This window comes from Pezoporus flaviventris, unplaced genomic scaffold (assembly GCF_033815535.1).
Source record: "Pezoporus flaviventris isolate CSIRO_AGI_PZ_B2104156 unplaced genomic scaffold, CSIRO_AGI_Pfla_v1 ptg000001l, whole genome shotgun sequence".
Lineage (NCBI taxonomy): Eukaryota > Metazoa > Chordata > Aves > Psittaciformes > Psittacidae > Pezoporus > Pezoporus flaviventris.
Window position 1 is genome coordinate 37,027,112 of NW_026892549.1, and position 121,896 is coordinate 37,149,007.

General features: G+C 38.6%; 1 protein-coding gene across 1 annotated transcript; it reads right to left on the bottom strand.

Annotated features, from left to right (window-relative positions):
• Positions 1-49,544: 49,544 nt before the first annotated feature.
• On the bottom strand, positions 49,545-113,152 carry GRB14 (growth factor receptor bound protein 14). The gene is given in 15 exon segments (XM_061452094.1): positions 49,545-49,840; positions 53,764-53,857; positions 57,573-57,660; positions 57,752-57,809; positions 57,923-58,039; positions 60,184-60,264; positions 60,849-60,944; positions 61,135-61,245; positions 62,291-62,428; positions 68,595-68,669; positions 70,571-70,692; positions 76,975-77,131; positions 110,525-110,657; positions 112,315-112,570; positions 112,573-113,152. Coding segments are annotated over 15 exon segments (1,914 nt in total). The 5' UTR covers positions 112,814-113,152; the 3' UTR covers positions 49,545-49,693.
• Positions 113,153-121,896: the final 8,744 nt, after the last annotated feature.

Consider the following 121,896-nt stretch of genomic DNA (forward strand, 5'->3'; position numbering starts at 1 on the left):
TGTGGAACCATAGGTACACAGTTGACAGACTAGTGTGGTACTGGGCAGATTCATATTCAGAAATATAACAGCACTAGCCTCTAGATGCTTGCTTAATTCCATAGATGTCCAAAGTTCGGCCCAGGAATGGGATTCAGTTACATCCCATTACACTTGCAGGAACCCTAGAATATTTTGTCTGCTCTCCAGCTGCTACTTCAGAAACATGCAGGTTTCCCATATTGTATCTTCTGGCCACGCACAGGTACATTGACTGCTCTAAGACTGTCTGAAGCAGCACACAAAGTATCTACATTTTGACACAGCAATAGCCTATAAATTTCCCAGGGCATCTCAGATACCAGGAGCAGTCTAACCATATTAGCTGTCTTGAGATGTGAGGATTAGCATAACTGGGGTAGCCACAGCTAATACAGTTTGGGTTTTGGTGGGGTTTTTTTTAGCCTGTAGTTCAGGCATCTGTTCACAACACTCATTTTACTATGGAAACTTACTTTTTTGTTCTGACTCTAAATATACCTAGAATAAGAGTCATCTTATTCTTGAACACTGAAAAAACATTTATTCGTATAGCCCACTGGTAGGCTGTATATTGTATGAAATAGTTAACTGGTAAAACACAGTCACTGGAACAAACAGCAGAGCACAGATTTTCCATTCCTAGCAGACTACTTCCCAGCCAAGAATCCTTCTTGTTCCCTTCAGGCCAACACATCTTTCCTGAAACGGAAGGGGAGAGCAATCTAGATATAAGATAGCAAGGCCTCACACAGAAAAGAAGATGGGTTTAAACCTGATGAAGGTTTAAGTCTCCCAGCCTGAACAAAGGTCCTTCTGCTGAACACTTCATAACAGTGGACAGAAATCCTGTTCACGAAAGGAATATCCTGGTTTGCTTTTCTGTAAAGAAACAGCTTCAAGGATCAAACACCAGGAGGCAACTTAAGGTTATAAATATCACATAAAGGTAGATGTCCAAGCTCTGAAAAATTAATGCAGTGCTTCAGTACCACTTGTAATCATAATTTCTTATTGACTAATTTAGATGGTTGCCTTGTAAGTGTCTTTGTATAGAAGAGATCAGTAAATCTGATGGTTTATGCTATCTGTAAATCTCTATCAGTCAGAGAAGTCAAAATAGAGGCTTCATATTGCAAATGAGGCCCCTACATGTCAGGCACTGCTGCATTCAGTGGCGTAACAGCTGTACTGTGACTCTTAAGGGCATTTATACCTGCAGGCTCAAAAACACAACTAAATCTGTAGGCTCTACAGAGGACTTGGAAGCACTTTAAACCTCACCTTGAATCTCATGGCTGACTATCTCAATATTAATTCTGTTACAACATAGGGCTTCCTTTGGAAAAGGGGGCTTATGTCATCATGGGAATCTTCATAATTTGTCAAAGCAGCACAATCACAAACCAGACAGAACAAGGAGAAAAGTTGCGAGTGGTGGGGGGTGGTTGCGGTTTTCTTATAAAGTTACATGGCACTGGTAACTGTGCTTTCTTTATAAGCTTATCTTGTAAGGTTGGGTAAACCTAATAACGGAAGTATTAAGAAGTCACTCTAGAGTTTTGTATTCTTGTATTTTTACTGGTAGGTAAAGAAGAGAAAAAGGACTTTCTTGCTCTGCATAATAAACATGTACAACAAAGCAAACTATCTTCATAAAGAATTTTTCCTTCGGGACAGTTGCATGCACATACCTATCTTTAAATTATATTAACATGGAAAAACTAGGGCATTCATCACCTTTCTGCACAAAAATCTATGTTTTCTTTCCCATCCTGAGGAAGACACCAAGCCTGCATGTAATCACCTTGTCACTGTTCCAGTTTAAGTGTGGTCAGAACTTGTCTGGGTCAGAACTCCCAGAAGTGGGGCTTAGTCATTTGAGGGCAGATATTTCACTCCCCAAGTCAGGTTTGTTGATTTGTTGAAAGAAATTGGCTCTGCTGCAGTGTTCTTTTCAAAGTTGTTTTGTTTTAAACATAGGGATCACCTTATGTGTGATTACATCAAAAGGGCCACATGAAAGAAGCCTGAGCCCATTTGGGTGAGCAAGTTGAAGTCCAGCAGGGATGCAGGGACGCCTTCCATTCAGGCTGTGCTGGAAAGACCTTACAATCAGGAAGTGACAAGGCTTGAGACTGCACACACCGCACAAACTTTGCTCTCTGATGCACATGCACTACATTAGTCTCGAAATATATGGTCACTTCTGGTTTCTGTCATAATATATACTTTCTATAGGTAAACACATGTAGCATCGTATGTTACATATTCCAGGCAGGGAAAGTCTCCTAGAACATCCACAATGTACACATACAATAAGGAATATCACGCTAGAATATAGCAAACCAAGCAGAAAAAACTGGTTTATGTTTACATTCTGCCAAATGCCTGGTTACCTGCTCCTACCTTTTTTGTTGTGCCTAAGAGAGTCCTCAGTGACCACTGAAAAGAAATTTGTACCACAGCTGCTGCTTAAGTCCCTAAGTTTTCCACAGGAGAGAAAGACATATCTTCAGGGCATACCACTGCCACTGCTAATAATATGTTACTAGGATCATCCCAGGTTTTACCAAGCATGTGTCAGTAGGCACTGTTTTAAGAACTATGAGGTCAGATTAAGTTTGCTTTTCAAATGGTGACAGTCAAGAGGGATAACTGTTATTATTTTTCTTTCTTTTGTTGGGACAAGAAGAGTGCGCAATACATAGAAAAATTCTTAGAAGATTACTTAGAAGAGGTCCAGCTTGACTCCCCAGTATGGAATTTATCCCCACCTTCTATTCTCATCAAGGAAACCATCTTCAGTTCTAACTATGACAACTCAGTATTTTATCTATTCTGTAAATACCTGTAATAAGGAAGGCTGAAGGAACAAGTTCTTAAAATGACAGTGTTGTTACTGCTTCTACTAGGGGAATAGCAGAAGTAGGCACAAATCTGGCAGGCAGCTTGCCAGAATCTTGGTGAATCAAAGACTCACCCAGGTTGGAAAAGACCCTTAAGATAATTGAGTTCAACTGTTAACGTAATGCTACCAAGTCCACCATTAAACATGGTGATATTTGAATAGCCTGATTCTCTGCATGGATGACTTAAAGTACTGCATTTGGAGATAAGACCCAAGAATTAAGTAAAAGTAAGACTAAATAACCTCAGAGGCCTATACCAGGAAATCTGAAGAGCAAAACATCTCATAAACAGCTTTCTGAAAGGATTATATTTTGATCCACCCCAACCCCAATAAGAACAATTTCCTTCTTAGGAAACTATTTGAAGAAGAAAAAATGTAGCAGTTAAAGGGAAGAGAGTTCTATGTTTTTGAAACTTTATTGCTTGTAATTAGTAAAGTTTTCTGAGTACAAGATAGTCTCTTAATAATTTGAGACTCTTTTCTACATTAAAGGTTTGTTGGTCTTACACCTTGACGGATTCAAAAGGCCTAAAGTAAAAGCAATACAAACATATATGTGTCATGTGCTACTAAAGGAGAAAAGTGATTTAGAAACTAGACTCCTACACCTGAATATAATTGACTTCTGAAGGTGCTACATTTCTTTTGTATAGAGTATAAATGAGGCAAGTGCTTTTTACTTCCTGAGCTGTGATGTAAAAAGTGTTGATCTAGAACAGCTGGAAAAATTAGTTATTGACACATCACTTTAGAAAAGGCTTAATACAGAAGGACAGGGAAAGGGTTGCGTGTTTAACATTAGCATAACAGAGTGACACTTACTGCAAATTTAATTACCTAATATGCATATTTGAAAGTTGTCTGAAAATAACCACTGACCACTTATTGTAGTTACTGAAAAATTACCAGCTCGAACTGATGATGACGCTAGAGGCTGACAGACACAGCGCTTGCTGCTGTCAGAACAAAGGGAGAAGCTGGTGGGAATGTAAACACATTTGGTAAGGTAGTATTCATTATCACTAAGGTGTCTAGCGCAGATAGCGGACAAATAGTCATAGAATAGTTAGGGCTAGACAGGACCTTAAGATCATCTACTTCCAACCTCTCTGCCATGTTCAGGGGCTCTTTACACTAGACCATGTCACCCAAGGCTCTGTCCAACCTGCCTTGAACACTGTGAGAGATGTATCATTTACTACTGCATTGGGCAACCTGTTTGAGTGCCTCACCACCCTCACAGTAAAGAACTTGTTCCTTATATCTAACCCAAACTTCCCCTGAAGTGGGGGGAAGCCTCGCAGACCAGACTGGGAGGAAAGCTGTATAAATTTTATCCCATGCCTTTTGATGAAAAATGGCTCTAATGATGGTGTATCTACATTGTTGTCACAGAGAAGTATCTGCCACATAGGCACCATCAGCCACCAAATTCACGTGGTCAAGGCCAAAAGGCAACATAAAAACTAGCAAGACTTAAATTAGTCTCCCCACAGAATACTTCTGCACTGGTGTCAGCTAAAGTAACACTGAGAAATTAAACATAAATGTGAAATTATACACATGTTACTAAACAACAGAAGTCAAGTTTTAATTATGTTTGGCTGCTTGGTTCAAATATTGCTTTCAAACATCAGATAACATAATTCAGAAATCAGGAGGTTTGGACTGTGATATTTACCCCATGTAAATAGTTGCAAAGATTTTACTAAGTCTATTTAAACAGAAGTGTGTTTGCTATGACAGTAATTTATTCTTATCTATTTCTTTCATTATCTAAATAATTGCCAAGTACCAAGGCACAAGACAACACCTACACAGTCATACAACAGGGCTGTCTTGCCCTCCTTTCCATTGACTAGAATATGTTTACCCATACCAAGATAACAGAAATGAACAAGGGTTGCATGACAATCTTACTTTGCCTTATTTTTTCAAATGTAGCATAGATAAGGTTATCTCCTCTGTACCAGAGAGACTGGACAGGAAGAAGACCTGTCCGAGAGTTCTCCTTAATTCAGGAAATTAAATTGGGGCCCTTTATCCCACCACTCTCCAGAAAAAGGGAGCCCAGAAGGGAAGATTAGTAAATTTGCAAATCAGATTAAAAGCATGTTTGATTTCTTCGGGATCTGAGCTAGACACTGTCACTTAGTAGGAAAAAAAATTGCTTGTGAGTGATCTACTGCACAGCAGGACTTTGGTTGTGGTTACTTGCAACCTGCTCCCTGACAGCTACACATCCATTCTGTGCCCAGTAAGTCTCAGAGCAGAAGGAAACACTGTCCTGAGCACTTGCTGTTAAAATTAAACTGCTCTTAACAAAACAAGGAGACATCAAGCATCCAGCCTTATTAAAACATACACAAGAGTCACTTGGCACCTTCAAGTGCTATTTGAAGTACACTGAATTTCTGATCAACAGAAGATTGGTTTTCCATATGGGCATGACTGCAAATGGAGCATTTGTTTGAAATTGATCTCCCCAGTGCAAGTTTTAATGTGTTGTTAAACTCGACCATTTAAACCAGAACCAGTGAAATAAAACTCTGATGACTCTTCAAGAATTTAAGATTAATGCAGAAGGAAATTACCTTGCCTGGTCATGCCTACTTTTATTAGTACCCTGCAGTTGTGTTTTATTTTGGATGTGGCAAAAGTATGATTTGAAAGTCAAGAAGGCAACTTCTTGCATTTTGTATTTAATTATTGAACACAGAACAGTGCTAAAGCTGCATTTCCAAAGTTTGTGGTGTTGCATTTTGCAAGTTTTACTTAACAAAACTGCAGTCATGGCAGTAAGAAATTATGTCTTCCAAGGATCATGCTGAGAAATGGCAAATGTATTTTTGAATACATATATCCAGCAATCATTATACCAGCACTGCAGAATTTGACAATTTGCTTTTTCTTTTCTTATTTTTAGACATTTTTTCTTTTTTTTTTTTTTTTACATTGAAACAGAAGCAGTCTTAAAACATTTCAGTGGGTTCCACTGATTACATATGTAGGGTGCAAACCAAGATTATTCCCAGTGTAATTACTTTCAATTTTTGTTGTGGTTTTAAGAAGAGTGTTATTTTTAATTTATGGTGAAATTGGCTTTATTTATAAAGCTGTTGTGTACAGGGAATTCATTAGCAAAATACAAAAACTAACTAGACCAAGAGGGTTAGAGAAGTTCTAAAACATTTTATTAAGTTCTTCAGGTGAACTGTACTCTTCCTGGCACATCCCAGCACACTATGTGGAATTCTCCTCAAGCTTCTGCTCACAAGAACTGCACAGCTATACTCCTGTACAAAAGTTTCAGTGCCTAATCATTAGCTACATAGCTCGAAAGATATTCAATACATTAATTAAATTAATATAATCTGCTGTTTACTTAAGCCTGCCTTTAAATGCAAAGCTGAACTGAATGACTTAATTTTATCATCTCCCTTACATTCTTATCCTTTCCTTACCCACAAAAGTAAACCTCCAGAAAACGCCTTATTGAAATACACGTATACTAAATAGCAACGGGCTGATTGAAGGCAGTATAATGGTGAGAAACACTGAGGAACAACATTTTTTATTTTTGTGTTGGTCAATACAAGAATGGCATTTGGTGCTCTGTGATTATATTTTGATGGTTGTTCACATAACAAAGACAGAACTGGAAAAGACAGACCAAGTAGTAGTATTAGATCGTAAATATTTCCTGAATATTCTTTTTTTCTGGCCATAAGAATGAACTGAAAAGAAATATATAAATTAATAAAAGGAGAAGAAACTTTACAGAAAGAGTAGCAAACATTCTTAAAAGTGCTTTGAACAGTTCATAGAGAAACATGAGACAAATAGTAAAAACCCTCTGAGGTACAAATGCTTTCATCATGAAAGCATCTATTACACGCTGAGATTCAAACTTCAACTATGAATTACACAGAACTCTTTAGCTAGTTGTGTGTGTGCAAGTGTTTAGCACAAGGTCGACAGCTCTATGGAGAGTTAAGCAAATGATCTGAGTCTATGCTTAAACCTGTCTGATCCACACTGAAGGTTCTTTACAGCACTCAGCATGACCAGACAATATTTTGGGGAAGAGAACGAAGAGTAGGTTTTCCCATTTGAAAACACCAAAGATACTTTCATGAAGGCAGAATGCAATTACCAAAGCTGGAGCTTGGCCAAGTTATTGGCATTAAATTTCCTCCTCTTGGGAAAACAAAAAAGTTCCATTAAGTTTTAATTACCACAGGTGGTCAGGACCTCAAATTTGCATCGTCTGAAAGACCCAAAACGTGTTATACAAGTATGTATGGGCAAGTAAAGTCTTGAGCTGGCAGAAGGGTAGTTTTCTGGTTAAATTCAAATGTCAAGAAAGATTTAAAATAAAAACCTAACACAATCTGATCCCTGAGCCCCTAAACTCAGCAAACACTTTCCCTTGTCATATGTAAAAAGAATGAACAAAACCAAATTTTAGAGGTTTTAATTTTTTGCCTCAGAAAGTTGACATGCCTTCACTGCAGACTGGACCTTATCTTGGGAGGTGGGAGGAATGACAGGGAGAGAGGCCAGGGGTGTGGAGGTTGACATACCACTAGCACTTGAGCATATACTAATCAGGCCAAAAATGAAGACAGCTGATCATGCCAAAAAAGTTAACTTTTATATTCAGAACCATTCATCTGAAGGCAAAGGGGAGGAAGAAGCTGTGGGGTTTTTTCAGTTGCTTTATTCAACAAATCACAAGGTATAACTGAGCATAACACACCATTGCAATACCCAGGCAACCTCTAAATGATAAGCCAACCCAGCCTCAGAGCTAGAAAGGACTCAAACTCTTCAAACCAGATTTTGAACAAGAGCAATCCTGATCCTCAGTCTTTTTTTCATGACTCACCTGGAAGACATATTCAGCAAAATTTAACATTTTCTAATACATTACAGTCCTGAGCCCAAAAAGGCCAATAGATCAGTAACTAGCATTCAGAGTTTAACAAGGGATCTGTCACACCAGAACCCCTTGTATAAAGAAGGTATAAAGAAGTTTGTCACCACAAGTCACCCTCAACTTTCTTGTGCTGGAGGAGACAACAGTCAGCAATTCCATATCACTCTGCAACAGTCCTTTTGGTCTCAAAGAGTGGGGACAACATGCCCTGGAGTGCTCACCTCAAGAAGCAGTTGTCACACACCAAAACAATTCCTGCCCCAAACTCTGGCAGCAGCAGGGACAAGAAAGTTTTCTACCCCACAGCTCCTTTTGGCATCAACCCTTCCTCTCCCTGTAAGAAAAGCTAGTGCTGTCTGTCCATCTTGGCAGTACAGGAAGGTGCCAGAACTTGTGTTTAAAAGTGAATGTAGGAGTGGAGGTAAGCAGGTGTCTGGCTAAAAAATAATTAATACACTTTCTGAGGACATGATGAGGGATAGATTCGGATATTCTGGGGGGGTACAAAGAGAAGAAACCTGTTCTCCCATCAACTGCACCCATCTCAGAACCTCAAAAACAGCCCTTCTCCCCCACTCTCCCTCAAAACTTGTCCATAGTATTGCCAAAATCACTTAAGTAGATTATACCACTACTTTCACCTGAGTAATTAGATGAATCCTAGGTTCTTGAGGATAACTACTTCTCTTTCTGATGATTTCTGGTCATATTATTTTTCTTAACAGCCAGCAGGCTTATTATGCAGAACATAATCCCATCTCTGAACATCATAGGAGGAAATCGGGAAAGGAAAGTTTATCTCTTCATAATGGAAGACTTTCTAGTCACATCTAAACAAAAAATTGTCCCAATTTAGCTGATAGAAACAGGCTATGCTGTTGCATTTGTAGATTCAGATTTTCTTCCTGCATTTTGACGCTGCTACATATAGCTGTAATAAAAATGCATTTATACTGCTTACCTATGGCATGAGAAAAACCTCACTACACCACAGTTCATGTGCAGTCCTGGAGAGCAGCTGATTTGTTTGGCCAATAGTTACATCTCCCTTCAGACACCATTAAATAAGCATTTAATCATTCCCTCCTGCAGCCTGTCACAAGATAGCTTTCACAACCAATAACTCTGAGGAGATGTTAAGATTGTACTGCCAAGAGCTGGGCAACACTTACTGATGTGAAACTGCTAAACTTTGTGGTGTTTCTGCTTATCTGTGCGATATCAAAGTATTTCTAGGGTTCTTGCCATTGCTGTGTGTAAGCCTACACTTAAAAGCTCTCTCTGTACTCTGAAAAATCATATTCACTCTACAATGAGGAGGAAACAGCTGAAAGCACTGAAAGCACAGTAGGACAAGGTTGGGGACATCAAAGGAGGAACAGTTGTGTCACCAGCCAGGTTAGCAGAGCCAGCAGGGAAGCTGCACAGAGGATAGAGGACATTAGATGTAATGTATTTCAAATTTTGACAACTGCTATAAAAATTCAAAATCAGACAGAAATAGTACAGTTGGAGAAAAAGAGAAAAAAAAATCACCACCACACAACTATGCCACAGAGAAGAGGAGCAAGTATTTCAGAAGAAAACAAGAAAAGTTAAACCATAAAGGTTGTGGTGAACAAATAAAGAACAGAACGCAGCATTTCTCCAGGCACACTAATAGTATGACAGTATTACTATATTATTATTATAGGATGTCCAGATGCAAAATTTCCCCTAGTTCATGCACAAGACTAAACACTCAGGGGAAGATCTGAGTTTCCAAATATCCTTATGCATTTCTGTTCACTAACAGCTCTGCTGTTGTACTCATGGTATTCTACAGGTCTAAGTACAAGAGATAACATTTCCTTGGAAATTTAGCTTTATTGAAACTATGCAAAATTGGACTTTTAAACATGGTGAGAAGCCAGACAAGTTGCCAAGCACAGAAGCTCTTCAGGTGTTCCAACTTGGTTTGAAATTGAGAGCTGTCACTGCAAGCTTCATTTGATTAATTTAGAAGAGATGATCTAATCCCTCTAACAGTTTCCTTTCAAAAACAGGTTTTTAAACAGTAACATCAAAAGCACAGTCTACCCAAGCTGCAAAACCAGCCACAGACCTACTCCACAAAAGCCTCAAGCCTCCAAACACATTAAAAATTGCCAGAGAGAAAAGACAGGCTCTTCAACACTGCCACACTTGGTCTCAGAACACCTTGCAGATACTCCTTCAACTCAGACTCTTGGGACTTTCCTAACTCCTTTAGTCAACATCAGCCTCCTTCAAAGATGTATTATGTACATACTCAAGATAAAGAAGCACCCAGTGCATCCATATTCTAGATTGCCATCTACCAGCCCTTCTTGAAGCGTCATTAAGCCATTACAATTTATATTAGGAGAAAATCACATCTCAAGAAGTTCACTGACAGTGGAAGATCCTGCTTCTACTCTGCAAACCCCATAAAGTCTCATGCAAAACACATCACTGGAATCAAGCACCTCATGAGCCATCCATTACCTAACACAAGCAGGCAAACACAGAGCAGCCAAGAGAGAAGATGACCGTTAACTGCCATAACTACACAGTGCTAAAATAATTTATGCCTCTTACTAAAGCCACCTATGGTTTCAGCTAACATAATTCCCGACAGCCACTGTGAACCTAAATGTGAATAGAAAAGTGATAAAAGGGACAGATATACTAATAATTACTGCAGAATATTTTCCACCAAAGAACCATTCAATATCTAACTTCTCAGCCCTGAAGTGAGGGAGAGCTGAAGAAACACTTAAGAGACTGGACTAGAACTAAATCCAAAGCTATACGTACATAGCTACAACTGTAGTGACAACACAGTGACAATGTTGTTTTGGAATATTAGAGTTTATTCACCAACCTTCTACACCCAAATATTTGCTTAATATTCCACAAATGATAATTATCTTTCTCTTTCTCTGTGCCACAGAGGTTACTGACCTTGTCACCCCTTTCCTTGTTAATACTTCCCCTTTGCTCCACAGGTCCAGTCACCTTTTCTTTCAAATTGCCTAATTGATGAACATAATCAAGTTAAGCTCAGAGCAATTGTTCTCAACCTATATTTAATTCTGAAGGGGTCTTTTTTTTTTTGCTTCTATTTCAGACCTACGAATGGCTTTGTTTTCAAAAACTCGTTTGTCCCTCCCCTCCAACCCCGCAGCTCTATCAGTTGTTTTCCTATCAGTCTTCTCAAACAGCTTGAGATAAGGCAGAAACTTGTTCAAATTAACCAAAAAGCCGAAAGCCTGCTGTTATTACCTTTCTTAGGCCTTCAGATATGCGGAAACTTTACCTAAACAGTCGATTTATATCTGTAACCTGAACTTCTGGAAGAAGAGAAAGGAGAGCACCACATAATTTTCTTCAGTTATTTTTTCTAGATCAATAAAAACAAAAGCTAAGAACCAGATGTATCTAATGCAATGATAGTAGCCTTAAGATTGATGCAGAGTCCCACGTTGACTCTGTCCCGTGTTTTCCTCCACCTCAGTCTCCAAACCAATCATGACTGCAGCAGCAGGCTATATGCTAAGGAAAAAAAGTATCAGTGGTACACAGCAGAATCTTAAGCCTTTTTTCACCTTATTTCCAACAAGCCTTGGGCTCCTCAGGTATCTCAGATCCTTTGAAAAGACTGATAAGGTTTCTGTTGATGTTATCAGACTCTTCTTGAAGCCAAGCCATCAGAGACACAGACCTTCCCTTCTGAGTACAGGGAATTGATGCCACGTAATGGTAAGTGTCCCTCAACTGCATATTGTTCTAATGTTGGGCCATCAGGAACACTGAGTCAGGATAATTCAGTGATGGGGTTCAAAGAACCAAGCTGAACTTTGCAAGTCCTAATATACAACAGTATCTGCTGGAAAGACGCATGTGCCCTGTAATATCAGTGTATCCTTGTCTGAAGATTAAGTATAATTTGGAAGTTAATCATTGCATCAGTTTTTCATTTTGGAGCTTTATTTTTCTTTTAAAGCAGCACTGATGTTTCAGGTCCTTTCCCCTGAATCCCCACAAAGTGATTCAAGTTACACATTTGTCATATTTCACTGTTATAAACTTAACCACTATATATTTTAATAGTCCAACATTATCAACAAACCACTCCAAATCCTTTCTGCAACTTTCAATTTTAAATACCCTGAAAAGAAAAAAACAGCTATTTTGCAGCTGAGGCAATACTAAGCTATTGTTTCCCTCCTTCTCAATGCTTTGGGATTATTTTCTTTCTGCTAGCAACAAATATCAATTTATGTTTGCCAACTTGCTTGTCACTGAATAGGCATCCTCATGTAAGCACTTCAAGCCATTTGAGAACTGTAGTACCCCTGCTTTCCAGCTGCCAACACGCTTATAATTGAAGCTGCCAATAGGACTGAGTTTTATGGTCTTAGATGGCAGCTATACCAGCAGCAAGAGAGAAACCACTAAACTTTGTTCAGCACCTACAATATCAGTAAGGTCTGAACTCAAGTCTCCTGAGGTGAAAGGAAAGTGTATGAAGCCCACCATGACACCTAGCCCTCAGCATATTAAGATATTAATTAGTCACTTTCCTTATTATTCAGTCAAAATATGCTGGATTGAAACAAATTAGATTTTTAGCACATATTTCACACATTGGATCAAGTCTTGCAAGGGTTTTCTTTTATTATTTATAAGTTCATGTGCTGTCTTCCTGAGGAAAATGAGATGGTCTGTATGAGGAAAAAGGTAAAAGGAAAGCAGAGAAATGAAAATCAGATATTCCCTAATGATATTTAAAAATAGAAATTTTGCTACTGTTACATACAGCATGTTCCATCTTTTGAGATTTAATGGCTCTCTTGTGGTTTAATGGAGAATTACTTTCAGTAATTGATTATTAAAATTTAAAATTGCTAGCCATCTTCATTATTAGATGAGCGAACTTGTTATCCTTGTAATTAAAAAAGCTTGAGATTCACTTTCATCCTGTTGACAGAATGGGAAGACAGGCTCAGCACTCCAGTGTGATGATTTCAGGGTTCTTGTTTGACAAATATATCCAGCAAGTTATTTGACAATGCAAATACAGCACATCCACAAAACTAAGCAAAAAAAAATACTGAAAAAAAAGGTAAAATAATAAACCCCCTACAAACTAATTAAAATTTTCAGTCCAAACTGTCATAGACAGAACACAATATTTTTCCAATGAATTTCAATTGAATTTGGGAAAAAAAGCAAATGTATATGCATATTGTTTGTGTTACAAATCATATCCCACATGATACGTGGAAAATTTTTTTCCTAGATGCAGGGCTATTTTCCCCTTTTGGTATTCAGTGCTGGCTTCCTACCTATATTAATACAGAATTATGTCTGGGATGAATTTCAAGACTGTCATCTTCCTCCTTAAGAAAGCCTTACAGCCTCATGAAATGAAGTAAATGGACCTGTTACATTCAAGTCATCTTAGACAATAAGGAAGGAGAACCAGTTTTAAGATAACATTTTAAATACAATCCAAAAGGCTGAAGGTGTGCAGAAGAAAAGTAATTCTTTGGCCTTCCTGTTGAGACTACCAAAAACACTTCAGGTCCCAGTTGTAATTCTATAGGCAGCACTAGAAAATATGAAATTTTTATTACAAAGCTTTACGATTAAAGTGTACCAACTTCTGGAACTGTCTGTATTGTGTTGTCATTCCCATACTTTGTAAAATGATACAGGACCATCAGAAGTTCATTACTGCTACAGGGGAGCAGAGCTTCAATCAACATGAAAATTATCTTTTCATCCTGTATATTGGAAAGTAGTTTCTTTGGCAAAGACATTGCTTGCATGAATTTTTTGGTATATTTTCTTCAGTGAGATAATTGCCACCTGCATTGCTTATCCTGAACAGCACAGGTAAATTTCCAAAATATACTGCAAAGATGTCGAAGAACAAACTTCCCATTGCAATGAGTCAGAAATATGCTCTTTTTACCACCACATTGTGCAGTTTCTCTAACCAAATGGTAATATCTGTGTTAAATCCCTACAGACTATGTCAGAAGCATAGGCATTGCAGTATTTATAAACACTCTCCTGTCTATTCCAGGTTCTCTTTCTTCCACTCAGTTCTTGCTCAAGACTGTTCTTTTCACCTCCTCCCAAAGCACAGGAATGTTACCTGTGGTGTGTATAAACCAGCAGAGGTGCAACTCAGCACAATGCAATGGCAGATTAAGAATAATTAAAGACTAACATTGGCACATCATTAACTAGTAACACCCCAGGATGTAATGTCAATACTACTTTCAAAATATACCATGAAGGAAAATCCCAGACCCTTAGCAGAGTGTGCTCCAATACGTAATGTATAGAGCAGTACCAGTTTTCCTCCATATAGCTACTAGCAAACAAGGAACATACTTGTGATATTCTGCATCAAATACATTACCGTCCATTTCAGATTACTGTGCCTGCACTTCACACCAGGTATTTAGTACCTTAGCAGTGATACGATGAGGACAAGCTTGCACAATTTTTGATCTTAAATCACAGGCAAATCCATGTCAGAGGTATCCAAATGCTAAAGAAGTAGGTGCAATTGGGAACATTAAAAAAAATAATAATAACAAAAAATAATTTAAAAAAAATTCCTCAATAGCTCTGTTTTCAGCTTTACCTTGGGAAGCACAGAGCAAGCAGAATAGTGGCAGACATCAGCAAGGTCTAATGAGATACAGATGCTTTTGCACACTCAAAACAGCAGCAGATTACCCATTAGGCTTGGATTACAGCTGAGATTAAATTTAAACAGAAGGATGCGAAAAATTAGATTTGTTGCTTCATTTGAGCAAGCTATTATGGATAGCAGGAAGTATTTTGTTGATATCCAATGGATGTACTTACTTTTCAGCCTGTATTGTTCAATCATGAAGGCTTTGAGATACTAGCATTTAATGGAGTACATTTGGTAATCTCCAAATACAACTACAATCTACAACTACAAGTACTTTGGTGGGTAGAGGGAAGCATAAAGGGCCAAGTGGAAGCAAGTCTCAAAAGCTTTATATAAGTAGTAATCCCAGTGTGGTCTACAGAGCCTAAAAGCTGAGTCAAAGAAGATGGGGAAAAAAAATGCAATTTACTTTTGCTGTAACCTACCTTTTCCTTTAAGGGCACTGAATTCATGGTAAGCAAACTCTACTACAAGCAGTGCCAGCATGAAGTGTTCTTTTCAGATGTCTAGATGCAATAATCACAATTCTAAGGTTTGCTTTGGGAGAAGGTTGGGTGAAGGCAGAGGGTGGATGGTCCAAAAAGGTATAGATACAGCTCGACACATGACCCTCAAGACTCAGCTATCCGTGATACAGTCACACAGAGCTAGTGCAAATATCCATACAATCACCCAACTACATACAGCACATGTAAAAAAACAAAACCCAGTGCATGCTTGTGTTTTTCTTAAGTAACTCATCACATTCTCCTATATGAAAACTCTAAATCCCTTGAACTTCCCTAAAAGATCTATTTCCATAAGACACTTATTAAAATTACAGATTGCTCTAATTCAGTATGTCATTAACTAATGTTGTTGTGGCTGGATTACAAACTCATTGTCACCTCTACACGTGATACACTGGGTATCAGTTGGATGTTTGGCTCTGTGCCTGGTTGCAGCATGGGAAATCCAAACCTTCAAAGCTGGCCCTGTGTCCTTCTACCCTCCTGAGAGAGTTTCTCCTTGTCCTTACATGGCACTGCTATGCTCTTATTATAGGAACAGAATACCTAAAGCCTAGTGCAAAGACAAATAAATCTCTACCCCTAAGGACAGAGTATAAATGAGCTTATTGGACAACTTTTCTTCCAGAAGTCCATTAATGTTAAAATTGCATCTTCCTTCACTTACATTATGTAATGCACATATATAACTTATGCATGCAGGAAGCCCTTTTTCCTCTCGTTTTGGTAACTGAATACTTAGTCTTGGGTCCAGCATGCATCACCCTGACCAAGCTGATTTCCATTGCATTGATATTCTAAATAACTAGCTCACAGTAGGCATCTTAGGGTTTATATTTTACATACAACAAGACAGCCAAGAGAAGCAGATTTTTTTTCTTTTTCAAGTGAATCAGCTGAAATTACATCTGATTTAACATGGTACTTTTTCTCTACATTCTGGTTAAAGAAAATTGATTCTAAAACTTGCTTAGGAGCAGTATCAGAAGTCTACTTGTACTGACTACAAAACACCCTGGGGTTTTATATTTTAAAGAAACATTTCAAAGTACTGAACCATTTACAATGGTAAATTCTACATCAAGATTCACAGAAGTAAAAAAAAAAAAAAAACAAAACACCAGATGTATGAAAGCAGAGAATTTATTTTCAACTCTCTAATTAGAATCTCAAAAATCTGAGAAAATGCCCCAAAAAAACCTCACCTCACCAAAAGCCCCATACTTTTTTTTTTTTTTTTGCTTCTTCTTAATGCAGTTGAAATCTGATGCCAGTAACACCTATTAGTGTTATAATGGGAATGTTTAGCAGTGTATAATCTTTCATTCATATTTACATTAGTTCAGGTAATGAAAGAATGTTACACATGGCGATTAACACTTCATTTACAAAAGGATGCACAAGTGCCCAAGCACTGGATTTGGACGGAGCAATTTAAGACATTAGTATGTTTTTCAATAGCTTAACTACCAAGACATATCAAATTCACAACATTACAACTGAAATACTGGTTTGACTATTGTCCCAAGAAAGTAAAGGGGAAAGGTGGAGCACCTTGAAGACCTTTTTCCAGACAGTGTCAGTGACACAGACAAATGCAATGCAATTTTATTCTATTGACACCTTTCAAATAAGCCTGAAAAACAGTATGCCAGTTAAAATGATAATTTTGTTAAAAAACTAGTAACTTCAGCTGACAAGTAGAACAAGCCACCATGGAACATTTTTCTCCCTATCAACCTATAGTCTATATGTGCTGTAGATTTAGAAGCCTATGTCACAACCTCTGCAAGTAGAGTAAAGCAGAGTATCACCAACTGAAAATAAGATTGCACTGAGTCTTGCTTTAGTTTATTAAAAACTATTAAGTGATTGAAATTTTACTCTTATCTACATCCAGAAAGTTTGATAGGCTTCTCTTTGTTGTTGTAACCATGACAATTGCTAGGTATAATATAGCTATCCATTTAAAAATATCTTCATTAACATAAAAAGTATCAACTCCAGTCAGTTTTGATCTTGCTGCAGGGAGTACAGCCTTCAAAAGATTGATAACTATCTCTGCTAACTAAATTTTCATACCATAGCAAACCAAACAATTGGTTTACTGATACATTCAAACACCATTTATGAAATTCCTCCAGTCAGTTTTTTCTATTGCTTTAAATCTATACCTGCTCAATTCGCGGGATCTGCTTTAGCTTGCTAAACTCCTGCAAATCCAGTTCTATTACAGTGCCAGAGGGATTTATATGTGGTTTTGTTTTATAAACCACAGGCTGAAAACAAGAAATGTCTGACACTTGCAGAAAGCAATCCTGTCTGGCACACCAATGACCATGAATCAGAAGTGGGTAGATTTACTGACTGACACTGGGAGCCTTCTCAGGGTATTTGTAGTTACAGTCACCTATCCCCACCACCTCCAGGGTGCTCAAAGCTCACACCACCAGTCCCACAGCACCCACGTGCCTCAGGGCAGGAGACAAGACAAGCCTCGACCAAAAAAACTGCTCTGGAACCTCCTTACTTCCATCAGCTCCCTGATTTCCTGCTACCACTGTACAAGAAGCTCTACACAACCCCACCAAGGACAACTACCAGATATCATACCCCCCTCTAAATCATTACTCTGAGCTGCAAAAAAGGAGTCTCTTGGGTCTTAGAGCAAAGTAACATAAATTTCTCTATGCTATGTACTCCCATTCCACTGCTTTTATTCTCCTACCTCATCAGAAAAATCAGTCCTCAGCTGACAGTCAGTTCCCATTAACTAAGTTGTTTACAAGAAATAAATAAGCTATTAACAGCACTTAGATTTTGTGAAGTTATAGTAAGGTGTCTCCAAAGATCCAATTTCAGTTTCCTTGTTTAGCAGAAGAGGTGGAAATAATAAAAAATAATTAAAAATCCACCACATAGGCAAGTTCAGAAATGAATAATACCAAGTACACTCGTATCAGTGCTTTGCTAATTAAACAGTGAAGCATAGAATAGTTAGGGTTGGAAAGGACCTTAAGATCATCAAATTCAAATCCCCCTGCCATGGGCAGGGACACCTCACACTAAATCATCTCACCCAACGCTTCATCCAACCTGGCCTTGAACACTGCCAGGGATGGAGCATTCACAACCTCCCTGGGCAACCCATTCCAGTGCCTCACCAGCCAAGCAGTAAAGAACTTCTTCCTTATATCTAACCTAAACTTCCACTGTTTAAGTTTTAACCCATTACCCCTTGTCCTATCACTACAGTCCTTAATGAAGAATCCCTCCCCAGCATCCCTATAGGCCCCCTTCAGATACTGGAAGGCTGCTATGAGGTCTCCACATATCCTTCTCTTCTCCAGGCTGAACAGCCCCAACTTTCTCAACCTGTCTACATACAGAAGGTGCTCCAGTCCCCTGATCATCCTTGTTGCCCTCCTCTGGACTTGTTCCAACAGTTCCATGTCCTTTTTCTGTTGAGCACACCAGAACTGCACACAATACTCCAGGTGAGGTCTCACAAGAGCAGAGTAGAGGGGCAGGATCACCTCCTTCAACCTGCTGGTCATGCTCCTTTTGATGCAGTCCAGGATACAGTTGGCTTTCTGGCTGCGAGCACACACTGAAGCCGGCTCATGTTCATTTTCTCATCAACCAGCACCGCCAAGTCCTTCTCTGCAGGGCTGCTCTGAGTCTCTTCTCTGCCCAACCTGTAGCTGTGTCTGGGATTGCTCTGACCCAGGTGTAGGGCCTTGCACTTGGCATGGTTAAACTTCATAAGGTTGGCATCAGCCCACCTCACAAGTGTGTCGAAGTCCCTCTGGATGGCATTCCTTCCCTCCAGTGTATCAACCAAACCACACAGCTTGGTGTCATCGGCAAACTTGCTGAGGGCGCACTCAATCCCACTGTCCATGTCAGCAACAAAGATGTTGAACAAGACCGGTCCCAACACCGATCCCTGAGGGACACCACTTGTTACTGGTCTGCAGCTGGACATTGAGCCATTGACCACAACTCTTTGTGTGTGGCCATCCAGCCAGTTCTTTATCCACCGAGTGGTCCATCCATCAAATTGATTTCGCTCCAATTTAGAGACAAGGATGTCGTGCAAGACAGTGTCGAAGGCTTTGTGCTTCTGACATCAACTGCTCTACCCCTGTCCATCAGTTCTGTAGCCCCATCATAGAAGGCCACCAAATTGGTCAGGCAGGATTTCCCCTTAGTGAAGCCATGCTGGCTGTCACCAAGCACCTTGTTGATTTTCATGTGCCTTAGCATGCCTTCCAGGAGAATCTGCTCCAAGATTTTGCCAGGCACAGAGGTGAGACTGACTGGTCTGTAATTTCCCGGGTCATCCATTTTCCCCTTCTTGAAAATGGGGGTTATATTTCCCTTTTCCCAGTCGTCGGGAACTTCACCTGACTGCCATTATTTTTCAAATATCAGCAGTGGATCAGCAACTTCATTTGCCAGCTCCTTCAGGAGCCCCAGATGGATTCCATCAGGTCCCATGGGCTTGGGCACATTCAGGTTCTTAAGATGATCTCAAACCTGATCCAGTGGGTCCAAGGTCTTCATTCTTGCAGTCCCTGCATCTGCCTTTCAAGACTTGGGTGGTTTGGTCAGAGCATTTGCCAGTGAAGACTGAGGCAAAGAAGTCATTGAGAACCTCAGCCTTCTCCAAATCCTGTGTAGCCAGTTCTCCTGATAGCATCCAGAGAGGGCCCATGTTGTCCCTAGTCTGTCTTTTATTTGCAATGTACCTCTAGAATCCCTTCCTGTTATCTTTCACATCCCTAGCCAAGTTTAATTCTAACTGGGCCTTAGCTTTCCTAACCTGGTCCCTAGCTTTCCAGACAATATCTCTGTATTCTTCCCAGGCCACCTGTCCTTGCTTCCACTTTTTATAAGCCTCTTTTTTCCTTCGAAGCTTCTTCAGCAGTTCCTTATCCATCCAAGGAGGTCTCCTGGCCCTCCTGCTGCACTTCCTTCTAGCTGGGATGCAACACTCCACCAGCTGTACAATAATTGGCTGTAGCATCTCAACCACAAGACTTAAGTTTCCTACCTTAAAAGAAAAAAAAAAACTGATGTACATGCATACACAAACAAAATATTCTTATCTCTTTATAGAAATCATACTACAAACTATCAGAAAATGCAAGTATCAGAAAATAAAAACTGAGAGCCAAGATCTAATCTCATAGCAGGCCCAAAGCATAACATTTGCCTCCACGGAAAGCAAAATGATGGGTGTACAGATGTGCAGAATCTGACCCACATGGTGTAGGTATCAGATGTCATTTCATGGAAGGTACAATGAAAGCAGCAGGTTTTATTTGTTCTCTTTGCTGAAAATTGTTTTCCCCTCTGGAATATTTTATGAACCTTGTCACTATTCCTTCTGCATGGAACCGAGTGAGTTGTTTGTGGGGTTGTTTGCTTCTTTGTGGGGCTGTTTGCTTCTTTGTGGGGTTCTGGGAGGGTTTTTTTGGTTGGTGTTTTGTTTTTTAATTCAGACTGGTCACATGCACACACACCAACTCACCACCTTGGGAGCCACACACCCTTCATTACCAAATGCCCTTGAACCAACAGAACTGCACAGCAGCCCTTACTTAGAGTCACAGGAAACAGTAGTTAAACCATGTTTTTCTTAACTAAAACCAGTGCATGGAAAATAACTAATTTTCCATCGCATATGCAATTTATATTTTTTCCATTTGCACAAGTACTGTGATCGAAACATCCAAATTGTTGCATTAAACTCAAAGCTTATAACTTAAGAGCACAAGTCATAGATATCCATGGAATACAGAGAAAATATTAACTATCACTACAAAAATCAGTGCAATGATTACAAAAGTATGGTGACCTCTGAACTTAGTGCTATTATTTAGTCATGCACTCCACTAGCATTTCTTTGTTGCTTTACAACATACCAAATAGTTTAGGTTACAAATGTTTGGTTTCTCAGTCCTGTCTTCGCAGGAAGAGTGCTCAGTAGCCAGTCTCAGACTGCAGACCAGCAGCAGAGTATGTTACAGTTCCCTGCTGTGCTCAACACTGACGTGAGAACTGCAAGAGAACAAGGACAAAGCTTTGCCTCTCCAGCTCTAACAGTTCTGGAGCACCCCATTTAACAGCCAAGACATCAGGGCTTTTATTTAGCTAGACCAACCTAGAACCTAGAGTACCAACTGTCCAAAAAAGGGATACCATCTCAAATTAACTAAGACAATGAACTGAACTATAATGTTTTATCTAGAGCCAAAGTAGTACAATTCAGTGGCTGCTAGGAAAAAATAAGTGATGCTTCCAAAAACTAAAGGTAAATAATCACAGTTTTAATAGATGTCCTGTCTCCTGTGTGGGGCAGAAACAACAGACCAAGAGACATTTTAGCATTGTAAATATGCATCTTATTACACACACACTCCCCTGTAAAAGCTGCCAGCTCAAATAGGATGTTTTCCCCCTTCTGAAGGTTTTTGAAACGGGCACCATTTTGATTAAAACCCAGGGGAAAGTTGAAGTCGTAAGAGCAGAAGGAACAGCTTCGGCTCAGAAGGCTGAAAAACAAAGATCCTGTTGTTCATAACTGCTCTGATCCCAGGTCATGTTAGCTTTTTGTGACGTTAGGCAATGGCTGCTTAAAAACTGTCTTTCTGCAGTCCAGGGGACAAAAACACAGCAGTGTAGATCATTACATTTCTGATAACAGTAAAAAACCTAGGGTACAGTTGAGCTGTTAATAAAGCCTCCAAAAACCATTTTCTCACACCCCGCATACTCTTCTGGTGTGTCTTCAAGGCACAGTTATTCCTTTTTAATCACATATTACCTGTTAGCAGCTCTTTGTCAGAAGATCCCCAGCCTCTCTTCCTTTGCTGTGTAGGAGGTAGCTATCACCCAGTCTTTTAGTTTTCTCCCTCAATTCCTGCAGAAAAATCTCACCCTCCCATCCTTGAGTCACAAGTGTCCCTCTCTGCTCAGGGACCGTCACCACCTATCTTCTCTTGTCTGGTTGCCCAGCATATTTGATTCTCTCTCAAGGTAGAGCTGAACATGAGCTTTTACACCTGCCTCCTTACGCCTTACAGATGCACTGCTCAGCCGACCAGGAAGTCTTCTCTTCTGCTTGGTGGAAAGGAAGTTGTTCTTTAGCACCTACTTAAGTATTAAGCTTATGATTCTTTTGGTTCTTCACTTCTACAGATTTTTCAACAATAAACCAAATACATATCTGTGACTTTTCTCCAGTCCCTTCTGCACTGGAATTTCAAGTGCAGTAATTGCCACATTTTGTTTCAATAGGATTTTTACTGCTATTAAATTTAAACCAACTATGAGTTGCAAATTGCTTCTAGCCTAGGGCAGACACATCTTACTCCAGGGCTTAATACGTTATTTGACCCTAGTTTGACTTCGTATCAGGATCTACAAGACTAATCAGACGGGTAGCTTCAAAGAAGCTTCAGGCATTAGCTTTTTAGGCCTTTTCCATAGAAATTGCTCCTCTAAGAACAACCACAACATGAATAGTAGTCAGTGTTAGAAAAACAGGGAAACTGTTTCCACAAGCTTTTCCTTTTCTTCCAAAGAGGAATGCAAGATTCAAGGACCTGCAAGTCCTCTATATACAGCAGTGACCTTATCTAAGAAATGTTACATGTAAGACAGTAACACAGGTACTATGAGGTAGAATACCAATGTGCACAAGCAGCTTAATATGTGCAATACTTAATTTATCCTCTTCAGGAATTCTGACCTCCTACAAACAGAATCAAGAACAAACACAGACTGCACCTATAATAAATATTCCTATAAGCAGTAATAGTCATATTTTGCATTTACAGTAAACTCTCTAATGGATGTAGATACATAGCACTTAAAAGGTCTGAAAGCTTAGGATCTTCTTGTTCAGTTCATTCCTTAGCATCTGTAAGGGCTACAGAAAATCTTTTCGCCACACATTTTTGACCCTTTTGCCAAAATTCATACACTTAGTATCTTATGTACTGTGATAGATGAAGCTGCTTTTTCACCTCTGTTTGCCTGCCATCCCTACAACTCATGACATTATTAACCTCTGTTTTTCAGCATCTAATAGATGTCACCAGAAAAACAGTTTTAATAAATGTATCCTGGAAGATTCCGTTTGGAGCTAAGGTACCATATGTGAAAAGAAAAAATAATGATAAGTGATAAATGGGATAAAGATTTTAGGGAAATTTTATTGTATGTAATTAATCTACCATTTTTACTAAGTTGCTTTCAAGTGAGATGGCTTTTTACCAACTCCTTTTGAAAAGGTTAGAAGGGTATTCCCTGAGCTACAGTCATTAGCATATAGATGTCTCTTAAGTGTTAATTTCTGTTTTCACTGAATGAATGTAATTTAAAATGAGGCCCTTTCAAATCAGTTAACTTCGGCCATTTTAGAAAGATAAGAAAAACAGACTGGAGCACAAACCTCAGCAAAACCTGCTTCTTAAGGGTAAATATATGTCACTATATAAGAGTCTCCATTGCCACATCCTGCAAATGGTAGATTTCAGGAAAATTATGGGAAAGGGGGAGTGCTGGGATTAAAGTCCTACCACTAGGTGACAGAATCCATTAATAGGGTTAACAATAACAAAAAAGGGTTACTTTTATATGGTTTGGGGTTTTTTATAGTTAAAACCAGACTGGAAATTAGGGTTGTGGCAAATAGTTGCATACCTACAGCAATTTATTCTTTTTCAGTTTTATGCAACAAAAGGAATCCAGCTCCTAAATTAATGAATAGTATACCGACTATCATCTTCAGCTGGATCAAGCTCAGAAGCGTTTTGAAGGTTTTGTTTTAAAATAAGGTAGTACAGGTTCACTATATTGTCCAATGAACCTCTGACGCAACTGTCCGTCCAGACGTGCCACATTCTCAAAGAAAAGGAGATTTCTTTTCATCAGGTCTCCAGCATATGTACACTTTTTAAAATAGTTAAACATATCTCATTTGCCATCATAGAGCCATATCTTCATCAGACAACTTCTCTAAAGTTATCTTTTCTCGTGGGGTGGTCATTACTTGCTTAAATATCTTTTACCTCCCCGGGGGAGGGGGGCGGGGAGTGTTGCAGAGAGAGGGGGAAAAAAGAAACCATTCAACTTCAATCTTGGAGAACATACTGTCTCATGAGAAACATGAGATTTGGGAAAGTGAGTTGCCCTGATCTGCACAGGAATTCCACCTGTTCTGGCAAAGCTGCAAGCCTTTTGATTATATTTAGTTTGCACATACTGAAATAATAGTAATTGCTGTATTTTGGCAGTCAAAGTCCTCTGAAAATGTGTTTGCTCTGAACATGCCAGGATCTGGAGAAGGCAGACCCGAGCCACAATGTTTTCTGGGCACCAAGAACAAGGTGTGTCAGGCACTGGATATGAAACCAGGAAGACCATTCTTCGTTTTTCCCCATACAAGTCAATATTAAATTAGAGAAGGGAACAGTGCAATGATTAGAAAGTCAAAAACAAGGGTAAGAGAAGAGACTAATTCCTTGTCAGCCCTCTATCCATAAAGAGAAAGCAACAGCAGCCAGAAAGCAGAGTTTGATAGATGAAAATTGAAGGGACAAAAAGTCAGACCATGAATACAACACACATATCAAAAATATGAATCAAAACATCCCCAAAATCCAGATTCTACATTCTCATTCAGAGATTAAGAGTATTCTCCTTCTAAGTTACTACTTTTTGCTACTTCTACAAGTTGCTCCATTCAGTCAAGCAAAGTAAAGTTTCATACTGTAGGACATACTAGATGGATTGGCCAAGAAAGAAGTCAGTATTTTTCCTTATATACAAATTCTCTCTTCTCTACTTTACAGTCAAAACCAACTAATTACACTGAAAAAGCATTTAGGTTGCAAAGTCAACATTCGACAGGGAAGAAATACTACATTAAACAAGCACTGACAATTATACATATCCAAACTACTGCTCTGAGTTCAAATGAAGTTGTCTTCTTGAGACAGGTAACGTCAGAGCAAACTTTCTCTTCTAAATACTTTAGTCAGCATGTCTCAGCCATGTTCAAGATGAGTTTTCTCATCTCAGTCTTTCCTCTACTAGCAGATTAAAGGCAGCTAATGTCAGCTGGAATATGGCTACAAGTCCATTCCGATCTGGAGTAAGACCAGCAACAACATATGAAATAAACTGAAGAGATGGCAAGAACATTCAGCTTTGATATTCTTTTTTTACCCCGGTCACTTTTTTGCATCAGACTTTCTTGAAATATGCTGATTATGAAAACTCTGAAGATGAGCTTTGTGGTCTTCAAATAAATATACATCCATTACTCAATCTAATATTACAATAGCAAATATATAAATGGATCAACCCCTAGCTGGTATTACAATGAATCCTTGCTAATAAATCCAGCTTGTTTAAATAAGTGATGCAGCGGCACTGCAGGTACTCTAGTCTCTGCTCTTGGATATGAATTGCCCCCAGAGGGAGGGATTACTGTTGTGGCTTAAACCCTAGCCAGACAGCTTGTTCACTCACTCCCAGTGAGTGGTGCTGGGCTGAGAGCAATTGAGGCTCCCCCAGCCCCCTGGGACTCTCCCCTTCCCCGCTCCTGGAGGAACGGGGAGGAGGATCGAAAGAGTGCAACTCCCATGGATTGAGACAAGAACAGTCCAGCAACCAATGTACAACACAAATCACCACCGCTACCACCAACAACAATGGTAAGAGAAAATAACAAGGGAAGAGAATACTATTCCACCAGCCAAGAAACGAGTCCAACCCAGAAGCCCGTGTCCTTCCGGGTAACTCCCAGTTACTCCCCACCCCAGGCATGACGTGCTGTGGTATGGAATACCTCTTTGGCTAGCCTGGATCAGGCATCCTGTCTCTGCTTCCTCACAGGTTCCCCTCCTCCCTGGCAGAGCACGAGCCTCACAAAGTCCTTGGCCAGGGTAAACATCACTTAGCAACAACCGAAAACATCGGTATCACCAGCACTGTTCCCAGGCTGGAAGTCAAAACACAGCACTGCACCAGCTACCACAAAGGAGAAAAATGACTGCTACTGCTGAACCCAGGACATTATCCACCCCTTATTCCATACCATTCACGTCATGCTCAGATCCCACATTTTCAATATACCGTCGCTCTCCCACATATATACATCCATATACATACAGACTAAGAGGAAAAGATCATTTTCTTAGTGCATGGACCAATCCCTATAATGCTGCCGAGTCCATTTGGTCCATGATGTCAGGTTACATCTCTTGTAACAGTCTTTCAGGGCAGGAAAGGCTGTGTGCAGTATTGGATCGTTGCCTGCTGATGCTGATTGTTCCTTTACTGCGGAACTCATCCGGTTCTATCAAAGATCATTCTCTGTTGGAATGAGGGTTGGAAGGAAGTCAGGGCTAGTCGCTAGTGACCTGGAGACATCTAGTTGATGGCTATAAAAGTATTACACAGCTGGCAACAGCATACAATTAAGTTCATTGGCTGTTTTCCCCTAAAATCAAATCCCCTTGAGGTATGCATCGGACTTCCCCATCTTCCCGCATTACCCACCAAGTATATCCAGGTCCCTGAGCAAAAGCAGTCCCACAAGTGGGTTTGCCTTTACCTGAGGCAGGAATAACCCAGACTGTCTTCCCCAGCAAATTCTTCATATGCACCACAGGAACTTTGTCCCCCTCTACAGTATGTAAAAGTTCTGACTGGGCTGGGCCTGCCCTGTTGGCAGATCCTCTGGTGTTGACCAACCAGGTGGCCTTTGGCAAGGGTGTATCCCAATGTTTGAAAGTTCCCCCACCCATTGCTCTCAGTGTAGTTTTTAACAGCCCATTTTACTGTTTGATTTTCCCAGAGGCTGGTGTGTGGTAAGGGATCTTATATACCCACTCAATGCCATGCTCTTTGGCCCAAATATCTATAAGGTTATTCTGGAAATGAGTCCCATTGTCTGACTCAGTTCTCTCTGGGGTGCCGTGATGCCACAGAATCTGTTTCTCAAGGCCCAGGACAGTGTTCCGGGCAGTGGCATGGGGCACAGCGTATGTTTCCAGCCACCTGGTGATTGCTTCCACCATGGTAAGCACATGGCACTTGCCTTGGCGGGTTGATGGCAGTGTGATATAGTCAATCTGCCAGGCCTCCCCATATTTATACTTCAACCATCGTCCTCCATACCAAAGAGGCTTTAACCGCTTGGCTTGTTTAATTGCAGCACATGTTTCACACTCATGAATAACCTGGGCAATAGTGTCCATTGTTAAGTCCACCCCTCGGTCACGGGCCCATCTATATGTTGCATCTCTGCCCTGATGGCCTGAAGTGTCATGGGCCCACCGGGCCAAAAATAATTCACCTTTATGTTGCCAATCTAAGTCCATCTGAGGCACTTCAATCTTAGCCGCTTTATCTACTTGTTGGTTGTTCTGGTGCTCCTCAGTGGCCCGACTCTTGGGTACATGGGCATCTACATGGTGTACCTTCACCACCAGGTTCTGCACCCAGGCAGCAATATCCTTCCACAGTGCAGCAGCCCAGATGGGTTTACCTCTGTGTTGCCAGTTGCTCTGCTTCCATTGCTGCAACCACCCCCACAGGGCATTTGCCACCATCCATGAGTCAGTATAGAGATAAAAGACTATTTGTGTGTAAAAGGTTTTCCCTCCATTCCTTTGACACGCTGCATTCTCTCTATAAAGCAAAGCAGTAGACTAGGAACAGGCTCAAAGCCTCAAGTCATATGGTTTTCCTTGCAATTATAATTTTAACCCTAGTATGTATCAGTGTATTATGACATATCATGTATCCTTTAAGTATTGGCCACTTTTCTCGTTCAGCAATGTCCAGGGCCAGCTGGATGGCTTTCACCTCGGCAAACTGACTCGATTCACCCTCTCCTTCAGCAGTTTCTGCAACTTGTCATCGAGGACTCCATACAGCTGCCTTCCATCTCTGATGCTTTCCCACAATACAGCAGAACCCACCAGTAAACAAGGCATACTGCTTTTCACTTTCTGACAGTTTATTATATGGTGGGGCCTCTGCAGCACACATCACCTCCTCCTCTGGTGACATTCCGAAATCTTTGCCCTCTGGCCAGTCCATGATGACTTCTAGAATGCCTGGACGACTGAGATTTCCTATTCGAGTTCGTTGTGTAATTAGTGCAGCCCATTTACTCCATGTAGCATCAGTTGCATGATGTGTAGAGGAGACCCTGCCTTTGAACATCCAGCCCAGCACGGGCAGCCGGGGTGCCAGGAGGAGCTGTGCTTCAGTGCCAATCACTTCTGAAGCAGCTCGAACCCCTTCATAGGCTGCCGGTATCTCTTTCTCAGTTGGGGTATAGCTGGCCTCAGATCCTTTGTATCCCCAACTCCAAAAGCCAAGGGGTTGACCTCGAGTCTCCCCTGGAGCTTTCTGCCAGAGGCTCCAGGTAGGACCGTTCTCCCCAGCTACAGTGTACAGTACATTTTTTACATCTGGCCCGGTCCGGACTGGTCCAAGGGCTACTGTATGAACTATCTCGCATTTAATTTGCTCAAAAGCTTGTTGTTGCTCAGGGTCCCATTTAAAATCATTCTTCTTCTGGGTCACATGATAGAGAGGGCTTACAATCGAACTGTAATTTGGGATGTGCGTTCTCCAGCACCCCACTGCACCCAAGAAAGCTTGCATTTCTTTCTTATTAGTTGGTGGAGACGTTGTTATCTTGTTGATCACATCTGTGGAGATCTGTCTGCAACCATCTTGCCATTTTATTCCCAAAAATTGAATCTCCTGTGCAGGTCCCTTGACCTTACTCCGTTTTATGCCAAAACCAGCTTTCAGCAGGATTTGGATTATTTTCCTCCCTTTCTCAAAGACTTCTTCCGCTGTATCACCCCACACAATAACGTCATCAATGTATTGCAGGTGTTCTGGAGCTTGCCCCTGTTCCAGTGCAGTCTGGCAGATGGTAGAGCTGTGTTTCCACCTCTGGGGCAGTCAGTTCCAAGTGAACTGGACACCCGTCCAAGTAAAAGCAAACTGTGGCCTGCACTCTGCTGCCAAAGGAATTGAGAAAAATGCATTGGCAATATCAATCGTGGCATACCACTTGGCTGCCTTTGACTCTAGTTCATACTGAAGTTCTAGCTTGTCCGGTACGGCAGCACTCAATGGTGGTGTGACTTCATTCAGGCCACGATAGTCTACTGTTAGTCTCCACCCTCCATTAGACTTTCGCACTGGCCATATGGGGCTATTAAAGGGTGAGCAGGTCCTGCTGATCACCCCCCGACTCTCCAGTCTACGGATCAGCTGATGGATGGGAATCAGGGAGTCTCGGTTGGTGCGATATTGCCGCCGGTGCACTGTTGTGGTCGCAATTGGCACTTGTTGTTCTTTGATTTTCAGCAACTCCACAACAGAAAGATCCTCTGAGAGACCAGGTAAGGTGGACAGCTGCTCAATTTCCTGTCTCCAAAGCAGCAATACCAAAAGCCCACCGGTACCCTTTTGGGTCTTTGAAGTACCCTCTCTTGAGGTAGTCTATGCCGAGGATGCATGGAGCCTCTGGACCAGTCACAATAGGGTGCTTTTGCCATTCCCTCCCAGTCAGGCTGATTTCAGCCTCCAGCACAGTCAACTCTTGGGATCCTCCTGTCACTTCAGAAATATAGATGGGCTCCACCCCTTGACAGCTTGATGGCATCAGGGTACCCTGTGCACTGGTATCTACTAGAGCCTTATACTTCTGTGGGACTGATGTGCCAGGCCATCTGATCCACACAGTCCAGTAAATCCGACTGTCCCCTACCTCCACCTGGCTGGAGGCAGGTCCCTTCTAATGGTCGTCACAGCGTTGGACACTTAAGTCGTGGTGAAAGGGATTATTCTTCATTATCACAGGAGCTGGAGTAAAATCAGCTCTTCCACCCCATCTGGGAAACTGCTCACCAGAGACTGAAGACTTGGCTCTCATGGGATGATCAGTTTTGGTCCTTGCTCCCCTCTTCAATTCACTCACCTGTTCCTCCAAAGCTGAAGTAGGTTTTCCATCCCACTTTGTCATGCCTTCTCCGTGATCCCACAGGTAAAACCATAGGGTACCCCGTGGCGTATACCTTCTGTATCTCCTCTCTTGAACAATAGGACGCCTTTTGTTAATAGCTGAGACGTGTGTTGGTACACGTGAGGAGCTGGATAAATCAGATACATCATCCCTCAATTTGTCGAGGTCCTGGGACAGTTTTTTCACAGCTGAGGTGATGGAAGGGGTGAGATTGTCTTCGAACTCTGAGTTTATGAACCATTTCATCCACTGTTAGTGGTACTATGTCATTCCAGGTCAGTGTTGCCAATGAATGGGCATATGATGACGGTGCATTCCATGTAAGTTTTCGCCACATGGGTCGTGTACATTCAACTTCATCTGGATCTATAGGTGTATCCCCGTTATTCGGCTTGATGTGATAGATCATCTCTACGATGGCCGATTCCCTCAGAGACTGGATGCCTTTGTCTATAGTAGTCCACTTGGCCGAACGACTCATAACATTGTCCTTGTACGGAAATCTTTCTTTCACAGCTGCCAAGAGCCACCTCCAAAGGCTGAGGGACTTTTTCTCTCTTGCAATTGCTTTGTCAATTCCCCCTTCTCTAGCAAGTGATCCCAGCTGCTTGGCTTCTGTACCTTCTAGCTCGTGACCATCAGCCCCATTGTCCCAGCATCGGAGCAACCAGGTGATGATGTGCTCCCCTGGTTGACAGGTAAAATCTTTTTGCATATTCCATAGCTCGGTTGAGGTCTGAGGTCGAGAAGTTACCTCTTCTTCTTCTTCTTCGTCATGTGATGATGACTCCTGATCAGATTCTGGACCGGGTGGTGAATTCATTGTTTCTTTATCTTGCTTCACCCTTCTTGCCTCTTTTTTGCTTTTTCTCTTGCGTACAGAGGCAACCGATATTCGTATGAATTGGTCCTCTGGTTTGGCTGCAGTGATTATCACTGTGGTTTGAGTAGCAACTGTACTTGTTGCTGGGGGTGGTGTAGCTGCTGGGCTTGGACCTGGGGTAACCGCGCTGTCTGTTGCAGTCGAAGGTTGAGCAGCTGCTGTACTTGCCGCTGGGGTAGCTGCTCTGTTCATTGAGGCCAAAGTTTGAGTAGCGACTGTACTTGTCACTGGGGGTGGTGAAGCTGCTGTGCCTGGAGCTGGAGTAGCTGTGCTGACTGTTGCTTTGCCCTCAGATCCGCCAACATTTTTTTCCCTTTGAATGTGCTGGATAGTGTTGAACAAGGCCCTGTAAGCATAGGCCAAGCCCCAGCACGTTGCCATGATTTGTCCATCTCTGGTATGGCCAGAATGACCACACACCTCATTTAAGTGTTTTACTAATTCTTCTGGATTTTGCAGTTGTTTGGTGGTGAAATTCCAAAGTACTGGAGGGGCCCAGTGGACTAGATACTTGCCCATACTATCCCACACACCCTGCCACTCATGGCTGTCCAGCATCAGGGAAAATCTCTTGGTCCTCCTACATTGTCGTTTGACCCCAGACAAGACCCAAACCTGACTCTGCTTAACTCTTGAAATCAGTCATGGGCAAAGCACACTCTGTATGCGTGCCAACATGGTGATTCCCATCACCATCAGCAAACAAGTCTCAACAGCATTAAAAGGCCATTCAAAAACTTCAAAACTCCCAAATGTAAATGGTCTGGGGGGAGGACTGGGAGGGTAAAAGGATGTCTCCTTCACAGGTTGAGCACCTGAGAAGGAGAAAAAAGATGTGTAATTGCTAAGCACCTCCATCATATACCACCCAAAGTATAAAGGTGGTGACCACACTGGGAACATAAGCCAGATCAGTTTCATGATCAATGATTTTACTGTATTACAAGTCATTACCATAAAGTACAATGAGACAAGAACCTTAGCCCAAGCCCCACACTTGAAAAACACTAATACAGCAAATACCGGATGGACGTAAGATACGATATACTGAAACTGTGAGATCAAGAGGAACAACCTTGAGAGCCAATAAATCAGCATTGTGACGAGCGACTATCAATCCAGTTAGATCTGTCGTTGTCTCAACCCCTCGTGCCCCATGTTGGGCACCTAAAGAGCTGTCGTGGTTTAAACCCTAGCCAGACAGCTTGTTCACTCACTCCCAGTGAGTGGTGCTGGGCTGAGAGCAATCAAGGCCCCCCCCCCACCCCCCTTGGGTCTCTCCCCTTCTCTGCTCCCGAAGGAATGGGGAGCAGGATCGAAAGAGTGCAACTCCCATGGGTTGAGACAAGAACAGTCCAGCAACCAATGTACAACACAAATCACCACTGCTACCACCACCAACAACAAGAGAAAATAACAAGGAAGAGAATACGATACCACCGGCCAAGAAACGAGTCCAACCCAGAAGCCCGTGTCCTTCCAGGTAACTCCCAGTTACCCCCCACCCCAGGCATGACGTGCTGTGGTATGGAATACCTCTTTGGCTAGCCTGGATCAGGCATCCTGTCTCTGCTTCCTCACGGGTCCCCCTCATCCCTAGCAGAGCACGAGCCTCACAAAGTCCTTAGTCAGGGTAAACATCACTTAGCAACAACCGAAAACATCAGTATCACCAGCACTGTTTCCAGGCTGGAAGTCAAAACACAGCACTGCACCAGCTACCACAAAGGAGAAACATGACTGCTACTGCTGAACCCAGGACAATTACCCACCCACAGAATTATTCAGGTTTCCCATGTTTACTGTCTGTACAATTATCTACACTACATGCTGGTTTCAGCAGCCCTGTTCTACAAATAAGAAGCATTTCCATGTAAAAGGCCAAGTGGAAGTTATGATATCACCTTCCACAGTTGCAAGCACACCTATGCTAACCTTTGTTTAGTGCTTTAAACAAACACCCAATCAGACTTTCATTTTTTGTTTCCATTCTGGAAGATATTTAGGAAAAGCATGATAACTTAACAGTTGTTTAAATCCCTGAGATTCTGTTTTGCTTTTTAACTTCTTTTGCATATAGTTCCCATATCCTTTTTAAAAAGCTAAATTTCTTCACATTATCTCATCCACAACAAAAATGAAAACATGTTTTTAGCAGAGCTATAAAGGCATGATGGCATATAAAAATATGCTATCATATTCTCTATTTTTGATAGGTTCTTCATGTAAACAGAATCCTTGTGCTCTGTTCTTAGTGTGTATGAAATCCACAGTCTTTAGAAATGCAGATAATCAAAAAAAGAGCCACTAGGGAAACAAAGTAATAACATTAGCTAATGCCACACAGTAATGTTTATTTAACAAATCTGTGTTGCATGCCTGACATTTCCCCTGGCATCAATTTATTTTGTTTTGCTTTTTTCTGATAGCAGCACAAATGCATTTAAAATGTAAACTTATTTTACACCTACCAAAGTGTATACACAATGTAATAAAAACATATACATCTTTTTTAATATCTTATGGGAATACATACTGGAGATGTGCAGAAAGCCCAGCCACCAAAGTAAACGATCTAGATTATGGAAAATGTTCATTTTTACCTTTCCCAATAGCTACTAAAACTGCAATTCTCAGTGCACTGTACATCACTGCATTATGTTATTTATAAAGTGCCACAATGTGACAAAATGATGCTATCCATCAGGGTACAATCTTAACTGAAAGTGGCAGGGGAAGTGGAGTGGATGGAAAGATACCTTCACAGCCCATTCAAACTGGCAGTTTGGAATAGTTACAAATGGCAATTTTCAGAAGTTTAATTTACTGGTCATCTGTAAAAGTATACACAAATGATTCCATGAACCAAATTAGAAAAAACTTTCTACTTTCAAACTTCTCTGTAACCAAGCTGTCTCTTGCTCCGCTTTTCTTCCAGCCAAAGATCATACCGTTTCGTTCGTGCCACTTTTGTTTTCTTTGGTAGAATCCTAGATTTGTCAGGCTCCCTTTTCAGGATCAGTACCTTTCCTCACTTAGAAAGCCAGGCCAGCCATCTGTTTCCAAGAAAGCCAGTTTAATTTCTCTTTTCTTTGTTGTCTGTCTGTCTCTTCCCTTTGCTCCTTCACTGAACTTTTTCAGAACACTGAAATCCCAAACTTTATGTCCTCTCTTCTAAATTATTCAAGTTACATCAGACAATACCAAGGACAACATTGGACAACACAGCACACAGGATGACATCTGTTTCATGTATACCCACAGGCTACTTTCAAAGTAATGAAGATTTTTTTTTTAATAGAAAACTAAAAAAAGTGTCATTGAATTCAAAGTAATGGGAAAGAATAACCTGAAGCACACCCATGCAGTGACTGGCCACAAGCTAGATACTACCACTCTGAAAACAGCAGTTGAATGCTCAACAGACATAAAAAATAGAGTGCAGTGTAGTGTGAGGAAGTTCTCTAGTGATAGATCAGTTGCAGTAGGACAAGCAACAGGAAGAGTTTCTCAATATAGTTCCTGTTTCCCACTCCCTCTACCAGCATTTTATGGCTGACCACTGGTAGCAAGTTAATACTGAGTCTATCTGACTTAAATGTATTTGGAGATATTACCAAAAATATGAATGAACATTTCCCCACCCCACTCAGCATTTGGGGGATGAGGGGAAGAAAATTCTTGCTGTCAAAGTAGCTATTCTTAGAGGGAAAGGGTACTACTTGTCTTTTTCAATGGTTTAATTTCATTTCTTCAGTGCTCTGTCGTGCTTTCACCACCTTTCATATAGAACCAGCAAGCCTGCATTTCCACCTCTGAAAATCATTAGCAGTTAGCAGTTGTCCAGGTGCAGGAATTTGGGGCAGAAGGTTTCACAGAAGAGAGGATACATCAAAATCCTTCCTTGACCCAAAGGAAATTACAGCTTTCAACTAATCTTCATGGGCTCATACCTCCATTTACACACTAAAGTACTCAGGAACTAAAGAATGGAAGTAAGCTGACTGGAAAAGGAGGTTTAACAAGGAACTATACACATCTGGGTAGTTTTGACTAGACTATAAAATCAATACTGCAAGGTTTATGTTTTCTTAAACTATCCTTAAGAAAAAGGCCTGGATATAGAAGCTATTTTATGACATGGGAGTCTTACTGCTATTGCTGCTACAGCAGAATCTGGAAGGATACATTAGGATATGCTGCCATATGGTCATATTTGCTCAGTTGCCCAGCTCCATCTATTTTCTTCTCTAGTACAAGAGCAGCTTGTTTTGCACAGAAAAACACTCAAACTATTGAATGAAAAGTTATTCTTCTAGGTATAATGCATTATTTAAAAACCTGTTAGCCCAGTGTCATGGTTTAAGCCCAGCCAGTAACTCAGAACCACACAGCTGTTTGCTAAACCCTCCACCCCCATCCAAAGTGGGATAGGGAAGAGAATCAAAAGAATGTAAACCCCTGTCCTGGGTTCAGCAGTAGCAGTCATTTTTCTCCTTCTTGGTAGCTGGTGTAGTGCAGTGTTTTGACTTTCAGCTCGGGAACAGAGCTGATAGTGATGTTTTGGTTTGGCCAAGGACTTTGTGAGGCTCATGCTCTGCCAGGGAGGAGGGGAAGCCAGGAGGAAGCAGAGACAGGACACCTGACCCAAACTGACCAAAGAGGTATTCCATACCACAGCACGTCATGCCCAGGATGTAACTGGGAGTTAGCCGGAAGGGCTGGGGGACTGCAGGGTCGGAGGAGGTATCGGTCGGTGCTTGGTCGGGCTGAGGGGGCAAGTTATCGGTTGGCTGGTGGTGAGATGTTGTATTCTCTTCTCTTATTATTTCCTTTATCATTGTTATTATTGGTAGTAGCAGTAATGATTTGTGTTATACCTTAGTTACTAAACTGTTCTTATCTCAACCCGTGGGAGTTGCATTCTTTTGATTCTCCTCTCCATCCCTCCGAGAGCAGGGGGAGGGCAAGAAAAGGGGGGGAAATGAGTGAACGAATTACCTGACTGGGTTTAAACCCACGACAACCCCAAGGCCTGAGATAAGAACAATCCAATAACTAAAGTTTATATTAAAGTAATATAAAACCACTACTACCACCAATAATAATGACAAGGGAAATAATAAGAAGAGAGAATATAAAACTTAAAAGGAAAAAAACAAACACACACAAAAAAAAAAAAACACCAAAAAAACTCCAATAAACACAAGTGATGCACGATACGATTGCTAACCACCCACTGACCGAGACCCAGCCCAACCCAAGCAGTGACCTGGGCCTTCCAGGTAACTCTCCCCAGTTTGTATACTGGGCATGACGTGCTGTGGTATGGAATATCCCTTTGGCTAGTTGGGGTCAGGTGTTTCATCTCTTCTGCCTCCTGATTTCTTGTGCCGCTCTTCATTGACAGAGCAGGAGACTGAAAAATCCTTGATCGGAGCAACAAACATTGGTGTGTTATCAGCATCGTTCTCAGACTAAAACTAAAACACAACACTGTACCAGCTACTAGCAAGAAGAAAAATAACTGTTACAGCTGAACCCAGGACACCCAGATATAAATGTCACTGTTTACTTGTTCAACTGGTAAGTCCTTTACCTGGCATAAAACCAGAACGTGAATGCTTACCCAAAGACATCATATGCTGTGCATTGCAAACATTTTTTTTAAAGTCTGTATGCAATAAATGACAGCTGACTGCCATTAAATGTATTAATTGCACATTGATATATTTGGTGCACCGCTATTCACTGTTAGCATGTACACAGTACATAGGTTATACTTGAGAATATTTCCTGCTGTGTACCAAAGTATAACACTTGAACAAGTTCTATGCACTTAGAGTCTGCCATCTTAAAAAGAGTTTAGCTAATGTTCAATAAAGAGCAAACAACCCAAAGCACACCTCCTTATCTGACCTCAGTGTACCACACCAGCACAACTTTTCCGTGTACCACCAAGATCAACACTGTGTAAATTGGCAGATATGTCAGTTACGAAGTGGAAGACACATTCGGTGTCAGGCCCCTAGATCTTCGCACTCTCTTCCAGTTTCATGCACTCTTGCTCTCTAATACATCTGCAGAACACTCTAATCTTGTGTAAGATTTTCAGTTTTCCTATTCTGACTGAACAAGAATTTTAGTCACTATATTTATTCTATATTAAGCAGCTTGATATAAAGAACCTTCATCGTTCTTCTTTCTAAAGATGTTTTTTTTCCCAGCACAAAGACTGGGTAATATACAAGAATTTCAGAGACTAATGTGTTACTGGCTGTAGTCTGTGTTGCTTTCTTTCTCTTCTCAAGTGGAAGTGTCATTTACCCTCATATAGCATCATTCTAGTCCTTTCTCTGCCACAACTGTTTTTCCTAAACTGTTAGCTGCCCATGTCTGGGTCTGTCATTAGCTCTATCCCACACTCAAAAGCCTTAAAAAGTTACAGGCAAGATCTCCTATTGGAAGTCCGTGGTGTAATCATTATACAATATTGGAAGCGTCAGCTGCAGATTATGTGCCAAAGCTAGTATTTCTTAAAGCCTCATTTTCTCTTGGGTTTCTACGATGTAAAGCATCTCCTTTGCATATATGAATTCTTTGCTTTGGATGCATAAGGGGTTTTTAATAGTATTCATCACCTAAAAAAGATTTTTATTTTTATACACTCATGTTGAGGGTTATTTCCCTGCCTCTGCTTATGTCAAGGATACCATAATGTGTTACAAACTGTAAAACTGAGGCAGAAGTCTAATTCAATACAGAGGAGAGCAGTAATGCCCTGGGACTGACAGAACGACGGCTGATGTACTTGATTTAGAGAAATCTACTCCTCACACCCACAAATAACATACACATATATTATAAATGAGACAAAAATCTGTTTGAGACCACTAATTAGAAATAAAGTAGTACTTTGCACAAACAGATTCTCCTTTACCAGATGGTTTCCACTAACAATCACCAATAAAAAGCCTGTTGGAGTAGCTTATGTTCAGCTAGATTAGAAGAGGCCAGAAACAGCACCGCTACATCAGCAATTAATTTCATCAGAAAGATTCTGTGACAGTTCTCTCTGGGAACTCTGTGGCTTTTACAACTTCCTTTACTCTGTGTAGATTTCATTTCTGCAGTGTAACATATCTGACAACCTTTTTGCAGCAAAACTGCATTTTTTGGCTGTTAAGGATTAGCTTCATAGTCCTACCTTGGCCTTTACTATAAATGTAAACGTGCTATCTAATGACCAAAAGTTCTGAATCACTATAAGATGACAGATTTCAAAACTTTTATGTTAAACACTGTTTCTATTGGCATGTCACTAATTTACCTCAAACGTCAAAGGATTTTTGGCAACAGCTCTTTGTCTCTCCTGTTCTTATTACATCACCACTCAGGAAGTCAGAGGAATACATTTTCTATGAAAAATATTTTTACTCAAGTAGCAGTGAAAACAAGACTGGACATTTCTCAGAAGATCTAAGGTAACATGCACCTTTGAGCATGAAATGCAGCCCCTTCCCAAGCAAAGTATCATCACGTAAAACCTAGAATCTGCTAAATACAGCAAAATACAAGTAAACAGATTATACACACACATGTTGGATATGAACAGTAGCCACAAAATCCCTACCTACTTAAAGGGAACACTGCCATCCCCACCCCCGAAAAAGCCAAACCCACACACACACACCAAAGCAAACAAATCAAATCACTGTTCCTTCCATTCCAAATATTCTACCATTCCAACCCAAGCTCTTGTCACTTGCTCAGCTCCTCAGTTATTGTTGACTTCTTGCCATCTTCCCATGCTCTTTGTGGTGGGATTTCTCATTGCAGATCTTCATTTAAAATTATTATTCTAGCTTCTGAATACAATCTTATCCCCACCCACACAGCGCAGACCAAGTGCTTCAATCCTCTTCCTCCCTCCCACACTGATGAGAAAACAAGCCTGAGGTCATGACTGGTTGTTGCTTTCTCCTCAGAGTCTGCATCCACAGGCAGACTACTTAAGTCTCTTTGTACCGATTACACTTCTCCAAACTGGGTTAATACTAAGTCCTTGTTTTACTAAAACCAACCTAACAATGAATGTACCTTGAACATACTCTGACAGAAAGGTACCAAGAGATTGTCTGAGATCTCATGTTCGCTGCAAAGACTTTGTTATATGTCCGGGTACACTGTGAGGAGAAGCTTTGCACCAAGACTGGTGCTGGAGCCAAGAGATCTAAGCTCGCATCCCTACTCCTAGGAAACAGAGGCTCTTTGCAAGAATACTGTACAGAGGACAGGTAACTTTGTTTCTTTTAAAAGGACAAAAATGGCATTAGTGAGCTTATTTGACACATCAAGTCATTATGTAATGTGTGCATTTTCAAAAATAATTTTCATTATGAAGTTTGCAACATCATGAAAGATTCTTTAAAGTACTTTTTAAAGTGTCCCAGTTCTACATGTGAAAAGAAACTATAAAAATCAGAATGAAAGAACAATTCTTAAATTAGTACAAGGGCAGAGCAACAGCTTTTTTTTTTTTTTCAAAAATGGCTTTTATGCTGAACATGTTTGCAGTTTTCAAATTTATGGGTGTAGCTGTCAACATGTATATTCACTTTTAGAATATAGTCCTGGCTTAATGAGGTCTCATGGAATGATTTCTTTTAATAAAAAGTTAACATGTTTACATATGTGGTTTCCACCTACTTCTTTAAAATCTAGTCTTCGGCAGAATCACAGTAAAGTTTACTTTAAAAACTTTACAGTGCATTCAACTGTTTGAAGTCGGGCAGCTTCCAATGAAATGTTCAAGTAACCATTGTTTTATCCAACCTTTATCAAGTACAGATCTGTACCTTCAGCATAAGAAACCTAAGCGAGAAAAAAAAGTCACAAGACAATCACATTTTGTTTACAACTACGTGCCATCAGTGAATGGTGCCACATTACATTACACTAAATAGAAATAAGACTTCTCACTAGTCTCCCCATCTTTGGTCAAGCCTCGTAATTGCAGCATACACCACAATTATGTTTACCTCACTTCTTTGCCTCACCATCTCTCTACCTGTCTCCAGTTTATGCTGTTTCTGTTAGAGCATAAGATTAGATTCAGAAGACACATATCTACCTCAGAGCTCAGAGCGAAGCTTCCCTTGCAACACGAGGCTGCCGTATGATGAATTCAGAATGGTTCAGTAAAGATACCGGTGTTTCGCTAGCTCAGAATTGCTCCACGAGACTCCACAGGTGACCGACAGAGCTGGCAGCATTTTCAAATTCATACACATCCCTGCAAGAATGCCTCAGAATTATGGGTCAACAGATTCAGACTCTGCCCCTGCCCCAAGCACCTGAAGTCACTGTTCTTCTTCAACTTCTTCCATTCCAATTCATCTTCTCATTCACTTTTCTATTTTTCAGTGTTTCTCAGAGTTGAAGCTGCCACAGCCTACTTGGTTAAACTGCCATGGTTCTCTAGTTTTACTTGGAGCTCATTTCCTCCAGCCTCTTAATCGTCACAGTTTTCTTCAGGAGCTCTCCATTTATTACATTTTTCTTCCCTTGAAATACTTGCAACCAGTCTGATATGCTAGAAAGGCAAACCACTCCACTTTAAAGATGTTCAGTTACCTCAAGTTTGATTTTATGGTCTGTGGGCTCAAACCACGACAACAACCTAGTATTAGCAGAATTGCTCTACCACCACATTTCTCTGTAAGGAGCCTGCATAACATCAAATACATTTTTCTTCTACTGTTACAACTCTGAAAGCATCCTTGAACAGTACATGTGCATTAATCCGCTCAGTATCAAGCTTTCAGCACTAGATTTAGCAACTGTAGATACAGAACCAATGTTGCTTCCAGATTACATCAAAAACTTCTTAAAAAATTGCAAACCAACAATGCTTTCCATATAGCACAGGGTTTTTTTCTTCATTTCTATAAAAGGATAAATTCTAGGAAGATAAATAGCTGACAAAAAAAAAAAAAAGAGATGAATTTTTGCAAGGAATAAAAAATATAATCTAGAAAGAATTACATACAGAGGGAAAGAAAAGTTGAAAACCTAGAAGAATATCAGTAGTTCTTGCAGCTCCTTAGATCAAAACAATGGCAAAAGCATATTCATTCTTCTGTTTCTAAATTCATGCTGAATGCCTTATTTCAAGTGGAAGTAGGAGCAGAAGTGGAACACACATTCCTGCAGACAAAGGAGCATTTCACTTTCTCGCAGAACAACCTAGAATTCATCTGTTGCAAAACCCCATTATCTTAAGCAAAGGGGTGACACAATTTAGCTGAACTTCTTTGCCATGGGGAAGCCCTTTAAGGGACACCAGTACAGCTGATACTCTTTGAATTAGTGTATTAGTTTTATTTCTAGCAAAGCAATAGAAACAATCATTCCTATAATGCTTTTCAGTTCCTAAATCTACATTGCTGAGGAATGAGTAACATTTTCTTCAGTATTGTAGATCTCACACTTTCACAAGGCCAAGGTGACTTCAAATACAGATTCCTACTGCAAATCCTTTATTGTAAAAAGGCTTTGGGGGTTTTGTTGTTGCTGTTGGGTTTCTTTTAGACACAAAATACAGGCTAATAAGCACAAATAGCATTATCAATGTATAAGTGCTAAGGAGGAAAAACATTCTTAATTTTTAGTTCAACTTCATATCCTGTTCTTCATTTACCTTAAAAATAGAAATGGATACTTTTCAGTCAGAGTGAACCCAGCGACCACAGTCCATCATTAAGTATAATATCAGTGACAATTTCCACTTCAGCACCAAGTGAAGTATCACCTTATAACATTTTGTGAATTTCCACAAGCCCTCCAAGTTATTTTTGACATCTTTGACTCTGATCCTGCCAACACTTACATTATCTTAAGCATACTGAAATCCATAGCATTATGTACAGCACACAAACAAGCATATGTGTAATTTCAGAAATGAGGACTTAATTGTTCAGTACAGAAGCAAAATAGCTCTTCAGATGCGATATGAACAGGTTAGGAAAAAGAAATCACTCCAATAGGATACCTATTGTTGTTCTAAGTGCTAGTATCTCTTAACATTCCTTCTCTAACATTCCTTCCCTGTCCTTCCACCCTCCTACACATATCACCTCCTTTACATTCTCATTAAATGCCTAAAAATAACTAACTACGCATATGGTCTGAGTACCACAGCCCTATACCATGTAACTGAGGAGAAAGTATTTTAGTTTGAATAGCTGACCTCACATCCATCATCAGAAGATATTTTTCCATCAGTTATTTCCCAGAACTTAAACATCTAGCATAGGCAGTAGAGTAATTGCAAAGCTCCACACAGTTCAACAGAATAAGGTTTGCTTGGTTAAAAAAATACCAAAGCAAACTACAAATAGACACACAAAAACCCCAGCCTATGAAAACCTCAAGTGTATATTTTTTTGCCTCCCACCTGAATCTTATTCCATTGTAAAAAGATTTGAAGTTACCTTTTCCTTTCCTTCAGTTTAAGTATATTTCTTCATGTTAGAAAGTTTTCATTGACATTAAAAACTATCTAAACTTATGATCCCACTTGGGAAAACATCAGCCTACCCCATACTCAGGAATGCAAGACTAAGGACTCATTCTTTTGTTCAGTTTCAGCCACAATGAGGGAAGCGAGAAGCGACACATTCAATATCCTCTCAATTTCTTCTAACAACTTGCTTACCCTAGTTGATGCTCTTTCCTCTGCTCCTTCTCTTTCCCCCAGTAGGTAGCTGGCATAATAGAAGGGGAAGCTGAAATAGATTTGTGAAAAAGCAGTGTTTCGACTCAGTTCAGAGCAAGAAGAAAGCAAGAAAGGAAGGTTGTACATCTGAGTCAATGCACCTCCCAGAGAACTAAAGAAATGTTTCTAGGACTGTGCTCTGATAAGGAAGTTCCTAGGTCACAGCCTAATTTCACATCATCCAAGAGGCACACCTGCTATTTTGGATAAAGAAAAGCCATTTTTACTTAGACTTATCCTCCACAGCAAGATCCTAGCCATGCAAGTTCTCTGGTGATAGCAATAGAAACACCTTCCTTGGGTCTCACTCTAGACAAGGTCGCACTTGTGTTCTGCTGCCTATTATGGTCAGAGCTAAATGTACACACTACACTTCACATTACTAAAGCCTAAGAATACCACACAGAGTTGCAGATTTGAAAAGAAAGGCATTCTAACTTATAAATACAATACAAAAAAAGAGGACAACAGGTACACGACAACCTCCCATCATGCTTTATCGCTCCCCACGCCAAACCCAAGTCTTAAAAAAACCCACAATTTCACTCACTATTCCTGCTGACTCTAAATTGCTGCATAACATGTCTTCTCTAAACACGCACCTACAAGCTAAACACAGACCACACAGGGCAACTCATTAACTCTAACAATCTCAGGCTAATGGGGCTCATCAGTCACACCTGAGGTGAGACTCCTCCCTTTCCAGGAGGCAAAGGGCACAGTAGCAGCTCTGGGCTATTCACACCCTATTTTACATAGGCCCCCATCTTCCTTCAAGCCTCATCTACAGCAACTCACTCCCATGGCGTGCTGGGGTCATCAGCCATGGTCATCAGTGGTGCTGCACCAGGCAGAGCGTCAGCTCTCCCTGCTGCAGAGTGCAGCCGCGGAGGGATGCTGCCTACCATCTACCCTCCCTGCCCCGCTGTGTGCCAGCACAGAGGGGTGGCAGCACACAGCCTCAACCACAGCCCTGGCCTGTTCCAGCTTCCAGTACGTAGCCAGGTCTCAGAGGCATTACAAAACATCTAACACATCGCATTGTGGCCACACACAAGCAGATGCCAAAAGCTGTGTCATGCCACAGCACTGGCTAGTGGTGACTGCCTTTGCTCTCCAGGCTGCTCCTACGCTGCCATGAGGATTTGCTTCTCTCAGGGAGGTAGAAAGCAAAAAGCCAGGCCCCCGGGCTGCCTCTCTGTTCTAGCTACTCCCTTATTGGGTAATAAAGTCACTTACTTTCTTTCCCCCAGGGGAAGGAGGACAGCCCATCTCTTCCAAAGCCAGCCCTCCAGGTTCAACAGCACCAGGAGGCTCCCGCTCACCCTCGGCTCCGGAGGATCCCACTTGCCCCCACCCCCAAACCTGCCTAATTGCTACCTCGGGCCCTTCTCACCACCCACCTCACATGCAGGGACAGCATCGGGAACAGCCCCTCTTAGGGACCTGTGCCTGGCATTTACCGCACTGCCCGGCTGTTCCCTGGTGGCATTACTGGTGGCATTAACGTACCTGAGCATCTCCTACGGAAACCCAGGGGTTACTCTCACACCGAAAATCCAGCATATGCTTAAATGTTTGTTGAAACCGCATCTTCATATAGTTTAGTTTCTTACCGTATGGTTTAGGGGAATTGTCCGTCGTATCAGCGTTAATCGCATAAAGTTCTGTTTTGAAAATATGACTCACTAGTTGATAGTTTTCCCAAATTGCTTCAAAGATTAATAAAATAATCAACTTAGCAGAGGGGGAAAAAACCCACAGACTGTTCCTGTAAAGAAATCACTTTATTGCCCATACATGTGAATGAGCTGTTTTAATACCCAGGTTCACTGCCTCCTCTGCATTTAATCTCTTCCCTTTTATGTCCTACTCTGATTTTTTTTAAAAGACTTTCAGGCTTTTTTAAAATTAATTATACAAATCATTAGTATTAAAAAGGTAATATAATGGTTTCAAGAACAAGCTTCACAGACTATCTGCATATTTAATCATCTCTGCTAATAAATTTTTAATCACTCATTGAGTTCAGGTTCTTGTCTTGAAGCTTAACTTGATAACAAACCTAGCAACTGGTAGAACTAATTGGTACAGAGTAAGTGAATAATTTATAAGAGGAAAAAGCGCTGGGTGTTCTGGAGGTGTGCAGAGACCACAAGTCACAGATATTTTTCTGAGAGGAAGCAGGAAAACAGCAGCTGATTACAGGAATTTTGCGATACACTGCTGACATCCAGAGGCCAACAGTCAATACTGTTCACATATGGGAACCAGGCTGTAAAGCATGCTGCAAAGCCAGATTCATTAAGTTTTAAATATTCATGCATTTCATTAAATTTAACGTTAATTGCACTACCATACACATTGATTATGCATAGACCATAAGTGTTTAACCTCTGAAAGCTTGCAAGTATATTCGAGCAATGGCGTATGTTCCATCTTCGATGATTTCAGTGAAAGCTTCAGCTACAAAGTTGAAATTAGAAATGGAATGCATTACAGTGCTGAGGAATAGTAGTCTGAAATATCAGACCAGTGATAATTATTTTGTTAACCAAACAGAAAGGCTGACATAAGCTGTAAGTTGCTTTGTATTTTTATAAACTAAAGTAATATAGATAACAAAAATTCCGTATAAGAGTCCTTACAGACAAATGCTAGACTGATTTGCAAGATGCATTTATTAAATAGGTTTAAACAGTTAAAACTAATTGGTGGCTGAGTGGCTTCTATTTAGATGAAGATGAGTAGCTTTTACACAATGTAACAACAAAAAAAGAAGAGGCCATTCTCCTGAAATAAGCTGATTTGTGTCTTAAAATGAGACACCCCAAACCCACTTACACTACAGAATAGTTGTACCCCCAAGGAAGCACAAAACGCTGTAATTCTTAAACCAGGATGTAACAGACAACATTTGACAGAAATTCAATTATCCTTGAAAGATCCCACTTGTAGTTAGTTACATACGTAATCCTCTTTTATTTAACGGGTTAAAGCTCTCCTTCAAAATATTTAGTTTGATGAACTGAAGACCTGCTACATTTCAAAAAATTCATTAAGTGACTTAATAAGATTGTTAGGTAAAAACACACAGAAGTTTAAAAATGTCATCTAATGTTGCCCATGAACCTTAATTCCAGCCCTGTATGTATATGCATTATGAAACACCAGTGAATTAACTTTTAATCTCCTTTGAGCCAAGAAGATTTTAAGATTGGAAACTAAGGCACAAAAGGGCATGCCAACAAATACAATGCTGAGCTGAGGTTCAGAGCAATCCCTGAACTAGCTCACATCTTTAGAGCTTACTCCTGCAGGGCTAATTACCCCAGATAGAAAGCTGGGCATGTACTGTTACACTGCTTCTGGCACCTCTGCATGGCAAGCTCAGTTCTCTCTTCCTGGCGCTACACAGATACACTCAAAGACGTATGAAATTTTAAACCTGAAGAAAGTATGCTGTGTTTTTAACGTATCATGTTTCAAACCTAGGTGCTTTGACACTTAAACATCAAGAAGTTTAAGACTGTAAATTCTAACCTGCCCAAAGTAAAGATAAAAACAAATTACCTCCCTATGTACTAAAAAACCCTCTACAAACACAACCAAATGAAATTGTGGTTGTTTTTTTTTTTTGGTTGGTTGGTTGATTTCAGGGTTGGTTTTTTTTTTGGTAGGGTTTTGTTTGTTTTTTTATTGTTGGGTTGGGTTCTTTTCCTGGTTTTGTTTTCTTTTGTGTGTGTGTGTGTGTTTTTTGTTGTTGTTGTTGTTTTAGTTTTTTTGGTTGGGTTTTTTTTTAAATCCTTAAATTCTCTATGAGGTAAATATAAAATTTTCCACAATTTTTAGAGAAGCAAACTATTGCAGGTTCACAGACTGGCTTTCCCAAAATAGCTCTGCTTTCTCCTTGAGCTGCTAACAACTCCTGATTAGCCAATTATTTTTGTAACAGTGGGCACTTCAGAGTAGTATTCCTAATCAGAAGCCTCAGTTAACACACAGAAATTCTGTTTCAAACAGTATTGCCTACACCCTCAAAGAACTTTACACTCAGACATATCCTGGGTGGGGTCATAAAAAATCTTGCCATTTTTCTGACAAGAAAACACTGGTTGCTAGCAAGGATCTTGCAAGTCATACATCAACCACCTGTACCATTTAGCATGTTTTAAAGTAGCCTGGGATATCAGAGGGTTTTGTTTGTGTGTGTGTGTGTGTGTTTGTTGGTGGTTTTGTTTGTTTGTTTGTTTTTACATGTTAAGACTACCTCCCTTCATGGTTCTTCCTTCAGTAATATTTAAACAAGGAGGTAGCCTGTTAAGGCATTTAAACACCAAACTAGATTTAGTTACTTTTACTGGTTTGGTCTTCATGAGGTAGTCACAACCAACCATGCAGTTCAGGAAAAGTATGCACAATTGTAAAAGAAGATTTTCTACTCCCAGCAAAATTTCAGTTTAGATTTTAATAGAGAGCTGTCAAAATGTGGGAGACAACACTTTACAGAGTAAGAATGTTTTGAGTACTTGCCAGTTTAAAACGTCTAAACTCCATGCTTATTAAGGAGTACTCTGTTTTACTTGGGGTTTCCCTTTTGTGTTTTTTTGTGGGGTTTCTTGTGTGTGTGTTGTCTTGGGGGAGGGGGGCTGTTGGTTGGTTCTTTTTTGGTGGGATTTTTTGTTCTGGTGGGATTTTTTCACTTTTTAAAAAAGTTTAAAATAAGCAGGCAAAGATTTTTGATGTCGCTCCACCACGTAATCCCCACATTCTCTTTTTTTTTAATGATAGGTCCAGAGGCCCTCACTCACTAAGCAGTTAAGCTTCTCTACCAAGCATGCTAGCAAACACATAAATAGAAATAAAAATTATGGCAAAGCTTTCACATGTCCAAGTAGAAATGCACTATTGTAGACAATTCATTTTGTCAGATGATCAAAAAAACAGGGATGCAGAGGAGAATGTTTCTTCTTATTCTGTACCTGTCTCTGAAATAATAGTAGGCCTGAGAAGTAATCACATTATTAAACTAAATCTGAAGAGGTTTTAATTAAAAGTATATTTTCGTCATTCAAATTGTAATTACATTCAAGGTTTAAGTGTTGAATTTATTAGACTGTGAAGAGTTTTACAAGGCATTCCTAATGTAATGAGCTTAGGCACTGCATATGCTGCATCTTTGGTACACGTTATGAAGAGCTGCTTTTTTAATGAGCTTTAAAAAACACATTTGCATACCAGAGGAAAAGGTCAGTGATGTGTGGATCAAGTCAGTAAATTAAGTATCACAGTATTATGTTATTATGATTGCCTTCCACAGACACACAATAACAAAACCATAGTTACCATACTATTCTAATGCTTCCATATACATAACCTTGTCAGCTAATGCACACTGTTACTCTGCACCTCTGGTCCATCTTACTCCGTCCCTCGCACAGGCCTCCTTCACCTTCCCTCCTCATGAGCTCCAACAGCAGAACAGCTGGGTTATCTGACAGTCAGAGAATCGAATCAAGCACAGGCAGGAGGGGCTGCATTCAGTGTGATGGTCCATCTCCAAGCACTACTTTGCACTCCAGCCTTTACCCCAAGTAAAGATATCCAGGGCTATATCCTGAACCCTCATAGCAAGATCAAACCTATTGGGCAGCAAAGCATTATGACAGGGATGCCTCTTTCAATCCAAATCCCGCTCCACTCAAGTCTTTGTTCAAGGATGCAGCAGCATCACCTCTCTTTCAAAACACAGATGCCAAAAGTATTTCTAACACTATGATCCAAAATTCAACTTGTTCTACCAAAACATTTCCCTTTAGCTCAAATGTTACATGTTTGGTAATCTCTAAAGACTGGTTGACTGGTAGCTATATTGAAATTATTACTCTGTGATAAATAATAAAACAAGCTAGAAACTGACTGCAAATACACTCTCACCAGGTTTTCAGCAAAGAGTAAAGTTCACTAGATTTACCTTTATTTGTAAGTATTGTAAATATTGTAAATTCATAAATATTTGAATGGTACCTTTAAGGGCAATTAAGTTCATTCCCTCCCCGACTCTGCAACAATCCACAGAACAGATCTCTCTCCCTCTATGTTAGAGACTGTAGGTATATACTAAACCATGTTATACACTACATGATACTTTCTGCATGTTTATATGTATCACAGCCAAGCAAGTGACACTTCAGCTTTGTATAACGATGTAGATTTAGTCATTAGATTAGAGAAAAAAAAGTCCTTTACAATATTACAATAGTAATAGCACAACTCAATACAACTGATCAGCTAGAAGTGGTTTTAATGATTTTTCACTTTTTGGATATGATAATCCTCAAAGTAGCATTCAAAAATATAGTGCAAAATATTTATTCATTTTATTTACAAATAAAATGTGCAGTTCAGCTTCTTATCCTCACCACAGTAAATACATTTTTTTATGTGATGTACAGAAACTGAGAGGCATTCAGAGACAAAAAGTTAATTTTAAACCTAAGAACAAAGATCCTCCCTTCAGTTATATTTTTGTAGAAGTAACACAATATCATTTTAAATTGTTTTCAGTTGAAAAAGAAAACCCAAAAGAAATCCAAGACAACACTAAAGAATTACATACAAAAGAGGGTTGGTTTTTTTTTAAACCATAAAATTAAGTTTGGTGACAATCACAAAGCAAAGTTCTTATCTATATATATATATATTTTTTTTTTTTTTTGCAGCTTAAACATAGACTCTTTACAATGTAATGCTTTTTTCCCTTCTTACAATACAAACTGCCTCTAAGGGGAAAAAAATTCCAGTATCTTCCTTTCCCTTTGATGAAACAACAGGTACTTTGGTTAAAGAGCAATTCGTGCACAATAGTGTTTTAACTTGCAAGGCAGTACTCCTTTATTAAGTTGGTAGAATTCCACTAGCTGGATGAGATCAGTAAATCTGGTATGACCATCATCAAGGGTATAGTATAGCTTCCCATCATCTTCCAACTGTAAAAATGGAAAAAAATAAAAATAAAATAAAATTGTCCTTTGCTATGGTATTTCTTCATGCTTGACATACTTGAGAAGCCTTCTTTGTAGACCAGGATATTTTAATCTCATGACTACTGAGAGAAGGAAAAATACAGTGATCATTCACAGCAAGATCAAAAATGCACAACAGAAAGATAAAGCATTCTTCAACTTTGCCTTTAATATAGGTATGTGCCTAAAAGGAAAGAACGGTTAAATAAATATAAACAATATTCTTTCTGCATTAACAATACTTCTTTATGCCTTTGCTTTGGAATGATAACTGGAGTTTATATGAACACAGTTTTTACAGAATGACAAGAAACAGCCAAGTTTAACTAACTACTACATTTTATATAATTTATTTTATAAGGTGCACATTACTTCATTTGTCTACAAGATGATATGTGTTACCAAAGAAACTGTCCATTGCAAAAATAACATGCTTGATGTAGTAATATATTCTTTGTTATAGGAGAAAGAACAGATGCAGCTCCAAATGCATGTATTAGCATAGATACAGGAAAGAAAGAAGAAACTGAGAAACATAGCTTGAAATGTTACCTTTGACTTTCAGATGCTTAAAAATTTACAATCAGTATTTCCCTGTTCTAGGTTATTGAACATTAGCTCTTGGTCAGTTTGTATTGCACTGCTGACTTATTTCCTCTACTGCTGATACATCTAGTATCAAGAAGCTTCAGTGCAACAGTAACTAACTAGTACTAATGTAAATAGAGGATAAAAATCTCTACTTAAACTATTTTAAAAAAGAAAAGGGAAAAAAGAGAGTTTACAAGATTTGGACAGTAGTGAACAGAAGATCCTGAAGCAGGGCTAGTGTAGAGCAGTAGATGGTATGTGAGGCAAAGATGCAACTATCCTACTGGAGTACAGAGGGAAGAAGATATAATTAGCTCTCTTACCTGTAATTAAGATTTCTCATCTGAAGCAGCTGTTGAATTGCTTACAGCTTACAGCTATTCTACCCCTTTCTACCATGTCTGGAAGTAGTCTGCAAATTCTTTATTCTCAGACTTGGTCAGTTGAGGTCAAACACTGCTAGTTAAGGAATTACCAATGCGTGCATGTGTAAATTCCTGTGCTCCAGCTAATAACCTGAAAATGGATTATCATCCATTGGACTTTCTTCTGCATGCAGTTTTCCTGCCAACACACTGAAGACAAGGAAGAGTTGACAATTCAGAAGCCTGTCAAACAGGATTTAATTTTCAGCTTGTTTATCCCCCCTCCAAAGTAATCCCAAAGCTTGAACTGAATACCAGATTGCTAATTCTAAAGCAATCAGTATTTTGCAAAGGAAAAATTCATATCAAAGTTATGCTGTTCAGGAACCTAACATTTTCTGCAAGCTAAGAAGGGTATTATGGAAAAACATTTAGTGGAAAAAGACAGTCCCAGAAATGCATATCCATTCTTCTTTCACATGGACTACAGAACAAGTAATTTCTACATTGAAATTAACTTGTATCAGCTCAGAGTAGTAAGGCTGAAAAATACATTTAAGATATTGAGTTCTCCAGTTTTCACAGTATGGGATCCTAAATGTATCCCAAAGGATTTCTTTTCAATTTTTTACAACCAGTTCCCTGCCACCCACCTGCAAAACCTGTTGCACATGTTACCAAAGTTAACATGATGCACTTGTGCAGGAAGGAGACATTTTTAAATGCAGTATTTTTAAATGAAGCAACCTAAAATGTAAGAGAAAAATAATTCATTTAGAAACTGAATTATTTTTAACTTGCAAAAAGACCTTCTAAATGCCATTTATTTATTTATATTTAGTAGGAAAATTATTTTCGCTTCCCAATGACTGGAAAAAGGCAAGAGTTTAGAATAACAGTACAATTTGAAGTTCAAAAAGATAACCTTGATCTTCAACTAATAAGCTACCAACTTATTGCAGTAACACAAAATGTCTTGTTTCTTAGAAAAACAATAACTTCATTTAGAAGATCAACAGCACCCCTCCCCTCAAAAAAATGCATTTCTGAACTCCTTGAAGAGTATTGATCTAGCAAAAAGTGAACATGCGATAAGTCTGGGCATTGAGAATGGCATGACGGTACTGAATGCAATGGCAAATTAGATGACAGAAAGGAACTGAAATATGTCTATGTTTGGTGAACTAACAGGACCCATATTTACATTCTCTCTCCAGATTAAGTTGTTCTCATTAGAGATATTTATTTTTACCCCTGGTAACTAGCATAGGAGAAATCACTTTACTTTAAAAATAACAAAAAAAGGTCCTTCAAGTAAGACAGGTTTTTCACCGAAGTGGAACAGGTCATCTAGACTATCAGCATGGAAAATTTGACCGAAGTCTGTATGTCAAAACAAGGAATTCCTGGCTTCTCCAAAGACCCTACAACAGGAAAGCAAGGTTTTAGCATGCATGTGTATGATCAATTCCTCAAATGTACTGCTTACATCTGAAGAACATAAGAATTGACTGGGTAATTTTTCTGAAGAGAAGAGGAGAATTATCCAGCTCAGGGAAAACTGAAGATAACTGCAGCTTCTGGCTACCTCTGCTCTCACAGAAGAGAGGTTCTCTTTCCTGATAGGGAAAGAAAAAGTGGTCTCTTAAAATTGAGAGTTAAATGACATCCCAATGCAGTAGAATCATACAGTATTTGTATGGAGTTCAGAAGGCTTTCTAAGCAACACAACACTTATCCCCCACAGTCAGTAGCACAGAGATCTTACACTTGGGATTTTAATCACAGAGCATACACTGATGTTCACAAGGAATCCAGGACACTTTTGGATGAAGGTATCCTCCATTGTTTATTCCTAAACACAACAAAAATCCTGGGCAATTCTTGTAACTAACATTGTTTCACTCCTTTCCTCCCCTGAAATAGTGCTTCAGCTTTATTCTACAGGAACTTTTTTAGGGGAGAATATCAGCTACAAGCCCTAGGTATGGCATACGGAAATTTGGTGAATGATTATAGTGGATCACCAGATCAGAAACAAAACAAAAGCCACTACACTCATTTTTACTGAGAAACAGCAAAGTATCACAGAAACTTTAGGAGGAAGGAACGTGGAGGCTAGAATATTATGTGGTCTGGAAGAAAGCTTTTTGTGAAGAGAGAAGAAAAAGCTATAGGTCTGCTCAGTTATGTGGCTAAAACATGTAACATTGAAGTGTTTTTCGCCTCAACAGGAGCATCCTGTACAAAAACCAGCATAAACCACCTCAGAAAAGAGTGGAAGAGATGGGGAAAGCTGGCCATTCCAGTAGGATAACTGGATGAAATCTTCAAGGAAAACTGATGGAAATATGATTTCAATTTAGGAAATTTCAGCTTACATCTGAGAAGCTGGGCTAAATAAGGATATCAATTTTTTGCTAAAATTGTCCCTTTGAAGAAGACTTGGCCATGAATATACCACAATAACACAAATGAAGAAGAGAGGTCAGAAAAAAATGTTTGAAAAATATTGACAGAAACTATCCCGAACAGACGAGTCAGATACACAAACACACACACGTCATAGGCAGGACACCTAAACAGATGACTAAAACCAAATTGTGCACCTATCTAAAATTGAACAGGCAATATGACCTTTATTAATACAAGATTTTCTGCCATCAGGGTTGCTTCTGTTACAGGTCGAATGGATTCGTTTATTTCTTTAAGACACATTTTAGGATTTCACAGTACTAGTCTAACTTTGTAACATCAAAGCTCACAAATATTCAGCTCTACTCAAGAATACTAATTATTTTTAGTGACAGAGGTATTACGCTTACATCTTCTGCATAACAGCAAATGAAAAAAAAATCCATCAATATTTTATCACCACTATTCAATTGTTTTGGTTTACAACTGTATATATAAACTGAAATATTTACTTACAGGTACAATCTGAAAATGCTTTATTTTTAATCCATGACTCAGTGACAATACAAATGTTTTGGGGTTACTTTGGCTATCACGTACCAGGAATACCCTAAAAGAGATTGAAAACGTTCACAGTAAGGGCACTCTGGAAATCCTTTTGGAAACATCCAGTTAGAACTGTTGTAATTCATTATAGTAAGTATTAGTGAAAAGCAAAAATAACATTAACTATGTACATCATGCTTTTAATCAGTGTTTCTTTGCAAATGTGTCACTGGAAATACTTAAATTCTTCTTCACCTTGTCTTATCTGAAAAATATGCGTTCTCAGAATGAATGACACTGTAGGCGTTAGTTTTTACACTGCACAGAATTACAATGTATCTCTTCAGACAGAAAAGCACCCTCAAAGTTTGTGCTTTGAACAAAATTTTTATCTGGGCTCTGACCCAAACATTGTGCGACTGTGTTACCTAAATGACAAACGTTATAGGGAAAATTCAAAAGGTGGCTTAACAGGAAGTTTACAGAAAGCGTAATGCGAGACTTGTAGAATGACTTTCACGTCTGGCCAATATTCATAAGTGCGCACCCACGTCTGCACATCAGCACAATTCCCACTGAGACACAGGTACACTTCGCTTACTTTATGGCATCATTATTCAAATCACAACGCTCCCAATGGTTAACAGTTGTCACTGCAAGTAGTTCACTGAAAATGTATTCCAACCAGGTTATAGAAAGACATAATTTTGCCATAATCCTGGTATAGGCTAAGGATGATTAACAATAAGAAACAGCTTTCACTGAATCACTGGGTTTTGAATATCAGCTGAGAACAGTTTGGAGGACAGAGGGAAGTAACTGATTCACAGCTTTGTAGTGGACAAAGTCCAAACTGTATTGTGCAGGCCTGGAACAGCTATGGCTAACAAATGTACCAAATAAGGGAAATAGAGGGACAGCCATTGGAAAGCTTATTGCTCTTTCAGGTCACAAAAGAAACAGGTAAGATGGACTTGCATGTATCAACCATGTAGGGACTAGAGGCCACTTACTTTTGCCCAACCAGGTACCAGGAATGAGAGCATAACTGCTATATGAAAAAAAAATGATTTCAGGAGAAGAAAGCAGAAAAGGCTTACAGTGGATTTTCACTAACAGCATGGATGCAAACTATTAATTTCATCCTCAAAACTTTTAAGAGTCCTAGTTTTACAAGGTAAGAAAATACCTGGAATTAAGAATTTTGGATTCCATAATCATTATAACTTCCATCAAAATCCCCACCCATTCTAATTCGGAGCTCTGACACTAATTTAGTTATATCAAAGAGGGATAACTGCCAACTCAGCATGCGGTAAGAGCACACAGCAAATATGATAGGTAAGACTTCTCAGTAGACTCAGGCTCTCTTAACAAGCTCTCTCTCACCACCTAGTGGCCTTTCACCCTCTTCAGGACATAAAAATGTTCAGAGCACACTTACACAGATCGTTCGAATAAACTTGAATGCTTTCTATGTTTGTCATTAAGGACCGGCATTTTATTTTTGTTCAGAAAAATGACAATAAGAATGTGGCACTTCGCAGATATCCCAAATGGAGTTGCCAAATGTCAGTTCCGGGATCCACATTAAACAGTACACAAAGTAATCACATTGGGTAGGAAAGGAAATTCAGGTTGATTAGGACTTATGTTCTCATTCATCATTTCTTTTAAAGTTAATTTTCTTACTTTTTTCCTTTTTTAACAGCAAAGACAAGCAACATTTGTTCTCCTTCACATAAAAAGATCTTTACTCTTTTCTAAGCTTATCACAATAGACCTACTTTAGTTGTCAAAAAATAACTTTATTACGAAGAACGGATTGTAGTTCACAGAATCTTAGAAATGTTAGTTGGAAGGAAGCTTTTCAGACATGCTGGATGACTCCAAAAAACTACTCCTTCACAAACTTACAAGGAATTCTCTGAATGACCAGTTGCATTTTGTCATGGGGCTTTTGGTAATGCTATTATCCCATTCATCAATCAGATGCCAATCAGTTTGCAATCCTGTCAATCATTTATCACTGAAATGTCTTCAAATGCCCTTTAGGGGGTGAAGTATGAAATCTATAAAATTGCTACATAAACTTTGTTAAGAAATTTGGCTTTACACTGGAACAGTAGATCCAAAAACTTTATTCCTTCATAGCACACCTTAAGGCTGTTGCTGTCCCTGCTATTAGGTTATTCAAATACTGATACTACTGTATATCCTTTTTATAATAGTCCCTTTGTCTTCTACAAGCCATTAGGAACAGACTATTTGTTGGTACACATGGTATTAAAGAGGTCCTATGACATCTGCCATATATGCAGGATATCCCCCTGCATGAGATCACCTTAAAAGGCTCAACATGGATTATTTTCTCTGCCCCACCCTCTGCCCCCAGAAACTAAATATTATTTTCATTAAAAACGTTTGTATTTCTGGTGATAATTAATTCTTTCAGCTTGTCAAGAAGCACAGCATTTGTCACATGCTGTAACGTATTCATGACTTCATTGTAACTCCTGAATATGTATCTGACAGCACGAGTGCTCGTAGTACCATGATCTCATCAATTCTAGACATTCCATACAAGAGTATCATCCTCACCAAAACCATGCACACCTATTAATAGATCCAAGAACATAACATAAAGAACATTGTACTAAACTAATGTTAGCAAGGTATTTGCATGTTCATCTTGAACACCATTGCTTTTTGCTCACCAAATCTACTGGGTTTCATTTAACAGTGTGTTTGTGTGTACCCACTGAAATACACTGGAAGATTCATCAGCCCTGGAATTATACACTGCTCGGAAATACATGTTTGAGTCACCTCCATGTCCTGTCCCTCTCATTTAACAAATACAAAATGAATGCAGAGTACAGAAACAGCTTCAGGATCATTAGACAGACTTTAAAATAGGAACCCTTACATGGAAAAAGAAGGAAAAATAAAAATGGGGAAGTCCAATTAGCCATCCTTACTGAGTAGGACTCTCTTTCCATTGCCTTTTATCCTAGAGCCTTTTCTGCAGATGTAGAAAACAGTATTACCATGTACTTAATCTAAAACTGAAGGAATTTAACCAGTAATCTGATGTTATAGGCACCTAACTGGAAAGAGACTCAGAGAAACTTAGAGTTTTATGCAATTACTCATTGAAAAAAGGAGGCCCAAATTTACATTTAATACAGGAGTAAGGATAAAACATAAAAATGAAAAATAGGAGGATTTGAACACAAAATATTTATTTACTTTATAATTTAAAAAAAATTAATATTTAAATGAGAGAAAAAAAGTCTTATCCTAACATTTATTATTTACCTTTAGGGTATAATATGATTTTTTTAGTCATTTTATGAGGAAAAGCATAAGTTTTTCAATGGCTGTCCCTGCACAGTTCATCTCAGAATAATGATTTCAGGCTTTTTTTTTTCATTCTTTCACCACTAATAAGAGATACAAAAGACATTGGTGCCAAAGTTGACAGCTCCCAGAGAATATTGTGCAAATACAGAGCTCAAGTGCCTGGCTCTGAGTGGACATAAGTAATCGGTCAGTGACAGAATCAAAGTGTTAGATCACTATTTTATTGCTTCCAGAAGATATAAAACAGAAACCAACTTATCCCCAGATAGCCCTATATAAAATAATTTTTACTTCTATCAGGTAAGTGCAAACTCTTTTTTTTTCCATTTCCCTCCCCCAGTAAGAAGTACATTAAAATAGCAGCTTTTGACTAGAAATGTGTCTCAGAAAAGTTATGTAAAGAATTAACTTACCCATCTACAAGTCCATGCTGCAAAATAAGTCTCTGAGCCTCTTCTCTAGATATTTTATGATGAAACCACGACTGAGATCGGTGTATAGCTGTAAAAACAAAGATCTTTAAAAAATTTTTTGCCTTTATTGAAAGAACCAGCTATTGCATTTCTCTGGCAATTGATTAACTCACACATACCCATGTTAGACATGGCAATAGGACTACCATGTGAGTTGAGTCGTAGACAACCTCTCCTCTGTATGAGAGAGAAGTAAAAACATGATTTCAAAGTTTTTTTGTTAGAAAAACAATCAAACAAACAAAAACAACCCAGAAAATACTATTCTGATAAAACAAAGGTGTTGATACCCGCCACACTAATCCTTCTTCGACTGCAACTGAAAGGGCTTCTGTTGGATTTTCTATAATTCTGCTTCTGTGTCCTGAGAAATCCATTGCTACCAAAGAATTTTCTGAAATGCTTCTCTGCAACAAAGAAAACTAGATTTAGTTTGTTCCTTTTTTAAAACATCCATCATTTAGAAGTCAGCTTCTGAAAAAACATTATGTTTTGTAAGTGGTTCAAGTCTGCAGCATTTTCCATCAGAGCCAAACTCATTCAACCCGAGGGAGCATTTGCAATTCCAGTGCTGCTGCAAACTGCTATTTTACAGTCTGGCAGGAGAGATCATCTTTTTGCCTTACTGCAATGGATGATAAGTGCATCAATTTACCCGAAACTCTGTTTATATATTTAACTATTTAACTATAACAAGCCCTTTGTATGTCAAAACAGGTCAGAAAACTGTTATTAAGTTGTCCAAGTAACAAAAAAAAAGGATATATACATATACATATATGTATACATATATACATATATATACATAACCATCAAATTAACAAAGATTTGGAATATTTCATTATAAATTTCATAAACATATATTTTAATATAAATTTTCACTCAAACTTTACTGGATTTTACAGACTTAACTGCAGGATCTGCTATACTTTTTCTCCTAGTGAAGATCAAGTTTGTAGCAATAGAATAAAAACACTGAAGTTTGACAAAACAGTCTTAAAACTCATCAAAATATTTCTCAGAAACCAAGGTTTACAAAATCAAGTTTAATACAGATTGTAATGGCTCGAAAGTTGGCAGGCACTGGAATATCAAAAGATTAAAAGAACATCCTAGCATTGTGTAAATTAAAGTAAAATCTGGAGCACAAGAGGCCCAGATTTATGTAGGGCTAGCAAAACTCCCCAGTCCAAAAAAAAAAAAAGCAGCTCTGTTTTGCTCCTGTTTGGTTACAAGCATGAATGTAACTAGAAATTACAGTTCACTGTAATTCTTGACACCATAATCTAAGGTCTGCCCGAGTAACTGTAACCTGAAGAAAACTTTGCAAAAGTCAAAACCACAGGTGAAATAAGAGAAAACATTTGTCTCTAGGAGAGTGGAGGGAACTCCTTGTAGCTGACATGATTGTGAGTTATTGAGGAATGTGAAACATGGAAGTGGCTCCCCTGTGAAGTATGCTCCTTAGCTTGTGCACTTAATTCCCAAGTTTATCCAATTTGCTGTTTAATCCATGAATTATGCACAAGTAGAAAAACAGTGCCATTCTGTCTGTGTTACAAGCTATGTGAGTTAGAAAGCACGCAGTAGTGTAAGAGAAGAGAGAATCAGTAATGGCTCTCAGATTCATTATAAAAGCAGCAGCTAGCTATTGTAACAGCTTCACATAACAGGAAATGAAGACATGGTCCATGTATTAATCACAGTTTTGAAACCACGCTTATTAGCAATATCACTGAAAACTAACTTTTTAATACTTTTAATGGCAAATGCATGTTTTAGGCATTTTAACAGCAAGAACTACAATAAAAGCTAAAAAAATCCACCATAAAATCACCGTCATGAGTCCTTGCAACAAGTAACTTTTACTCAATTTGGCCAACAAAACCCACAAAAGTGATATAAATCATCCATGAAAAAGTCTGAAATCAAATGACTCATAAAGAACTGAGATAACATAAGATATTAAAGGGACATCCTGATCCAATCCCAACTATCTGTCTGAGGAGATGGACACAGCATCTAGTACAGGCTGCTGTCCTCCAAATTTCAGTTCAGCCAAATTACAGTGATCCTCTGAAGTCATCAGTATTGCACCGAAATTCACCTCAAGTACTTAACATTTCATATTAAAAAAAAAAAATAAATTACTGTATACCAAAAAGGATTTGTTACAGCTTTCTTATACAGCACTTAGAGCATGTGTATCCTTAAACACTTTGCTTCTTTTTTAATGCATTTATAGTTCTGCCGCTGTTTCCAAAATCCTCTTTCCATTCTTTTTGACTGTGATAATAAGCCGATGAACTCTTAAAATACTCGTGATGTGACAAAGGGAAAAAAAAAATCTTAATTGCTCTGAACTACCTGACTTGCATTAAGTAATTAATTAGCTCTGCAGTCAACCCTGACAGCCCTGAATATTTTGGCAAGCATTTGCACATGCAAAGATTTGCAGGATCAGGTCAGTAGTATAACTGACGCAAGTTACTTAAAAATAGCATGATGGCAGAAACAATGTATTTATTCATGGAGCTACTGTGGGACATACCATAGGTGTTATATTCAAAGGGCTGCAGCCACTTCTACCTTGATATGGTTGCATGTAATTCTGATACAGCTGCATCCCATACTAAAAACAGAAAATAACATGGTTAGCATTTTAAATTATAAACCTAAGCCAAGCAAATTGTTTTCCCAGATGTAAATAATAACACATGATTTTCTTTATCATTAAAACTCAGGAACAAATGCTGTTAGGATAAGGAAATGCACATTATCATCATTGTTGCTGCTGCCTTCTTTATAAACGTACATTCTGCATTAAATACTACCCGTTTAATACAATAAATGACCTACTCCTATTTTGTCACATATAGACACATTTTAAAAGCATACTAAAAGCATTCTTGTGTATTCCTGTTGTTTTGTTCAATATTACTCAACAATCTCAATGACTTCAACATGGTTGCATACAAACATATGCTTACAGTTAAGTATTTGCAGGACTGAGGCTTCAAGACATCACCCCATGCCCTACAGTGATTTCAGTAATTTGGTCTCCGCTTATTGGGATGAAATACAATAAGCTTTCACATTTAAGAGTACAAAGCTGATATTGCTATTACATGGGAACCTAGATACCCCTCTACACACAATATCAAAATTTCACATAGTAAACTTAAGCAAGAAGCTAGCTCCACACAGAAAAATTACCTTAAGCAACCTAATTGCTGTCATCCAACAGGTCCTACTTTGTTCATCATCTGCACAGAGCTGTTTCAGGTCTCTGGTTCCTCCTGATTTGTTAGGCTAGAAGGCCACAGCACATTTTTTTAGCATTAATGCATATCTTGAAGATAATACCTGTTGAAATAAAACCCACTAATTCTCCTATTTTATAAGAGACAGCTGAATATTGTTTTCAGAAACCTTAAAGTATCTTCAGCTTACCTAAAAATTGTGGCTTACTTTAATATGTATCAGAATAACAAGCTTGTACCTTAAAGCAGAATCCATAGTTTGTTGGTGCTCCAGAAATCTTTTTGCCTGTCAAAGACATGTACATATCACTATTGCTGAATTCACAGAAAAACTGCAGGTGCCTTGGCTCCTAAAAAGAAGAGCAATGTACTATAGTTAGACTATTTTTAGCCAGCCTCTCCACATAATAAACTCAGGAGATATAGGAGTTATCCTGTTCCAAAACAGTCTTAACATACTGTAGTTTTATCTCTGACATCATGAAATCTAGAAAGAGACAACTCAGCATTAATTTCATAATGCAGAGGAAAAACACATCAAACTAGTCAAAGAATTCATTCTTCCAGAGAGGGAGAAAAACCAAAGTACAAGTGATGATACTTCTCGGAAAACATCCACTAAATTCAAGCCATAATAATATCAGAGCAGGAGTCAAGTTTTGACAGCTGTATGCATTTCAAACACCAAAATAAAAGGTACTGTCATAATCTGAAAACTGTCCACTACTGTTTCTAACCATTATCTCCATCCTCTAAGATGAACTAAGCTAAGGAAGAAAACAAAAGAAATTTGCTGAAGGATACAAAAGCAGCTCCATGATTGCTCTGTCAGTTAACACAGAAAATTCAGAACAAGAAAAAACTTTGGTTTAAGTGGTTTACATAAAAGGTGTCTCAACTCCAATGTATCCTGTTTAACATTATCAGGTTTAAAGAACTGCCACCAAAAAGTTGAAGTAGTAAAATGGAAAACTGGACAGTGACAAAATGTGAGAACTCTCAAAATCCTCCTGTAAAATCCCTTTATACACAGGGTTTTGTTTATTTTACATAATGAAGTAAGACAACCACTTTTCAAAGCATCTACTTACACTTCAGCATTTTAACTACTAGTTGAAAATTCATTTTAAAAGGGTACTCTGTTAACTGACTGGAAAAATACTGATCAGAATGAAGCAAAGTTAGGAAAAAAGAAACTACTGTTTTTAAGACAATACTTTCCCAATTTTATATTGCTTTAGATTTTACCTGTAATAAATACCTGTTTCCTTTTTATCATTGCAAGTTGAAATTAAAATTTTTTGTTATTAAAACAGATTTTAAATACATACATATTTGCTCTAACTTCATTATGGTCTCCCTTTTTTTTTTGGTTTGTTTTTTTTTTCCCCTTACCTTAGATGTACCTTTAATGGAAAAATAAAGGCCAGATCTTCTCAAAAGAAAGTACAATTTTTTCCAGGATTTTTTCCCCTGCTCCTTTGCATGCAAATAACCATGAATCTCAGGATATGTGCTGGAGCTTAGGAACATCTGAAAGAAAACATCAGATATGCATTTTTCTTTCCATCTCAAATCAGCTTTCTGTTTCACTAACATACTCAAGACAGAACTAAGGGGAATAAACCCCTAAATCCAGTATCACACCACAGTAATTCAATTGTGATTGCATCTAGTCTCATTAAGAGTACCTCTGACTTAAGACGTGCAGAGTGTTACACAACTCCAAGGTATGCTAAGCAAGTTACATATTTATATGGAACATATGGTTTGAAATGAGAGCATTAGTTATGCAATATGTTGACTTCAGCAACAAAACCAGTGTTAAGAAGTTCTGATCCCATGCCTCAGACCCTATTTATATAAAACTGCAAATGAATGCTACCAACAGAAGAAGAAGAACAAAAAAAAGCTACCTCTACTTCTCCCTGTGTTACAACCAGATAAGGGAACCAATCTGAGTTAAAATTAATTCACCAAAGAAATCACAAAAACTGAATCACAAACCCGTGCAGGTCAGGTAGATGTTACCATTTTCAAAAGGAAGAGACAAAGGAGGGACCTGCAGTGGTGCCTGAGCAGCTTTAGGAGCCAAAGCCAGAAGCTGGGCCAATCAAGACAACTCCTGCTCAAGATATTCAATGGCTTCGCTTTAGCCATTTCAACCAGACATTGTCAGAGTGCAACACAATTGTTATCTAGCAAGATACTGTTATCTTAGCAAAGACCAAGTACACAGTTTTACTCATTCTGCAGAATAAAACTGCAGAAGTACCCATTAAAAGCTGGCAACCATATTAACTTTATGCTAATTCCATGAAATGTATTCATTTTTATTACTCTTCTTCCAATAAAACTGCTCAGAACAATGACACATCTAAGCATACTAACCTAGAATCCTTCAATTTCCATATGTGCAAAGGAACCAATGTCATTACCAAGCTCTTCAAGGAAACTTGCCCCAGGCTGGTCTGTAGCATCATAAATACTATCTAGACTTATATAGAGGTAGGGAACAAAGGGTTTTCTGGTTGGCATCTGCAGTTTCCACTGCCACATTTTCCTCTTGTCCACTGCCACTTCCAGAAAATCTGATTTGAGGACACAAAGCAGCAGATTACCAGGCAAGAGACAGAATGGCCAGTACAGGACTGCCGTAAAATAATTAAATGAATGTGATTTTGGAAGCACACCAAGTTCTTTAGACACTAAATAATGCAGTTCAACCAAGAAACACAAGGCTGCTTTCACTTTTATTATTTTCCTATCTTGCAGTCTAAATTCAGCTGGTGTGAATGCAGTAACACAGGCTTCATTTGACAGGGGAGTGCCCTAGCTCACAGCAAAGAATGCATTATGAATAGCTTCACTGTTATTCACCTGAATAGTTAAATTACAGTAAGAGTAGGTACATCTATCTACAGTGCTACTGCCACACAGCTGTGTGCAAATGCAGTTTAAGCTATTTCAGCCACACTGAAGCAGATGGGTAGGTTCTGGTAGGTGTTCTAGCCTGTTTTTTCCCCATTTGCCACGAATGAACAAGTTCACTGATGGCAAATATAAAGGCTGAGTTGAAGAAGTATTTTAACTGCATAAACAAAGTCAAATGGAAGCTTTAGGAAAATCTAAATGAGTCAATCTACGTAAAAAAAAGAACAGCATCTTTTTAGGCTTTAGTATCTCTGCTTAACATGAAAGGAGTGGTTGGCTCACAGCCTGCACAAGTGTCTTTCCCAGGATTTCTGCCATAAGAGCTTCAAACCAGAAATGCTGTCATGAAAAACACGTTTCTTACTCAGCAGACCAAAGTGGAATACAAAATACAAAGCTCAGCTTCAACAGTCATCGTTGTGCCCATGCTATCAATTAAATAAAGTAGCAATAATGCTAGGAAAAAGGCAATCCCAGATCCATCTTTTTATTTCTAAGACAGCTGAGGAATGTGAGAAAATACAACATGAGCAAGCTGAAGTTAAAACTAGTAATTGTCAGAAGGAATGAACAGTAAAAAATATTTCAGTCAGAACTGAATGCAATAAACACCTAAAACTAAAGATAGTAGAAAAGACAACTTCATTGGGATTTTTGTTCTGGGTTGGTTTTGGTAGGGTTTTTTGTTGTTGTTTTGGTTGGTTGTTGGTTGTTTGTTTTTTTAATGGAGGTACATGCAAATTTATTATTGGGGAAGTGGATCCCTGTTCATACAGATGATCAATATGCAACTAATATAAGAAAAATAAGAAAAGTCCTTAATATCGTAAGATGAATTGTGGAGAGTTAAATGATGGTATGCTGCAGGCAGGGATTACTGGTCACATGATATGCAGAAATAAGCTTGCGCCCTCTCTCCCATGCAGTGAAATATATAACATGATTTGTAGGGTGGTGTCAAATGTCACCATGTCTTTCAGATAGTAGCATATGACAGCACCAAGGACTCAATTATCATTTGCTTAGCTGTAAAACCAATTTAAAATCAAGCTGAACAAAACCCAAAGCAAAATAAATGCCTTTTGTTGGTAAAAAACAAATCAATCAACAGGTGAAAAAACAGAACAGGAAAAAACATTGCACTGTCTCAGATTAATATAATAATAAAAAAAAAACCAGAAATTCTAGATGTCACTAAATGCAATGAAGTTTGAGAGCCATACTCATAACTATAAACCTTATTTGTATGCACCTTCAACATTTTTAATGAAAGACTGGTTGCAGTAGCATAGAAAATATTTGCTAACGTGGATGCTTCTCAAGCATTACACACTATTTTTGAGAGTCGAAGCCAACATTTTCCTAAGGCTCTGTGAATCAAGTTGAATTTGATGACTGATTTCTTCAAAGATGTGATGACTGATTTCTTCAAAGATGTGATGACAGTTGGCAATGATCCAGCCCAATGCTACTGGGAATGAGCAGGATTTTCCCCTAAACCTGCTGATAAATTCTAGGGCACCAAGTAGTTCCAGTGAAGAAGTATTACTGACTCTCAGTATTGTCTCCTATTGACTTCAGTCAGTCTGAGAGTTTTAGACTGGCAGAAAGGCCAGAAAAACCTAGAATGGAAAATGGGGAAAGGCAGACTGGAACATGCCTAGGAGATTGACCAAAGGCTGAAATTCTGTGCATGGCTATTTCAGCCTGAAATCTGGAACAGAATCAGATGGGAAACTGGTCAGGGAAAGAGAGACTTTCTGTGGCAGAATGATTACAGAAAGAAAGCTTGGCTCTTAAATCTGTGAAGGCAGAGAATGAGAACAACTAAGAACATGGGGGCTGGGGCAAGAGATGGCGATGGAGAAGGCCAAAAGGAAAAGTCACTATCAGGAATTCAACCTTTCACAAAATGTAAGTGCCTGTCTTGATAATCCCGATGTGTTGTTAACTTAATTTTTGCATACATAAAATTTATTTTGTTATTCTTATTTAGGAAAGGCATATGTTCTCGTTTCATATATCCTACATCAGGTGCAAGGTTCTTTTTATTCCTCTGGACGACAGGTTGGACATGTGCTGTCTACAATAGTTTTTTCTAATGTATTTACACTATATGTAAAAAGCAATTAGAAAGAAGCAGCCAAATTGATGAACAGAACCCTGAACTTGAAGTCTACCAACCAAATCTGAATAGAAATTGCATCTATTAGAGAATGTGGGGTGGGAAGGGAAATAGGTCTACTCTTAAAAACAAAACCAGAAAGAACCTGCTATTTTGAAGGTGTCACTGTTAAATTTAAAACAGTGACATACTGCACAGTGGAAAAAAAAACAAAAAACTTGTTACGATTAAATATAAGACCCCTCAAAATTAAAAATTGGAGAAATGTTATTCACAGACAAAAAAAAAACAAAAAACCCCAAAACCCAAAATTTTGACCCTTCAAAGGAATTTAAACAAAAACGACCAACACCTTATTGACCTCAGTGAGGGCAGGATATCACCTATTAAGGACTCAGTTCTGTCAACACTCTATGCTGTGCAGTCTATTCATTGGAAGTGCTGTCATGAATAAGAGAGGCCTCAGATTAAGAGCTTCATATTGCCTTCCTTTTTGAAATGTTTTTAAGTATCCAATTTGCAAAAATAAGCTACAGCAAGGCTTCCAGATGATCCATACTGCCTACCACTAACCATGTATATACAGTGTTGTCTCAGAGCAGCCATATTAATAAATCATAGAATCATAGAATCGTTAGGGTTGGAAAGGACCTTAAGACCATCTAGTTCCAACCCCCCTGCCGTGGGCAGAGACACCTTATGCTAAATCATATCAGCCAAGGCCTCGTCCAACCTGGCCTTGAACACTGCCAGGGATGGAGCATTCACAGCCTCCCTGGGCAGCCTATTCCAGCCAAATACGGCTTCTAATTCTAATAGTGACACTTTTTTCAGGCTGTAAGTCAAACCTCTCTTTGGTATACACAGACATTTGGTATATGTCAGACCTAACAATTTTACTTACCACATGCTAAATGATAGGAGACAGGTAAACTGTTGGGTTTTTTTTTTGTTTTGAGGCTATTCAGATGTTCTGACTTAAAGTCATCAGCCAAAATATCCACTTTCAATGAAAGTCAAGAAAAACATACTTGAAAAATATTTTACTTGCTCACCGCTCAATACACAAAAAACTATAGATGTATCAGAAATGATTTTTTTAATCACTTGTAAGCATTGAGTTGTTAAAACAAATGTCTCTCTTGATACTTGATCAAGCACATCACAAATAATAACCAAGACTATTAATTCATCTTAATGAAAGTTTCCAAGGATATAGCGACTGGCTGTAAACAACTGACCCAACAGCTTCTGCTGAAATGTGCGTGACGACTGCACAATTCACAAAGGTATTCTCTAACTTATGCCTCCTAAATTTTATTGAACAAAATACAATTAAACAGACAATACAACATAAAATAGCAACAGAGGAGCGTTGACAACAGATTTTTCCATCTACCAATATGGGATGTAACCATTACCTATTTAGAATGATTCTTAATCTTACCCACAAGCTCTGCACATTCACTATATATCATATATGGGCAAGAGTATCTAAATCAAATGTTTATGTTAGACTGCAAAATCTATTTGCTTATTTGCATAGCAAAAGTGAACCAAGTTTCTTTAGATAGGCAGCATCTGTAGAAATTAATATTTTTTATTTAGGTTTGTAAAAATTATTTATGGAATCCAGTATGTGTCAATTATATTTAATTTGAAACATTTTTATTCTATTTGGGGTTAACTTAACCTCCTGACTAACATTCACTTTTATATGAATATAACTTTTTAATACAGAGGAATGTTTTGAAAATTAGTTGTTTAATGTTTTTCATTTACTGGCAGATGCTGAAGTAGAATTTATTATATAATTAAAAAAAAAACCCAACAACCTAGTTTTAATATTTCCTTTAGTTTTACCTTAAATATCCTGTGTTATTATGTTGCCTTTCCAATCAGTCTTTATCCCCAAAACTCACTCATAGGCTTGTTGTCTTAAGTCTAGTGAAAGTTCTTCTATTAATTATTTTTTCTAGTGACAAGCAAACAAGAGTGATGACTATGTTTCCACCTTTATTACTCATTTTTCCCCTCTTTGGGAAGTAAGTCGATGATCCCTGATATGGTCATTCTGTGAAATTATTCCCACTGTAAATTAAAATCTTGTGTCCACTTAAAAGATGACTAACACTGAATGACCTACCATTTTTTTTCCCAAAGGCTACAGTAGCCTTCAAGCTAACAAATCATACTAGTCAGTCTAAATTTTCTACTCATTAAGATTAACCATTTAAGCCTTTTTTTATATCCAGTTGTATCACATTACCATTTCCTCATTATTCTACCAATGCCTGCTGTTAAATATATGCCAAGTACTGCAGCGCTCCACCTTTTTAAGGAAACAGGGTCTTTCACCTGAAATACCCAGTAAAGGCATTAACCATTTTATACTTCATTTTGTGTTTTTACATCTGTGATTCTGAAAGAATGTGTATGTTTCAAAGTGTGGTCATACAATAACTGTCTAGAAGGGACACACCACTTCGTATCTCGTAAGGAAAAAAAAAAATTAACCATATTTTGAGTTATTCAAAACCTAGGAACAGATCCAACAGTGACAAAGAATTATGCTCACAACAAAAAGGCAATGGGAAATTCTAAGTTATGTTGGCTCATCTTCATTAAAAGATTACATACCTGTAATATCCCAGAGTGGCTTACAGCTGCATGGGTCTCACTTGGGAAAGATATCATATGATCTGGAAAAAAGCTCTGTAACAATAACAATTTGTATCAAAGTTCAATAAAAATAAACATAAAATTTCCTATCTCTTTTGGATGTAAAATTAAAGTTCTCCATGCCCTGCAAGACACTGCAGATTCTCTGATCTAGTAATTCACATTTACCTTAATATCATTCCTAAATTTGTGGCATCTGATACATTATTTGCTGAAAACCTTAAAAATTTTGAGAAAACATCAGCAGTTTCTGGAAGCAAGAGGGTTTCATACACCAGTACTTGGCCCTTAGTGCTGTTCTTCTAGTAGTAATTTCTATTGCTGTTGATGTATAAGAGTTGCCTGGTTCAATGTGCTGCAAAGTAGGGGCAATATATGCCATTATTTTCTATTGATTTCCTTACACTAGAAACCCAGCAAAATATTTTGGAATAACTTCCATTAATAAAGAATAAGTCCTCTCAGTTTTTATCTAACTGTCCACTTTGTGTATGAAGATCAGTTACATCTGACTATATCAATATGGTATGGTTAAAAAGCCCACATTTAAAGTGTCAATTTCATTATCAAGGGAAGATCATGGGGTAGTTTTTGGACAGACCTGCAGCTGGGGAGTTCAATACAGTCATGCAAATATGAACCAGACAAGAACCTGATCATTACTTACGAAGTTTTCTCAAGGTCTGGACAAGTTTGAAGCTAATATTCCCTTGACCATCCAATGTCCAGTGACCTTTATTTTTAATAAAACTGAACTACTGGCAGGGTTGATTCATATCAGCTCATTTCTGATAAAGCATCCCTGCTACACCTGGGTCCACAGTACCCAGAAGAATGACTCAGCAGAAACAGTAGGGTCTCTGAACAACCACAGGTGCTTATGCTAGTCACAGCTGCATGTCTGCAGCACTCCACAGCTGGTTCCACCCACTGGTTAACCACACACTTCTTTGAAAGCTACTCCGCTAATCATAGACTGTCTCAAGCTTAGAATTTTTCACTTGGTGCAATGATACCTCTATGCTGGAGAGTACATGATTTGCTCAGAGAAACAAAAAAAACTCAGCTCTCTTGGATCTTTTGTTATCTTAATATCTACCTTTTCATCCTTTTCACAGGTAGATAATTTGAGTTCCCTTCCACTTTTCACCTTTCAAGTCCTCATGCATTTCTGCTATTTCTCCCTTTGACATCTGAAACAAGCTGGCTTTATAAGAGACAGTATTAGGAGTGATCCAAATACACCATGCATTTGAGCAACCAGATAGTGAATTTCTCCAGCTGAGCCAGGACTGCTTCCACGGCCTTTGCCATCAGCCACGGTCTGAATTAACAACATTAACCTTTGGCAACATCCTTGAGTTACAAGTTGTCTCTGCTCTCCTTCCATTCTTTACATACACTAACTCTGGCTTCACTTCCACTTACTTGTAATAGATTATGGCTGCTCACAGTCTTTTGTGTCAGATGTCGTTTAGCTGCAGCTGTGAGAAGCTGCCATTGGGCAGCACTGGCCCATAACATTCAATTTCCACTTTAACAATAAAATCCATCTTTGCTACAGATACCCCTCCTCATACTGCTTCATTTTACGTTTTGTTGTCACTTGATGGCAACTTCATTCAATTTCAGTAACTTTATTTTGCTGCAGGTCTATGTGCAAACTTCCATAAAGTTAAGCCCATGTCTGCATGTCTGCCCCCTCACCCTCCAAAAACTAAATGTATGAACAGGGATGTTTTACAATTGCAACAAAGGGACTAGACAACAGTTACATGGCCAACTCGTATGTTCCTATATCTCATATATTCTTTCCCAGTTACTCCTTTTGACTCATTAATAACTTTACACTCTGCCTATCCACATGTAACAGAAAAGACTTTCTTGTAACTACAGCAATTGCACCACTTCACAGCTATAATGTCAGGACTTACCAGTGGATTTTTAAAAAATTCATACTTGGCATAATTTTTTCTAAAATACAGTTTATTTTCTTCTTCCATTACCCAATTTGACTGGACTTCCATTACTAATTCATGGTCCTCTATAGCTCTTCCTGCAAAAAACCACAAACAAATTAAAACAAACCCAAAACCCACATAACCTGCACCTTAAGAGCCTAAGAGTAGAATGTGGAAACACAAAGGTCAGGTAATAAAAATATTATTATATTAATTTGAACAAATACAAACAATGAAACAAGCAACCTGAACACGGTCTGCTACTTAGGTCCATGTTACACCAAACTGCTGTTCCACCTCAGTAGGGCCCTACTTCTGAGGTAGGTCACAAATGGGTTATGTTTGTTGTGCTTTGTTTCTTTTAAAGGGGCAGCTGGAGGCTTTATTCTATTGCGTGGCCAAATCCACATTCTCCCTGCAGCAGCCAGGCAGCTGTGTGATGCATGGGGCAGCAGTCAGGAGACCACTTCAGCCATTCACTCAGCCTGTCTGTGGTTTCTGTTGGAAATGTCTTCCTAGCAGCTGTAGGACTAGCATATGCAAAAGGAATGGTAAAAGTAAGCCATGAAAAAATAAAAACCAAACCAAAAATAACCTACAAAGTGAATCCTAATGTGTAGTTTGTCTTTGCAGTGGGACGAGGGGAAGAAAAGGCAAAGAATTCAGTTGTAGCACAGCACTGGCAAACAGAAACGGTATTCTCACCGTTTTAGACTGCTTCTGCCATTTGGATTCTTGAGTGAGTTTTTCCATTTTACAGCCATATGATATGAACTTAAAGGAAAGACATAGAATTTAAGAACTCCTCTATATGTGTGGTGATTGTTGACATGTTGCATGCTTTGAGTAATGCAACATAACTACTCATAGTGCAGAAAGTTAAGCATAAATCCTCAAGACTATGCATACATGCATAATTTGTCTACAATATTATTAATACTGCATATTTCCCCCCTCCCCCTTTTTTTGATACATTTCATCAGCTTGTGAATTGATATTACAAAAAAAAAAAAAAAACAACAAAAAAAAAACAACACAATGGACATGCTTCCAAATGAGCACACAGTTTTTGTGCCCACTCGTATTTTGTTGTGGACTCAAACTAATGAGAATAAGATGGAATTGAACAAAGTTGTAGATTGTATTTAAATTATCATTGGCACCTCCAAATTTCAATTACACTCCAACGAGTTACAGGTTAAGAACAAATCTGACTTCTAAACTGACGTCTCTCTGCCAGTTATGGGGTTTTAAAATCCAATTCTGATCATGGTTTCAACAGGAAAAGGCAATTAAAAATTCATTATAAAACCCATGCAACTTACAATTTTATGGTCCTAATTCTCTAATCCCATTTTCTTCACTTAGAAAAATTTTATTAGAAATTGTTTTTAAAAGTCCTAACATATAAAATAATAGTATTAAAAAAAAAAAAACACCAAAATTTAATAAAGCATAACATTAAATTAATATAAATGGTAAATTTTTGTAAGTGGTCCTGGGTAAACAAACAGCCTAACTTTTATAAAGTGTAGTGTGGACAACATCCTAAGAAATAAAAATTGAAACTCATTTGAAATCATTAAAACCTCTTTAGAACCACAATATCTTTCTATTGATCTTCTCTTGCCATCTTAGTCACTGCTTCATGCTTCCACACTGTCCAGTCTGTTGGGTAACAGCTTTATTGTAGCCCACAAATCTATAAGCTTCTTCAGGAAGTTTCCAGCTAGCAAATTTAGAGACAATACACTTATACAGCTAAATTTCACCTCAGTGGGAAAATATCAAGCTCATAACTGGCATAAGACAAAGCACTCTGATGATCAAACAGGGCAAAGTTAAAACTTCCACTGAATTTAACTCATTGCTGAGCCCATAAAGACAGAAATTAAGGATGCTACATGAAACTCACATATTGTAAGTGTATTAAATGAAGCACACAAAACCAGAAAACAAAAAATACCCCCAAAATAGAAAAAGTGAGACTTTGAAAAATGTTGTACATGCTGCTCTACTGCAAAACACATTCTTCAGATGCAAGAGACGCTAAATAACTGAAGCTCTTCCTCAAAACCAGCATGTTTTTTTTCCTTTCAATTTTATAGAGAGAAAGTGTTCCCCTGGGATGACATTTAAAACTCCTGAATGCTTGGCATTGTGACATTTAAGAAAATACCATTTCCTCAAGACTTACTTCTTGGTACAAAAATAAGAAATTCTGCCATCACCCCAATGGGTGGGTAAGGCTGCTGGTATTTCTTTAAGGTGACATATCACAGAATATTCTACACTTTATTCAACTTACTTTCTTGAAGGAACCGAAATACTAACTTAGTGTCCTCCAAAACACAGCCCTCTAATCAAACCCTAAACGTTGCCATGAAAAAGCCACACTTTGGTATAGTTAGATCATTTTTTCTCTTCCAGCTAGACTGCAAAGTTTCTGCCCCCTTCTCTACCATCTCTTTATTACTACTACCTCTAACGTGAGGACCACCTTCTCCAAAACAGAGTCTCCTTAACTATGGAAAATAACTAAAGCACATGGAAGTTTTAATATTGAAATCCATGACAGAATGTATTTCAAATGGTCTCTCTAGCCACACAAATCAGGGAGGGAATTAAATCAAATGAAAACCAGAAAAGCCATTGCTCAGTACTATTGCACAGATAATGCTTTGTAAGCCTTCCCACAGACTACCTAAAAGAATGCAGATAGTGAAATCAAAACAAGACAGTGAAACATAACAATGATGTGCCTGGCCAAGCCACTACTCCCTACTCACAGAGGAATCCTAGAATGCAAGTCAATAGAGCTCAATAGAGCTCAATAGAGCTGCAGAAGCAAAATGAAAAATGTTTACAGTCAACACAATCTTTCTCACTAGAGAAGGAAAAATTTCAGCATGAAGGTAGTACTTTCTTTCAAAGGAGAACAGCTATGGAAAACTTCTGTTTTCACAGCTTGCCCTGTCTGTAGAGGGGAATTATGTGACCCAAACACCAAGGTACCTAACGGTAGGGATGACATGGCATCATCCAAATCCAGGCATACCTCAGCAGCCTTTAATAATCTCAGACAAGATGAAAAACATCTATGAATTTCTTCAAATTCAGTAGCCTGGGACAATGGGACAAAGAGGGAACATACCAGAAGCACACAGTTCTGAAATACACTGAGATTTATAGTACTGTAATAGTTCTTGTACTTTGGATAGTTGAAATAGAGCCCAGGCTACTGCAAAACTTTGGAGGCGGGTAGGAAGACTGAGCATCCGAGGTGACAGGGCAAAAGCAGTGGGTTGTGATGGGTGCCAAAAGGCAGGCAGATGGAGTACACCAGTCAGGGCCTCAGGGAGGTGGTGGAGGTGGAGGAACCATCTCACCTGCCCACTTGCCCTGAGTCAACACCACCTGGTCAGTGCTTGCCATGCAGCATAGTGAGGATGCAACGATGCTTAACGTACAACAATACAGCTCCACACTAAAAGGCACATAGGATTGTGAAAACAGGACTATACAGACTGTGGATTTATGTTTTGGTTTAAGTGGAATATATTTTTTTCCTTCTTTTTTACTTTCACATGCAGGTACCTCCACACAGGAATGAGCGAACACTCCAGTGATGTAATTAATGTCTGTCTTGATTAAAAGCAGAACACTGTGCTCAGCTCACTACGATTCATGCAATTATGTCTAATTCAGAAGTATTCAGACAGCTGTTAGGTATTAAAGAAAATGTTCACTAACTGATGAATACTTTACTAATCCCCATAATACTGGAATTTACATAAACATACACACTCACAGTATTTCTCCTTTCTATATCTATTTGTTTAATTTGGGAGCAGAAAAAGACTGTCCAAATTTCCATGGGTAAAATACACAACAAACACAGCAAACAGTCCAAAACTAAATCATCATTTGAAAAATATTTGTTCACACTACTCATCCAGTGCTTAAGAACATACTTAAAGCAAGTCAAGATCAATATGTTAAGTCTTTCAAACAAAACCAATCTAACACTGTCATAAAAATAAACCTATTATTATTCAGTATCATTAAAAACATAGAAGAAATCTCATGTTGCTCTTAGTAATGTTGAATTGCCATTTATAAGAGGAGGTTTAGACTGGATATTAGGAAAAATTTCTTTACCAAAAGGGTGATCAGGCACTGGAACAGCCTTACCAGGGAAGTGGTCGAATCACCATCCCTGGATGTGTTCAAAAACCAGCCTTTAGTGACATGACTTAGTGGTGGACTTGGCAGTCCTGGGATAGAGGTTGGACTTGATGATCCTAAAGGTCTTTTCCAGCCTAGTTGATTCTGTGATTCTAAGAAATCGTATTATTTTAGAAATTATTAGATCATCTCTTTCTAAAATTATGCCCTAAGCACACAAGCAATTTTTATGATTTCATAATCTTAGGAAAAGCAACTTCACTAATGATTTTATATTGAAATCTTCCAAGAAATCCTCCAGACTGAAGAAAGCACTATCTGACAAAGAGTATATGAGCTACTATTGCTCTGGCATGGTTTGCCAGAAATGTCTTCTTCAATAGCTGCTACACTACTTAAATGCTACACCACTTAAACACCAGCCACACTATAAAATACAGAAAACACTACTGCTATTTATATAGTAGTGCTGTCTAAATCCAGTTTTTATATCTCCTCTTCTGTAGCAGTGCTCAACCCAGATTTAACTCCGACCTTACTCTGAGTTGGAAGCATCTTACAACTGATACATTCAGTTCAAAAGGTTTTAAATATCTTTGAAATGTTACAAAGCAACAAAAAAAAAACTGGAAAATGTTTGTGACTGCCTTCATGGGATAAAGGATCAGAAAAGGGCAGAAAACAGATTTAGCTTTTGTAGTTCATCTTTAAAATATGGCTGTTCAACATAATACAGTCAGAGCTGCACAGTTATTTTAAACAAATGCACAAGTCCAGACTCCCTAGGTAAATACACAGAAAGACAATAGCTTTTAGCCATATATAAATCTCCACAGTGGGGGGGGGGGGGGCGAAAGGTTGTTTTTTTGTTGATGGTGAGTGTTTTTTCAAAAATCTACAGTACTGGAGTTGCCAGGTATCAGTGCAGTATCTTCTGAGAATCAAGGACTCCAAGAAGTTTTCTATGTGTTTTAGGATGCAGGAAGGCCCCAAAACATTCTCTTTCTCAAGCCATGCTTTGCACTGGCAGCTGGAACTGCTTTTGAGGTTGCAGAAGTACTATCTTTGGTAACTCTAGTACAGTGCCAAAGTTAAATAATAATATGGAAGCTTTCAGTGACATGAAATTGAAAGCAGATTTTTTTTTTAATGGTATTTGTCTTCTAGTAAAGTTTTCTGATATAGTTCCTTATCAAAACCAAACACAACACAGAACTGAAAAGTAGTGCTGTAAAAGTAAGTAAGATTGACTAGAGTATCAGTGCCATACCACATCCTAGCAGTGGACTACTAAACTCATCTTCTGCTGAGTGAAGTCTTTCATGTGTTCTGTATTTCTTACATCTCTGCAAACATCCCCTTTGTCCTTGCATTAATTTATATTAATGTGTTTTAATACTGCAAAATTACATCTCTACACTTGAAAAAGGTACAGAGACCAGAAGGCAAAACCATGGTTGTAATGTGAAACCATGGATTACACCTTTTAAACTGTGTAGCAGAAAATGAAGGAATACTGATGATGTGGAAGGGGTTCAGTGTTTCATTTCCAGCAACTTAAAATACTAAGCATAACATCACTTCAACATAGCTCACTGGTCCATAAGTGGAAGTTTAGAAGAATGGTTTTGTTCTGCCTTTTAAATAGTCCTGTCCTAGAGTTCACAATAGATCTAGCCAAACTGAGTGCATTAAAAGAAAATACTGACAGCCTACTTCAATGTTGGTTTTGAATACTGAGTCCTATTGTCCAGATATAATAACAGAGTGTAACTGCTTTCTGTCTTTGATGTCAGAGATTTCACTCAGGTGTGTTGGAAACAGCAAAGCTTTTGTTGTCTTGCTAGACAAGCAGGAAATACCAATAAAAGACAAAGAACTGACAAAGAAAAGCAAGGAAGAACGAAGAAGAATTTGCATTGAGAACCTTAAATGGGCAGCATCTTCCAAATCATTCTTACAGATGCAGAAAAAAGTAGTGTGAGGCAAATGCACTATGACAAAATGTACTTTATAGCTATGCTTTCAACAAAAAGAGAAACAGACACAACAAGCCCCCAAAAGAATAAATTCACACAAGTCCTCCATCATTTAGCTTCCAAGCCTTTCTATAACAATTATACTTCTATGTGAAAATGAAAACCAAACACCTTGTTTACTGCCATACAATTGTATGGTATTAATCTTACCTAAACCTGTGTGGGTAAGTTGTTCAAACAGAGTCCAGCTATGGTCATCAATGTAGTGGTTCTTCAGTATCAAGAGCTGACATACATCCCTGGCTGTTATATCACTTGGTACTTCCAAAGCTCTGCTAGTATTGTCTTCACTATATACTTTAATTACCTGCAATAAATAAAAAAGCTAAAATATCTGTAAGTTTAACTTTTGATTCAGTTAGTTCAAATACATTCCTCTCTCATATTCATGACTGAGACAAGAACCTATACATTTAGGATGCAATACTAAAGACAGCCATTTCTCTCTAGAGCATGGTGTAATTTGTTCTCACAAAACAGCTGAGTAAAGCGTATCCCACTTCTAAGTTTGGCTACTGGTCATCTTTTGCCACAGGACACCAAAAAGATTGTTGCATTCACTTAAAATATATATATATATAATAGAGAGGTAAATAAACCTGGTGAAAACGTACATTCTTACATAAGCTAAAGAAGAAATCACAGAGGATAAACAGTGAAACTCAAGAATTCAGTGATTGCAGAACTGTAACAGTTGATACAGAGTTAGTTCAGAGAACAATCAGATTCAAGAAGCTCATAATTCTATAGACAATAGAACAGGAAATGCTACAGACATGCTTCAAATTTTCACAAGCAAGAACTGAAGCTATGAGTTAATAAAAAGACATACAAACATACATAATAAAAAAATATCATACATGTGAAAAAAATTACCATCATACGAGGACCAGAGAAGTAAACAAAATGTTGTAGAAGACGTAGATGTAAAAAATCTTGTAACAAATATACAGTTTTTATTGTGTTCTATCAGTATTTTTTCCAAGTTTCTTTATTCTACTGGAGGGGGTGTGGAGGGGAGGAAGAGGAGGAAATGCAAACTCTTATGAGTTATCCTGTCACCATCACTTTTAAATGTCAGTTAAAAAGTTATTTTTCTCCACTGGTACACCCTTAGGAATGGGTGTCCATAATTTCCTGAAGAACTGAAATTAACCTTGCTGATGCTTAGTTTCAAATGAAGAGGCTGAGGAAGTCTTACTGCATAGTGATTGTTTGAAAGAAGGCATGACCATTTAGGTACTTTTTCTGTATTTTCTTTACCTGAAGGAGAATTAATCAAATGAATTAGATGAATCTCTGAACTCGATGGAACTGATGCAAGTCCCCACAGTGACTGAGCCCATTAGGGTCAAGGCAGAAGGTTTTTTTTCTGGTATAGGAGTAGAAAATAATTTCGTATTCCTCACAGAAGTCAAGAAACCCAATACTCTTTTAGATTTCCTCTATTCTGCATTTTTTAAAAGTAGACAAAATACAAACAGTGAAAAATATTGACAGTCCCCACACAAGGATCAACTCCTATCTGTGGTATTATATGTGGGAATGGTAACACAGTTCCCAGAATAAAAGAGATGTTTGAGATTTTATTATAAACACGGGCAGATAAACATGAACAGTAGGTAGAGAAGATCTGATGCAACATTAAACATGCCATAAAGTCTTCCAGGTACTCAGAAACACACTAAGTTATCAGGTCTGGTATGAAGTACCTTGTATTTTCAAACTAGCATTTTCACTGGAAAGCTGCTCAATGTCATGAGACAGGGAAGTAAATACAATAATTCATCCTCAAGAATCAGATTTATTCACCAATATTTACATTTTCCAGTACTGTGAAGTAACAGTGTTATTCATTCTCTACCAAAACAATGAGAGTCTGAATGTCCATCCCCAGGGCAGTGCTTGCTGTGTACTGTCAATGGAAACGCTAAGCAGCTCACTTGCTAGTGACAGTGGCCACAGCAGTAAGGAATTCAGCACAGCTTAAACTACCCCGCCTACCCTGTCTGTGCCAAAGCACAGGCATCCTCAAGACAAAGAGCATCAAAGATGTTTTGAATTTATCCCCAAAATCCTCTCAGTTTATACGATTCATCCATATTCATCAGAATACATTACACACCTCACCTGAACTTTATACACAAAACCTAAACATGGTTGTAAGCCCTTCATTAGACAAATTCTTAAAGACAAATGAACATGATATTGTCAGTCAGTCCTTAATTTGCTGCCTTACAAAACACATGCTGATTTCAAGCATCTAATGAATAATCAGCAATGTATTGGTGCCCTAACCTGTTACAGCAGCTCCTGTAACCAGTTGTGCTAAAGTTGGTAAGTAAGTGAGCAAAGAGACACAACTTTATCTCCTGCCATGTGCTTTTTTCCCACTAACTGCAAAAATTCTTCCTTGACCTCCACCCCAAATCAGGTCAGCTCACCCACAATTTCTAAACATCAGAGCAAGGAAAAAGGACTCCATTTGAAAACCACATAGTGATTAAAATACCTTGATGGCCTTACTCCTCTTCATAATGTGTTTTTCACTATGGAACTACATATATGCCAGTTCTGTTACAAACTTTGGCCCTGTGTATTAGATCAGCGTGAAGTCCATGATGATTTGCTTTAATATTTCAGCTAATAAGTGATTACAGCTCAAGAGCTCCACACAAGGTTCAGCCACCCTTGCCACAACACCAATCTCCAAGATACAGCAGTCATTAAAAGTGGTGAAATCTGTCTCTACTCATGAATCGACTACCTCAGAGCAAGAGTCTTCCCACAAAAAGAGGCAGACCTGGAGAAAGTAGATCCAAAGTTTCCACAGGCCTAAGCTGCATCCCACTACTAACATTCAATACAAAAGGCAAGAAGACCACATCGAAATTGAATTGAATGACCAATACCACCAAAGCAGCCATGCTTGGTTTCCTAAAATGTCTATGCTTTGGCAGCATTCCCAAGTGGGACTGGTTAGCAATGAAGCATGCTTGCAGTATGGTCATGTCCCATGCACACAGACACACCAAACTCCTGCTCCAGTCACACAGAAATGATGTTTTGCAGTCCAGGATAAAAGCAGTATGAACTATGTAAAATCCTGCAGTATTTACAGAGATTCAAATATGAAGTTAAAGAAGTGTCTAGCATGCTGTGCTGTGAATGAGGTAGAGGGCTATACAGGTGAGTGTACAAAACAGCACCCCATCACCTTAAAACATGTACTACTCTGGGCAGCACTGAAGGTCAGGGACAGCTTCATTAGCCTCTTCAGTTAGTCTGTATGAGGCTGAATCTAAAACATTTTACAGGCTAATGTTCCAGAAAGGAGAGAGACAGTATAATTAAGAGAGAATTAAAGAAGAGAATTAAAGTGACTTTCCTAGTTCTGGACTAGATGATCATTGTAGGTCCCTTTCAACTGAAATACTGTATATCTCAAATCATTTCTCCATAATGCCAGGGTAAGAATCCATGCCATTGCCCTGGCTAGGGACCCTGCCAACATGTACTAGCCACTGTAGTTTTCTCCAGGTACTCATCAAGGTGGTGTGCTTGTTTCACAGCAAGAGCACGTACAGCCCATGCTGAGGCCCCTGACGGATGATTTTTACAGAAATTCTTTTTAAAAGGGTTAAGAGTCGCAGTAGAGATGACTACACTCTTATTGCTGAGGAAATAGAAAAAGACTTTTTAAAATGCTGAAGACAGCAGCACAAGTCATAATAATGAGCTGCCTGCGGCCATTCAACTCAGGGAGTGGGAAGCCTTGGAGGTGGCCTTGGACTACAGGAGCACAGCTAAAACAAAACAACATAACAAAAAAAAAAAATGGGAAAAAAGAAACCACCCGGAGTTTATATTCTCTGTGAGTATTTTCACTTGGCTTTCTCAGTATAGTGAAATAAATCCCGCACAAGTCTAGGACAATGGATCACCCCTGCTCACAGCTATGACACGTTATCTTATAAAACACAAATGCTGTGCCCTTTTTCCTTTCCTTGCAAGGGAGTCAAATACAACTGAAGACAACAGTCACCTAATAGACCCTTCTGAACTTCTGCTACAATTTTATTTTAATGAATTGAATATGAAGTGTAAATCTCATGAGTTAGAGTGACCTCTGACGGGTTTTTAATTAGAAAAAGATGCTCGTTCTGTGCTTTCTGCTGTGGTTGAAGCAAAGTCCCCGGTAGGATTTGCTGGGAATGTATTTGTCCCATGGGGATTGGTTCATACAAATAACGGTAAATTCAAAATCCCATATTTCCTTCTAAATATGTTGCAATAAATACTTCCTTTGCCAGAAATAGGGGATGCTCTAAGAATTAAAGGGTGGCAGGATTATGCTAAAGATGCAGTTACAATCACCTCCCACAGAGATAAGGAAACCTGACTGACCACCTCTTTCTTTTTATTAGCAGTTAGGATCATGCACTGGGCTGTCCAGTCATCCCCACTCTCTTCTATTCTTTTCCTGAAAATTTGACTGGTTTAAGCCCAGCCATAAATCAGAACCACGCAGCCGCTTGCTCACTCCTCCCTTCCTCCTCCCCCCACTACCAGAGGGATGGGGAGGAGAATTGAAAGAATGTAACTCCCATGGGCTGGGATAAGAACAGTCCAGTAATTAAGGTATAACACAAACCACTGCTGCTACCGCCAATAATAATAATGATAAGGGAAACAACAAGGGAAGAGAATACAACTGCTCACCACCCACAGACTGATACCCAGCCTGACTGAGCAGCAATCCAGGTAACTGCCCCCAGTTTTACATCCTGGGCATGATGTGCTGTGGTATGGAATACCTCTTTGGTTAGTTTGGGTCAGGTGTCCTGTCTCTGCTTCCTCCCGGCTTCCCCTCCTCCTTGGCAGAGCATGAGACTCAGAAAGTCCTTGGTCAGAGTAAACATGACTGAGCAGCAACTAAAAACATCAGTGTTATCAGCACTTTTCCCAGGCTGAAAGTCAAAAACACAGCACTGCACCAGCTACTAAGACTGAGAAAAATGACTGCTACTGCTGAACCAAGGACACACACAACAAAAAGATTTTAATTGAGGAGAAGCTGTCATTATCATTTTCATTACCACACACTCTCGAGCTTTGTTCAAGCTATTTAAGTTCCCTTGACTATACCTTTAAGTAGAAAGTTTGAAAAAGTTGCCTAAGTAGTGTTCAAATTTTCCCTTTCCTGCCTACTTTATAAATATAAGGAGATTTTAGTTGTTTCCAGAGCCAGAAAAAGAAACATCTCAATAGATTCCATTTAAACCACTGGAAGTAAGAAATTAGCAACTCCAAGATCCTCTTATAAGAAGCTGAGCATGGTAAGTATTAATCATTTTCATTGCCTATGGGAGCAGGCAAGGAATTACAGCCTTTCTCTTTCCATTTTTCAGTATATTAAAAATCAACCAAGATCCCAGAAGTATGTGCAATGCATCTTTATCCCTCCAAAAAATTATTTTGTTAAGAAATATTGCTTCAAAGTAAAATATATTGTGTTTCACTAATCGTCTGCACTCAGAATGTAAAATCAATGTTGACAAATATAATATAGTATTTAACACAGAAAACTAAAAGGGAGACTCAAGCTTTTATACTAGAAAATAATCAGATGGGGAAAAAAATCCAGAAGCTGTTTAAGAGAATAAGTAAAAGAGCACATAAGGCAATCAGTGTGGGAGGAAGGAGGAGCAATAGAAGGCTGGACTCCCCCAAGTCTTCTTTCACACTCAATCATCATCTCCACTACAATAATTAAATAATCTGTTTCGTACACTTTTAAGAGAGGGTGTCCAAGTCTGATTCTTCAGAATTTTCAAGCCATCTGTTTTGAAAGTTCCAATCTGCAGAAACAGCACAAACATATGGAAAGACCATACCCTGCACTGAGGAATTTCAAATTTCACAATAATTTCTAACATGTGAAAGAAGCCAGGTAGATCCAACAAAAAAAGAACCACTCAGCACATGGAGTCCATATTTAAGTGCCTACATCAAAGTGGCCTGACATTTACATGACTCTTAATGCTCCCTTAAAACCATTAAGACAGTATGCATAATCAGTAATCAGACCCTTTAAAAAAAAACAAAAAATAAAAATCAGGCCACTTTCATTTATGAAGATACAAGCTCCTAGGTTTAGCTTATCATTTCTACAATTATTTTTCCCCCATGAATAAAACATTGCACATTTTGTACTTACAATTTCAGTCACATTTATGTTAAATGTAGAGTTATTGTACGCAAAACCAGGCCTTGAAAAAGTCTTACACTCCAGGGTGCCATACTTCCCCTGAGATCCTGCCTGATAGTGTGCTAACCTCTCTCTTTAGTGCCAACTAACAGGCTATTTGCCTGAAGCATTTGTTCTCCAACTTCCAACCTTGCCCCCTGCTAGATAAAGTTTTTTGCTTATTGATATTGGCAAATGGTAGGGGAATTTGGAGTGTATTTGAACTACAATGGAAGTACTTGGAAATTTCCAGCATTTTGAACTATTTTATGTCTTCTAGCAATAGTCTGTCTTGATTTTAGAGTGAACTGGCAAAATTCTGCATTCATAAAGCCATTTAAGGGCAGTATAACTCCCAACTAGTTTAAAAAAAATATAAGCATGTCAATAAAGTTATAAAGTTTGCTGTCTTCATTACCAGGTGTGAATGAAAAACTTCCCCTTTAAGTATCCCTGTCTATAGTTTAAAGGCCAGCTTCCAATATTTCTGTCCAAGGGGAGGATTTCCAGGTCAAAAAGACCCCAACCCAAAACAAATCAAACCCACAGTGCATATAATGGTAAACTGCAGCTGCTCATTGTAAAGCAACTGTTTTCTCAATCAACACAACAGGAGCTTTCCAAAATTTGTCCTGTACATGTTTCTGTGAGCCTATATTCGCATAAGACCACTGACAAGCTCAAATTCTCTAACAATTCATTGATTTCTTGACTCAAAACATGATTTTTTTTTAGGCATAAATATTCTGTGAGAAGGTATTCAAATAAATGATTAATTTCATGGTAACAGTATGTGCACATTATCAATTAAAACAATTTCTATTTATTTTCTGGGCACTAGAGCAGCTGTCAATATCTGACAGTTACTCCCCTCCCCCATATGCTTAGTACTGTTTCTGTGCCCTACCTAATCCAGCACAAGACTGACCATCGCATGAAAAAGAAAGTAAACAGCAATGTGAAGAAGTAACATAAAAATATTTGAGATTAGCTATAGGGAAAAAGGTCCAATCCACTATTTGCCATCAGACTTTGGGCAAGTCAATATTAGTCCCTCAGTTTCCTTTTTGTAAAATGGGGCAGGGGAACTGAAATGTGTTGCTGTACAGCAGGGTAACAGATTGAACTCATTAGGATTTATAAAGCACTTAGACTTACTCATAGGACTACTGCTTTAGATGTGTAAACATGCTCTATTATAAAATGGGAGGTTAAATTATGCAGATCTCCAAATTATAATAAGCTATGTGCAAAAATATACCACCAAATTCCTTTCAAATGAAGGTTATGACAATCACATTATGATATTAGAAAAAAATGTCTGAATGAGGACAAAGCTGACATGTAATCATCTCAAAGACAATGTCAGTAAAACTGAAAAGAAACAAGGTTTGAAAGACAACAGGAAAGTTAAAATATAAATATTATTTAATCATGAATTTGATACATTCACATTTTCAATATTGGCTAGCAGAAGCAAAATATAGTTATAAATAGTAATCAAACAGTTAGAGATTTCATTTCTCTGTATAAAACTGAACAAAAGGCAAGATATAGAGAAAGCGATTTCCACACTGGACAATTAATTCATAGTACAACTACTTCTACAGCAGAAAGTGCGATTATTAACTACACAATAACTATACTATAATTGGAGAACTAAATAACAGGTATGTTGTGAAGTTCAACATCCTGAAAGAAAGAACTGCAGTAATAAACATGCAGATTGAACATAGAAAGGGAAAGTTTTATCACTATCAACAGCCATTACCACAACAAAGGACCAAATCAAGAATAAGAAATGCAAAACCACAATACATTCCTTAAAAAGAATGCACATTATTTATAAGGAAAGGTGAGCGTGCAACAATTTATTTAAACAGAGTCTCAAATTATTTTGCCTTACAAGAGATTTTTTTCAGACTATGGAGATTCCAAACAAAAGCAGCTAAAAAGGTATTTCAAGTACAACTGGTAAGATGTGTATGATAGCTGTGAGGAAATTTAAGCATCATTTGCAAAAATTTAAAATAATGCAATTCCATGGAATAGCAGAAATGAAAGGAAATTAGCAGGCTTGCCAAATGATTAAGCAGTCAAAGAATCACTAATTCAAGATAAACACACTGCAGAGCAGCTAAATGATTTATCTGCATTAATTATTCACAACAGATATAGAGGAACATGTTCTCCCAGATCTCCTCTTTACAGGTGAAATAAAATTGCCAGTTTAAATAGAAGGAATGCTGGAAATGAAAAAGAAAAAAAACAAATAGTTATCAGAAGGTTATACAGTCTAAAATGTAAAGAAATGTAAGTGGCAAACCTGGGTCTATCCTAACATCAACAGAAATGGAGGCCTAGGCTCCATCTTTTCGTCATCTGATGTGCATAGTGTATAAACTTCTGTTGAGTCCTGAGAAAGAGGAAAACCCCAAGTGCTATTGTGGCAGATTTTGGGGTGTTGCATTTGAATTTGTGAGACACCATTGCCAGGAAGATAGGTAATAACCTACTAACATTACCTGAACCTGTCTCTGTGAAAATCCACTCTTAAATTTATGAGAATTTTTTCCCCATTTTGTTCATAGCAGTTACTAGAATGGTTTAGATTAATCATCATATTTCTTAAAAATCTCAGTGGGGTAATGCAGTTCACATTGATTAGTATCAGTAACTTTTCCCAAGTCCTTCAAAAGAAGAGCTATTATGAAAATTAAACAATTATGGAGTGAAAGAGTGCAAAATAAAGACAAACAGAATGAAGAGTTCATTCTTAGAACAGCTGGCTATAGTCAAGTAATTTCAGGCTCATACTCATACTAACCTTTAAGTCAAAGTAGAGAACCTATGTCTTATGAGCCATGATAAAAATAAGCCTTAGTTATTTTTGATTACATTACTGAGTAATGCTAAGTGTATACACTAACATCTGACACAAACCGCTTGGCCATGGGAAAGGTAAAAGGATCCCTATTCCTGTTTTCTATGTACCACTTACTTACAGACAGCTAATCAAATATAGGTCACTTCTCAACTTCAGTGTACAGTATGCATGTTAATCTAAAACCAGTACACAGACAGGTGGCTCTCATTCGAGGCCTTGGGTGATATGATTTAGCGTAAGGTGTCCCTGCCCACGGCAGGGGGGTTGGAACTAGATGATCTTAAGGTCCTTTCCAACCCTAACTATTCTATGATTCTATGATTCTATGATTTAGGAAGGCAAGACAGTTTTACCTCTTCCTGTCCACTAAAAATAAATAAATACAAAAAGTTATGACAACAAACTAGTGAAACATGGGTAAAATTCTTGAACCAAGGGAAATTAATGTAAAACCAACTGGAGAACCTAACATAACCCAGCTTATGAACAAGTGCAGTTAACAAGCTAATCTCCCCTCTAGCTATGCATCACCATGTCTTGGTGTCAGAACTACCACACTTTTTCATATAGTTCAGTATGTCCAACCAATACAGCTCATAGTACAAAGCTTATATAATCTAGGCTAAATATACATGTTGCGTGACCCATGACCTTTAATTGGAGATACCCTTTCTCATGAAATTCATACAAAATTGCTAAAATAACTAGCAAAGTACAAAACTCATCTTGGTAGTTGCGAAGAGTTTCATATTTTGCCACCAAACAAAGTCCTTTAAGATAAAGTTGAAAAGCCTTATTGTTGAATTAAACAGATCAGTATTCAGATTGGGCTTGATTATTGCATTAAGGTTAATGAGAGTACTTTCACATGAACTTTTCTTTGTGAAATGTTAATTTAGTGAAGATGAACAGCTTATTAGCCTTATTAGTAAATTTATGGTATTATTAACTTCAGTCCTTTGCTTCCAGACTGCCTGCTAAGCCTTAACTTTACACAGCTTTTACATATTTAATAGTAATACACAACTTTACAGTTTATTATACTGATCATTACTATATTTTATTATGCTTTATTTTTTATTACATTTTAAGAAAATATATTACATCACACTCTATGATATGATATGTTATCATATTTATTGAGACCCCACTTGGAGTACCGTGTGCAGTTCTGGTGTCCTCAATGTAAGGACATGGAGCTGTTGGAGCAAGTCCAGAGGAGGGCCACAAGGATGATCAGGGGGCTTGAGCACCTCCTGTATGAAGACAGGCTGAGAAAGTTGGGGCTGTTCAGCCTGGAGAAGAGAAGGCTGTGTGGAGACCTCATAGCAGCCTTCCAGTATCTGAAGGGGGCCTACAAGGATGCCAGAAAGGGACTCTTCCTCAGGGGCTGTCATGATAGGACAAAGGGTAATGGGTTTAAACTTAAACAGGGGAAGTTCAGGTTAGATATAAGGAAGAAGTTCTTTACTGTGAGGGTGGTGAGGCACTGGAATGGGTTGACCAAAGAAGTGGTCCCTGGCAGTGTTCAAGGCCAGGCTGAAGAGAGTCTTGGGTGACATGGTCTAGTGAGGTGTCCCTGCCCATGTCAGGGGGCTTGGAACTAGGTGATCTTAAAGTCCTTTCTAACCCAAACCATTCTATGATTCTATATATACTATATATATGCATTCTATATAACTATATATATCTATACTATATATTCTAGATATTTTATATAATTCTATAAACAATAGCAACATTTAGAATGTACTTACCTTATACTGATGAAAAAATATCCAGTTAGACTAACTGGACTTAAAAAGAAGAAGGGTATGGAAAATCATATATGAGGATTCAAAGAATCTGACTTGAAGGAGGAACTTCAGCATTCATTTAAAAAAATAAATAAATAAATAAATAAATAAAATAAAAATTATGAAATAGAAAAGGTACAGAAAATGAAAAATGCTTGTAGTGCACCAGTGCGAAGTATGATAGAAATATGGTAGAAACTAGAAATATGGTAGAAATTTCCATATACTACTCTACGTTCGAAAGAAGCCATGCATGAAGATCGGGGGAGAAATTTAATGCAAAGCCACTAAAATGCACTTCTGTTTTGGGGGCTTTCGTGTACAACAAAGTTAAGGGCAGGGTGTTATCAGCTGCCTCATGTTTGAATAGCTTGTCCTTATTTATGTCAAAGCACAAAGATTATTTAAATGAGGCTTTCTGTATTTAATAGTGCAGTTTGTCCAACATATCCTTTGCTTGTCAGAGATAAATAGAATACTGTGTTCCAGCACAAGAGAAAGCAAATCTGTTACTGCCATGTCCTGGCTGCATTCTATGTTTCCAAAAAGATACCAGCTACAAAAAGAAGTATCTATTGTTTCTACTGGGTTTTCACACTGTGTTGCTGGTTTCTCCATAGATCTCTTGCTAAACTAAGACCAAGTCTCTGAATAACATCATTAAGAGACCAATTAGCTTCTCATTTCTTTTACAGTGACCTAAAATATTTTTTTAAGTTAGAAAACAAATATTTTTTTGTTTCTTGAAACCTTCTTTCAGTATTATAATCTTATGCAAACTTCTGGCTTGAACTACAACACAGCTTCAAAGCGAAGAGTACCTTTGTCACCACCTTTATCACTGATGTATTCCCACAGACGTTATTAGAGGAGGAAAAGAATGTAGATTTCATAAGACCGAACAAATCTTAGGTTTTGAGCTAAAGAAGATACAGTTTGGAAATTTCCCAGAATTTCTGGAGTTGTATAAGGGACATCCAAAGCAAGTACGACAAAGGCTATGTACATTAACCCACTGTAATAGTTGTTTTAGAATGCTGAAGCACTTTGCCAAAAAAAAAAAACAAAATAACCCACTTTGCAGAGTCAGACTACAATATCCCTTCAGCTCAGTACTGTCTTTGGGTATCTGTTTCTAGTCACTGGTGGTACATAACAGCAAGGTTTAACTGCTTCTGACAGAACATTTTATCCCTCAGCACTTTTCAACTTGGTTTTCATTTTGTTCACACAGCATTGCTCCCTCTGGCCTAAGCACAGACTCCAAAGAAAGAGTAAATCCTGCAATAAAGCTAATAAGTCTACTCAAACCATGTAAAAACTTCAACTATACACTGTCACATTATCACAGGTTTGTCAGCAAATTTTGCTGACAAATCCAAACCACTACAGGAACAGAGAAAGACCAGGAGCACCTGGGCATGGAAATCAGGCCCTGAAATTGTTGGAAAAAAATGTAATAGTCATCTAATGCAGGAGACACTCACTAAATCAAGTGAACAAAGTGAACAGAAAAATAATATGAAGTGGATTATACAGTAATAAGGTGTCCTGGGTTCAGCAGTAGCAGTCATTTTTCTGTCTTAGGAGCTGGTGCAGTGCTGTGTTTTTGACTTTCAGCCTGGGAACAACGCTGATAACACCAATGTTTTTAGTTGCTGCTCAGTCATGTTTACTCTGACCAAGGACTTTCTGAGTCTCATGCTCTGCCAGGGAGGAGGGGAAGCCGGGAGGAAGCAGAGACAGGACACCTGACCCAAACTAACCAAAGAGGTATTCCATACCACAGCACATCATGCCCAGGATGTAAAACTGGGGGCAGTTACCTGGAAGGGTGAGATCACTGCTCGGGTCGGGCTGGGTGTCGGTGGGTGGTGAGCAGTTGTATTCTCTTCCCTTGTTGTTTCCCTTATCATTATTATTATTGGTGGTAGCAGCAGTGGTTTGTGTTATACCTTAGTTACTGGACTGCTCATATCTCAACCCATGGGAATTACATTCTTTCTATTCTCCTCCCAATCCCTCCGGGAGCAGGGGGAGGAAGGTGGGGGGGAGTGAACAAGCGGCTGCATGGTTCTGGGTTGCTGACTGCTCTTAAACCACGACATAAGGGGAGAGTAGTCAATTTAGAAATTCAATGTATTTTGACAGTATTTACCTCTGATGATTTGTTCTGAAATGAAAATGAGGCAAGTAAACTGAACATCCTTCAGTCATCCAGGAAAACTGAGAAGTCAGTAGCACATTTTTCAGCTATACACATGCTGTTATACCCTAAATTGAGAGGCCTTCTGAGCTGTCTGGCTTCTGCTTCTCTTCCCCACATATAAGCCATATCCACATCAGCATAAATGCATGTATTTTGTGTTGTGATCATCCTGAAAGTCTTGTCAGGCCTTGAAAGTCTTGACAAACATCAATCCAACAAGTTACAATTAATAGGATCAAAGGGAAAATAACAACATTGAGGGCTTGCATATGCAGCTGATGAATAATTTGATGAGCTAGTTAAGTCTGGTTGTCAAGCTAACAAAATACAAGCAGAGGGCTCCAATTGCTACTCAGTCTAAATACCATCTAATTGCTAACCTCTTGGAGAATGGAATTAACTGGTTCAGAAAAGCAGTCTAAGTGGTCTAAGAAAAAAGCACAATGTTAAGTTAGGGCAAAGGTCAGAGATGGAAATTATACAATGTACAAGAGAAATGAGAGACTGTGAAGAAATCAGACTGCACTGAGGAATAGTGAAAAAAGAGGATTCCACTTAAGAAGTAAAGGAAAAGCATTAATGGTGTCAAGTGAACACTTCCTCCCAGGTCTCAGTCCCTCATAAGAATTTTAGTGGTGCAAGACAGAAAAAGTATCAGCAAAGACAAATAGCAGGAAGTTGTAACAGCAGGGATGTGGAAGGCATGGGTGAGAAAGGAACCAAAGATGTCTCTGCAAGTTAACGTTTTTGATGTCCAAGCATGTGTATTGGTAGATATAGGTCAGCAGTCCAAGACCACCATTAGGATCTGACAGAAAGAGGAGATGAAATATGGTATGAGAAATATTATAAATATGATGAAAGCCTATCAACTCCAGCTCAAGAAGCTGAATATGTATTCTTGGAAGGTTTGACTTGGGAAGTTTGACTTGCCATGCTTTGTACTGCTCCCTAGGCACTATACAGTGTATTATGCACTGTACTGTGCCAGAATAAATCTGCTCTCATTTAACTACTTTAAACTATGAAAAACAGGTTGCCTTGAAATAATGTAAACACAAATAAAGGCTTGAATAAGGAAGAAAACTTCAAAACAGAAACTTTAGGAAGTCACTACCCAGTGTAAGAGACTAAGATGGACTGGAACTAGGGTAAAATTTCCAGCATTAGAATAGAATTACATTGGTTCAGAAGTTTTGATCTGTGGTGGGCTGACCCTGGCTGGATGTCAGGTGCCCACCAAAGCCTCTCTATCACTTCCCTCCTCATCTGAACAGGGGAGAGAAAATGTAACAAAAGGCTCATGGGTCAAATTAAGGACAGAAAGATCACTCAACAACTGCCATCACATGCAAACAAGACTTGACTTGAGGAAATTAGTTTAATTTTATTACCAATCAAAATCACAGTAGGATAATGAGAAAAAAAAAAAAAAAAACAACAAATTGTCAAATCCCTTTGCACCACTACTCCCTTCTTCTCAGGCTTAACTTTACTCCAGATTTCCTCTACCTTCTCCCTGCTCAGTGGTGCAGGAAATCAAGGAACGGGGGTTGTGGTCAGTTCATCACATGCTGTCTCTGGTCCTCCCCAGAGGAAGGACTCCTCACACTCTTTCCCTGCTCCAGAGTAGGGTCCTTCTAAGTTCTCCATGAACTTTACCAATATCAGTCCTTCTGACTGCCTGGATTTTTTCCACAAAGTGCTCCAGTGTGGATCCCTTCCATGGGGTGCAGTCCTTCAGGAACAGGCTGCTCCACTATGGATCACCCATGAGGTCACAAGTCCTGCCAGCAAACCTGCTCCATCACAGGCTCCTCTCTCCATAGAGCCATAGGTCCTTTCAGAAGCCTGCTCCAGCACAGGCTTCCCACAGGGTCACAGCCTCCTTCAGGCATCCCCCTGCTCCAGCATGGGGTCCTCCCCAGACTGCAGGTGAATATCTGCTCCACTATGGACCTACATGGGCTGCAGGTGAGTATCTGCTCCACCATGGAGCTTCAGGGGCTGCAGGTACACAGCCTGCCTCACCATGGTCTGTACCACAGGCTGATGGGGAATCCCTGCTCTTAACACCTAGGCCACCACTTCCTCCCCTCCTCCTTCATTTTGCTTTTGGTGTTTGCAGACCTGCTTCTCTCACATATTATCAATCTTCCCTCCAGCTGCAGTTGCACAGCACACAGCAAGTTTTTTCCCCTCCTTAAATACATTATCCCAGAGGTGCTACATTGCTGATGGGCTTAGCCTTGGGCAGTGGCGAGTCTGTCTTGGAGTTGCTGGTATTGGCCCTATTAGACACAGGGGAAGCTTCTGTCAGCCTCTCACAGAAGCCACCCCTGTAGCCCCCCCGCTACCAAAACCTTGTCATGCAAACACAGTGTATGATAATACAGTCAGAACTTCATTTTTAGGTCCTTAAGGCAGCTGGCTTTTTGTTGGGTCGGTCCTGCCTCTGTTCCTGACCCACAGGCACAAAAAACAAGGAGCAGGGGAGACACAGGGCATGGCCAGTACCCATAGCAACAGCATGAAAATGAGGAGAAAAGCAAGCTTAAATATGAAGCATTGCTTGATGCAAGGTAATGAATTTAATTGGTATTTATTAATGCATCTTCAATTTATCAAAAACAAAATTAATTTTTCAGGTACTTCCTTACATATTGTAGCATGTTGAAAGTAAAACAAAGAAGACATGTAAGTAAGGAAAATTTGATTTTTCACACAGGACTGACACCAACACCTTGCGTACGGTTTGTTGAGTTTCTCCCTTCATATACAGCAATGTAGCATAATCAGTATGGGGTTTACTATCAGCAGAGAAAACTATTCAGCAATAGCTCCTGGTTTACTTCAAGGCTAGATAACACAGTCTGAAGGTCAAGTTCTGACTTCTTGAAGCCTAATTTATTCAAGAGGAGACTAAAGTACTAGAGCTAGAAAATGGCCAAGCACTTTCTTCAACTGATGAAAAAGCTGTTGGTTGGGGTTTTTTTTCCAAAGGATTTCTGCCAACAGAAAAGGATTATGAGCAGAACAGGGCACTAAACACTGCCAATTTCCTTGGTTACTGTGTGAAGAACGTTAGATGTTCAAAGAAGGCAAGAAGAAACTGAAAAAAAAAAAAACATATCAAAGATTTGTTCAAGAACTGAAGACAGAGAGGAGACAGAGTGCAACCTTAATTGTGCCACTAAACCTTGTCAAACTATACAAGGGACAAGTAATGACCAAGTGTATTAAACCATTAAGATTTTTAAAGTCTTTTTAAAAAGCTCTGTGCGCTTATTACTCATCCTCTCTCACATACACATGCATCCCTAGCTACCTTCATGGCAACTATGCAGCATAGCACTACACATTTTAAACTCCAAGCTCATTGACCATTTTCTGTATAATATATTATGTAAAACTGGACTGCTTGTAGAGACTGGAATATTGCAGGATAGAAAAATCCTCCCTCTCCACTCCAGCAGCTGAACTATAAGGTCTCCCACAGTTAGTGCCATTTTGATTTCATTTATATGAAATGTGGGATCATTTTTATACATGATAAAAATGGTAGTAGGTTTTACCAGTTTCATGTTATTCAAAGCAGGAAATGACTGGGGAATGGCATATGACTGCTACACCCCCTGAGGAGGTCCCGTCAATAGGGACAGTCCCTGGACCTAACCAGACCTCTTCCACAATGACAGAAAATGTCAGTCTACCACTCTCCTTCTTCCCTATAATCCAGAAACTGAACTTCTAGCATCTCTTCAGCCTCTACTGTGAGTAGGTAACAATATCTGCAAGTACAGTATGACACATGACTGAATTCTAGGCAGTTCATGAATCCTTTCACAGCTAACAGGAAAGTTGTATGCTTCCTTGAACAAGTATCTGAGATAGATACTTCTAAAACTAGTTTTGAGAAGCTTTAATGAATTATTAAGAGGAAGCAAGAATTAAATATATCCCCAAACCAAATGCCGCTGTCTCAGTACATGTTAGATACACCAACAGTGACAAGACTTTTCCTTGAGCCTCCTTAGCAGCTTGGCCTTCTAGCAATTTTAAACACAAACTTATCTCAAAAACACACTATAAGTCTCCTGAATTCAGCCTGGGTTTCTGCCCATTCCCATATATATTCCTCCTCCACAACCTTCCTCAACTCTTGTTCTGGCTTTACATACCTTTACTGTATGTATCGAACTGCAGATCCAGCAGCAGCATATCCTGATGCTTTATCCTAGTAATCTATGTCTAAGATTTAACCCTATACCTAATTTCCAGTTAGGCCCATCTTACTGATTTACCTGTGGTTATCCCCATTGTCTTCTCTCAGAGCTCCCAGTAAGTCACAAAACATTCCATTAAGAATGAGCCACTACAGTGATTCAAATACTTCACCTTGACAACCACAGGTTTTTTGAACACTGTTCCTAAAGTCTTTAAAGCACACTCAAGTCTATCTCCCACTTAAACCTCTCATTTGTGTTCAAATCATTGCAGGATGTTAGCCTTTTTTTTATTATTATATTATATTATATTATTTATTATTGCATTTCTCTTATTTTTATTCTGTAAAAAAAAGACAAAAAGGGCACAAATCTTGTTTATGCATCTTTAAATGACTGTTTTTAAAACTGTCCTTACAAAGAGATGCTTCATACATGAATGCTTTGTCTGCCTCCAGTTATTTTTTAAAAGGTACCCACTTAATGACACCATTACCATGTCACTTACAGTGCCTTATTTAAAATTCCTGGATTAGCACATTGGCCTTTCATCTCAGGGAACCCAAATGCAAAACTGAAAAATTACTTTCACACTCTTAGCCTTGCAGACAGACATCACTAATTCTCAGTACAATTTGGCTTAAGTGACCATTTTTTCCTCGGGGGAGGGGCGAGTGTTGATTAAAGCAGCGTGTGATTTCAGGCCAGAAAAATAAATGGAATAAAGACGCAAGAGAATCTTGAAATTTGCATGCTTATAAAATTCCTAGACTTGCACAATCTAAATCACAACCTCATTTTCTAATCAATATTTCTTCCATTTAAAAGACACTGTGCAATCTCTTGAAGAATCACTGGAAATTATTCAGCTGCAATACCTACCACCTATGCACACAAGGCTTTTTAACACCATGTAACCTAGTATGCTATAAAGTTCCCAGCTGCTGTGGAAAAAACTACAACCCTAATTGTTTATACACCTTCTGTCCAACATCAGGTGTGTAAGTACTCTTCTATACTTAACATTTAAACACCCACAAGTCTGCCAGACTTGTTATCTTGAATAAATAATTGGTCTTTAACTGACTGTAAAACACTGTTCCGAATCCATTATGACCTTTAGAATCCAATTTTAAAAAAAAACAAACAAACCAAAACCAAAACCAACCAACCAAACAGAAAAATAAAACCACCAAAAAACCCAACACATTTTAGACAAATACACCAAATTATTCACACAAAGCATAAAGAAGACATTTACTCTAACTGTGCTGGATTAATTATATGTCTAGTCTAAACACACTATAAATCTGGTCGTAATAGTACTCAATACTTATAATTCCCCATGTTTATTAAGCAAGTAATTTTTCTGCCTGTGCTAAAAACATGCCTAGAAACTAAATGAGGCCCTATAACTTTAGTTAAAAATGTATTACTTAAGAATAAAACACATCAACTGTGGCAAGTACCTATTTTATACCAGAAAGAAGTATGAAATAACTTTGGACAAGACACATTACATATGTGGAATGAAAATGAGAAAAACATATATTCAAGAAACTGGCAGAACAGCCAGATGAGCACATTGATAATGCATACTTTTACCTTTTGTGAGGGAGGAGAAATACCACAATAAAACAAGACTTCTTACACAATTACCTATCCCATGAATTTAAGAAATAATGACTGGGGATGTTCGATAGCCTAAAGTAGTACTTTATGAGCTAAAGCTTAAGTTTTTCTTGACTATGAAGTGCTAACACAACCTTTTTACATTTCCAGATTCTTCTTGCATTACAAAAAATTGATGTTGCACTACTTTAAGTTAAAGGGGATGTCTAAGGTTCTAATGTCCATGAGAAACAAACCCAAATTTACACATGCACATGTATGCCCAACTGTTACCCCTTACAAACAAGTCTCTTTCTTGCCTGCCTGCCTACCTTCCCTTCCTGCAGTATTCCAGTTTCAGAAATTAGGTTATTGCTACATAAATAACAAAAGCAATTTCCAAATAGAGAGAAGATTCTTACAGGAGGAATTCTGTATGTGTGGATAAAAACATCGCAAGCATAAACAGAACTATTAAGTTTGGCAGTGAGACCTCAGTGAGGACACATTCCTTTGAGAATTTTTGCAACTGTGTGTAACCCAATACCTACCTAAGGCAACATCCTGTGCTGCTTCCTCCTGCTACTGCCATTTGGCTTGCAAAGTGCACAGAGAATGAGAAGTAAAGCCAGTAACTGTTGACAGCTAATTTGATAGTAGTGTGAAAATATTTGTTTTAAAATAGAAGAGAATGCACAGTAGAGGGTCTTACCATGCATTTGTCAAAAGAGAAAAACCCATAAGTTTCCTCGGAGAATGATGCCCATCTCTCAACACCAAAAAGAGAAAATTAATCCATTAAAATACACAGTTCAGTTAAAACTGGGTTTCCCAGCCTTAGGAATGCTAGATTGAGCAAAGTTATACATCTCTCCCCACCCACATAGCACCAAGTACTGCTGTATGCATACGGGAGGACTCCAGCACAACTACACCCTGCAAAAACAAAGACCTTCATTTCTAACATACAAATAATCAAAGAACAGCCGAAATTAAAATAACTATGACAACTGACGATTTGAGACCAGGTGGGTTGTTAGGGGGAGAAACAGAGGAAGGGGAGGGAACCACAGCATTGAGAGAATGAGAACTGAGAGAAAAGAAACATGAACCACAGTTTTTAAAATTGTGAGGACTGTAACACAGATAGGCCAAATTATTAGGATAAAACTGTGTAAGAGTATATCATGCACACATCTAAATCTGAAAGAGAAGTTACTATACCAGAAAAGTAGTATATGATGTTACTTAGTTAGTAGCATAATCTAAGCTGTACCAATCAACCACACTAAAATTGTATGTTCACAGGCTTCCCCTCCAACTCAAACAATGAAGTAATCTAAAAGAATAACATATATCCCAAATCAGTAAGAGCTACATGTTTATACTACTTTAGACCTGCTAGACTTATGCCAATACCATAAAAAGTATGTGCTGTGTCCTGTGAAAATTGTTCATGAGAACCATTTAAAACAGTGAAATTTCGTTTTTCACATTGGTGGTATATTAAAAGCCTCTGAGTAACACAAGAATTTATTAACACTGATTCAGGCAGATTAGGCAGCACTGAATTTTTGAAAAATATCTGCACATTTACAAAATAAATTGAACTAATGAATTACTTAGTTTGTTACAACTAACTTCTTAGAAGTTAATATATCTGCCTTAATCGAGAATTGTATTTCTGTACTTCACTTCCATGTGTATTTTTAACTTCACAGATACCCCCAATGCATAGAGTTACACTAGGCAAGCCTAGTGCACATAGGTGTAATGATTTTGTATTGCTTCCACTTTTTAGTGAGTTAATAAAAAAAGGGAAGATACAGTGGACATGGAGAAACACCATCCAGTGTTACCCTGATTCCCAAAATACATAACGGGCCATCCACTACTAATGGGCTAGCCAGCAGGGGTAAGAAAAAAGTATTTTGTGTTTAAGGCTGATGTAAACCCCATGGAACCAGGCTCCAATAATCCTCCATTAGAAACAGTACCGTAGCCTTCTACAGAGGCATATATTAATATTCTGAAATGTCATTATGACACTTCACATTTAAAACCTACATTAATCTGTAAGCAAAATCAACTTGCACAAGGTACAGAATTATAGTAACAAAAAAGCACAGTGACAAATATTCATTTATATACACATATATATTTATGTATGTTGTGTAAATATGTACCTCACATAATTTATTATACTAGAGAAATTAAAAAATTAAACATATTTATTTAAAACATGATTTACACTAAGCACATGTATTACCAACCCATACTAAAAATCAGAATTATAAGACTGATATAAATGCTGTACCCCTTTCCGCAGAGCTATTGGCATAACTTCAGGCAGTGTTACTCTTCTTGAAGACAAACTCATGTCTGCTCTTCACAACACTCACCATCCTTCAAAGTGATAACATGAAGCAGAACAAAGTAGTTAGCAATGTTTCTTGAAGCCTAACTTCTTAAAACCCAAATATTGTACAGTCAGTGCAAAGAAAAGACTAAGAATGTAGTAAATGACACCCATTCAAAGCCAGTTACAGTAGACACTGGGGTACGACTAACTGGAAATCAACCAATCAAAGAGCTTGAAAACTCATCTTCTCTCCTTGGAAAGGCCAACACTGATATGTCTGGCTATAAAAATAAGCAGAACAATATGCATTTCTATCACTCAGAACCTTGTCTTCACTGTCAAAACAAAAACAAAAAGCAAATGATTAAAGACTGTATTTTAGCACTTGATACTGAGTGGTTACAGTGTTGGGGTTTTTTTCCTGTCTTGTCCCAGCAAACAAAATACTCTTCAGTGCTTCTGATCTTCAGGTTTAAAGAAAGTAGCTGAGCATAAGAACAGATGTATCCATAAAGTTTCATTCTGATTCTTACCTACCTTTATTCAGAGCAGCAGCAAACCCCATCTTTTACTTAAAGTAATACAATTTCTACCCTTGCAGTGCAACAAAGCCCTGAAAATGTGGCAAGTAAAACGTTACAAGTGAATGAAATTTAAGACTGTTTTGTGAACTCAAATTGTTGATAACCCACTTGCATTATTTAGTTTATGTATCAAATACCTGCATAACAAGCCTGGTTTCATTAATGTGGTTCTAAGTAATGTTTTTTTAATTCTTCGGGAAAAAGGGTAGCATTTTGCATTCCTTATACAATAAAGAAAGCTATAATCTTTTTTAAAGGTCTCATAGTGTGCTTTATAGCAGGGAAAGTTTTTACTTTTATGTAGCATGACTAAGCAATAATCCTGTTGTAAACCAAATTGTTAAATAGGTGCTTGACTGTGATATTTGATATTTCTTTTATAACTCTTGAACAAGCAGTTTGCATCAGTTTGCTCACCACCAGTGAAGACTGCAGACATTCTGCTAAAATTATTTATATTAAGTATTCGTAACATCTCAAGCAATAATGTATCAGATATGGAGACTACTGTAGTTTCATAGGAAGTTACTTCATCATGTAGCACACATCTGATGTATATGTCCTAGAACCATTCATTACTGACTTAGCAAATAGAACCACAATCCATGCTAAAATTCAGTAGCTCACATTGATAGCATTTTCCCTCTCAGTCATTAGAGATGAGCACACTCTACAGTAATCCCAAAATGTCTAGGGAAAAAAGTGTTATCTCCAAGAGATAAGAAATGTCAATATACTGGCGAGTTAAAGATAAACAATGTGATTCCATGTAATTTTTCAAGTGGCAAAAACTACATAACAAGTCACTGGCACCAGTAAGACGCTTCAGAATCCATGGACTCAAAGCATCTATTTTCATGCTAAATCACTTTCCTGAAATCCTGAAATCAGTAGGGCGTAGGTAAATTCCGTTGATGAAAAGAACACCAAACACCATAAATAGAAAAAGAACACAGCTCCCTCCTAAAAAAATAAAATTTTACCTGCAGCTCCCAAATAGTAATAAAATACTCCAAAGAAATAGGAAGTAAATACTTTCCTAAACTTTCAAAACCTTTTGTCTTTGACTGAGACACATGGGATGGAAAAAAACTGGTAAGGAACTGATGTCAAGTCACAAAGAGAACTTGTTTGCAGACAGACATTTGAACTTTGTTCAGTCAGTTTTAAAACAAGAGCTTTTAATAAACCCATAAAACCAGTTAAAATACATCAGATATTATCCATTTCGGTGGCTCAATAAAGGTTCAGTTTTAACTTGACTCATTTTACATTGAGTATATAGCAGCAAGAGGTCCATAGCAACTGATCTTCTAAGTTTAAGGTATATTTATCTTTCTCTCTTAAGCTCCAGTCCAAAACTCTAATGACTAATTTGAGAAATCAGAAGAATCAAAATCTATTCTAGAGATGGAGATTAAAGTGTTCATTCGAAATCTTACAGAGTTAACATCCTTTTCTACTAGAGATAGTTATAATAAATGTCAAGTGTTTGCAATTAGGTTTTTACCTTTCAGGCACACAGTTTTTATTTCCTATGGGAACAAGTTCTCAAAATTCTGCAATATAGCTTCAAAATTTTGCTGTAAGAAAACAACTTGTGGTAACAGAGCCTGATCCTGTAGGAATTGTACTCACAGGAATATTAGACATGCATATATTGCAGCACATATAAAAGCATTTAATAGAAATTCAATAAGACTAACACATCACAAAAAGAACCAGCACAGTTCATAGTTTCACTTCTTCCCCTTTGTCGTGGTTTAAACCCAGTCAGGTAACTTGTTCACTCACTTCCCCCCCTTTCTTGCCCTCCCCCTGCTCCCGGAGGGACAGAGAGGAGAATCGAAAAGAATGCAACTCCCACAGGTTGAGATAAGAACAGTTTTAGTAACTAAGGTATAACACAAATCACTACTGCTACCACCAATGATAATAATGATAAAGGAAATAACAAGGGAAGAGAATACAACACCTCAGCACCAGCTGGCCGATAACTCGCCCCCCCTCAGCCCGACCAAGCACCGACAGATACCTCCTCCAACCCTGCAGTCTCCCAGCCCTTCCGGCTAACTCCCAGTTACCTCCTGGGCATGACGTGCTGTGGTATGGAATAGCTCTTTGGTCAGTTTGGGTCAGGTGTCCTGTCTCTGCTTCCTCCTGGCTTCCCCTCCTCCCTGGCAGAGCATGAGGCTCACAAAGTCCTTGGCCAAACCAAAACATCGCTATCAGTTCTGTTCCCGGGCCGAAAGTCAAAACACTGCACTGCACCAGCTACCAAGAAGGAGAAACATGACTGCTACTGCTGAACCCAGGACACCCTTCTAGCCTTCCCATGGATGAGCCAAGTATTCCTAACAATACAGCATATTGGCGCAGTTTAAGGGCAAAGCAAGATAACCCAAAGCAAGGCCCCAGATCCTGCACTGAAAAGTTATCTCCAGATATGCCATTTCATAGTTCTCAAAAGACTGTTGTCCTTTTGCTGGCCAAGAAACATGTACTACATGAACTCTGAACTCCTTTTGAATGTTATCCTTCAATTACCCATGTGTCAGCTTCCTTCTTCTCCCTGGTTATAGCTATGATATAACTGGGTCAAACTGACCCTTAAACATACTTAAAACAAGATTGTTGGACTCAGGGCTTTGAGCAACTTGGTCTAATGGAAGGTATCTCTGCCCATGGCAGGGGGATTGGAACTGGATGACCTTTAAGGTCTTTCCAATCTAAACCAGTCTTTGATTCTGTGATGAATTCATCATTCAGCTGCTCCAAAGACCCGTTAGTTTCAAATATATTAAGTCTTCTGTATGGCTTGGTTGACACAGCAAGTAGATATTGTAATTTTCCATTAAGTCTACTCCTTATGTAAGCTTTCACCAGCTATATCCAAATTGTTAATAATGTTACAAAACTGACATTATCTTTCATACCTACGTGTTTGCCCAATACCTGCTAAAAAACAACAAAGTTACAAACCTCCTACTGGATACTTAACTTTAAAAAAAAAAAAAAAAAAAAGGATTAATGCCTAACCTTCAGTGTTACTTAATAAGGTCATTGTCTCATGAGCAGAAGTACAAGCTACAAAAACTTATAAAAAATAACTCAAGAGGTATCCTTTTCAAAACTCTTTTCAACTGGCTTCTGATCTTAAATAAAGGGGAAAAAATCACAAACAAACCACCAACAACAACCAACCAAACAAAACCCACAGCATAGCCTTTTCATGGCTGCTCTTTAGATCCACGAATGACAAGGATATTATCCTAAGATCATAGTAAGGAGTAGTTATGAAGACACTGGGGAAAAATGGATCTCATTGTTCAGTGAGTTTCCCAGATGAGACAACACACAAATGTACTTTCAAAGCTCCCTGTTCTGAAGTTACGCAAATACAATAAACTGAAATGAGTTTAATAGTAAAGTCAGTAATCAGGGACTAGAGCCTATCATCTACATGACTACATCAGAAGCAAAACAGCTTTCCAGGACAATCTGAAATTGGACAGCTGTTACCTCCTGAACAAGTCAGATGCACAAATACCCTACATTTTGAGGGGGAAAAAAAAATAAAAAAAAAATTTAAAAAAAGGGAAGAAAATCACTTTAAAATATAACCTCATGAGAATAATCAGATATAAATATGAAGGCAACCAGTCAAAAATTACAGATAGGTGAACTAAGTTAAAGTATGAAAATCATGATATGGATAATTTTGGTTTTGCCCTAATAAATAATTATTGTACTAGAGAGAAACTAGGCAGATGCTGCCTGCTTACCAAAATGGAAGAGATTATTCCTAATGCTACAACACACTAACCAGAAGGTCTGATGTTAGAGAAAAGCCTAATAATGAAAATCACAGGAGCCTGGACAAAATCTTCTGTCTCACCAGATTATTCATCTTCCCTCCAATGATAATGGAAGGGTTCACATTGCAGGAACAATGGCAAAAACCTGAGCACTACTCTTTAACACAGGTCTATATTTTGCAGTACCAAAGAGCATGATGCAGGTTTCCATCCTTTTCCTTTCAATTCTCCTCACAAACCTATGGGATCTTAAAGCCTTGTTATGCACACTCCTTGCAAAGCTTTTCAGATGCCTATTTTCACCATCAGTAGGTTCAAGCCTGATTGAAAAGCACTCTGATAACAAAGTTTTATTGAGCTTTAAGAAAACCCTCATATTGAGGGCTTTCCCCTCACTACATAGCAGCAAATTCTTGCAAATTTTCAACCTGTTTCTCAACAGTTGATACCATTTCTGTGCCATTAATTATCAAGTGCCTGCAGCTGTTCATAAACTCCAAATCTTAATGTAATCAGTAACAGGAGTTATCATAACATAACTAAAATAAAAAGGCTATTTATAGCCTAAGAATGCAGTCATTGAAAAATCCAATTCTGCTCAAAAAGCAATCTACTGCATCTTGTTTTGTTGTGCATATAATATCCAGTTAAGAAGCAAAGAGATAGACACATGGGTAAGCCGTATATACATGCATACCAGAAATAGGCAGGAACAATCCATCTGTACCCTAATTAGAAGCACAGGCACACCTCTAAGATAACCAATATACATTTATCTCTTGAGACTTCAGTACTAAATATCAAGTACACTATTAGGCTAAAATATGAGTTGATTTGCTGCAGATGAATGCTCTGTGACTGAAACAGGAGAAAAGAAAGTTCACACTCTTACTGGAGCAGAGGTCTAATTTCTTTTCCCTCCTACAACTGCCCTTGTTGAAAAAAATTCTTTGGCCTGATTAGCCTTTTTTTCTTTTTTATCTTCCCATTTGAGGTGGCTCCCATAAGGACTCTAACATGTGAGACATGCTTAAGTACACCATCTTGAAGGTTTCTCTTTATCTTCATTCCCAAATTAAAGACAGTCATACAGAAACGTGTGAATTTCCTCAGAAGTAACAGCTTTAAACATGATGAAGACAAACAAGAACATGGCCAATGATCTCCCACTTACCATTGCAAGATTTCACCACTTTCATCCCATCACAGAAATAGTCAGCTGCTAGAAAAGTTTAGAAATCCCCAACTGGAAGCTGTATCAGTGATAACGTCAATCTCAAATAAATGATACAAATTATGAATGCTGCTCAACACTATTCTGATTAACCTAGACATGTCCCTGGAAGCCAGATGGGAAAGTTTATCTATTTGGATCAAAAGACAGTTCAGACAGTGGTCAGTAAAAGAAGATTGCAATAGTGTTCTGTTGTTACAATACTGATGTCTCGCATCCCACACTTATCACAGTATCACTTACTGACAATGCCACCAATGAGAAGCCACCTGAAAATAGATCCGTCAATAAAATATTTATTTAATCGTACATCTGTCTATGGCAGATATGGAGCTGCTACAAATTACCTTAAATTCTCAGTTATCCAGTCTAATCCTAAATAAATGCACCCATTCCTGAGAAAAACTATAAATAAAACCAGTGCTAGTATCTATCACATCTAATTCCCTTCTGAAAATCATAAGGATTCAAGCTTCATTCATCAGAATTTCATCTTTTAAAGCCAAGCTCAATATAAGTGAATTATCAAAAGTGACTCAGCAACATTAGAGCAGAAGTTCCCTGCAGTTTCAGCTGGCTTTAACTGTAAAACCTCTTCATAATCAAAGAAATTGAGACTGATTTTACCATTTTCTGCTCTAGCCACCTGATAATTACAGAATGCTAGAGAGGTGTCACAGGGCCAAAATACTAGGTAGTCAACTCAGAATTCAAGACATTAATGTTAAAGAATTGCTTTTGGGAGAATCAAAGTTTTCAAATTTACAGACATTTTCTACACAAAGAATTAGATCTACTGCAAGGTACCAGAGGGTTCTTGTTCAAAATATAACTTCCAAATGGCACAGAAGAGGCAGTTTCCTGTTTTGAGAAAACAGTCCTAACAAAAAAGATAAACTTCAGTTTTGATTTTCAGGCTGCTGAAACCAAAACCAATCAAAATCAAAAGCATGATTAAAATCATCCCAATTTTTAAAACACTGGCAAAACATCTACCAGAATCTTTGACAGTACTGATGATTTTTTTTTAATCTTTTGTAGCTTTTGTAAAAATTTAAGCCTAACATTTTCCTGATGTGAATAAAACAACAAGCTTGCAGAGGCAATATCGCAGTAACCAGAAAAGTTAAAGTAAAATTGGTTTTGTGCTCATTTGAAAGGAAAAAAAAAATGTGCTATTTTTGTTAAATTAGAATGTTTAGAGTCTTTGCTGGAGTTGTTTTAGGACAGTAACAAAGTACAAGACTTATGCGTAATATTGAGGGTTGATGTGAAGTTTGACAGAAAGCAATTTCTTGCCTCTGTAAGAAAGATACACCAATGAATGAACCAATGTAAAGAAGATAAAGTAAGATATAGAAAGAAAAATAAAAGTCACAAACAGGTGATTAATCTGAAATTTCCCCGGGCTGATGTATCAGATAGCTTGTGCTAGTCCACTTCAGAATAAACAAGGGGATATTCCTTATTGCTAAACTGAAAAACTGTTCAACTGCCTCCGGATTTTTACCTATATAGGTCTGTGACTTTCTGCCACAGTGTTAACGCAACTGGACAAAGCACAAAGTTACATGCATTCAAACAGCAACTTTTAATAGGGGTCTAACTGTTTTTAATCTGCTGTAATAGCAATATATCTTTCCTGGGAGGGTAGGTTGAGACATTTAAATGAAGAACAGGGGACAGAAACTGGAGCAGAAGACCACCAGGTGAGACACCACAAAAAGGAGTCCAACAGAATCAAGTCTTTATATTAGAGATTTCATGTAAAAACCTTGAGTTCGTTAAGTTGGTTCTGTACAGGATATATTTTTCTGTTCATCTGTAAACTGGCTGGAAAGACCTTTTCCTTCCTCCTTTCAAACTCTAAGGTTTTTTTTGTGTGTGTGTAATTTAGAGAAAGACATGGGAGAAACATATATATGCTTAGAAACTGGAAGGAAGAAATACTAAGAACTGATAAAAGAGGATATGTGCAATGCTGTCCAACCTGGAAAGAATCTATCAAGAAACTGACAGACTGGAATTACAGAGTAAATTTAATTAATGGATCTTTGGTTAGAAAATATATTTCAGCCCATGGAAATTGCTTGAAAATGTGTGAATTATTACATTTAAATAAAAAAAATCTTTTTGCATTAAAAGTCAAGAGAAAACTGGTATTTCGGAAAAAAAAAAAAAAAACACCCTGTCATAAAAACATCTAAGTACCAGATACTTAACCATTTATGCCTGCTAATAGTGTAAGAATGAGGTTTCAAGTGGGTACACTAGAAGACCCTGAACTATAGCTGTAGAAGAAAATAAATGGCACTCCAACTGCAACAGTCAATGCTAAATATTATTCATACACTTAGAATAGCACACATTTAAAGAAACATCTGTTCTTTGTCATAAAGTTGCTTTCAGTTCTTCTTTGCCAAAGAGCTTTAGCTGAAAATCTTTGTTAATGCAAAAAAGTGAAGTGACATTCCACTACAGTCAAATATGTATTTGAGATCTCTTTATACAATAGATTTCCTGGAAAGAACACTGTGGGAGTATATTTGGATTCTAAATGATAAAAATATCTACTTGTTTAGAACATCAAGAACGACAAAAAAGGCAAGATAAAATTCCTAAGATTTGAGTGTTCTTCACCTTGAGATTTACTTGAGTTTTATTTTTGCACTTCTAATTTAATTTAAAGACACAAGGCACTAATTACCTTGAACTACTTTTGTGATGAAACACTTTCTGGCTTATCCTTGATCAGGGCAAGAACTATCACTCCAGTGCAAATGATTCAGGTTTTGATTTTAGAAAGACTTCAAAACTAAGCCTTCATAAAACTATAGTAACCTCTTTTTAGTTCATTTGATCAAAGAAAACCAAAAGCATACTAAAGAACAGAACATGTTTACTTACAGTTAATATTTTTTCCCTACCAGTATCCATTTTGATCATAATTAGGGACAAAAGTACAAAGTCTATTATATTTTAAGTGTCTTGTCACTTCTGGGAGAACACAGACTCTGAGACACAATTAGATATTTCACATAAGTTCACAAACTCCTAGTAACAGCATACGACCAATTCCTCCATAGCCAACATTTCCTACATGCACCTAGTTGATCATGCTGGGCAGAACATCAGCAAAAAGCTGGGATTTTGGTCTTTTCAAATAAAAGTCTTGCACCCTGAAGCACAAAATGCAGTTTACCTGAACATATACAAATATAATATAATTCATGCCCAAAGCACCCAAGTACCTCCTACATTTCTTCCAAGGATACTAAACTTGATGATTTCTTACAGAATGGATTACACAATCCACAAAGTAATCTTGCCATCCATATGTTCAGTTTCAGGTTTCATCTCTACATCATTCCCTTGAGGATGAGGACATTAAATACATAATCCCACTCCAACTTGTGAAACATCTCAAAGTTCCACCTTCCCAAACATGGGTGTGATATCATAACATCAGTTCCATAGGGTCAACTCCAGGAAATGCTCCACTGAGAACAGCTCATAGGATGCAGAAGCCTGCAGTTCTCAGCACCTCAGTGTGGGCCTGTTCTTCCTATTCTCCCAGCTTCTAAACCTTCCTCTAGGATAATAAAATTTGTCACTATACTGACTCTATACTTTTACTCCTTATTTTGATCTCCACCATTCCCCCTCTTTTTAATTTAAAAGAGAACAAAACAGTCAAGGTCGCCTCTCAAGGTTTGTTCTAATTACTCTCACCATGTCATGATTATGAGTCTGTGGGGATATAACACAAAACTCTTTCAAAACTGCAGGAAGGAAAAGATGATGGACAGCTGTGCTGATGAGGCAGACCAAATAATATTCAGACACACAGATGTCCTCCTTCCCAAGCGCAGAGGCAACTCACTATTCTCCTACATGGCTTTTACCAATTTGCTTTTATAAACTTATTTCCAGTAAGTTGACCCCACAAACAAACATGCTGTTCAAGAAGCGTGTTCCATGTTTTGAGAGGCTTATGATAAAAGATCATCAGAATATGGAAAGAACTTCAGCTTAGAAAAACAAGAATTCAAAATAATGCTAATTATTTATTCAGAAGAGAAAAGATTTCAGATGTCATAGGTGTTATGAATAAGAGAATAGATATTTGTGACAACTTCTTTTTTCCTGGGAAATAGAAAATCTTTTCTGGAGAGAAAAACAAGACAGAAGAGGCATAACTTCTTTTTTTCTTTTAGAAAAGCCTATTTTGATAATAGTTACCTATTAGATATAAGTAGAAATTCACTCTGTAATTTTTCTTCATTATGCCTGAAAATAAATACACGGCAGAAACTAAATAAGAAAGAAAGCAATCTAAAAGAAGAATCACTGAAAAAACATGTAGATCATCAGAGAGGCAATAGAAAAAAATCTGGCAGCTGCCAACAATATTAAGATTTTTTTAAAAGTGCTTAAATGTAGCTGGTTTCTCTTAGGAGTTCAGAAACTATCAAACTGTAACAGTAATATTCATGACCTTGGGGGCTGCATACAATGAAATTTTTGTGTATGGATTAAGTATTTGCAGACAGAGTTGTTACAAAGTTGGCAAAATACAAACATGGGGTGGAAATATGATATTTCCAAGCACAACCTCCACAACTGTGGGAAGTCAAAGCCACAGCCAGTTCACTTCTCCTCTTTGCACACCCCTCTCCTTTTCAAACCTAAGTAATTTTATAAATATATTAGAAGACTTCAACCTGAATCAAAGATAAAAGTTTAACTCAACAGTTGCCATTTGGCCTCAGCCTTTAATAACTTTAAATGAAGAACTTAAGAACAGTCATGCTGAGTCTGACAAAAGGTCTTCTTAGCCCAGTATTATTTATCCTTCAGTGGCCATAAACAGATACCTTGGTGAAAGGCTTTTTGACAGAAAACATCGTCCTGTTAAAATGCCTCCTTTAAATAAAAGGAAGATTCCTCTTAGTTCTTCTGGTAACTGGAAAATGTATCAGGCCCTTCGTATTATTTTAGCACCGCTATTACTTTAGCTCACTTCTGTCAGTAAACGAGCTGTTCTTGATCCTACTTTTACTAGAGAGAACACTACATTCTTAAATGGAAAACCAACAGAAATGGAAGGACTATGAGCAGAAATTGTCACAAAATGTATGACAAGCATCTTTACGAAGAAACAGACATGAAATCAGCAAAGCTATGAACTCTAGCTTCTGAGAGACTGAAGCTAACACTTGGCTGGCTTAACTGCTCAAGCCAGTCAGTAAAGTTAACCATGACAGGCCACAAAAGCAGATAGTTGACCTTTGTGTGTTAAACCTTGCTTGGGAAATCTACTAACCAGTTGCAAGCACAAAAGTTACTACAGTAAGTGCAACTTAGGCCAGCAACATGCGTAATTTAAAGTAATACTTTAATGTGGCTTCTAGTCCTTATGTTCAGAAAGATGTTACCAGTACAGTGTTTTTCCTGCCTCTACAGTCAATGCTTCTACCTTGCCCAAGCACAAAACTATCACAATTTTAGCCACTGCTTCAGCAATGTTTAGATACACACTGACCAGAAATGCTTCAGATTAGTTTTACTATTGTAAGAAAGAACTAAAAGCAATAAAAGTACTCCAGAAGAACACTACAGCTATTTTTAGAGAACATACAAAATATGGCAAGATAGAATCAGTTTCCCAGACACATACATGTTTTTCACTGGAGAAGCAGGGATAAGGTTCCTCCTTAAGGTGCCAGCCAGGACTTTGCCAATAAAGTGCTCTGGCAGGCGCACAGAAACAGCCATGACTGGTCAGCTTCAGAAAAGTTAATACAACTACAAGAAACTTCAACTTCCAGACAATTTCTTCATGCAAATCTAAAAACTGAATAACCAACAGCAGTGTAAGTTCGTACACCTCCAATATCACCCCTAAAACTGTTAAGACAGGGTCTTGCAGACCACTGAGAATGTGAAGGAGGTGGTACCCTTAATCCTACAGTTGTTCCTTGTCAGAACTCCTTCCAGGCTCAAGAAAAGAAAACAGAATGTAAGCTTTTAGAGTGAAAGAGACCTTCAACACCAGTAATTTCCATTAATTGGAAATTTCCTCTTTAATCTCTACCCCTGCTCAGGATAACTTTTAAATTGTGTGTGAATAGAACTAAGACAAAGCACTGCCAGGTCTGTCTGCCCACTGAGAACTTCCCTTGGTTTACACTTTAAGGAAATTTATGGAAATACAGTAAGATCAGTTGTAGACAAATAAACACATCTGCATATAAAATATATGCCATGTACACAGCATTTGCTCCTTCCCCATCAATTTTGGTTTTATTCAATTATCCTACCAAAATTAGACCTCCAGACAAAAGAAGCTGCTCAATGGCTGTTAAATTTCTCTGTGCTATAGCACTGATGACAGTAATTGGAGGTTGGGAGGAAGGGAAGAAAGACATTAACTTCTCGTTTAAGGACATAAAGTACTGCCTGCCTGCCCCTGCTTCCGCTTTACCCGAAAAATTTTCACAGTCACATGTAGGCTCTGTGAAAGAACAGTCACATCTAGAGTCACAGGTTCCAAAACCTCATTTTCTACAATCATCAGTGACCTACAGAGAAAATTTCACCAAATTACAGAAATATAGAACACCTTTATTAGAAAAATAACTTAATAGGTAACTGAGCTTTTTCCTCAAGCTTTCATGAAACCAACCTATAATTTGTCAAATAATAATTTAGAAATCTTACCTGCTTTTTTCTTGAAGTTTCCTTGGACAACAGTCTGGCTGACAAAACTGATGCAAATGGAGAGCAGCAGAGCTCAGGAAAAGGGTTTGGAATTGATGAGATCTCCAAAATATTGTCATCTTTCTGTTTTCTCCTAGTTCAGCAAAATACATAATATCAAACATAACAAATTGTTACACTTCGATACAAATGTATCAAATTGTAGCAACTGCTGTTGAAATTGCAGTATCCAACCACAACGCATGAAATACTAGGGCATTAATACCACAATGCTTCCTGGTTGCAGCAATTAGCTTCTTTATGCAGTTATTTTATTTAATCAGTAGGCTGAATCTATTAACATACAGTGCTTAACACTACTTGAAAGCAATCCAAGTATACAGCTCTGAATATAAAGTTGTTTGAATATGTTTAAGTCTTTGCAGAGCAGGAGCACAGTTATATTTGTATTGGCTCCTAAGGACATTAGTAAATATTTTGTTGTCCCTGTGTTCATGCCATTCCCTATGTACACATATTACAACAGTGGATGCACGTAACTTCTCAGTAATACTTCTTGAGTACATCACAACTGTATTTTAAACCGATGGAAACTTTTTTTTTCATCAGGAGTCAAAGTGACTGACAAGGCAAAATACTGCAAAGCAATACACTCCTTCCTGTTTTCAATTACTTTTGTATTTGTATCTCCATAGCTCTGTCACAAAATAAATGTCTCAGCAGTTGCTGACTCCTTAAATCTGATTGTGTCTGAAGCATCACCAAGCAGCATTTGCAAGAGTAGTGAAGATAATCACTCCTGTACTTGCTGAAGAGCTCAGTTATGCACTGATTTAAAGTATCACCTTAATAACGTGGCTGTTTAGATGGCTGTGTACGTTACAGTGCATGGTTTTCTCACAGAAAATACTCAACAGCACTTTGTCTACTTGCTTTCATTTGGACAGCAGCACCCAGTCTGCCTACATATTTTCTATATGTGTGAGTTGATGACTCCAAGCTTTGCTACCTTATTGTTATCATTCCAGATTTCACATACTAATTGGTACAATGTGGGAAAACCCATGAGAGTAAGGTAATGATGCAGAATGAAGACACTTTACTTTCTGGAAATCCTCACTGAATATTCACTTAAAGTGCTATCTAGCATTAAGGAGTGAAAAATCCCATATGCAGTATTTTAAGATTCGGCAAACTTCAGTCTACCAAAACTGATCAAACGCTTCATGAAAAGCCTAGCTCACAGTTTCCCTTACTAAGAATAGAGACCAGTGCCTTTAAGAACAGCCTCAGAGGTAGCAAACGGTGCACTTCGCTGACAGCAATTACAGCGGCATCGCTAACGGTGAAGCCGTTTATCTCACGAATATTGTAAGACAAGACACTGCAAAGAGAAAGTAAAGGCTCGGTTCGGTGTGAAAGGCAGGCTCGCCAACATCGTCTCTTTTCACCTCAAACTGGGAAATCTCTAAAAAGAAGATAAGGGGGGGGGGGGGGGGGGGAGTGGGAGTGCGGACGCCACGCAGCTGCAGCGCAGGGAAGTGTCTGCAGGGCCGGGAAACAACTTTGGAGTTCCAGGGAGACGCGTGCCGGTCCCGGGCCAGGCCGCCCCGCTCCTGTGCTTGGCCCCCTCCCCACACCGCCGCTACCAAGCCGCGGGGCACCCGCACCCTCAGGCTCCTCCGGCACCGCTCCCGCCCGCAGGGCGCCGGCCAGCCCCTAGACGGCGACAGGCGGGCCCTCGAGGGAGCAGGCAGGGCCGGCGGTGCCCGCCCGGCGTCCGGCCTTACCTGTCAGGGGGCGAGGGCGGCGGGTCCCCCCCGGGGGATCGGGGGAGCAGGCAGGGGGAGCCCACTGCGCCGTGGGGGCCGCCGCCCTCGGGTTCCGCCACCGTCCCTGAGGCGCGCGGCACACCGGGCAGCGGGGCGGCCATCGGCGCCGGCGACGTCCTGGCTGGGCGGCCGCCCGCGCGGGAGGCACGTCGGCGAGCGGCCCCGGCGCTGCCGGGCGTGTCGGGCGGAGGCTGCTCTCCGCTCCCGCTGCGAAGGGGGGAGGTGGCGGGGAGCGAGGGGAAGCGCCGCCCGGGCGGAGAACGGCACCGAACGCCTTCCCCGGCACACGTGCGCGGGCGGGGGCGGGCGGCCGCCGGCACCACGCTGTGGCGGGCGGGGGCCGAGCCGTGCCCTTTCGGCTGCCGCCGCCGCGCCGGGGCGGGAGGTGCCTTGCGCTCCGCTCCCTGGCCGCACAGCGGGGCGGGCCCCGGCAGGTGCGCGGCTCCCCCTCCCTCATCCCGGGACTCGAGGACGCGGTGTCACCCGACCCGTTCGGAGCGTCGAGCCTGGCCTGACAGAGCGCCAGGGCGGCCGAGGTCGGGGAGCGCTGCCCCTTGACTGCTCAGGAGTTGGCTTGGGCCTGGCCGGTAACCTTCTGCCGGGCTGGGCCGGCCCCTGGCGCACGGGCGCGCATCGGGGCCCGGACGCGCACTGCCTGAGGGGCCTGGCGCTTGTTTAAGCGCCTGACAAATCATTAATGAAGCTACCCCATCCTTCTGTGAGGTCGGGGATTTATGGTTATGCCTTAGAGAAATAAGGAATGAACAAGGCCGGAGGACAGACCCATACGTTTGTGCCGAACAAGCAGCTCTCGGCGGGAGGCTGGGTTCCCAGTCGGGCCCAGCGATCGCGTTCAGCCTCAGCTCCAATGAGAGAGGAAAGTGGTTTGCCGTTGTGCCTTGGGCTCCTTCACAGCAGCCTGCACCGCTGAAGAAGCCAGCTCCTGTCCTTCTTTATGTACACAGAATCCTACGTAGCAATTCCGTGGCCACCCTTATGGGCATTCTTGCCATTGAAAAATAAAATTACCCCCTCACTGGATGGAGAATAGTTTGATAGCACCAAACAGAGTGGGTAAAAGTGTGTAAATCAGCCAGTTTGTTAGAAAGTCAAACAGTTAAAGTCCAGCCTCTGGCAAAAACAGCTGAAGGTAGACGCCTTCTGATTGTACTTTAGCGTGCTCAGGGCCAATAGCTGTGAAGTCAGACTGGTGAAAATACGTGGGATGTGTGCTTTGATGTTTTCCTGAAGCCACCGAAGAAATAGTGACACACATGCCAAAATTTCAATTCTGAAAAAATATTTTTCTGATTCAGAAACAATACAGTTTTCATTTTGGCTGAGTCACAGATGATTTTGCAGGACGCTTATTTTCACTGAAATGAAGGATTCCTTCTCTGAACAGCTCATTCTCTGTTACACTGGCAGCAGCAATGCAAGCTCAAGTTGATTAACAATTCTTACATACAGAGACTGGCAAACATCTGGGATATTACATTGTCAGATGATTGATTGGATTTGCTCACTGTTTGTGAACAGCTATGATTTTACACAACTGCACAGATCAGACCACTATTTTTTGACCAATTGATTCACTGTCATAAACGTGGCATGTCAAACCTCGCTGTCTTCAAAAGAATGGAAGGAAGGAGAGCTGGTCTGGGTGCTCTAGGTAGAAAACTGAGGTCAGGAAGAGACAAAAACCTTCAAGTGACAATTGTATGCTGATATTAATCAGCATTATAAAAGTTCAGCCATGAAAAGAAAATATGCTTTGACTTTTCACCCAGTCTGTGCAACTTGTTACATAGCTGCAACCTGACACACATGGTACATTTTTCTGTCTCTGGCTTAGTAATTTAATTGTTCTAAAATGGCAGGCAAAGAAAAAACACAATTAGAAAGCATATTAGCAAATAAATTAAATACTTCTATGTTTCAAAATAACTTTGCTAGGGTTCTAATGAATCATGACAGGAAAAACGCCACTTGTAAGATCAATAAGAAATGTAATACTATTATAATTTCATTTGGCTGTAGTAATTTAAGAAACTTTGTCTTAAAAACATTTTTTTTTCTTCTCATCATCTGTCCTGATGCTTGTTGCTTTCAGTACTTTCTGCGGAAATAGCATTATATGAGAAAAATAGTCATTGGGAAACTGAGGCAGGGAAAGACCTACACCGGCTGTTCCAGTGCAGCATTGGAAAGGTTGCATAGATGAGAATGCAAAGCTGAAGTTTCTCCTGACTTACTGTCTCTCTTTGCAAACAACTGCAAGGATATAAAAAATTGCCGGAGCTTGGCTAGATACCTGAGAGCGCTTGACCTAGACTCAATTCAGGTGTAACCCTTTTTAACTCTTCCTTTGAGCAAGTACAAACCCTGTAATCTCTGGACGATTAATAGTGTTGATACCAAAAGGCTAGCACCTTTCTTCTAAGCCCTGACACCAAAGTATTTGTTGAGCTGTGTCATTTGGCTTCCCTCTTGTCTTAAGTGCATCTAAGCTGCCTAGTCTGGTTTTTGATACTTGCTATGCTTCTGCAGCACAATGTTCCTTGTTCTAAGGCTTAACATTTCCCTGAAACTGATTTTCTGAGCATTCTTCAGTCGTTGACTGAGTAGTTTTGTTTTCTGTTTAATAAAGTTTGTTAGCCCTAATCATGTCCAGGTGTTTATCAGGTAAAATTAAAAATATATATTGTGGAAAACCCCAATGGATTCAAGGTATTCAGTATGCACCCCACTTCCAGGAAATCAAGCTCTCCAGGTCTCAAAAGCCTGTGCGCTATTTAGAACTGTGGCACTTGATTAATGTGGCAAAATTATGCTTTTAATTAGAGTAAACTTTCACAGTTATTACTGACAAAATGAAGGTTTAAAAAATTCAAACTCTCTGTGATTATCTATGAAAACTGGGGGGGGGGGGGGGGGGGGTGTTTATTTTTTATTTCACCCTTCCACACATCTCCCCTTGCTGTTATCAAGATGCCTTCAGTATGGTTTTATATGTATAATGGCTGCATAAAAAGCTTCACTGTAATTGCTCAATGATGGTTTCACTAAGAGAACTAATATCATACCTTTACACCATCTTCTGTCACAGCTTCAGTAGCCGTGAAAAGTTTTCTCCACTGAAGTACTAGACTGAAGCTACAGAAGTAGCTATTTTTTCCAGTGCAAGGCTATAATCAAGCCAAAGTCTGGTCTCCCAATGCATTCTCTACCAGCAGCCCAAAATAAATTGCATCAAATGTAATGATAAAAAGAATAACCTTAAGGGTTATTCTTATTTTTTCCCCTTAAGGGAAAAAAATAAACCCCAAAACTTATTTGTCCAGTAAAAAGGCATGCCCGAGACATAAGCCTGAATTTGTAATTCATGTCTTATTTATTATCTTAATGTTCATAGAAAATGTGGAACACACATATATGGTCCTGTTACAATGAGCTGTGCATCCTTTCTCCTTCTTGAGCATTTCAAATGCCCATTTTTAAATTCAAAACCTGACCCATCTCTTGGACAGTACCTCATGGCGGGGGGGGGGGGGGGGGCAAATTTCTCTAATAAACATAAGTAGAGGCATCACTAGCTAGCTTCTTTGCAATAGTGCATAACTCTTTGAAAATTACCTATGATTGAATGTTTTGTGAGGATTCTTGCCTGTTTTTGTAGCTCACAGTTTAAATTACTGTTAAAATGTGTATCTTTGTTGAAGATAAGGTTCCAAAGGATTAAATCAGTTACACTAGTCTCAGTCATTTCCAGAAGCTGCTTTTCAACCTAATCTGAAACTCCCTCTGCGTGTACTTACCCAAACCACAGCACAGTAATACTCTGGTGTTTCCCCCAACTTAATTTTCCTTTTATGCACTTAGTATCAAGAAGCATATTTGCACTGTTTTCTCCTGTTGTTTGGTTTGGGCTTGGGAATTTTTACCTGACAAAAAGCATGAAAACTTTAGCATACTTTGGTAAGAAAATTGAGTAGCGGGATGGATTTTATTGCTAGCTTTGACAAAAGTGTTTGCTATTTCAATAGCAAGTTCTGTGATTCCCTGTGTCAGCTTTGTCCTCTGCCCAGAATATCTCCCTGCTGGAATTTTGCCTTGAACTGTAACACAAGCACAGAAATTCTGTGCAGGGTTTTAGAATAAGAATGATACCTTAAAATCAATCAAATCAAATCAAGAGCTTATGATTTCTGAAAGGTCACTGTAGCTAAAACCAAATAATTAGGTTCAGCGTAGGGTTGACTGAATGGCATAAAGGGATTGTGAGATGCAGGTCAGACAGTGTGACATACTGGCTTCTGCTCCCTTGCACTAAGGCTGCATGAAATCAGTCATTCAGCAGCATCTGTAATAAACTGTGCATCAAGTGATGCGATCTGCATTGGCCAACCTTGAACTTCTATAAGGCACAAAGCTCCTTCCTAGAGAGAACTGTAATAGTCCAGGGTGAATATTACACATGTATGGATTGCAGTGGCTAGTCTTCATCTAATGGGTCTAAATCTACTGGACTAGATGTAATCTGCTTGGTAGATATGGATGAATGAACTGCATAATATACAGCTGCAGTTATTTATGAAAACGAATTGACAAGTCTCTGGGAACTGATTTAGCATTGCCAAACATTTGTAATGATCGTATTGTAATGGAAGAAACATTTTTCTTTTAATACATTTCTCTGTTCTTATTAATACCTTGTAAATATTTGTGATAATTAATGTTTTATTAGTTCCTCTGAAATAACTACTGTGAAGAGTGGCCAACTTTAAACATCACAGAAGTGATAAAATATTTAGGTGAATTAAACAGGTGGTGTTTCACAACAGCAGAGTACTGCTGATATTTTTTACAGTACTTTTTCTGGAACTCCGCCTTACACAAAGAACATAATTTCTGACCTTATACACCTTCAGAATACTGCACACAAACAAGTAATTATTATGGAGGGAAGGGTGCAGGAGATTATGCTATCTGGTACTCATTGTGTTTATCCAGCATGTAGAAGTTCAGTTTCCGTAATGTGAGTTGCTGGGAAATCAGATTCAAGAGCCTTTAACACTAGCCATTTTGTAGAGTGGGAAAAAAAAATACAAGCATAAAAACAAAACAAAACTCAACAAGAAATGTAGAGCTAAAATGACTTCTCACAAACAGCCACACCACTCGCAAGTCTCAGCTATTTCTGAGCTGTTGCAAAGGATAATAATACCAGACAAAGGACAGTAAGAGTCTCCAGATACATGCAAAGAGGAAGAGAGATATAGTTATTTTGGGCAAAAAGAAACAACATACCTAGTCAGAATCAAGACAGCAGCATTCCATTTTTCTTATCAGAGTACAAAGCTGATACATGAAATTTAAAGATTAAATGAATTCTGTATTTTGAAAAATTGAGATTTATTTTATTTTGCAGAGATTTATTTGCCTAAATGTGGGCATCTAATACTAATTTAGATACCTATTCTACCATAACCTAAGAAGTGTGTTTCCTGTTCATTCTGTGTCACACAGGACAGCCGAGTGCGGATGTTTCAGATATCCTTGAACATAGCACCAGAAAAATAGCACCAGACACTTGTATTTAGGTGCCTGAATTTCATTCATATTGTCTCTTTTCTGCTGCTGCAACGTACGGTTCACAATTGACTATCCATGACTTTAGGAAACAAAATGAAAAGTCTAGTAATTTCAGACATACTGCATTGTGAAACTGGGTTTTGGAAGCTTTCATCTAAGGAGGTTTTTCTCTAATTCTGGGAATAATAAGAAATTTAAAATGTGATTGTATGCATATCTGCATACATGTGAGGGGAGGAGGAGCTTTCCCAAAATCACTAGAATGACATAGCCCTGATTGAGCAAGCGATTTCCAAGTCAATCTACCTGTGTTTGTACAATTTAGAATGCTTTGAAAATGGGCTTTGAAATGGAAAGCTCTGCTGAACCTTAGTGATGGAGTCATTACATTCCCCCCACATGACAGAAATTGAAACAAACAAGTGCTTATCTGGCCAGCTGGAATTCCTAAGGTAGTACCTTTGTATGATTACCTACCTGCCATCATTGAAGTACGTCACCTGTTAGGACATTTAGTATTCTTTGGAATGATTTCATCCCACAGGGTTTACATAAAGAAGGGGCATTTGCCCTGTCTCAAGAGTTTTTCTAAGAAATGTATACTCAGGAAATGAGATTCTCGATAAACCTTTGAAAAATCAATGTACGGTTCATATTTTAAAAGCATTATGCTGACTACTTGAAAGTTATTATGTTAAAAGGTTATTAATGCAAATGTCTGTACTATCTAACAATGACAATCTCAGTACTTATTATGAACCTAATTATCACAACATCAGTGCACTTAACATTTTAATGTATTTATTCCCTTCATATGCATGAGTAAATGCATCTTTATGTGCCTGAATTTAAAAATTAACCCTATGTGGGTATTCAGAGTACCTGACTTTAGACACTATATCAAATTAGGCTGGCCATTTAACATATAGGCATAGAGGTCTGCTGGAAACACATAGGGGATTTTAGTGCTGACATCCATTCCAGAATAACATTTTGTTTCCTCTGACTAAATGGGAAACCTAAGAAGAACTGTCTTCTGAATTAAGCATCTCAACTGTTGAAAATTAGACAACGCAATTAATTTGCTAAGTGATTTACTCAAGATCTAACGAAATATGTGGCTGAGTAAGGAATGCAAACTTTGAGTCCAAAATTAGTACTCAATCAGGCCATCCTGCATTGTAACTACAGTGAAGGGGCTTTGTTTCTAAAAATGAAAAAGGTAAAATGCATTAATGCTTCAATACTCCTGAAAATAAGTCAGCTTTAAATCTGATCCGAAAGATTTTCCTTTGAGCTGCAGAAAAAAAATGTACTTCTTCCTTTGGTTTCACATTTACTGAAGCTGTGCTCTGGAGTTGTTTAGTAGATACTCTACTAAATTGTAAAAGGATTTTTTTTTTCCTAATAGTCCTAATTTTAGCATGACAAATAGAACAATTTCATAACTTAGAACGTAAGCAACCTTCTAGCTCACTTTTGTGTATTTATGAAGGAAACATTACACAATACGTTAATAATAACATAGCAGATAATTCCAGACAACTGTGTTGCACATAGTGGCCCTGTAAATTCTTCTTAAAAGTCAAAAAGTCTTACAACATTCCCTTGGGGTGGGAGGGGAAATGAGAAAAATGCTGGCTACTGAGCAAGTTCGTAAATAATTTACACTTGACTTCAAAGACATTTAACATCTGATGTATCTGAAGCATTTGGGAAGCAGGAGTACAAACTGAGATCACAACCAAAATCAGGAAAATTGTTATAACAACCCTTTTAAATTCAACCTTTCGTGTTCTCTGTCAGTTCCATAAATTTATCTCAATTCACTGTACTTGTCTAAGAATTCAGAATTGTCTAAGAATTGAGAAAACAATACTGTTTTTACATTTTGGGGGCTTATTTTATGAAACAACAGCAATACACTTTTCAGATTTCTAACCCACTTGCACTTTCATCCTATTATCCAAGAAGAACTTCCAGACTAATACATGCCCCTTTCTTAACATCCAGGTTTTTATAAAACCGCATTAGACAAAAAAGTTGGTATTCTTTCTAATGACTGGGTTTCTGTGCTACTGAATCACTTAAGGTGACATACCCATTTCACAGAAGGAATAAGCATACAGTCACATTTCTGTCAAGTTAGCCACAGCACACGAAAAAGAATTTGTATCAGCTTTATGTTTCTGTGTTGACTTAATGCAGGCCATGGGAGAACAGACAATATCTGATCTGGCAAAAAGCCTACTGGTAAAAATTCAACCCATTGAAAGCCTTAACAAATTTGAATTAACAAATTGAGTTTTAGGATTCTTCTTCCTGTCGCAACTCCTCAAGGCCTCAAGCCCATTTTCGTATGTTGTCAAGCTACAGCCTCAGAGCCAATACCAAGCCTCTGACCAAGAAATGATATTAAAGCCAGAATGTATGGTAGAAGGTGATATTTCCAGCTTCCTAACTGATAAATTGTACTTCATGCAAGTGTTAGATGCTGCCTTAACTAAATTCCAATTTACATTCTGCCAGTCTGCATGGTTTTAGTTGGAGAAGTTACTGTGCACTGTAGCCGGAGGTAGCCTGTTGAATATACATTCAATCCAAATGTAACTGCAGTCCAGCAGTGGGTGAAGAGAGGTAATTGTTGCATGGGCTAAGTTTTGCTTCATTGCTGCCTGGATTTAGATAAAAGTCAATGTACAGTTTTAACAATGTTTTGAGTTTCCATGGGGAGTAAAAGAACATCTAAATAGGAGGCTTCCAAACATTTTACTTTCAAAGCAGCTTTAAAAGAAAGGTGTATTCCAATCTCTTTTATTAGCATAGTCTGTTCACAACATTTCTCCTTTTGTTTATTAGAAGTGAAGATCTACCATTAAGTGATTTGTTAAGATGTTAAAACCCCATTACATTTTCTACAGTTTGGCTGACTCTCAAGCAAGAACATAGGCTTCTATTATAACATATTGGGAGCTTTTAGAACCAAAGCAATTCATAATAAATTTATTCAAACTGACACATTTCTAGTTACAATGTCTTCACTATTTCTTCAGAGTTATGAAACATGAATTGTATCACTGTAACCACAACACTAGTCAAGGAAATCTAATTTGCCATGAAGTCTGTTTGTACAGTCATCGTGTAGCTCAAGGCATACATTTGATTATTTTCTTGTATTGTTTCTTATATTGGTGTTATTCCAAAGGCTATACTACTATTATAAGCTCATTACATCTAATTTTAAGAAATATTCTTACACAGCAGGCTCTAAAAATATATAGCTACATAACAATTTAGAAATAATTACATCACCAAAGTCTATTAGGCATACATTGAACAGAAGTGGAGTTCAGAGTCTTTTTTTTTTATATTTCAAACACTTTCAGTTTAAGCAGTATATGCATTTAATCATCATAGCCAGCAAGCTAATCAATATTTTATTCAATTCACATTAAAGCTGAGTTAACACAGCATAGAATTCCTGAATCATGAGAACAGAATCATTAAAATGATCAGCATAAACCAAAAAAGGACTTTTTAAAGCAAAATGAAAAGGTTCTCCATAGGAATCTTTTCTTTCTTACTCTCTTATACTTGTTTATTAAATTCTTCTAACAAGAATCAAGTGAGTTATAATTAAAACAAAAAAAAAAGCTGATAGCCTCTTTTACAGCTTCTTAGGATAGAAAGTTTTTTTTCTGTCTCACTTTGCTGTCAGAAATTAAAGCCTGAGCTGCAATTATTAAAGGTCTCAATTTGCATTTTTCAGCAATCCAGAGAAATGAGAGCAGCTATTGTTATGATCATTATCATTATAAAGTTCTTTGTCTATAGGTCTTCTAACAAAGTTGTTGGTCAGCTGTTTGTTAGATGCCTTGCCAGTTATCAGATCATCTCATAGTAGATCAAAAAGAACATCAAATTAAAATGATAGCTTTGTATGCT